Raw genomic sequence first — 119109 nt, forward strand, 5'->3', positions numbered from 1 at the left:
TTTTATTTTTTACTTGAGAGATAAAAAAAATAATATTTAAATAAAGTAGAAAAATAAATATTGAGGCTAATGTATGCATGTATTTGTTAAAGTAGCAAAAATATATATATATATATAATATTTGTGTTAGTTTAGGTAAAATGTTGAAGAAGCTAATGCTAATGCTCTAATATTCACTCAAATTGTTATATGGAAATGGTTTAATTTCTATCCAGTATAGTGCAGTATTAGACATGATACAGATATGACACATATTCAAAATTGGTCATGTGTCCAAAATTGGTTAGCTTTGGTTGGGTGGCCCATCAAGTGCTCTAGTGCATTGGACCGAAGTTTTACTCTTTGAAAATTTGCTCCCATATAAGTACTTTCTTTGTATATATATACATATAAACACATGCACATGCACACACATAGTACAGTGAGTTTGTAACAATTAGATCTCATCTTTAGTAGTTTTTTCATACATCACACTAGTTAAAATAAAAAGAATGTCTAAAAGCATCTCCAATAGATTAGTCAAACCAATTTATCTCTAGTTTTGAGCGTAAATCCGTAAAATACAATTTCAACAATCTCTAAAATTGAGATTTTTTTTTTCTCAATTACAATTAGACATGGCAAAACAGGCAAGTCAGGTCGGGTAATCGAGTGCGAGTTAGGTCGGGTTGACCAGTATTTTTCTCATGATTTTTTTTTAATTTAAGAAAACAACATGTATTTGCCATTTAGAAGGTCACGCAACAATTTACTTGATGTAAATGCATTACTTTGAATTCAAACTTATATCAAGAATGAATTACACTTATTAATATTTATTCAATAATTTTAAAATTATACAAATCCTAACATTGCTATCTAAAACAAAATAATACAAAGATAAGTAAAACAAATACACAAGTTTTATTTCTACACAATATCAACATCCCAAATATATAAAACAAATTACAAATGAGTTATTGGATAATTCATTTGACAAAAATAAAAACATATTAGAAATTTACAATCTTGAAATTAATTGTATAATCTATTGTCAATTGTAGTTGGCACTCTATTTCAATTTGAGATATATATATATATTAAAGTTTGATTGTTTACTTATTTATACATGGTCTCATTTATTAATATCATATCATTGTTAAGCAACACACACTCTAGGAAATATCATAATTTATTTTGAAAATCTATTTATTTTGGACATAAATTGTTAAAAGACATGTCTAAACATTCATAAGTTTTGTTAATTTGATACTTTGGCTTCACTATTTTCACACTTGTGAATGTTCTCACCAGTAGCGGAGCCAAGATTTTAATTCAGGGGGAAAAATTATAGGAACTTTGGAAACACAATCGTTCATCTATTGATCTTCCACTCAATTTTTTAATTAATTTTTAACACTTCATTGCTAAAAAGCCTCAAAGTTCATTACCAAAACATAGAATTTGAAACAATGAAAGAGAAAGAGATTGAGGGGAAAAAATGATTAGTGGAAAGATGTAAGCACTAGAGATTTAGTGTCATGAAAAAATAAGACATAATTTGAAAGTATGGATCCGCTACTTAGAGTTGGAGATGATTTTTATTTAAACTTAAAAGTGTGATGAAAATTGAATTTTAATTGGTGTAAAGATTAAGTGTTGTGTATCTCCCATTAAAAAAAAAAAAAAAAAGAAGTGTCAATGTGTCCAATTTAGTATTATCTCTTTGTATCTTTTTTCTCTAGTATGATATTTAGTATAACTTTGTTGATAAAGTGTGTAGCACATTTCATGACAGCACAGCAAGTTCTTGCATGTGCTGCCAGAGAATGACCAGCCACCTCATAAGGCACTAACTCTCACAAACATTCACGATGTTAAATCAATAGAATGTAAAATCTCAATTACTTGAACTTTAGGTATTTGACAGAAGCATATTAAGCAGCTCTTTGTATCAGAACACTGTGGTAGCCAATTCTAATTTTGCAGGTAACTCGAAAGCTGTTAAACAGCTCTTTGTTTTCATTTTAAGATATATAACATATTGTATACTCTTCTCTTTGTTGGGGAATTAATTTCGGCATCAAACTATCAAATTTGTATCATTTGCATAGTTAACTGAAATTATGGTTAGAATTTGATGTTAATTGGTTGTCTTTGAAATTTGTCTAGAAATTCTTGGTGTGGGGGCAAAGTAATCCAAAAATCCTATACTAAAGGGTTTGGGAGGAAGGTCAGGGGGGCAGTTGCCCCCCTCGCTACTAGTGGCAATTAATGTTAATTTTTATTTTATTTGTTAAGTCTAATGCATGGAGTTTTTGAGGGTTTCTTGCTATATTTTTAATGTTGGGCTAGTTTGACTAGCCTGATGCAAGTGTTCAGCATCCACAGCAGTAAAGTTAAAAATTTAGCTATTTGGCATCATAAAAAGTTACTTTATCTATTTTACCTACACATATGTTACAACAATAGATTTATTTTAGCTTTCAACATAATAAAATAATAGAAATATCAAAATAAAATAAGATATCTACTACAATAAAATATTATATCTACTACACACAACCAAGCAGGGAATAAATTTTTTTTTTCTTTTTAGCTCTAAGCTACAGTGCACATCCATAGGTAGATGTGCACTATAGCAATGAAGCTAAAAAAAAATAGGTTTAGCTCCACTGCTGTATGGTTATTTTTGTGTTTTGGTAGAGTTAAAATAGCTATATAGCTTTTTAGCTTCATTGCTACAAGTGCTCTAAAGGTATCATATTCCAAAATCTTCCTAACTTATCCCATTCAATTTTAATATTCAATATTGTAAAGAAAGGACTTATAGTATATCAATTATTTGATGGTAAAAGTTAACAGGTGCTATAATTGTATTGGTTTAGAAAATATTTTTAGAAATTTAATGAGAAAAGAAAAGAGTAATTGATTTTTTGACTTTTTATTAATTTTTTTTTAATTTTTCTATAAAAGTAGTATTAAAACTTTCTTGAAATTGTTAATTAACAAACGCCATAAGAGCTTTCACATAATTTTGTCTAAATTTTTCTATCTATTCCAGCATAACAACTTACTTTTTTCTATTTTATACAACTATTTTTACAAAATACTCATATTAGATTATCTATTATACACTACATTTTATTTAAATAATTATTTTATTATTATTATGTTTACCTTTATTTTTTCCCCTAGTTCTTCTAATCATTGGCTATAACCCTACACTTACATTAAAAAAGAAGGAACATTTTGAATAATTTTTTCCAACATAAATTTATGGAATAGGTTTGATTAACAGATGTCCTTATAGCATTTGTTAATGGACTATTTTAGAAAAATTTTGATATCATTTTCATGAAAAATATAAAAAGTTGTAAAAAAATTGTTTTTTTTTCTATAAAAAATTTATAAAAATATTTCTTAAACCAATACCCATAATTTTTTTTTTTTTTTTTTTTTTTTTTTTTTGGTGTTAGCATTTGGACCCACAATAAGTATATTAGCCAGGTAGTTGTCCGAATGGCCAAGTCACTAATACACTAGCACTAGACTAGGTGTAGAGTAGCAACTTGTGAATAGTGCAGCAACATAGCAACAAAGGAACCACACATGATCGACTCTATAACACATTAAAAATAGCTTTTATATGAATTTAAAAAGATTTCACAAACAACCGTTTCAGGACAGTACAACACAAAATTTTGCTATGGACCTACATTTTATTACTGTCATGATTTTTTATGTTACTAACTGTGAGGCTTAGGGTCTAAATTTGGTGAATTCTTTGATTAGTTACAATTGCTTTCATATTAGCCTACCATGCTTTTTTCGCAAATTCTTCTATTTATGGATATGCTTATTTACCTATCTTGATTTCAAGAGGAGGATGGCACCGACAAACTGTTACTTGCTAACTGGAAGAGTTAAAAACATGATCCTATTTGGTCAGTTTTGTTTTTAGTATGTTTAATCTTTTTAGAATATTTGAAAATGAACCAAATGCTAAAATCTTAAATCTGGGTTGCTCAGATGTGTGTGTGTGTGTGTGTTTAATACATTATTCTATTTCCCCTGTCCATTACAATGTTCACATCAATCTTTTCTTGAATAAATGTCTTGGAGTCATTGGTTTGCTGTTGCCCAAATTTCTTATTTGGGTTTTTTTTTTTTTTATTTATATAATTTAAAGTAGAAGATTTGATACCCAAAATTGGCCATTATACACTTTTGTAGGTAACTACAATTAAGCAGGGACATAATGTTTGAGCATGAGATTTAATGTTATTTATGTGTGCCATTTACCTTCTAGAAAACATAAGATATACTTGAATTCAAAAACTATTTTGAGAAGGGTTTCTAATTACAAAACAAACATTGAGCACTAAAATACATGTTTTATCAAACATAATAAATAAAAGACCTAAATCAAATCACATTGTGATGCTTGCATTTTGGCATCCAATTATGCAAAAGATAAGTAATGATTCTGCGACTACCCAAAAAAAAAAGTATTGATTCTGCATGTATATACAAGTTACAAGCTTAAGTATTATAGCTAAAACTATGATTTCACACTTGAAAGCCCACGAAAGTGCATTGGTTTTTGGGTTTTATAGAAAATTTAGGAAAGACCTCATGACTGTGTACCCAAAATAAACCCCAAAGACCTCAATAAAAACTACAACCAAATGCATATCATTTGGGCCAAGGGGGTGAGACCACTCCATAAACACATTCATGCATGATAATTTAATCATTGTAATTGAGAGAACCACACTAATAAATATCTGATTGTTTCAATCCTATAAATTGCCCAAAATCCAAACATAAGGGCTGTAATGTTCAAGTTGGAGGTGATGCTTGCTATTGATACGAGTTTGAATTCTTCTAGAGGCCTTCATTTTTCTGCGTTTAAATTAGCCTTCCTCCCTCTACCTTTCTTTATAGTTCTTGGTTTCTTTATGGTTCTTGGTTGGATATAGCACTAGGATACTTAAATTAGTCAAACTACACAAATTTGAATAGTGGACAACATTAAATATTGTTCTTTTTGAAGAGAGATATTTTATGACAAAATTAAGTTGGATAAAAGGGACAATCACATTTAGTTTTGAGCTTGAAAAATTTGTTCTTAAATTTTATTCTTCCTAACTTCATGGCTTATATTATATTTGTTTTGACTTAGTTTTATATTCAGATAGATGTTATTTTTTCTTATTTTGTTGAAGGTTGAAATTTGAAATCCCCAAACCGATACAATACAACCAGCAACATCGAGAGGTAATTTTTAATAGGCTTATGGAGCACAATTCAAGTGCGGGGAGTTCTTCACAATGTTGCATTGATATTGCCAAAACATTGAATGCCCCAATCCATATAAAACCTGATGATATGGAGACTGTTCATGTTTATGAGCTTCAAATTTAGTGGCACAAGACTTTCCACTTATATGTGGTTGATTTAAATTGACGTCATTGTTATAATATGTAAGATATTTACATACAAGAATTGTTTGATAATTAATGTTTAGTATGAGTTACTTCTATCACTCTTCAATTAAATTGTATTCTCTTGATATTTTTCCCTTCAACTTTTATATTTTTATTGTCCTCATACAGAATACGAGTACCATGTACTCTTTTCTAATATATTTGCTTATTAGCATTTGTATATTAGAGGAAGCTTTCAACAAATATTCTTAATTCTTCTACCATTTTGCTCTATTGATGCGCCACAATTTAATTTTGTTAAACTATCCCGTGCATCGCACGAGTTAGTGACTAGTTATATATAAACCACAAAGCAACCCTTTTTCCTTTTCACATGGTGGTGACAACTTTAATTGATAAGTCAAAGCCTATTACTCCATTAGGCACAAATTCAAAGCTTCCTAACATATTGACCATTCTTTATCTAATATAATACAATTATAGGCGCCCTTTTCTATTAGTATAATGATAGTCTAGATTCATGACAATTGCTAGCTATTGACTATTAAAACTTCTTTAATTTAGAGCAAAACAAACCATACTTGAACTAATTGTGCAATAGTCGTAGAGAAGAAAAGAAACAACTCACTAGTGTGTTGCGACTGAAAACAAAAAGGATACACGTGTAACTTAAAAGGTAAAAGGCTAGGGTTATCAAGGCCCATATTTTTACTTATGCCACCTCACTTGAGCTTCATATCCCATAGCATTTATCTTAATTTTTATATCTTAGGCCCAAATCAATTTAATCCATTTAGTTGTAGGCCTCCTTATAATTTACGTATAATAATTAAATAAATAATAAAATTATGGGGTGTTTCATACCCACCCCAATTTTACGATCCAGCTGCCATTGATCACTGACCCCTACACCACCACCTTTGAGACCATGGGTAATGGGTTTTGGGTTTGAAGAAAATGGGTTCTGTGTTGGTGGTGGCCATCGTTACCCATCATCGGAGAGAGAGAAGCTTCTAACTTATCGATGAGAGAGGGGCATCGAAGAGAGTCTTGGGTCTGAACTAGCATGGAGCAGATGAGAAAGAGAGAAGGAAGAGAGAGAAAAGAAGAGAAAAAATGAGAGAGGAGAGAGAAATTCTTGGGTTAAAAAGGACCTCAAGCATTAAATTTTTTTTTTTTTATCCCATTCAACTACAGTACCATCTTACATTTAAGATGGTACTGTAGCTATATCTCAAAAAAATTTGGCCTTTTCCAATCTGGCTTTCCCGTTGTTGAGCAGTTATTAGGCCTGAATGCCTAATGTACCTTACATTTGGCATATAGCAAGCCCATTGCTGATGCTCTTAGGCAAACCCACACAAAGTCCATCCTAAAACCCACTAGCAAGACCCACCCACAAACCATTTCATGGCTTGTCTCTAAACACAAAAGCACCAAAATAAGAGATATAGGAAAGAGAAAAACTAATCAAGGGCGGTGATGAGTTTCCTAGTAATTCGGTGGAGGGGCTAAGGGTGATGGGATGTGTGTGAGAATCAAAGATTTCATGAGAACCAATGAGGGATTTCTTGCTCTTTTCTCATCATAGATATTTGTGAAGAGAATCTCCACCTTGGGTCTTCCTCCCCCACCGCCAAGCGCATGCGAACTTCAGATTAGCATTGTGCTCCTTTATTTTTTATTATTTATTTTGTTGATCTTATTAGTTTTATGAGAAGAAGATTGCGTGTCTTCCTCTTGAATATGTGTTGATTGTGTTGACTGAGAGAGACATTTTAGACACAGAGACAAGGTTCTATAGTTATGTGAGAACTGAGAGAGACATTAAGAGAAAAGAGAAAGAAATAATATCTTATTTCACCTTCAAGAATTTTTAAGCCAATAAATTATTTACCAATCTACAACCGCTCTCTTTGTTTGAAGAGTCATTGTAATTAGACATGGCAAAATGATCAAAATTTTCTGACCCGATCCAAAAAATACTTGATCTGAATTTGATTTTTTTGACTCAAAGAAAAAACGGGTTGACCTGTGATTCGACCTATTCTTTACTGGTCAACTCCGCCCGACCCGACCCAAACTTGAACCATTTAAAAAAAATTTTTGGGTAAAAATAAAAATAAAATTAAGACAATATTGATTTAATTGTTTGTTGTAAGCTTTAAGGAAACAATTAAGACATTTACATAATTGTATGCAAATTAATTGAAAGATGAATGATTGAGCATTCTGTAATGAGTAAAGATTTCTAGATATCAAATAGCAAAGTACATGCCAAGATAATCTAGTTACAGCACAGTTAAAAACATAGATTTAAAATTGTAGACATGTGTGAGAAACATTCACAAGTGTGAAAATAGTGAAGCTAAAGTATCAAATTAACAAAACTTATGAATGTTTAGACATGTTTTTTAACAATTTATGTCCAAAATAAATGGATTTTCAAAATAAATTATGATATTTCCTAGAGTGTGTGTTGCTTAACAATGATATGATATTCATAAATGAGACCATGTATAAATAAGTAAACAATCAAACTTTAAATATATATATATATATATCTCAAATTGAAATAGAGTGCCAACCACAATTGGCAATAGATTATACAATTAATTTTCAAGATTGTAAATTTCTAATACGTTTTTATTTTTTGTCAAATGAATTATCCAATAAGTCATTTGTAATTTTGTTTTATATATTTGGGATGTTGATATTGTGTAGAAATAAAACTTGTGTATTTGTTTTACTTATCTTTGTGTTATTTTGTTTTAGATAGCAATGTTAGGATTTGTATAATTTTAAAATTATTGAATAAGTATTAATAAGTATAATTCATTCTTGATTAAGTGGTGAATTCAAAGTAATGCATTTTACATCAAGTAAATTGTTGCATGACTTTCTAAATGGCAAATACATGTTGTTTTCTTAAATTAAAAAAAAAAAAATCATGAGAAAAATACTGGTCAACCCGACCTAACTCACAACTTGATTGACCTGACCCGACCTGCCTGTTTTGCCATGTCTAATTGTAATTGAGAAAAAAAAAATCTCAATTTTAGAGATTTTTGGAATTGTATTTTAAGGATTTATGCTCAAAACTAGAGATAAAATTGGGTTTGACTAATCTATTGGAGATGCTTTTAGGCATTCTTTTTTATTTTAACTAGTGTGATGTATGAAAAAACTACTAAAGATGAGATCTAATTGTTACAAACTCACTGTACTATGTGTGTGCATGTGCATGTGTGTATATGTATATATATACAAAGAAAGTACTTATATGGGAACAAATTTTCAAAGAGTAAAACTTCAGTCCAATGCACTAGAGCACTTGATGGGCCACCCAACCAACAGCTAACCAATTTTGGACACGAGACCAATTTTGAATATGTGTCATATCTGTATCATGTCTAATACTGCACTATACTGGATAGAAATTAAACCATTTCCATATAACAATTTGAGTGAATATTAGAGCATTAGCATTAGCTTCTTCAACATTTTACCTAAACTAACACAATATATATATATATATATATATTGCTACTTTAACAAATACATGCATACATCAGCCTTAATATTTATTTTTCTACTTTATTTAAATATTATTTTTTTATCTCTCTAAAAATAAATAAATAAACAAGTATTTTTTTATTCTCTTCCCCACCCGTTTCCTAGTAACCCAATGAAACCTCCTTCTGTGAACCCAATAATATATTCTTTAACAACATCACTAAGCACTCTTGTTGTCTAGCAAAATCAACACATTTTCACAATCAACAAAACAAAATCAACAAGTTGAACCCATCTCCCATCGTTAGTTGAACAAATTCCCTATTTCTTTTCACATAAAACTCAAATCGAAATTAATTATTCTAGCCACCATTGTCAAACTAAGATCACCATCGAACTAGACCAACCACCATTGCACCCATTGTTGGAAAGCACCACACCCACCGCACAAATCAAGCCAAACCCATCAACCACCACACCCATCGCCCAAACCCACAAAAATCAACTTTCAGACACCCAAATCTACCACCATCGACCAACTATGACCATCAAATCCAAGAGTTGCGGTTCACAACAGCTATGACTACCACTAGATGGAGAGTTGGGCAGAGAGAGAGAGAGAGAGAGAGAGAGAGAGGTGTGTGTTTAAAGAATTAAAAAAAAAAAAAAACATTTTTTTTAGCACTAGCAAGGAACATTGTCTCCCTAAGGAGAGGTGGGCAGAGAGAGAGAGAGAGAGAGAGAGAGAGAGGTGTGTGTTTAAAGAATTAAAAAAAAAAAAAAACATTTTTTTTAGCACTAGCAAGGAACATTGTCTCCCTACTAGTGGCAATTAATGTTAATTTTTATTTTATTTGTTAAGTCTAATGCATGGAGTTTTTGAGGGTTTCTTGCTATATTTTTAATGTTGGGCTAGTTTGACTAGCCTGATGCAAGTGTTCAGCATCCAAAACAGTGGAGTTAAAAATTTAGCTATTTGGCACCATAAAAAGTTACTTTATCTATTTTACCTACACACATACTGCAGCAATAGATTTATTTTAGCTTTCAACATAATAAAATAATAGAAATATCAAAATAAAATAAGATATCTACTACAATAAAATATTATATCTACTACACACAACCAAGCAGGGAATAATTTTTTTTTTTTTAGCTCTAAGCTATAGTGCACATCCATAGGTAGATGTGCACTGTAGCAGTGGAGCTAAAAAAAAGCAATGAAGCTAAAAAAAAGTAGGTTTAGCTCCACTGCTGTATGGTTATTTTTGTGTTTTAGTAGAGTTAAAATAGCTACATAGCTTTTTAGCTTCACTGCTACAAGTGCTCTAAAGGCATCATATTCCAAAATCTTCCTAACTTATCCCATTCAATTTTAATATTCAATATTGTAAAGAAAGGACTTATCGTATATCAATTATTTGATGGTAAAAGTTAACAGGTGCTATAATTGTATTGGTTTAGAAAATATTTTTAGAAATTTTATGGGAAAAGAAAAGGGTAATTGATTTTTAGACTTTTTTATTATTATATATTTTTCCATAAAAGAAGTATCAAAACTTTCTTGAAATTGTTAATTAACAAACGCCATAAGAGCATTCACATAATTTTGTCTAAATTTTTCTATCTATTCCAGCATAACAACTTACTTTTTTCTATTTTATACAACTATTTTTACAAAACACCCATATTAGATTATCTATTATACACTACATTTTATTTAAATAATTATTTTTTTATTATTATGTTTACCTTTATTTTTTCCCCTAGTTCTTCTAATCATTGGCTATAACCCTACACTTACATAAAAAAAGAAGGAACGTTTTGAATAATTTTTTCCAACATAAATTTATGGAATAGGTTTGATTAACGGATGTCCTTATAGCATTTGTAAATGGACTATTTTAGAAAAATTTTGATATCATTTTCATGAGAAATATAAAAAATTGTAAAAAAAAAACAATTTTTTTTTCTATAAAAAATTTATAAAAATATTTCTTAAACCAATACCCATACTCCATTGGTTAACTTTTTCCATCGAAAAGTGTTACATTCACGGCATTTTCACAAAAATCCTAACTAGTAGATTATTATTAGTTCTAATTTGAATTAGCCACTAAAATTATTTATTTTGTTTTTTTTTTTTTGCCAATAAGTTACAGTTAGAGCAGCAGTGTTGACAGAGGCATCTTGCTAAAATGCTATTTTTACCACCACAAATTACAAAATTTTGTGTACCAATTTACTGTAGCAAATTGCTATTTGCTATTAATACTTTTTTTATTTTTGTTTCCCGTTGCTTCTCTCTTTTTTATTCTTTTTTCTTTCAGCTCGTCTCTCTTCCCCCATTAACAGACCAAAGTTCCTCTCTCTCTCTTTCTCTCTCAAGCCACACTGTTCCTCCCTAACAGCCCTTCGCTTCCTACTACTTCAGCTCCCTCTGTGACCGCACCAAGGATATCCTAAGTGTCGTCATGATTCTCCTCTTCGGCGTTGGCTGCGGAGCCCTCGCCGCCGCCACCATGTACCTCGCTTGGTCTCGCTTTTCCCTCTTCTTTCTCCGACGATGACAACAACAATGACGGCGATTTTTTTTGGCTTGTAGCTCTATGATTTTGGCCCTTGATTTTAGCTTGCATCTCTTCTTTCTTCGACGAAGACGACAATGATGACGTTGTGGCTTGTAGCTCCATGATTTTTTTTATTTTTTTTTTTATTTTATTGGTTGCTGGTTTTTTGGTTGAGCTTGAGGTCACCGTGATTGTGGTGAGAATTGATTTGGAGAAGAGACAGTGAAGAAGAGAGGAAAATAAATAAATAGTGTTTAATTTTGTTATAAAAATAAGAATATTGATGTGGAGCAAGTAGTGTAATATTTTTTTTTTTTTTTTTTTAAGGAGTGAAATGGTAACTTAATATGTAAAGTAACTTTTTTAAGCGTTAAAAACTAAAATATTTAACACCACAAAAGTGAATTTGCCTTACACAAATTTTATTTTATTTTTTTATGATAAGATAAGAGCCTTCACACATTTTATCAAGCAATTGGCGTAGTTGCCCAATGGAATCCCAAATGGAAAATTGGAAACACAAGTACACAACCATGGGAGTTTCTCTCTCTTCTCTACAACAGCGGTTTGGGAAATAAAAAGTGGAAGGTGCAGTTGGGGTTCTCTAACACAACAATGGTTTGGAAGTGGTGAGAAAGATGAGGGGGTGAGAGCTTGGATAGATGACGGGAGAACAAGAAAAATCAGAAATCAATCAATACATAGACTTGCCGAAAGATATTGCAATGCCCAAAATGTTTTAAGATATTGTCCAGGTACCTTTACACACAATGACTGAAATGTTCTGTCAACTTTATGTTGTTTAAAGTCTTGAATGCTAAAAAATCTTACTATTCAATTATAGCAACCGATGACAATAATATATGAAAGTTCAATATGGGTATGAAATACCCTTGAACGTTTAGACCCCAAATTACAAAAATATCAATTCAAGCTTTATATCAAACAATTAATGTGTGGAACACGATAATAAGCTTATTACAAAATTGATAAACAATCTAAGCCAAATATAAACACATTCACAGCTGTTAATATAAGGCAAAGATAAAGGGAAGAAAGATGCAAACACACGGACAACACATGATGTGTTATCGAAGAGGAAACCAAAGTCCTCAGCGTAAAACCTCTTCGCCGCCCTCCAAGCAGTCAATAATCCACTAGAAAATTTAGTTAGGATACATGAACAGCAATAGACCCTCCAAACCTAATTTACCCAGGTACCTAAGCCCTTCAAGTTTCTTACTCCAAGGAGGTTGCATCGAACCTTTTTCTTTTCTAGCTTACCGGATTCCGCTACTTGACCATAGCATCAACAATGTATATTGGTTCCTTCCAAACTGCTTCACTCAGCACCAAATATACCTTCTCACAGACATGGGTGTGGTGAGATAAGGATTTGGTAAAAGACCTCTCAAGGGTATGACAATGGAGAGGAAGAGAGTAGAGGAATTTGTAGAGTTTCTTAGATGAAGATTGGGAATGAGGCAATCTTGTTTTTCTCTAGGGTTTTCTCTCACAAAATTCTCTCTGGAAACTCTCTTAATTTAGTGGGTATAAGGGTCTATATATAGTGAGGTGAGATGAGAATACGAACAGACAGATTTTTGCCAAACAGAGTAAATTGGCGGCTTGGTCTCACGGCTTGTCCAAGTCGCGAAATCAAGTCGTGACGTAACGGTCTGGCTAGTCTGGGACTTTTGTCCTGTAGTGCGACAGCTGGCGTGACCCTTCAGTTTCCCTGCGTGCATCTTATGTGCCTGAAGTTGGCGACTTGCAGCCACGAGCCACCCGCGAGTCCTAGCCGTGAACCTCTGCTTCTTTGCACATACTTGAGCTTTTCTTCACAACTTCTCACACACTATCCTTACAATAATTCCACCTAAATACAGGGTTATTAAGTGCTTAAATTACAAGCAAATTGGCACGGAATAAAGCCAACAAAATGGTTGATAAATTTCAACCTTACAATCTCCCTCTTTGGCTATTCCGTGACAAAACCCTAAAACAAATTCTAGACTTAACGCGTGAGTTTGGAACAGTTGGAAAACTCACTCACACCTAACTCTAGAATTTGCGAAACTTTTGAACCATAAGAATAAGTTGTAGTGACCCGAAAGGGGGTCTTGCAATCCATGGAATCCCACATCGCCTAGGGAAACACATGAAAATGTGTTTATAAGGAATGATCTCCCTTCAATGTGTAGAGGCCTTTTCCCTAGCGCAACCTGGGGAAGAACAAAACCGTGAGGGGTATGGGTCCCAAAGCGGACAATATCTACACAGTTGAGGCGGGGTCATTACAGATGGTATCAGAGCCATGCCCTAGCCGGAAGTGTGGGTCCCACACGCGAGGACGCGTGTGCTCGTAAGGGGGGTGGATTGTAGTGACCCGAAAGGGGGTCTTGCAATCCATGGAATCCCACATCGCCTAGGGAAACACATGAAAATGTGTTTATAAGGAATGATCTCCCTTCAATGTGTAGAGGCCTTTTCCCTAGCGCAACCTGGGGAAGAACAAAACCGTGAGGGGTATGGGTCCCAAAGCGGACAATATCTACACAGTTGAGGCGGGGTCATTACAGATAATGTGGGATTCCATGGATTGCAAGACCCCCTTTCGGGTCACTACAATCCACCCCCCTTACGAGCACACGCGTCCTCGCGTGTGGGACCCACACTTCCGGCTAGGGCATGGCTCTGATACCATATGTAACGACCCCGCCCCAACTGTGTAGATATTGTCCGCTTTGGGACCCATACCCCTCACGGTTTTGTTCTTCCCCAGGTTGCGCTAGGGAAAAGGCCTCTACACATTGAAGGGAGATCATTCCTTATAAACACATTTTCATGTGCTTCCCTAGGCGATGTGGGATTCCATGGATTGCAAGACCCCCTTTCGGGTCACTACATAAGTAACTCCTGAAACATAACAACACAATAAGTTCATTGTTTACAGAAACTTGTAATGCATATGGAGCAAGCATAATGTGATCATGCACAACGGAATAAAGGAATAAACCATGGCAAGACCAAAATAGGTAATCACTATAGCCAAGTGATCACAATGCTCATTCACACTTGGAATGAACATCCGGACATTCAAGATAATAAGCACAAGGTAAATCGCTTGAATGACCAACACTCAACCAATGCACAGTACATGAAGTATGTGCATCTAGGAAAAATCCTACAAGGGTACAAGAGTGACAATACTTAGAGGAAAATGCAAGACATTTAGTTGGAAATATTGATTTAACAAAGCACAAAGGCTGCATAACGCATGGCACAAACCACAAAGGCCTACAAACTGTGCATAAGAACAAACCTTAAAGCTTACAGAAGTAACATGGGTACAAACCAAAAAGAAAAAATATGCTAAATAACATCATATTATATATGCTGAAAAAAAACAACTACCACCACAGTATTTTGAGTTATCAAAGTTTTATATACAGAAAATCAAATGAAAAAGAAATGATGAAGAAATTTCCCCCTCAAAACGAGCACTCTCCCTCAAGAGTTGCCCTAAAAGTTCTCCCACTTTTTGACATGAATGGCCAAAGGGTTAGTGTTGCAATTTTGTGAAAATGCCATCAACTTGAGCTGCCAAGACATCAATTTGGTCTTGCATAGCGGCCAATCTCTTCGACTGCTCTCTCTGGCCATCTCTGAGGGTCTTCTCCACTTCCTTAAGATGTTTGTAGAGGTTATCAAAGAACATTTTCAACTTGTTAGGTTGAGGAGCAGACTGTGGTTATGTAGTGCTTGGTTGCTGTGAAGCATGGATGGCATGGACAGGTGAATCTGGCTTAGGAGTAGAAGAAGTAGCAGAAAATAGATGTGCACTCTTTGGGGTTTTGGATGAATGACTCCTGCTGGCTTGTAGAGTGAACATAGAGATTGGTCGAGGACGAGCAATCATGTTCCCAACTAAGGGAGGAGTAACACCTTCACTTAGAACGAACTTCATAATAAGACTACAGAATGGAAAGCACCCTCGTGCTACTGTTCGGGTTGCTGTCTTTCTTATGATGTGAAAAATATGAGCACAGATGTCAATGGTGGTGCCTGTGATGAGATCACATAGAAATTGTGCCCTTCCAAGGTTTATATACACCGTGTTGGTCAATGGATAGAGGTTTGAAAACATAATCAGCTTCAATGTTGTCAAATCAGGTGAAAACTTGGTAGTGCTAATGGATGTGTCAGCACTGAAAATGTCATGGTCAGGACCAAGAACTTGGAGAATGTCCTGAATCACTGGAGTACGATCATCATACTAAGTTAGATCGGCATCCGTAGGTCGTGTGATTTTGAGAAGTTCAGCTATGGTGTCTGGACTAATGATGAACTCTGTTCCTCTTACCAGACAATGTAGTTCACTCTCAAGATCAATTGTGTTAGCAAAACACTCCTTCACTAGTTCAATCATCGAATCAACAAAATTTCCAAATAATGCTGCCCAATCTTTTGCCTCGAAGATCCGAGGGACAAAAGTGGTGTCCAAAGTGTCAAATCTGATCTCCCGTTCCACTATAGGAGTTCCCCGGTCAAAAATGCTTGAGTAAGCATCTAGGTGTTGAGGAGTTCTGAACAACTCAATATTGAGTTCAGTAGATGGCTGTGAGGAAGACCGTGGTCTTTTTGCAATAGGTAATGTGTCCTCTTCTGTCATAACCTCTTTTTCTTTAGAGGATTGTCGAGACATCTGTAAGAGAGCAAACACACAACAAAGTACCAGATGCAATACCACAAGGAACCAACATCAACTTGATTAGATTCAGTTAAGAATGTGGGGAAAAATTTCACTTAATTACAAACATAAGAATCAGATTAACATTAAGAGAACAAATGGTTAAAATGATACACACTCTACGTGAAGCATAGAAACATCCCATGAAGCACAAACTCTCTAAAGACTACAGAACCATAGACAAATGACCCAAGGCCACACACCGAAAGCACCACATAAGCCCTAAACCCATATGTCTAATGAGTGAAGAGAAACACTATCAAACGAATAATATTCAGACAAGAGACAAGCATACTGAAGCACAGACAAGATACAAAATAAACTCAGCGACCAAAGACAATAACCTCAGAAAAACATATTCACCATATTAGGCAAACCCATTTTTGAACACGGTATATCGCAGAACACATGTGCAATGTTCAAAACAAGAAGGTAATGGTCAACATAGTAAAAATGAAATGAGGGAAAGAAAACCCATATCTTATTCTTGATGTTTGATGAAGACATGATGCAAAAAATTAGAGTTTTTTCAAAGAAACACGGAGTGTTGAGAAAGAGATTTTGAGGAGAAGATGAACAGACACTGAACTTTGAGGGAAAAACTGAAAAATAGTTTTAAAATTTGTCTTTAAAATGCAAAACACACGTTTTTCGCGATTGGATCAAGTCGCCAGTAAGTCGCCAAGCTAAGCCGTGAAACACTGTAAAGGGAAGAAACTTGAGAAATTTCTCTAAGTGTTTTTCGCGACTAGAAGGTCTACCCGCGAGATAGTCGCGACATGAGCTGCGACATGAGCCGCGAAATTCTCTGAGTACCTCTCACGACTGGACCTTCCACCCGCGAACCAGTCGCCACACTGACCCGCGAAGACTAGAAAACTCAAATTTTGGAAAAATTTTCTAAGTCTTTTTCGCGATTAAAGCATTTACTCGCCGGTTAGCCGCGAAAAATCTTTAAGTGATCTCGCGACTGGGACATGCGACTGGGCCAACCTGCGACTTAGTCGCCAAAGCAGGGCAACATTGTTTTTGAAATTTTTGACATTTTTGTAAAAACAAAGTACTTTCCAAAACCAAATCAAAACACTCAAAAAAAATTTTGTGTTTGACCAACAAATATTGAGCATGTGAAAACACATTTAATCAAGTACAATCACACAAATGAATATGACATTCATTGAACATAGACTTGTGTGTTGTGTGTGGATATAAAAAATGAGATAGTCCTTAGTCCAATGTGAAGCTTCAATGATCAATTCAATCAAGGCATACACAACTAGCACTAGATAATGTGATTTATCTCAATTATAGAAACATGCATATATGACCTCCCACAAGTACTTGATAACAATTCTTTGAAGCTTTACATTTGGCTCCACATTCAACATGTCATTTGCAATTTTTGAGCAAAGAAAATCTCATTGAGAGATAGATGCCTGAAATTTTTGATATTTCAATTGATGAGTTAGCCTTTGGCTTTTTGGGCATCATTCATATATTTTATTTTGGTCACTTTCCCTTTTTCCTAGTCGAATACTAGTTTGTGCGACAAGCTTTTGCAGCTCTATATCTCTTTTTATTTGGAGATTTACATTTAGAGAGCTCTTTTAAGAAAAAATAAAATAAAAGGTGGGAAGATATATAGGCATGAGTCTATTCATGTCTCAAGATCAACAAAATCATTCACTAATCATTCATGACAAGGTTGAAGATCTATTTACAACAGTTACATAGATTTTAGAATTTCTTTCACAATGATATGAGTGCATGAGAGACAAGCTAAGCTCGTTAAATGCACAAAGCTATAAGTACAAAGGTACAAGGCAAAACATGCTTTGAGACAAAAACTCAACAAAGTGATCAAACTTTTTGGATTTTTTACTTTTTATGTGTTTTTGAATTTTTGACACAAAAACAGTAAAAGATTGATAAAAAAAAAAAAACATAAAGAACAATGTAAAACATTTGAATCAAAGACAAACACAAAAAAAATCTAAAAACTAGCAAGAAGCACACAACCAAGCATATACACAAACATGGGAAGTATTGATGCATGGACACGTTGTAATGCTTATGCATGAGTACCATTCGTCACCCACACGTCACGTGTGTTTGGGGTGATATCCTTGACGGATAGGGTACGAAAGTTAGGACTTTCAAACCTTCTGGTGAAACTTTCCAAGCAAGTAGTGAAGGTACTAATCATTTTTATCACATCCGTCATACCGGGATCACGATTTTGACTTCTTGGTTGCTCACCACCCCAAGATCTCATGTCATTTCTCCTTCCTCGTGACCGAGGTGCACTTGCATTATTGTCTGATCTCAGCTTTTGACAATTGGGTCTGGTATGTCCTTGCAATCCGCAATAATGACACACATAATCTGTTCTGGGACTTCGTTGTGATCTTGGGAGAGATCTTCCTCTAGTTTCATGTCTAGCCATAGACTGATTTCGGGGCTTATTCACCATTCGTTGCTCAGTCACATTCTCCCTTTTTACATCCTCATCTTTCTCAAGAATGGGCCCTTCAACAACCGTCTTATTTGCCTTCACAAACTTTACTTCTTTGGTGACTTTGGCTGATGAGCAGCTTCCTTCGATGTATCCCAACCCGGACTTGTCTGAAGAAGGTTTTTGAGATGATATAACATCTTCTAACTTTTGAGAGGAGACTATCTCTATCTTAGCATAAGCTTGCACAACCTCTTGTTCAAGAAATCTAACCTTCGTATATGCTTCAGACAGCTCACCATTTAGTGTCTCAATCTCACACTTAGCCTCTTTATATCTGATCTAGAGACTTCTGTAATCTTCCTTAGCTTTCTTCATTTTCCTTACAGCTGCCTTAGCTACTCTGGAATACTCTCTCGACTTCTCAAGAAGTAAGGTGTAATTTTCTTGAAGATTAGCTGTATTCTCTTCCTCTTCAGCATCTGATTCTTCCATAATCCCAATAGACTTTGAATCAGAATGCTCACCAAGCTCCTTCACAAGTGCACCCAAATCATCTGATGACTCCATATGTGCAATGATCATAAAGGCGGAGTAGTTTCTCTCTCCGTCACAGCTCTCTTCCGAGTCAGAATCAGAAGATTCTGAATCACTGAGTGTCATGGCATAAGCCTTGCCTTTTCCTCTCAGAAAATTTGGACACTCCTTCTTTAGATGTTCATGGTCATTGCACTCATAGCACACAATGTCTGAAGAAGGTTGAGAATCCTTCCCTTCTTTCCTCGTAAACTCTTTCCTATCACCTATTAAAGATGAAAATGTCCCTCTGTTGAATGGTTTTCCACTATTCTTCATTTTCAAGAATTTTCAGAAGTTTTTCGCAAGATATACTACTTCTTTCTCCACTCCATCTTCTTCGGAAGGATTATCCATTCTTTCGGTGATGATTTTAAGAGCAAGCGATTTACTCGTCTTGTGGGAAGGTAGTCCAAGCTCATACGTTTAAAGTGACCCAATGAGCTCTTGGATCTTAATTTCATCCAAATCCTTGCTTTCCTCTATGGTTGTGACTTTTGCCCGAAAGCTCTCGGGTAAGGACCTCAAAATTTTTCTCACCACCTTAGTATCTTCAATCTTCTGCCCAAGATTGAATTTAGCAATTACAATTTCATTGAGCTTCCCATAGAATGAATCAAATGGTTCATCATCCCCCACCTTGAGCTCTTTAAATTTGGTGGTAAGCATCTGAAGTTTTGTGTCCTTAACTTTCTTTGTACCCTTATATGTCGTCTCCAAAATCTCCCAAGCTTCCTTGGCTACCGTCATATGAGAGATCCTGTGGAATTCATCAGGAGACACACCACAAAAAATAACATTTAACGCTTTACTATTAGCATTGGCTGCTGTGAGAGCTGCCTTATCCCAAGTGGACTTAGGATCCGTCGGCTTGGTCCAACCAATCTCAACCGTATCCCAAACAGTATCATCTATAGAGCATAAAAATGCTCTTATTCGGACTTTCCAAAATGCATAATTATTATCATAAAAAAATAGTGGAACAGTGAGAGATTGAGACCTATCCATCTCAACAAGGGGTCAAGGATCACACTCAGGTATTAAAACCACAACAAGTGTACCCGCTCTGATACCAATTGAAAGTTCAATGTAGGTATGAAACACTCTTGAACGTTTAGACCCCAAATTACAAAAATACCAATTCAAGCTTTATATCAAACAATTAATGTGCGGAACATGATAAAAAACTTATAACAGAATTGATAGACAATTTAAGCCAAATATAAACACATTCACAGCTGTAAATATAAGGCAAAGATAAAGGGAAGAAAGATACAAACACACGGACAACACACAATGAGTTATCGAAGAGGAAACCGAAGTCCTCGGTGTAAAACCTCTCCGCCGCCCTCCAAGCGGTCAATAATTCACTAGAAAATGTAGTTGGTATACATGAACAGCAATAGACCCTCCAAGCCTAATCTACCCAAGTACCTAAGCCCTCCAAGCTTCTTGCTCCAACAAGATTGCGCCAAACTTTTTTCTTTTCTAGCTTACTGGATTCCGCTACTTGACCATAGCATCAACTAATGTATATTGGTTCCTTTCAAATTGCTTCCTTCAGCATCAAATAAACCTTCTCACAGATGTGGGTGTGGTGAGATAAGGATTTGGTAAATGACCTCTCAAGGGTATGACAATGGAGAGGAAGAGAATAGAGGAATTTGTAGAGTTTCTCAGATGAAGATTGAGGATAAGGCAATCTTGTTTTTCTCTAAGGTTTTCTCTCACAAAATTCTCTCTAGAAGCTCTCTCAATTTAGTGGGTATAAGGGTCTATATATAGTGAGGTGAGATGAGAATACGAAGAGACAGATTTTTGCCAAATAGGGTAAATTGGCGGCTTGGTCTCGCGAAAATCAAGTCGCGATGTAACGGTTTGGCCAGCCTGAGACTTTTGTCCTGTAGTGCGACAGCTGGCGCGACCCTTCAGCTTCCCTGCATGTATCTCACGTGCCTGAAGTTGGCGACTTGTAGCTGTGAGCCACCCGCGAGTCCTAGCCGCAAAACTCTGCTTCTTTGCACATACTTGAGCTTTTATTCACAACTTCTCACACACTACCCTTACAATAATCCCACGTAAATACAGGGTTACTAAGTGCTTAAATTATAAGCAAATTGGCACGGAATAAAGCCAACAAGATGGTTGATAAATTTTAGCAACTAATGACAATATATATATATATATATATTTTTTTTTTTTTTCCAATCCATAACAATGTTATTTGGAGCCTAGAGATTGAACATCTTATTGACTAAGCACATAAATGATACAACCCATTTCAAGCAAGTTTTGATATTTAGGGCCGTTTGGTAGAAGATTTTGAGTAATATTGTTTGTAGTTTTTTGAAATGAGTGTGGGTGAAAAATGTGTAAAAGATTGTGTAATGTTGTTTAAAAACTGAAAATGGGTGTTTGAAATGTTCTATCAAATGGGCCTTAGATTTTGAACTAGGATTTAATAAGCATTAGTCACAACCCTTCCTAGGCCTAAACCAAAAATCACTCACTAGATATAGATTGTTTTATTTTTGATGGTCTATTAGCTTGCTAATGGTAATCATGTCAAACGGCTCAGATAGAAAAGCGTGGGTTCGATCTGATTGTTCTTGTGCAACAGAATGCATGGTTGGTCGCCACTCTGGAGTGGTACGCAGGCATACGAAGGTTATGGTGACTGCAATCACCACTGCCTCTGCCAATTGACCTGTTGATCTATAACATCCTTCAAAATCAATGCTTGGTTGTCCATTAAAGTTGTTGTAGTTGACGTCAACGATGGTGATAGGGACACTAGGAGTTCGCCCAGGTGCCTTCCTATCATTACTTCCGATACTATGTTTATGTAAAGAGTAGGAGTAAAGAACACAAAGAATGCGAATAAGCTTTTCTATATAAACTAAATGTGTATATATCCAAATAGGAGGAGGAGGAGAACTTATTTATAGGCTTAGTGAATTGCTATATTGTATTAGACTCTGCATTCTTGCCAAAAGACATTACATGTCTAAAGAGTTTAAGATACTGTCCACATACCTTGACACAACGATTGAGATGTTCTACAGCCATAAAGTTGTTTACAGGTTACAGGTTACTGCCTTGAATGCTCTAGATCTTACTATTCAATCATAGAAAATAATACAAATTTTATATATATTTTTTCCCAGTCCATAAGAAATCTTATTTTGAGCCTAGAGATTGAACATCTTATTCACTCAGCACTTGCATAAACTAAGAAATTTTTTTTTTTTACACAAGCCCCTTCAAGCAAACTTTGACCCTAACTTCCTAAGATTATGAACTAGGATTTAGTAAGCATAGCCACAACCCTTCCTAGGCCATATCCAGAAAACACACTCACTAGCCAAAGAGTGTTTTATTTTTGAAAGCCTTTTAGCTTGCTAATAGTAATCATGCCAAACGGCTCAGACTGAAAAGTGTGGGTTTGAGCTGATAGTTCTTGTGCAACAAAACGCATATTTGGTCGTGATTTTGGATTGCTACGCGTACATGCTAAGGCTATGGTGACAGCAAACACCACTGCCTCTGCCAATTGACCTGTGGGAGGAGGAAGGCGTTGGTCTAGAATATCCTTCAAAAGCAATTCCTGGTTTTCAAATAAGGTTGTTGTAGTCGATGATGATGATGACAAGGATGCTAGAAGTTCCCCTGGATGCCTTCCCATCATGACTTCCAATGCCACCACTCCAAAACTATAAACATCACACTTGTCTGTGACCCTCATTGTGAGTGCAAGTTCTACAAATTAAAATTAGTAGAAAATGAAACAAAATAAATGTTATTTGAAACATTTCCATACCATAAGTGTAAAAATCATTTATGTTCAATGTATAATCTAAATAAGAACATAGTAGAGATATGAGGAAAATACTTTCTATTTTGAGAACATTGTCTTTGAAAAGTATTATAGGATGGAAAATAGTTTACCATGTGACAACAACCCATATTGTTTCAATCTTTTATTGTAAGCAAGGTTTGAACCTCTAATCTCTTGCTCGTCAGTAAAAGATTTTACTAGTCGAACTAATTGGAACCTACTTCCCTTCTATGAATCTAGTCAGTTATTTTTTTGACTTGGAAAACTATTGAAGAAATGGGAACAAGAATATATAGATTAATAAAATGTTCGATTACCTGGAGCCATGTAACCATAAGACCCAGCAATTGTTGTCCAGTTGGATGACTCTGAGCTTAATAGTCTCGCGGTGCCAAAATCTGAGAGCCGTGGTTTGAATTCCATTTCCAGCAATATTTTGTTCAAAGACACATCCCGGTGCACAATTGGCGGAAAGCAATCATGGTGCAAGTAGGCCATAGCATGAGCCACTCCTTGCACAATTTTCACCCTTGTAGACCAGCCTAGTTCCGCTGCCCCTTCCACCCCATACAATACTTTTCTTAGACTACCTCTCTCTACATATTCATAAACCAAGAACAAGCATCCTTTCCAGGAACAAAAGCCATATAGCTTAATGATATGTCGATGCCTAACCTCTGTCAGAGTTCGTATCTCATTCTCAAAACTTCGGCGATTTATTGTGGGAGTGTCACTAGAGTCTGATATGTTAAGCCTTTTAACTGCTACAACTTGACCTGTTGGCAACACCGCTTTGTAAACGCTTCCAAATCCTCCTTTCCCAATGCAGTACTTCTCATTGAAGTCCTCAGTGGAATTCAGTATATCCCCAAACATAAATTTTGCTTCTCTTTCCCATATCATTGATTCAAATCTCTCATACTTTATACTACTACCCTCTTCATCATAGAACTTGGTGGTTCGACCATATACTAGAATTCCAACAATAACAGTTGCAAGAAATAATAAGCCAGAAACCCAAACAATGGCACCAATAAGGACCTTTTTCGTAGTATTTGAGGATTTGTGGGGAAGGGATACTGGACTGCAGGGAGTTAATCCTTCTACTTTTCCACAAAGACCTGAGTTTCCAACATAAGATTTTGCTGGTACTTGCTGGAAAATTTTACCAGTTGGGATTTCACCCATCAAGTTGTTGTAAGAAAAATCAATGGAATGTAGACTAACCATGCTTGATAATGCTTCCGGGATTCTCCCAGAGAGGTGGTTATGTGAAAGATTGAGATACTCTACCGCTGTAAGCTTTCCAAGGTTTTGAGGTATTGTTCCGGAGAGGGAATTGCTGCTGAGATCCAACATATATTGCAGTGATACTAGGTTGCCAAGCTTGGATGGTATGCCACCAGATATCTTGTTGTGGCTTAAGTTCAAGGTCAATAAGCTGTTACAATTGCCAAGCTCTTCTGGTATGTTACCAGTCAGGCTGTTCTCTGACAAATCAAGATGCTGGAGGTTGCTCAAATTGCCTAGACTCTTAGGGAGCTCTCCTGTCATATGATTCTGGCTCAGATTAAGCCTGTAAAGCAGGCCTAGATTTCCCCGTTCATCTGGAATTTCCCCAGACTGTTTGTTCGAGTCCAGCGTTAGAACTTGCAATTTGGTTAACTTCCCAAGCTCTACAGGGATTTTTCCAGAAATTCTATTTCTGTCCATCTGTAAATTGCTGAGATTTCTACACTTTCCCCACATTGATGAGAGATGACCAACAAATTGGTTGTCCCTAAGAGCGAGGAAATTAAGATTTTGATGAACTCCAAAGGCTTCTGTAATGTTTCCAGTGAATTTATTCCCATCAAGCCGGACTCTATGTAGCTTCGAACAATTCCTCAAGCACTCTGGCAAGGATCCTGTAAATCTGTTGTTATTCACCGTTAAATCTTCAAGAGCAAAACCACTGCACAATTCAGATGGCAGTGCCCCAAAGAAGCTGTTGTTTGAAAAGCTAATGTAGCTTAAATCAGGACTATACTTCCCAAAGTCAGTGGGTATGCTGCCAGAGAAATTATTGGTGAACACAGAGAATGACTGTAAACTATTTAGTTGAGAAATGGTTTCCGGCAACTGTCCATACAATCGGTTCGTGTTGAGATCAAGAGTAACCAAAGACTTCATTTTTCCAATCTCTGGTGGAAGTATGCCACTAAGATTGTTATAGAAAAGCTGTAAGACTTGAAGGTTTGTGAGATTCCACAATGTCAGAGGAATTGGACCGGAAAGCTGGTTCCCTGAAAGGTCTAAAGCAAATAGATCTTTCAAATTTCCTATCTCTAAGGGAATTGATCCAGAGAGCGTATTGTTGTACATAAGAAGATAGTTTAGCATTGTCAACAGGCCTATTTCTGATGGAATTTTCCCGGAGAACTGATTATTTTGGAGTTGCAATGAGAATAATTGAGTCCAATTGGCAATTAAATTAGGTGAAATATCACCAGAAAGAGAGTTATCTGATAAACCCAACTCGGTAATTTTGGTCAGATTGGACAATGAAAAAGGAAGCGGGCCAGTGAGATTGTTCACTGCTAAGGCCAAGTAGGTGAGGTTGGTACAAAGGCCTAGCTCCGAAGGGATTGTGGAATTCAAGGCATTTTTTTGAAGATCAAGGGACTGAAGCTCCCTGAGTTGGCCTATTGAGGAAGGAATCATCCCTTGGAATGAATTGTTATACAATTCAAGTATTTGAAGATTGGACATCAAATCCATTTCTCCAGGAATTGGACCAAAGAAATTATTATTTCCTAGGCGAAGTTCTATGAGCTTGGAAAGCTTGGAAATATTTGATGACAATGGTCCTTCGAACAGGTTGTTAGTCAGGTTGAAGTGTGTGAGCTTGCCCAAATTGGTATATGCCAATTCTGGTATTGGGCCTGTCAAATAATTCTGAGACAAGTCAAGGTATGTCAAATTCTGGCAACTTGTTATGAACTCTGGGAATTCAGAAGTGAGTTCATTGAGCATTAAGTTGAGGTGGGTCAAGAAAGGCATGCCTGAAAAGTTGGACCAATCAAGACATACTAAGTAGTTTGCTCCAAGGTCTAAGTACCATACCTTTTGAAGATTGCTGAGTTGATAGGGGATCGTACCATTGAGACTGTTGTCGTAAAGACTAAGATACTGAAGCTCTGTCAACTGTGCTATCTCAGTAGATATATTTCCTTCGAACTGGTTGTTGCCCAAGTCCAAGTAAGTGAGCATCCGGAGGTTGCCGATGGCTGGTGGTATCGATCCTCCCAGTGTGTTGTTGTTGAGGTCCAAGTGGGTGAGATTATAAAATGAAGTGAAGTCAAATTGGGTAAGTGTGCCAGAGAGGTTTGCATCGGACAGTTTTATTGCTGAGACAGTTCCTGTGGTGTGGCAAACTATGGCTGTCCAGTTGCAAAGATTGTTGAGGTTGGTGGGGTACCATGAATTAAGAGATGAAGAGGGAGAGAGACTGTTTTTCCATTTGATGAGAGCTTCTGCTTGTGTTATTGGAGATGATGTGATCCTCACTGGAAGTAAGGAGAGCAAAAGAATATGAAATAGAAGAAGAGACTCTTGAATGGTTGTCATACCTAGCTTTCTAACTGCTAAGTATACTCTCTTATAACTGATACGAATTCTTGTCACCCCCCATGCCTGGTTATATAATAAGGTATGAGTTACAGTGCCAACTGACACTTGGCAGAATTACAAATCACTGGCAGTCATACTTGGGAATCTTTTTTTTTTTTTTTTACTCCTTCAGTAGGAATAATTTTTTTGAAGATCAAGGGACTGAAGCTCCCTGAGTTGGCCTATTGAGGAAGGAATCATCCCTTGGAATGAATTGTTATACAATTCAAGTATTTGAAGATTGGACATCAAATCCATTTCTCCAGGAATTGGACCAAAGAAATTATTATTTCCTAGGCGAAGTTCTATGAGCTTGGAAAGCTTGGAAATATTTGATGACAATGGTCCTTCGAACAGGTTGTTAGTCAGGTTGAAGTGTGTGAGCTTGCCCAAATTGGTATATGCCAATTCTGGTATTGGGCCTGTCAAATAATTCTGAGACAAGTCAAGGTATGTCAAATTCTGGCAACTTGTTATGAACTCTGGGAATTCAGAAGTGAGTTCATTGAGCATTAAGTTGAGGTGGGTCAAGAAAGGCATGCCTGAAAAGTTGGACCAATCAAGACATACTAAGTAGTTTGCTCCAAGGTCTAAGTACCATACCTTTTGAAGATTGCTGAGTTGATAGGGGATGGTACCATTGAGACTGTTGTTGTAAAGACTAAGATACTGAAGCTCTGTCAACTGTGCTATCTCAGTAGGTATATTTCCTTCGAACTGGTTGTTGCCCAAGTCCAAGTAAGTGAGCATCCGGAGGTTGCCGATGGCTGGTGGTATCGATCCTCCCAGTGTGTTGTTGTTGAGGTCCAAGTGGGTGAGATTATAAAATGAAGTGAAGTCAAATTGGGTAAGTGAGCCAGAGAGGTTTGCATCGGACAGTTTTATTGCTGAGACAGTTCCTGTGGTGTGGCAAACTATGGCTGTCCAGTTGCAAAGATTGTTGAGGTTGGTGGGGTACCATGAATTAAGAGATGAAGAGGGAGAGAGACTGTTTTTCCACTTGATGAGAGCTTCTGCTTGTGTTATTGGAGATGATGTGATCCTCACTGGAAGTAAGGAGAGCAAAAGAATATGAAATAGAAGAAGAGACTCTTGAATGGTTGTCATACCTAGCTTTCTAACTGCTAAGTATACTCTCTTATAACTGATACGAATTCTTGTCACCCCCCATGCCTGGTTATATAGTAAGGTATGAGTTACAGTGCCAACTGACACTTTGTGCAGAATTACAAATCACTGGCAGTCATACTTGGGAATCTCTTTTTTTTTTTTCTTTTTTTTTTTTTCTCCTTCAGTAGAAATATTTTGGATTCTATTCAATTGAATGGAACTTAGCACCATAGAAAGCATGGACAATTCATTTGGGATGCCGTATATGAGACACACCTGTGACTTCTGTAGGCATGTCCCAATTGTATCTTTTTTTTGTTAAAAAAAAAAAAGTTGTAGGACAATACGGACACAGGAGGGACACTTATTATTATTATTATTATTATTATTTTTTCTTTTTAATATTGCTGAGACAGTTCCTGTGGTGTGGCAAACTATGGCTGTCCAGTTGCAAAGATTGTTGAGGTTGGTGGGGTACCATGAATTAAGAGATGAAGAGGGAGAGAGACTGTTTTTCCATTTGATGAGAGCTTCTGCTTGTGTTATTGGAGATGATGTGATCCTCACTGGAAGTAAGGAGAGCAAAAGAATATGAAATAGAAGAAGAGACTCTTGAATGGTTGTCATACCTAGCTTTCTAACTGCTAAGTATACTCTCTTATAACTGATACGAATTCTTGTCACCCCCCATGCCTGGTTATATAATAAGGTATGAGTTACAGTGCCAACTGACACTTGGCAGAATTACAAATCACTGGCAGTCATACTTGGGAATCTTTTTTTTTTTTTTTTACTCCTTCAGTAGGAATATTTTGGATTCTATTCAATTGGATGGAACTTAGTACCATAGAAGGCACAGACAATTCATTTGGGATGCCGTATATGAGACACACCTGTGACTTCTGTACGCATGTCCCAATTGTATCTTTTTTTTGCTAAAAAAGAAAAAGGTTGTAGGACATGACGGACACAGGAGAGACACTTATTATTATTATTATTTTTTCTTTTTATTTTTTATTTTGAACACTTATCTTGTTATCTTTTTTATACTCTTTTGGATCTTATTATTAGTTTGTATTCTAATTTCTAAACATCATTTATTAGTTATGAATTCATTTTATTATCTCTTAAATTAATATACGTTTAACATTATATGAAAAAAAAATGTTTAAAAAATATAAATGAAAATATATTTAATAATTAATTAATATGCATATCTTTGTCGTGTCATGTTCTAATTTTTCAAAAATTGACTTAAAATGATAATTTTAGTTTAAAATGCACGCATGTATAAGTTTAAGTCACGATTTTAGTTTAAAACTCACAAGCGGGTAAGTTTGTGTGTATAAGATTCATTTCCCGTTGCACATATTTCATATTTTTTGCGTCGTACATATTTTTAGAGTCAATGCATATCAATTTGCATTGGTTCAAGCCTCATCAAAATCATCATTTCAATTAGCATTGTGCTCCATTTCAACTGGTTCGAAGCTATTTGTTTGCTACTTTGCTCTCTTGTTTGTTACTGCTATTTTCTTTTCTTTTCTTTTTTTCCTTTTCTTTTCTTATCAGTACCCACTTGTTCTTTTATTTGTACAATATTTACACTGACAGGATTTGAAGTAAAAAATTTCAAGGAATTCGAAATACTGAAGAATGTTAATTTTGCAAAAAAATGACCAAGATTGACCGAAAATCAGACCGTCCAATCAGGATAATTCTAGCTCCATCATGAAGAGAATGAAGCCTTTTTCTTTGTGGCCGCTCATACGTCAAAATCGGTTTTGAATCTCATAAGATATTGTAAAGCAATTAGGTCAACACTCAAATCAGTTTTTTACTAGGTGTTGGAAGAGTGCAACGTGGTCAACAAGCGTCAAAGAACGTCAAGTTTGGGTAAGAATGTCTTTGGAATGTGCATCACACAGGTTCTGATTTATTAAGGATGGTTTATTTATTTATTTATTATTATATTTTACTCAATAAACGATTATTATAGACCATGGACAATGACAACAATCTGTGCTCCTCTAATTTTTAGAACGTGAAGTGGGGACTGATGATGAGCACTTCTCTTAGTGGAATTCTAATTATGAACGTAGAGAATAAATATTCAACTGTAAGAAGACCCCGTGTATTTGTACCTAATTACTTACTCTTGGATACTGAGTGCCCAAATCCCTACTTCACTAGCATTCGGTCCATGAATCATAATTGTGGCTAACTTGACTTGCGGTCCGCGGATAGCACAATGAATTTGAAGCATATTGACTTAGAGAAAGATGTTGAAAGATTAATGGATTTGACATTGAATTCAGGGCTGAACAAGTCTAAACCCAAGTTCTACCGTCATTGAAGGCCTCCAGGAAAGTTAGATTTGGATACAAATTTATCAATGAGAAAATTCCCCAATTGATACCAATTAAACCGAGAGGACCATGTTTGCCTTGCCCAATAGTCCTCCTGCCCAATAGTCCTCCTAACCAATAAATTACAGCCACTTGTTTCAAATGATGATATCAGATCTTTGAAAGCCTGTGACATAGTTTATGTTAGGGGTTTAGGTTTTTTATTTATTTATTATTATTTAAAATTGTTAGGGTTTTGAGATCCGGTTGTGTGAATTAACAAATTTAAGGCCAAGTTACTAATCAGCCAAATTATAAACAATCTTTGCAAAGTGATCAAGACCAATATTGTATAAATAAGATGAACTATGGAAAATCAATCAACACACAATAGAGAAAACCAACGAAATAACTATTTCAAAGTAAAAACCTGTAAAGTAAAAACCACAAGGGGAACCTTCCCAACAAGTTAATCCACTATGATTAGAGAAGTTTTACAATCAAGGGAAAAAAAACTTTTTCTAAACCCTACTACCCATACACAAGTTATAGAGAAAACCTTTCATTGTGTCAGTACATCTAGACTTTTCAATCACATGGACAACTTCACAAATGACACACTGCGGTATGATTGGAACTTCCGACCAACTCTAAGAACTTCTTGAAGGTTTTATTCACAACAACAAGTCTGTGTTAGTGGTATGATTTCATCTTTTTACTAACTAATTTACTTAGAACTCTCTAGTATGGTGAATTTGAGAGAAACTTTGTTACACAACCCTAGCCACACAAATGAAGTGTTTCTCTCTTTGAAAAACCACTCTTGGGATGACTTATGATGTCCCTTTTATATCCCAATAAGTAGGGCTTCAATCAAGCTTGAAACGGACAAGTTATTAGGCATTTCACGTTGTTATGTTTTTTGTTTTCCATAGTCTCAATCTATCGAGTTGGTGTCAAGTTACTATCGAGATGGTGTGGAGCTACTATCAAGGAAACATAAAACTTTGTTGTTCTAGGCTCAATTGATCAGCTAGTATCGAGGTTGGAGTTGAGGCTACTATCAACAACTATCGAGCTGGTATTGAGGTTGCTATCAAGAATGTTGAAATTTCTCTTTTTTGTTCTTTGGCAGTTTTTGTGTCTTTAACTTGATTTCAATTACCAAGATACAGTAAAACTCACACTTTGACACACAATTTGACTCCCAATTTGACATATTTGTTACGGTTTGCACACTAAAATATATGGATCTAACAAAAAATATGACAAAATTCATTTTTGTCTCTCAGTGTATGCGTTCATTGTTGTTTTGGTCGTATTTATATTTTAAAACCGGTAGTTTACACCCTCAACTTTGATAACATATCATTAAAAAAAAATGATCCAATTAATGGGTATTCTTAGGACATTTGTTAATTAACAATTTTAAGAAAGATTTGATATTACTTTCATAGCAAATATATTTTTTTTTAAATGTTAAAAAAAAAATCAGTTTATTTTTTTATTTTGCTATAAAAATTTTCTGAAAAAATTTTCTAAATCAATACTCTTAGGCATCTCAAAACTTTTCCTAAACCCCTCTTTCATTTATAACTGTCAACATTTCTTCTATAACCTCATTAATTTTATTTTTACCCATTATTTCGAATTTTTCATTTTTAATGTGAGAAAATATTCTCTTATACTCACTGTTCTACTCAACAATATTTTCAATCATTTTCAAAGGTGAAAATAGAAGTGATTAAATAGATTTGAAAGAGTGAAGATGAAAAGAAAAAAAAATTGATGATCTGAACAAAAATAAAAGAAAATTGTGTTGTTGCGTTGTTGGTGTCGCCCTCAGCTCAGAAATCCCACCAGCTACATTGAAATCCCAAATTGCCGCCACCTGATTTAGTCAGTTAAATCATCAAACCAATATAAAGTATCTAGATTATCTCTAAATTTCTTAACAGCTACATGCATTGAAAATGTTTGGAATAAAAACACAATCTGAGTGTAGCCATATCATGCTAAAATATTTGGCCTCTCTTGCTTATTTGATATTATGGAGTACTTGTTGAAATATTCTATATAACAACAGCATTGTGTTTTCTTGTTCTTAACCTCCCTTCCTTTGTAGTGCTTTTTAGCTATGCATGTTGTTGTTTGGGTCTGATGCATACACTGTTTGACATATAAAAACATATGTAGAATCCATGTGTTTTTCTTCCACTAGTCCCCAGTAGTTTGGCACATCCATGTGTCCTATATTTTGCGCATTATTGGTCACCAATTCATCCTCACTTGTCTTTATTTTATGCAGTTTACAAAGTGGCTTGATTTTATTGTTTAGTAGGGGATTGAAAGTTTACGATCCATAGTTTAGGGGGGACAAAATACACTTAACCCAAGAAGAAATTACTAGACCCTTCTTCTTAAGCATTTTCATTTATGATATGAAAGGTGACATCCATAAGTAATTTGATTTGTATTAGCCCTTGCAGTAAATCATAAAAAGAACTACAAAACAAATTATCCAGTCAAAATCTTTACATAAGTATTAGAACCATTTTTGAGCTAAAACTGTCACTAGAAACTTATTTCTCTTCAAGATGACAGTAGATAAAAGGAAGAACATTAGATAGTCTTCATATTTATTAAAGAAAATAAAGTCAACTGTTGTAACAAATAGGACACATCACATGATGAGTAATATGTACTAGATTTTGTTGGCAAATCATTTTGGACATAGACCGCTTGAAGAAGAACGCAACGATTGAGTGGACCAAGTAGAGAATTTGGGATTTGTCACTTGGTTTAGATCCTATAACAGACTTAACCCTTATGCAGAGGTTTATGCACCAAACATTGTTGTGCATATTGCCTTGAAAGTCCTAGACACGAATCTGTGGTATCTAGATAGAGGCTGATCTAGGTACATGACTAGGGATAAATCCCTTTTTAAGACCTTAGAGAAAATCTTCAAAGAACACCAAAACATTATTTACAACAAAATCTTAGAACTCTAGCTTGGAAACTCTAAAACTTATAGAAAATCTGCCCATATTTCTGCAAAACACTAAGTTTGTTAGGATCATCAGCCAATCCAAAACCAATCATAATCTTTGTTTATGCAGTTTGTGTATCTTTTTCTTTTGAATGTTTGATCTTGTGTGATCATCCAATTATTTCATAAACACGTTTGTCTATAATGATATGGGCTAATTTAGGATCAAAGCAAGCTAGATTTACTTTATTTAGTTTGAATGTTCATAGGTTACTCTTACGATTTTCACATGCTAAAAAACTCTTTTTCAAAATCCTAGATACAAGGCCTATTTGGTAGTGGCTTTTAAACAGCAGTTTTCATTATTTAAACAACAATAACACTTCTGACATGTATTTCTATAACATTCAAACATGTATTTTCACAACACTGAAAACTGAACAGCAATACTTAAACACTGCTACCAAATGGACCCCTAGATCTTTCTTCTATGAATGACATTATAAGGTTGAATTTTATCAACCATTTTGTTAGCTTTATTCCGTGCTAATTTGTTTGTAATTTAGCATTTAGAAACCTTGTATTTAGATAGGAATCATGTAAGGGTAGTGTGTGAGAGAGTGTGAAGAAAAACTCAAAAGTGTGCAACTCAGTAGGGCCTCGCAACTGGATATCGCGGCTGGCTCACAGCTTGCAAGTCGCCAAAAGAGGCACACGTGTGAAGCATGCAGAGGAGCTAAAGAGTCAAGCCAGCTAGAGCATTACAGGACAAAACTTCCAGTCTGGTCAGGCCGTTAGCTCACAGCTCAGTCAAGTCGCAAGGCCAAGTCGCCAGACCACTCTATTTGGGAAAAACTAACATTTCGCATTCTAAACACACACCAGTATAAATACCCCTTATACTCACGAAATGTAGAGAGCTTCCAGAGAGATTTTTGAGAGAGAAACCCTAGAGAAAAACAAGATTGACTCATCCACAATTTTCATCCTTTGATTCTCTAAATTCCTCTACTTTTACCCTCTCCATTGTTACATTCTTGAGAGGTACATTAGCCAAATCTTTTTCTCACCACACCCATATCTGTGAGAATATTATTTGGTACTTGGAAAGCAATTAGGATGGACCAATTGATATTGATTGATGCTATAGGCTATAGCGGGGTTCGGTAAGCTAAAGAAGACAAATGTTCGGCGTAACTTCATTGGAGCAAGTAGCTTGGAGGGCTTAGGTACACTGGGTAGATTAGGCTTAGAGGGTCTTCTGCGGTTCATGTATCCCAACTTTATTTTTTAGTGGATTATTGACCACTTGGAGGACGGCAGAGGTTTTACGCCGAGGACTTCGATTTTTTCTTCAATAACACATTGCTATGTTGTCTTTGTGTTTGCATCTCTCTTCCCTTAATCTTTGCCATTTAATTTCTGCTGTGGTTGTAATATTATTTGGTTTAGATTGTTTTATCAATTCTAATTTAGCTTATTTTCATATTCCGCACATACATTGTTTGTTAATAAACTTGAATTGGTAATTTGTATTTTGGGGGTCTAAATATTCAAAGGTGTTTTACACATATTTTGAACATTCAATTGGTATCAGAGTGGGTGCACTTGCTGTACCCCGTTTGAGATGGACCGGTCTCAATCTTTAAATGTTCCACCATATTTTGATGGTAGCAACTATGCCTTTTGGAAAGTCCGGATGAAGGCATTCTTGTGTTCAATTGATGATATTGTTTGGGATGCAGTAGATGTAGGATGGACTAGACCGGAGGCCACTAAATCCACTTGGGATAAGGCAACACTTACGGCAGCTAACACTAACAGTAAAGCTTTGAATGCAATTTTCTATGGTGTTTCTCCAGATGAGTTTCACAGAATTTCTCACATAACAATGGCCAAGGAGGCGTGAAAGATATTAGAGACCACCTATGAAGGCAAGAAGAAGGTGAAAGATACTAAGTTGTAGATGCTTACAATAATTTTATTTTGCCACATCAACTTCAATGTGTCACGTGTACATGCCATCTGCCACGTAAGCATTTTTCGTTAATTACTTAACGGCAGAAACCAAATCGACTACAAGTTAAAAATAATAGAAATCAAATTGACTGTTGCTAAAATTTAGGGATCAAAATAATATTGTTGCCCAAATATTTTTGAAAATTTTGGTGGTGCTTGCCATTAGTCCAAAAGCTCCAAACCTCAATGGTAAATTTAATATTTTACTCAATAAAAAATCATCATAGACCATGGACCACAATCCGTGCACCTCCAAATTTAAAACGTGAAGTGAGGCTGAAGAGCACTCCTCTTAGTGGAATTCTAATTATGGATGTACAATATTCAATGGTAAAAAAATAATAATAAAATAAAGATAAAATAATATACTTACCAAATTCCACATGGGTTGTGAGTGCTCTAATTCCTACTTCACTGGTCCAGGAGCCTTGTATCTATCGAATTATCCCCAAAAAAAAAAATTATAATAAAAAATCCCTAATTCACTAACATTCAGTCCATGAATGATAACGTTGAAAAAAAAAAAATGATAATGGAGACTATATTTACACGTTGAGAGCACAATAAATTAGCGTATTGACATATGTTAAAATATTATTGGATTTGGAATTATGATTGTCCAAGTCTTAGGCCTGTCCACGGGTTGGGTCAAATTTGGGTTTGCGCTCAACCCGCATCCTACCTGACTAGATCAGGTGGATGAAATCTTAACCCACCGTCGATCGAGAGGATGATTGGATTGGGCAAGTTGGAACTGGTCACAGGCAGGGGGCAGGTCGATCAGGATCGAATGACGAGAATCTAGCATGGAAACAGTAGGAATCTGGCATGAAAACGCAGAAAAAATGGCCAAGATCTTTGAGGTCTCACCAGATCTGGCCCAATCTAGGGCATTTTCGGTAATATCTAGACTAGATTCGATGAAATCTCACCAAGATCTTGATGAAAATGGTCTAGATCTCACTGGACCTACCAAATATCGCCAGAAATTGTGTGGGTTGGTGGATCGGGTTGATTAGATTTTGGAGAAGGAAAACCGACATCCGACCCGCCAAACTTGAGTTTTGGAGGAACAAGTCGTCGACTACCCAAGAAGCCAATTCGATCAGCGGTGAGTCGAGTATGGTCGGCGGCAACAGGTGGGTCGAGTTGGCTGGGTCTCTAGACAACCCTACCAAGTCCAAATCCAAATTCGACCTCATGGTTAAAAACGAAACCGGACCAACCAACCCGATTGGTTCAACCAGGAATTGAGCATTAATTTGGTCCGAAAAATCCCTAAATCCGGTCAAAAAGGAGCTAAAATTGGTCAAAAACTAGGTTAAACTGAGAACTAGAATGAAAAATGGTTTTCCCCAGTCCGGTTTTTAAAACCATGTTCAACCTTAAAGGTCTTCAGGAAAGTTAATTTGGATACAAATTTGATCCATGGAGAAATTGAAATTAAAATTCCCCCAATTGACCCCAAGTTTTATTTTCAAATTTTTAATTTGTGATGTACTTTTGTATTAAAATATCATCTCTTCTCTCGTATGTGTCAAATAAACTCCAAGATCACTTTAACACAAGGGCGGTGCCACGCACTCTTCAAGGGTTCAAATGAACCCCCTAACTTCAATTATATATATATATATATATATATATATTACTAGTTTAACTTAATCTATAAATTTATATTATACGCATGTGCTTGGTTGGCTAATACTAATTGTGTGTGCATATAAATATAATATACTTTATATTATATAATAATTAGAAAATAGAGAGGATGTTTTACTTGTGTGTGTATTGTTTTCATGTTTATAATAACTTTTTCTTATAAAGTTAGTGATTCATGAAAAAAAAAAAAAAAAAGTAGTAAAACTAGTAATTGTTCAACCATTTGATTGATTAAGTAGACATTTAGTTATTATTTTGTATGGATGAATATGCTATGTGGGTTAATAATTAATACAATGCCAATGAGTTGAGTTTATTCATTTAGTTTAAATTATTTTTATAAAAACAATGACAAATAGATAATGACAACTACATTAAAATAAAATTGTTATACAAACTTTAAAAAAAAAAAAAAAAAAGGCCACAACTACCCACATCTATATCTATATATATCTAAAAGCTGAAGCATATCATTTATTATTGTTACGTTCCAGTTGAGCCACATTAGTGTCCACGTCATTATCATTTTTCTTTCTAATTTTCCTATAATTTTTTTTTAACATTTACTTTTTTTTTAATATTTACATTTTTTTCTAACATTTCCCTATCCCTTACCTTTTCATCTCCCCGCAATCCTCTACATTAATATCACTTTACATCTCCCCACTATCCTCTACCTAAATATCACTCTTCATATTTCCTTTCATCTTCCTTTTTTTTTTTTTTTTTTTTTTTTTTTTTGTCCTTTCTTATTCACACTCTTACTATAAATTTGTCATTTTCTCTTTCTATTCTTTACATACTTTTCCCTCACAAAAAAAAAAAAAAAAAAAAAAAAGGCTCTCTCTCTCTCTCTCTCTCTCTCTCTCTCACAATTTTTTGGTGATTTTTTTTATTTTTCTTGCTTCTCTACTTTAGGTTGATAAATTGTTGTGTTTTTTAGAACTTTATATTAAGTTGATGCGATTTAGTTTTGTGATTTAAGTTTTTTTTTCTCTTTAATTGTTAGTTTTATTACATGTGTTTTTCTTTAAATTCTTTGTTTGGTTGCTTTGAATTCACCTATGTAGTTGTTCTATATATGTTATTTTTGTACAACATGACATTTGTTCTAGGAGATTCCTTTTAGACTTGATACGTTATCTTTTCATTTGATTTTTTTTCTCTCCTCATGTGCTGTGATTGACTTCTAACAAAAACTATTCTATTTATATATTTAGAAATCTATTTCTTCTTAATTCCAAACATTTAAATTTTGTATAGGCCATGGATTCTATTGAGCAATTAATATGAAAAATAAAATAAAAGTGAAATAAATTCTACAATAATTTGCTTTTTAGGGATCGAATCTCTAAGTTATGCATTGTTCCTAAAAGTAGTGTGAGAGAAACTAATGTTTGGTCTATCTATATAACTAATGTTTCTAATATTTTGAAAGTTTGCAGAGCATATACCCCACTAATTAGGCAATCTAAATCATTTGGATTAAAAATCAATTGTAACATAAGGAACAAAGGGTTTATAATGCATTTATGTTCTCCTCATATCATGATAAATCTGAGTAGTTGAATAATATTGTTGTTTAATTTACCACTACTACATATTTTTCCTAAAAGCTACATACCATCGATCGTAACACCAACTGGATATTTCAAAGTTCATTCGCATGATTACTTTGCTATGTGTTGAGTTGAAACATTGTTGGGAAATGATGTACTTTAGATTGTATGTGTAGCCTCTTGACTTGTAAAGGTTAAGTACTAATTTATGCTAAGTTTTTGTTATTGATATTCTTTAGAGCTATAATAGTTGATAGGTCTAATGAGGCTTCATTAATTTATGCGAGGCTTTAATTTCACCTAAATGACAAGCAATAAAACAAGACAATTCATGTTTAGCTTTCAGGTTTATTCTTTTTTTCTTTTTTAAAAGCTTAGCTTTCTGGTATCCACCAATTCATTTTGTTAACTCAACATCATAAAGTAACTTTAATTTAGTTATATGGATAGGGTTTATCATTTTTCATGTTGCCAAAAAAATAAAATAAAATAAATAAAAATTCAAGCTAACATTAATAACAACTACTACGATTGACCATTTAAATTCTGTCATATCCTCCATGTCATTAAATTATTAATATTTTCTCATTTTTTTATTTTTTTAAAAAATGAAACATATAATTTTTCAAATAAATACAAATAAATAAAAGTTTCCTTATAAAATTGTACTCATTTTTTTTTTTTTTTTTTTTACATTTACACTTTCTTCAACATTTCTCATTCCTTTCACATTTTCATTTCCCCACTACCGTTTACCTTAATATCACTCTTCATCTTTCTCTTTATCTTCATTTATTTTGGTTCTTCTTATTCTTATCCTCTTATTATAAAATTTTCATTATCTTTTCTATTTTATATTTCTATGCATAATTTTCCCTTTCAAAAAAGGTTATTTCTCTCCCTCAATTTTTTGTTGGATTTTTTTATTTTTCTTGCATCTGTGTTTTAAGTTATTAATTTTTTATATTTTTAAGAACACTACTTTGAGTTGATGCAATTTAGTTTTGTGTTTTAAGTTTTTTTCTTTTTTGTTCTCTCTGATTGTTAAATGTTGTTCTATTGCATTATAAAGAATATAATATTATTCTATTACATAACATCAGTTGGATAATTTTACCATATAAGAATTTTACATGAGTTATATAGACTAAAGTAAAACAACAATAATAATAATAATAATAATAATAATATATTTATGAGATAATTCTAAAAAAATTACAAAGCGCAATGTGCAGGTGTGCGACTAGTTAGTAATAAATAATGATAGCTGAACTATCATGTGATGATTTCAAAATTCAAAAACCCATAGAAAAAAAATTGTAAAACTTCATGTATTTTGTTTAATTTAAGTTTCTTAATGACCCTTAAAAAAAATGTCGGAAACCGCCATTACTTTAATGTCGTGCATGCTAGGCACTTTAAGGTTAAAAAAACATATAGACAAAATTCTTTTTTGTCTCTCTTTTGTAGTTTTTGTGGTCATTTTGGTCCTTTGTATGTTGCAATTGTCAATTTACACCCTCAACTTTGATAGCACACCCAATATGACCCTTCCATTCATATATGTTAACGTTTTTCCATTAACGTCACTAATGTTATTTTTATCCGTTATTAAGACATTTCTTAAATCGATTAAAAACAAATTGATCTGAACAAAAACATAAGAGAACGTGATAAAAAGTGGTGATATTTACCAACAAAAAAGAGAGGTGATAGTAAGGTATTTTTTGACACATGAAAATTAGAAAAAGAAAAAAAGAAAAAAGAAAAGAAAAGGAAATTATATTTTACCACTTTAAACTATATACCAGATTACATTTTGTACTTTAAACTTTTCAAATGCTCATTTTGCACCATAAACTATCACATTTTACATCCCACTGTTACTTTTGCAGTTATGATAGACGGAATCCTACTGCACATGCATCTTGTTTAGGTGGAACAAAATTAAAAGACAAAAAACACCCTCCTTCAAAATCAAAAGCCCATTTTTTTCCAGCTCTCTTTGTTGCGTGCGTGCCCATACCCAGCCAGCCTCTCCCCAGATTCAAATTCTTGCAAAAGATTTTAATCTAGATTTCTGCAACGTAAAAAAAATGTTATCAAACCAGATTTACTCTTACATGACGTTCAATAATGATTATGTTATTGCGTGCTCAAATAAAGAACATATTAAGGGATAGGACAAAATTTAAGTGAAATACCTTAGATGTTGTTCCTTAGGTTCCCCTCTTAAGATTCAGCCATATGATTACTTAACTTAAAAATACACTTCTATCCCATAAAAAAAAATTCACATGGCAAAATTTTAAAAATGAAATCTAAGGAATAACACCTAAGTACTGTATTTAAGTCTTGCTCTAAGAAATAAGCTCAAAACACAGCAAAAGCCAATTGTAATGATAGTCATGTTTATGTAGGCCACAACGCCATTTATGAGATACTAGGCTGCTATGACTCGTTCTGATCCTATTGAACGGTCTCTATACAACTTGTCCAAAATCTTTGCTCAAGGTCAAAATCATTTGGGAATTTAAGGTTTACACTAATCTGAATTTTGGGGAGAGGCTGGGCAGTGGGCATGAAGAATGGTGTTTTTGTCTTTTAATTTTGTTCCACTTAAGCAAGATGCATGCATGCGCGTGTCATGCACAATAGAATTCCGTCTAACATAATAGCAAAAGTAACGACAGGGTATAAAGTGTGATAAGTATGATAATTTAGAGTGCAAAGTATGCATTCAAATAATTTATAGTATAAAGTGTAATCTAGTGCATAATTTAAGCCTTTTGGGTGATAAAGAGTAATTTCTCAACCAAAAAAAGATATGGTTCTACACTTCTACCAACACTCACCCCGCTAAAATAGAGAGTCAAGTTGTATTTACCAGGATTTTTTGGAGGGAAATTCCCTTTTTCAATTTTCATCAATTTCAACCTCTCAAATCTCATATTTTTTCCTCTCTCACATAAGCACAAACTCTTCTCTTATTTTTTTAAATCTTTCTCTTTCAACAATCGCTCATTGAATTCAGTCATTGGCAACACTGGCGATAATATTTTCCCCAATAATGAAGGTTGAACTGGTTATTAAATATTAGGAACTTAGGTTAAGAACAATATGGTGATTATGTTTTTGGCATAGAAGTATATGCTATGTGCAATGTTCCTTTTAACCAACATCTCCAGTGAATTTGACAAATACTTCCAATACTGTATATATATTTTTCACATAATTTCATAAGTTTTTGTTTATATATATATATATATATATATATTTTCCCCTTTTCCACGCCCCTTTCCTCCTAATGGGTCATTGGCTTATTGGGTCATTTAATTAATGAAATTCTATGTATCTTATATTACAAGAATGTTACATTACAATTTGGTATGAAACATCAAGCAAATTAAATGTCTCCTAATTGTAGTGGTTCCATAGGTTGGATTTAGTTACAAATCATCATCAGACTGAACTTATTTCTAAGCAATGTCACTTCCAGTACGTGCGCGAAAATTTCTAATACTGAACTTCAAAGTCTCATCCTTCATGAACTTGATCTATAATGTATTTTATCTCCTTGTTTCATCTTAGTTATATCCTTCTTTAGGTTTCGAATTGTACTATTTAAAGTGCGACAAATCAAAGAAGGTCATGAAATCGATATTGTCAAGCCAACTCTTAGAAATTGTGCTTACCTATGACCTTGCGTATTAGATGTTTGATTTTGTGAGAATAGGTGGATTGCTTCATCCTGTTATTTTAAATTTTCTCCTTGAATATACAATGACTATTGTTGCACCATAGATTGGGTTTAGTTTTTGAATTGATAGTTGTCCAATTCTTCCAAAACTTATTTTAGAATATGCAATGACTATTGTTGCACCACCACAGACTCTTTTTAGCTGAGTCTCTCTGGTTTAAAAACTGGAGAACTTCATTCATATTTTGATATTGATTAGTCTAAATTTATATTTTATTCTTGCATGATCAGCCTTGGTGAAGTGTAAATTGAATATCCCAAATCAGATTTCAGAAACCTATGTTTACCTATGACCTATGTGATAGATGTCGTGTTTACGAAAAATTCTTAGGAACTCCTAGAATATAGTGAAACGGTAATTCCTCTTCTCACATTTATGGTTCATGGTGGACTTCACCATAAATTTGATTAGTAGACCTCACTATAAATGTAAGAAGAGGGAGTATCATTCTCTTGATTATTGGGAAACTTTGAATATTAATTAGTCATTATTAAATCTAGATGAGTCAGAAGATTGTACATGTTTCCCTAACGGTTCCTTTCTTCATAGTAACAAGAGGGTGCTAGAAATTGATCGTGTTGTTGCTTTTAAGATTTCAAGCACATAATGGTTTTGGAGGAAGTTTCTTATGTATTAGAAATTTTAAGCTTTTAAGTTTTTTTTTTTTTTAACTGCTTTTGAGGAATTATATGAGATTTTTGTTTTAAGTATAAATTTTTTTTTTTTTTTTGATACCAAATAAGGGAGATTACAAAAAGGCTGGATTAAACCAGCAAAGTTTAAGAGGCATTATAGTTGCCTGTCTAGCTATATTACATAAGGACTGACACAGCACGTGAGGGACAAAGATCATGTTACAGAGGAATCCATTTAGAACAAGAAAATTGATGTCAGCAAGTCTAACATTGTCTTGCCCATCAGAAGCTCTTCTAGAGTTGAAGACTTTGACAAAGCCTCTGCAATCACTTAGAAACAAAACATGATGAAGAACATGATTTTCTGCAATGAGACAAGCTTTCACCATAGCTTCAAGCAAAACTCCAGGTGCTGTTCTTGCCAAACTATTATTAACACCAAAAAACATACAGTCTCCCTGTGTGTTTACAGCTTCATATACATAGGCCCTTCTATTCTTCTTCTTGTTTCTAAAACCAGCAACTTTGATGATTAATTGCCAGGGTCCTGCAGCTGATTGGGTTGGTTGTTCAGGTCTACTTGAGGGCAAGTTTGAGTTTTGTTGGTTGGAGAATGCATTACTGTACTTGCAAGACAAAGTTTGAACCGTGAGAATTACTTTCATAGGATTAGGAGATATACCTTCATGAACCACTTGGTTCCTATGGTTCCAAATAGTCCACAAAATGATGAAAAGGGATTGCAGATAATTCATGAAGCCAGGATCCTTGTAATTGTGGTTAGTAATAACAATAGATAACCAATGTTGAATGGAGACATTGCTGAAGTCAGAAGAATGGATTCCCAAGGTTGAACCATGCCAACAGGCCCTAGAGAAAGGGCAGAGGAGAAAGAGATGGTACTAGTTTCCTCATGATCATTACAGAATGGACATGTGGAATCAATAGAAATTCCTCTTTGCTTAAGGTTGGAAAGGGTGGGAATACTGTCATGTAGCAATTTCCACACAAAAGTATTAATCTTCAAAGGGGTTTTCACTTTCCAAACCTTGTACCAAACCTCCTGGTTTCTAAAAACTTGTTGGGGTGGGGGCAAGTGCTCTGAATTGAGCAACTCATAGGCTATCCGGACCTTATACTCTCCATCACAGGAATGCCTCCAGACCAGCTTATCTGAGACAGACTTGGTTCTAGAAATGGGTGTTTGCAAGTTTGTCTAGCCACAAGATGAGGGTATAGAGATCTGACCAAATCATGGTTCCAGGAAGCAGAATTGTGATCAATTAAGTCTCCTACAGTACCAGTTGGAAGTCTATGGTCATGAAGATTGAGAGAAGGGCAATGAAACCAATCTTTATGCTGGAGAGGAATGTTGTACCCATCCCCCACCCACCAAGTTCCTTCTCTCAATATTGGATGGTTTTGCTTAATGATGTTTCTCCATACCCAGGAGTAGTGGAGCTTAGGACAGCAATCCAATAAGGAATCATGGTTTTAAAGGATTTAAATCCAAGCCCTTCAAATCTCTTAGGTTGGCAGACTCTTTCCCAATTCAGCAAGTGAAATTTCTTTTCACCAGTCTCATGTCCCCACCAAAAAGCTCGGATAATAGAATCCATTTTACTGCAAATGGATTCAGGTACCTTAAAGCAAGCAAAAGTATAAAGAGGGAGGGATTGAAGCACAGAAGAAATGAGTGTAGTCCTGCCAGCTTGGGATAAAAGTCTGGCTTTCCATCCTTGAAGTTTTGATTGAAGTTTATCAACCAAAAATTGAAAATCTGCACATCTATTACCTTTCAACACAAAATTCATACCAAGGTATTTAGTAGGATTCTATACAAGATTCACTTGAAGAGTTGAGGCAAGAAGTTCTTGGTCAGCAACATCCATATTTGGGGAACAATACAGGTTAGATTTGGCTAAATTGATTTTCAGACCAGAAAGTGAGCAATACCAATCCAAAATATCAATCAAAGTTGTCACTGACTTCTCTTCCTTTTTGAAGAAAAGAAGAGAGTCATCTGCAAAAAGGAGATGGGTGAAGGACAACCCATTCCTACCAACTTTAACACCTTGTAATTGTTTATGACTTTCAGCTTGTAATAAGGTAATAGAGAAAATGTTAGCACAAAAAAGAAAGAGGTAGGGAGAGAGAGGGTCTCCCTGTCTTAATCCTTGGGAAGGCTTGAAAGAGGATGTTGAATTGCCATTAACAAGCAAAGTGTAGTTAACAGATGTCACACACTCCATAATCCACTGAATCCATCTATTCTCAAACTTCATGACAGTCAAAACAGCCTTAAGGAACATCCAGTCTACCCTATCATAAGCCTTACTCATGTCAATCTTAAGAGTTCCAAAATTGGCTTTCCTGGCTTTCTTCTTTCTAAGAACATCAATTATTTCATGGGCAATGAGTATGTTATCAGTAATGATTCTTCCTTTAATGAAGGCATTCTGAAAAGGAGTAATGAGGCTGTTCATAATGGGTTTGAGCCTATTAACCATAATTTGGGAGATGACCTTGTAAATGACATTACAAAGGCTAACAGGCCTAAAATGAGAAACCTCATTAGGGAAAGGAACTTTGGGAATGAGGGTTATGAAGGTATGATTGAGAGGTTTAAAAAGAGACCCAGAGTGAAAAAAGGCTTGGACAGTTTTAATGACATCCATTTTCACAATATTCCAAAAATTTTGAAAAAAGAAAGTTGGGAGACCATCAAGCCCAGGTGCTTTGTGTGAACCAAGTTGGAAAATAGTATTTTCAATCTCAGCAGGAGTGATGGGCTTATTAAGAAGGAGTATGTGCTGGTCAGAAAGAGAAGGGGCAGGTAAGGCTTGCAGCTCTTGAACAACACTATGAAAGTTAGCTTGAGATTTGTTTTCAAAGCAATTTTTAAAATGCTCCACCAAGATGGTCTCGATCTCCATCTGATCCTCTTTTGTATTACCAGCAGAGTCTTTAATCTATTAAATCCTTTTTTTAGCTCTTCTTTGTCTAACAACAGTCTGAAAGTATTTGGTGTTCTTGTCCCCTTGAAGAATCCACTAGGTTCTAGCTTTTTGTGCTCACATCATCTCTTCTCTATCTAGAAGTTCTTCTAGTTCACCCCTAAGGAGTCTTTCCTTTCTAATATCCTCAACAGACCCAATAGAATTTTGGATTTGTTGTAGCTGAGCCTGTTTCAACTTAATTTCATAATCTACCTTCCCAAACACAAATTTGTTCCAATTCCTAGCAGATTTTCTAACACTTAAGAATTTTGCCCACAATTGTGCAGCTCTTGACCCTACTAAATTAGACACCCAAGCTTGTCAAATCATACTCTCACAGGATGGGTGAGTAGTCCACATATGCTCAAATCTAAAGGGTCTATGTCTAAAAGGGGTGAGAAATTCAAAGTCCAAAATAATTGGCCCATGATCAGATCTAATTATGGGAAGGTTTCTAAGGGAGTAACAAGGATACATGTTGATCCACTCAACAGTAGCAAAAGCCTGATCAAGTCTTTCCATGATGAATTCATTATCCTCCCTATTATTCATCCAAGTGTACTGTTGTCCAGAAGCAGCTAGATCACAAAACAAGAGATCAGAAATTACTTTTTGGAAGAGAAAAGCCCCACTAATGCTACCTTGAGTGAAGGAAAATTTATCAACCCAGCTAAGAATTTGGTTAAAATCCCCAATGCATAACCAGCTAACATGGGAAGAAGCTTTAAGAGAGGAAAGTTGCTGCCAAACCTCCTCCTTTCGAGCTAATTTAGGATGTCCATAAACAAAGGTAATGGAAACTGGTTTGCCCTTATTCTCCAGGGGATCAATATGAATAATGTGATTGGAAACAAGCTGAACCTTAAGACTAGGTCTATCCATCTAGGCTAGAATTAGACCTCCACTCAATCCCACTCTAGGAACTTCCAAACCATCAGAAAAACCACATCTAGTCCACACATCTCTACCATTACCTTCCACTAATTTAGTTTCCATAAGAAAAATGATGTTAGGTTTAAACTCTTGGGCTTTTTGCTGGCACTGTGAAATTGCAGAGGATTTGCCCGAACCTCTACAGTTCCAACATAAGATCCCCATGGTTGTTGGGGAAGCTGATTAAGGTCAGCTTCCCAACACCCATTTGGATATTTAGGAGCATCCTCATCATGTGAATGGCAATCAATAACAACATTACAAAAGGAAATAGATTTGGAGGAGGTAGGAATGGTACCTTCCCTTGTGAAGAAGCCACAAAGAAGCTTCTGTTTGATATTCTTTCCTAGTCATCCAAATTCTGATCTGAGTCTCTTCTTGGGAGGAATTTGACTACCTTCTAGCCATTCTTCACAGTGCAACGTAGATGATTGTCCAGGATCCGAGGCAGTAGAAACAGGGGATGGTGGGCCTGGGCCAAGGTTGTTAATCTCAACGTTCACAATATTGGTGAGCCCAGTGTCCAAATTGACTGTGTGGTTATGAGCAGTTTCCATCTATGCTTCGGGCTCTGCTAAGTACTGGGTCCATGAGCCATCCTGGCCCACAACTTGGGGACTTCTAATCTGAGGCCCATCACTGGAGTTACCCTTTTCAAACCGACATCGGTTCCTATCTACTCTATGCACTAAATTCTCAATAATTGGTTCAGGTAAGTCAGGAATTTGTCCTCTGTTCCATGCATCCCTACGTACCCAGTTAGGACAATCTTCATTAAGTCTATCCAAGTTGAAAAGTAACACTGTTTCATCGTTGTTTGTAGTAGAATCAGATCGAGTATCCTCTCTAAGTGTACCATTAGTCATGAATGGACCATTTCCTTTAACCCAAGTCCAGCGAAGGGAAGAATCCACAGGTAAGGCACAAGGTGGACGAAGGATGAAAGTATCACCAGAATCAGGGTGATGTGCTTGAGGCAGGGCACCAGGGGAAGTATGATCCAAGGTTAGTTTGGGTGGAGTGTCAATGTTTAGGGTATGGCTAGGGGAAGAAGCAGGGGAGTTGAGAGGTGTCTGAGTGGTACAAGGGTTGCTTAAGGATAGGGATAATATAGCAGAATAAAGGTTTGCATGTCCATTCTCTGGCTGTGTAGAGGCAGTATAAGTAGTGAGGTGGGGGTTAGAAATAGTAGGGGAATCAGGATCAGGAAAAACCTATAGATTCCCATCCTAGGATTGGTCAGGGGAATAAGGATTAGGAAAAGGGTGGTTAGAAGGGTGAGGAGCATGTGCATGTGAGTGATGAGAGGATTGTAAGTTGCCATACCTCACTTGAGTAGTCCACCTCCATCTTTTATGATAGTAAGCCCGTAGATCATTGTGGAAATGTGGTTCCAGGGAATCAAACCCAAACTGGACTTGGTAAGTTTGCTGAATCCTGTTCCTTTGATGAATAAGCATTCTCTCAATCTCATCCATACTCTCATTGCATTGGCCCCTCATATGTCCAATTAAGCCGCACCGTGTACAGAGCTTATGCACTCTTTCATATCTACACTACACCCAAGTCCGAGTCCCATCATCCAGTCGAAGCATGAATCCAACAGTCAAGGGCATCCATGGATCAATTCTCACCCTTACTCTCATAAATCTAATGTTCCTGGGAATACAATCCTCCCAATCCACCTTCTCAAATATTCCCATTAACTGACCCATGCGCTCAATCAATTCTGGGTATTGATATTCAAGGGGCAATCCATAAAGCTGGACGCACAGAGAGATATAGTTGAGCTGCAAACGATTGAGCACCAGGTTAGGTCTCCATTTTTCCAGGATTAATAAAGCACCATCTATAGCCTAAGGACCTTCCAAACAGAAGTGGTTCAAATCCTCTAAAAGTTCAAAATGGATGAGGTAGAAGAAAGAATCTCAGCCAACAACTGAAACTACCCCTCTGATACGCCATGCAGAGTTAATAACTTGTTGTAGATGTTGAACAGAGAATTTCCCGTAGTCCAACAGGAACCCAATGGCACAATGGGACCAGAGATCTCTTTGCATGTTGAGATTATCCATGTCCGCTTCAAGAATTGGTCCATGCCGAGCAAAAGGAGTCTCATTTTCATCACTAGTCTAGGAGGAGGCATCAGTATCTTCAATGAAGGGGCCGACACTAATATCGGACCCACTGCTCTCAGTCCAGCCATACTCCCTTGCAGGGATGTGGTCCCCTATGGTTAGTATAGAAAAGTCAAAAAACAGGGACCCAAAGAAAACAAAGAAGGACATGGAGAAGAACAGGACAAAAGAAGAGAGGAAAGAAAGGTTGATACAAGTGGGAGAGGAGTTGAAAAAGTAGACCAAAGGAAAAAAGGAAGGATAAACAAAAGATACACACAAAGTCTACTTCTCGGATCCAACAAACAAAGCAACTAAAGCTAAATGGTTGAAAGTTGGGAAAAGGCAAGAGATAGGTGAGTCTTAAGGAGAAACAAGTGTAAGGATGAGCAGAAGTGATAAGAAGAAAGGACGTTTGGGACAAGACAAGGCAGGAAATGGGAAACAACGCCAATGTAAAGCGCTGACGGAAAGCAAACAGGAGTAGAGAGAGCTCTCAGGTAGAGAGAATTAAAAAATCTCTTTGTATAAATCTTGTGAGGTTTACACAATTCATTTTATTTGAGACTAGATGATTTATCATGTGCTTTTATTTTGGAGACTAAAATTATTGGCTCTAGAGATTTTTTATTGTGGGTTAAATATGGATTTTTGGATTAAAAATTTTTGGGACCTTACATGATAGAGAAATTCTATAAGTTTTTAATTTGGTAACTTAATTACATTTTCATAGAGTTAATTCGGTGTCTTAGTATGATAATAAAGAACTGTTATTAGAAACGGATGTCATAAGCTGAAGTCCTCTCCAAAAAAAATGTGATAGCCATCATAACTTAGTAAGTCATCTAACTCGACGCCATCATAACTTAGTAAGCCATCTAAATTGAAAATTTTGTGGACTTCAACTATCTCTAAATTTTACCAACTCTAAGCTTTGTTTAGAAACGGAGAAAGAGAAGAGAAAAGAAAGGAAATCGTGCTAGCATGACAATTTCCCTTGTTTGGTAGGCATTATAGGAAAGAAAAGAAGAGAAAGTGGAAGGAATGAGCATCCATTCAAGCCCACTTTTCTAATCCACCCAAATTGAGCAGAAATGAGTAGAAAGTCAAGTCAAAATGCTGCAATTTTTAGAGGCCCACCACTAATCTATATCTATATATATTTAAAAGCTAAGATGTAGCATTTAATGTTACCACCTCATCAACCACATCATATTCTTTTTCTTTTTCTTTTTAAATCATTTTTCTTTTTATGATTTTTTTTTTAATTTTTTTTTATATAAAATAATTAAATACAAATCATGGACAAACATTATTATTCATTAGATACAAATATTTAACTATTCAGCTACCTAAATTGATTTCAATTTTTCGTTTTCTTCTTTCTAATTTCAAGTAATTTTTAAAATTGAATAATTCATTATCCTTTTAGTGGATAAAATTAACATTTCAAGTGTCCCTTCATTTATGTACCGTTATAGTGTTTCCTCTTCCAAAATTTCAGTTTTTCACAACCTTATCTCTCTCTCACTCATACATTGATTGTTTATTTAAGTTTTATAATATTATATATATATATATATATACCAATACACATTTTAGATACAATCACCCATCATCTACAACAAAAAATTTAGCACAATACTAATTGTTCTTCATATTTTTCAATCAAGCTTTAGTTTTCACCATTTTGAGAAGACATCATTTATATTTGTCTGAAACTTTCAAAGTTAAGACAACAATAGGAAGACCATTGAGGTAAACAAAACGCACAATAAAAAATTATCTTCTTCTTCTTTTTTTCTTCTTTTTTTCCTTTTCCTTTCTTTTTAGTATTTTTGCATTTTTTGAAGTGATTAGGTTGTTTTCCTTTCCAAATTTTTCAATGATATTGACTTTTGTTATTTTAATTGACTTAGAATTGTTAAGGCAATTTTATTTGGCCTACCATTGTTGTGAAAATTCCTAATGTTGATATGAAACATATTAATAATGAGCATTTTTTGTGCTTATTTGTAGAGTGTCAAAAAGTCAAAAACTATTTAGGGTAGTAATTTTGTTATTGTTGCATCCCATGTGTTTGGTAAAATTTCTTTTAGAAGTCTTATGCATCTTTCTCAAATATGTTTGTGATTTTTATTTTGCTCATTCTACTACAAATAATAGGCATCTCCATCATTAAATTTTTAGCTAATTTGAGCTTTCTTGGTAAGCTTTTACTTTGTTTAGTTGAACAACTTTAAGGAAAAAACCAAAAAGAGAATAAGACAAAATATAATTTACTCTAGAGTATCATTATGCTATTAATGTTTTTGTGTATAGATACTTAAGGAACTTGATTAATTCTTTCTTAGAATTCCTATTATCCTTATGTCTAGCCTCTTAGATTAATTTTTGAGGGTTCAAGTGATAGCCTAGCAACATTCTTTATGGTGTCCCCTATTTGTGGTTCAAACCCCACCATCCCCCCTCCACCACCATCTACATATGTTTCTCTCTCTCTCTCTCTTTATATATATATATATATAATCAACTATTCAAATTAAGAATTCTCATGTGTTACTCTTTGAAGATTTTATTAGATGTTTAGATGGCACTTCTAGTTTATGAAACATGATCAACAAAACATGATTTTTATATAATTATATCTAGACTATACTGCAATGTCATGATGGATGGATTGGTCTTATTTTACTATAAAATCTAAGTAATCATGTGGTTTATGAATTTGAAGAGTTATATAATGGGAGATTTGTTCATATGTTCATATGATGAAATGAAATTTGCTTGTTGCATTTTATTTTATTTTATATTTCCACTTTATGATATATAATTTATTGAATATGATCTATTGCATCGTTATCTTTATATACTTTTTTACTTAGTTTCAATTGTACGGAAGAAAGAGATGTGGATCTATGTTTTGGAGAAAAATATACATATAAGTGTTGAATCGCATACATCCACATAGTAATAAACAAAGTATACATGATTAGAACTTGGTTTGATAGTTCTCACACTGTAAATCTTTTTTATTAAAAAATATTGCATTGTATTTTCATACATATCTCACTATATGTAATACCCAACTACAAAATATATTTAATTTGTTAATTGTTACACTACAAAAAAACTTATAATATAAAACATAATTTCAAATAACACATATTGACTTTTAAAAATATACAATCTAATATATTAATTTTATAATTATCCAATAAAACATATTTATATCAAATTTTTCCCGCGCATCGTGCGGGTATGCGGCTAGTGACTTCTAAAATTTAAATATATTATTTGGGATATTTAGGTTAAAAAATATCTAAATTAAATATTATATTATTTACTTTTCTCTTTCCTTGCTCTTTCAAAACATGTAAAAAGGAATCATTTTCTTTTTCACTTCTTTTCCCTCTCTTTCTTCCCTTCTTTTCTCTTCCCCATGTTTACAACCAAACACACTGTAAATGAACTGAGATGCCTAAATTTCACACATGGAGTTCATACCATTGACAGTATGTCTGCTGTTTTTCCATTTGATAAGAGCTTCTGCTTGTGTTGCTTTTGCTCTCTTTGCTTCCACTAACCAAAACAGCATCACCAGCAACACAAGCAGAAGCTCTTATCGAATGGAAAAACAGCCTCCTCCCTTCTTCTTTTCTCAGCTCTTGGTCCTCTACCAACATCACCAACCTATGCAAATGGAACGGCATGGTTTGCGGTTCAACCGGAACAGTCTCCCAAATAATCATCTCTGGTGCCAACCTCAATGGAACACTAGCCCAGTTCAACTTCACTCCATTTCTTAATGTCCTCAGTGGACCAATACCTTCGGAGATAGGCCAGTTAACAGAGCTTCAATATGTAAGTTTCTACAACTCTCTGAATGGTACAATTCCCTATCAGTTTAGCAATCTTCAAAACGTATGGTACCTAGACCTTGGATCAAACTACATAGCAACTCCTGACTGGTCTTAGTTTTTGAGCATGCCTTTGTTGACCCGGCTTAGCTTATCTTTTAATTTACTCACTTATGGGTTCCCAGGATTTATACTTGATTGTCAGAGATTGACTAACCTGGATTTGTCCCAGAATATGTTGAATGGAACGGTACCAGAAAAGGTTTTTTCCAATCTGGGAAAGCTTGAGTACCTTAATCTAACGACAAATTTGTTCCAGGGACCAGTGTCACCAAAGATTACCAAGCTTTCCAAACTTATAGATCTTCGTCTAGGACGAAACAAGTTCAGTGTTCTAATTCCTGAAGATATTGGCTCATTGTCCAATCTTCGAATTATAGAACTGTACAACAATTTATTTGAAGGGAGAATTCCTTCTTCAATTGGCCAGCTTACAGAGCTCTGGCTTCTCGATGTTAGATGGAATTCCTTGAATTTTCCAATTCCTTCTGAGCTAGGCCTTTGTTCTAACCTCACCTTCTTGGCCCTTGCTTCGAATCCACTCACAGGGGAATTGCCTTTGTCTTTAACCAACCTGACCAAAGTTACCGACTTGGGTTTATCTGACAATAAACTTTCAGGTAAGATCTCACCTTATTTTCTCAGCAATTTGGACAGAATTGACCTCATTGCAACTTCAGCACAATCTTTTCACATGCAAAATTCCATTGAAAATTGGCCTTTTAATTAAGCTCCAATATCTTTTTCTGTTCGGTAATCAGTTCACAGTCTCAATTCCTTCGGAGGTAGGGAACTCGAAAAATTTGATGGAATTAGACCTTTCATACAACCACCTGTCTGGTCCAGTTCCTCTAGCATTGTGGAACCTCACAAAACTTTATGCCTTACTACTTTCCTCAAACAATCTCACTGGCACAATCCCACCAGCAATTGGAAATATGACTTTGCTGTAAATTATTGATCTCAGCACTAACCAACTATACGGGGAATTGCCAGATACCATATCTGGCCTAAGTAATTTACAGAGAATCTCTCTTTTCACCAATAACTTCTCGGGTAATATTCCAAGTGACTTTGGGAAGTTTAGTCCTTCTCGAAGCAGTGTTAGCTTCTCGAACAACAGCTTCTCTGGAGAACTGCCACCTGAATTGTGTAGTGGCTTCAGTCTTCAAATATTCAGAGTGAATGATAGCAACTTAAATCTGGACCATTGCCTGATTGCTTGAGAAATTGTTTGCAACTAGAGAGAGTACGGCTTGATGGGAACAAATTCAATGGAAACATCACAAATGCATTTGGTATCCATCCAAATCTTTATTTCATTTCTCTTAATGACAATCAATTTATGGGCAAGATCTCACTAGAGTGGGCAGAATGTGCATCTCTAACCATTTTACAGATGGGCAGAAACAGAATTTCTGGCAAAATCCCAGCTGAGCTTGGGAAGTTGATTCAATTACGCAATTTAAATCTGGACTGCAATGAATTGTCTGGGGAGATTCCTCAGAGTCTGGGCCGTTTGATTGAGCTTAAGGAGCTTGATTTGTCCCAAAACAAATTGACTGGGAACATACTGAAAGAGCTTGGGATTACAGCATTAGAGAGTCTTAATGTTTCACATAACCAGCTCTTAGGGGAAATCCCAGCATCATTTTACACCATGGTTAATCTAAGCTCCAGCTCCATTGATTTTTCTTATAAAAAGTTAACAGGTCAGATCTAAAGTTTTCGCAGAAGCACCCGCAGAAGCTTATGTTGGAAACTCAGGTTTCTGTGGGAATGCAGAAGGACTGCCTACCACTTGTTACACAAATTCCAGAAAGCAAAAAATACGCTTCTATTTGCTGTCCTCATTCCCGTGTGTAGCCTATTACTGCTTGCAATTATTGATGCTGGAGTGATAATATTTCACCGGAAAACCAAAGTCATCAATGAAGAAAGTAGAAGACTTGGAGACAGTAAATTCACATTTAGGGATATTGTGAAGGCCAGCGAGGACTTCAATGAGAAGTATTGCATTGGAAAAGGAGGATTTGGAACTGTTTACAGAGTGGCATTGCCAAATAGTCAAATTGTTGCTGTTAAAAGACTCAACATGCCAGACTCCAGTGAAATCCCATCAGCCAATCGCCACAGTTTTGAGAATGAGATTCGTGTGTTGACAGAAGTTAGGCACCGGCATATCATTAAGACTTATGGGTTCTTTTCTATTAGGGGGTGCATGTACTTGGTTTATGATTATGTAGAGAGAGGCAGTTTGGGAAATGCATTGTATGGGTTGGAAGGGAAAGTGGAGCTGAACTGGAATACAAGGGTGAAAATTTTGCAAGGTGTGGGTCATGCAGTTGCTTACTTGCACCATGATTGCTCTCCTTCAATTGTGCACCGAGACATAACTGTGAATAACATATTGCTCGAGCATGAGTTCGAGCCACGGCTCTCAGATTTTGGAGTTGCAAGATTGTTGAACCCAGATACGTCTAATTGGACACCAATTGCTGGGTCTTATGGCTACATGGCTCCAGGTAAGCTAACAATCTAACTTCCACAGTATTGTTCTGGCCTAAAAATGTTTCCCTAAAAGAATTAGTAAGCTTTTTTTCTCATCTTTAGCCAAATGTATGTATTTCTTGTTCATTTGTTAACTTTGATTAGTTTTGTAGAAGTTTGGATAACAATGTTTCGTTCGGGGATTGAATTTGTTTTATAAATGTGCAGAGCTTGCGCTTACAATGAGATTAACAAATAAAGTGACCTTTATAGCTTTGGTGTGGTGGCATTAGAAGTTATGATGGGAAGGCAGCCAAGGGAGCTCCTATCTTCCTTGTCATTCAATTTGAGAACATCAACTTCAGACACTGTAGAAATTCTTTTAAAGGATGTGCTAGACAAAGGACTTCCACCACCTACAGGCCAAATAGCAAAGGAGGTGGTGTTTGTCGTTACCACAGCCTTAGCATGTGTGCGTGACACTCCAACGGCCCGACCCACCATGCGTTCTGTGGCACGAGTACTGTCAGCTCAAACCCATGTTTGCCTGTCTCTGATCATTTCGACAAGATTACCATTAGCAAGCTTTTACAGACCTGAAATAGATCAAATTGGAATTAGAGGTTGAGTTGAGGGTCTTGTGACTAGTGTTTGGCAAAGGTATTGCCAGGCTTGAAACGGATTCTGCAATATTTATGGTCCTATTCCACGTGGTAACTAGTAAGTGAGAACAATAAAAAACCACCAATTTCATGCAAAATTCACAAACCGTCTAGGTAAAATTATGTTAAGTGGTCGTTCCAAGTAAGAATTAATAAAAACTAATTTACTCAATTATTGTGAAAAATATTTTAATAAAAAAAAAAACTATCATAAAAAATATTATAAAAATTATTGAATTTGTAGCATTATTCAAATAAAATGTTACTTTGAGGTCCCTATTACAATAATCTTTTTCTTTTTTCTTCTTTTTCCCTTTCATTTTACTCAAATCTCATATTACTTGAATCTTCGGTCCCAACGTGGCTCTGCCACTGCTTGAATATATGTTGGGCGGAGCACTAGTGAGGGCTGTATTGGTACTTTTGCTCTGTCATATATATAAACAATGTTTCATGTATAGACCCTTAATTTCACTAAAAAGTTGTGTTTATTACACACACTCAAAGTCTCAAATAGCACATAAATTGTGACTTGAATTGGAAACTATGACTTTATGTCACGATTTATGTGCAGTCTGTGTGTGTATAAGAGTGTACATAATAGGGTGTGCAAACTAGATTTTACCCTTAAAATAATACCTGCTAGACTTTTCTTTTCCTCATTTTCTTTCCTTCCCTCCGAAGAAGCTCACGACTTCCTAATCATTTTTCCTCTAGTAAATCTCCTTATTTGTTTACTAATCGTTTTCTATATTTTGATGAATTTTCTTACCAAGCACATGAATTACAGAATCTCAGCATCCCTATTGTCTCTTTTCTTCTCTGGCTGCTCAAAGTTGACTTCTGACTAAGTGGAAATGTTTGCCATCTGGTTAAACTTAGCCAGCTTCCCATGGTGGTTCTTGAAAAGCATGCACAAGCTAACATGGCTGTGGAAGGGATACCATATGGTTCCTGGGCAAATTAAACTAGCCAACATGCCTGTGAATTGGACAGGCTAATAACTCTCAAAGAACATTTGGGATTCTCTTGTGTACATTTGGCAACAACTTATCTAACTTTCTGCTAAATTTTTTTATTTATTAAAATACTATAAATAAAAGGTAAAAATTAAATAAAATAAATAGGTGACTCACATGGGACTCGTAAATAGTAAGAAAAATAAGCAATAAGCTAGCTTATAAGTGCATTCCAAACAGGCACGTGTGTTTGTTTGGAGGCGAGGAGATGAGTAGATTAAAAAGGGTATGGAAGGTTAGTTCAGCATGTTTAGATGCCTTAAAGGAGGGAAGGAAATTGTTTGAGGAGATTTAAGAGGTAAGATATCCTCTAAAACCTTTTCTTTTAATTTAAATCGGAAGACTTTCGAGGACAGGTTTTACTTAAATTAAAAAAAAAAAATTAATTATCAATTTATATCTATTTCTTCAAATTGAGTAAAAACGTGGTATAATTATTAATTTATATTATATTATAACATTTACTCTTATTTTCTAGTTAATTTTTAAAACATGTGAGAAGAAAGGGTACCATTCCTCCCCTCTCCTCTCAGCTTCCTCTATCTCGTACTCTACTCTTTTTTCCTTTCAAACTTCCAAATGCGTGATTCAAAACAGGGTATACAAAAGTGTATATTGTGTAGGAAGTCAATAGATTGGGTTCATAAGACAATCTACCTATTTAAATCTTAGGCTTCTGAGTTCTGAATCTTATAATGCTGGTGATTGAAACTCAGATAGAGAGAGGCCCCTAAAGTTAGAAATACTACCAATTTTAAATCGATTCAAGAGTCAAAAATATTTTTTCATCCTGTACAATTGTTGCAGCTTCAAACATACTGGCATAAAAAGCTACAGTTATGGGAATAGACACTCCAATTACTAAAAAGAAAAATAGTTGGGCAAAATTGTGGCCTATATCATTGCAGCCACCATTGAAAGAGTGGGATCATCTATTTATCTTTTCCAAAAATTGTTTACACATCTCACCTTCTTCTTGTTTAGCAAGACGGAGACAAAAATGGTTTACAACCAAGAAGCCTAGAGCTAATAAACTTAGACCAAAAATGAGCTTAAGAGGTAAAAGTAAAGTAAATAGGCCGTGGAAGCCTAAGGAGAGAGGTAGTAAACCCAATAGGCCAACACGACAGGAATGACAACCAGCAAGCCCATGGATACGGCAAGAAAAGAGGCAATAGGAGTAGAAGCCCAATGGGCTGGACGGACAGGGGCTTCTGCCAAGACAATGTCCAAACCCACAAGGAAATAAAAGAAGACAATACAAGCCTAGGAGCCCATGCCCTTCATGTCGTGGAGGATAAGCACGAACACGAGAGACACGTAGTAGAATGAGACATGGCAAGAACGACAAAAATGGCATAGGAACGAAAGAAGACAGATGCAAAGGGTAGTGGAACTCATGTACAAGGGTTGGAGCACCACCTACATTTACCCAGTCAATATAGGAGAGGTAGGCCTTCAGTCCAGGGACTTAGAGGGTGTGGTTTGGTGGTGGGGGGAAAATGAGTCTATTTTTGGGTTCCTGCTGAGTCTTCTTTTGAGGAAAATGCCTTGCTGGGATGGCTATTCACCCAAAAGAGGCAAGCAAAGGGCTTGGACCACCTGATGCATGCCATAGAGGTAGAGAGAGAGAGTCTCCAATTCTTATCCATTCGAGTAAGGCATAAAGGATGAGAGGGAGAAACAAAACAAGGGAGTTTTGTCTTAGAATGAAGAGTGGTGCAACAAGCACACTCTGGGCAAAGGTAGTGGTCGAGTAACCAACGAGCCAGTGGGTGATCTTGAAGGGATGCCCACAAGAAGCCAAAAACAGTTGGTGAAGCTTTAGGGACAAAAGGGAGAAATCCCATGGAATCAAGTAATATAAAAGGGAAGAGGTAGCCATAAGTAAAGGGGGAGGAACCTACAGAGAGGATAGCAAGAAACTAAGAGTGATAGAACTTAGGAAAGAAAGAGGAAAAGAGAAAACACGGAAGAAATAGGGGCATGCATCAATAGACCATCTTTTCTCTCCCTCTAGACATACCCACTCTCTGGGATTCTATAAATCGTAACTCAAAACTACTTAAGCCTTTCCTCCAACACAAGTAACTTCAACGGTAGAAACCTATAATGAGGTTATCCGTGTTAGGGTTTAGTTTCCTTTTTGGACTTGTTCCTATTGAAAGACTTGACCCAGGACTAGGAGATCGAATTTACGTTATTAAGCTTGCCTAGAGTTATTACTATTGTCTTGCTGTGACTTCTTTTAACTTGTTTGACATTCACATTATTATTAGTTTTGCCGCAGGGACTTACGCTATCAGTTGTTCTACTGTAGCTCTTTTTTATTATATATTTATTATATCAGTTATTCTGCTATAGCACCTTTTTTATTATATTTACTGTATCAGTCGCCTCGTGGCAACATCGTTTGATATACCTACTATATCATTTGTTCTGTTGTGGTATTTTTCTATTATGTCTACTATATCAGTTATTCGTTGTGATGTCATCTGCTATGACGCTTAGCTTGCTGTAGCATTCTCCACCCTGTCCAAACATTGGACATGCCTGCCTTGTGCACAAGCTAGCTTACAGTATAATCTCACTAGGCCAATCCCAACTCCCTTACCCATTAGTTCACAAGCCTTGGTGTACCAGAATGGGTTTTGGCCCATTGACGCAAAAAAATGCCCCACATTAAGTAATGTTTGTTCTTAGGGAACAAATTAGATATTTTTGAAAAAAATATGGTAGTATCTGCCATTAGTCCAAACAGAAGTTGTAAATTTTATATTTTACTCAATAAAAAATTAACATAGACCATTGACAAATGACAACAATTCCTGCATCTCTAAATTTTGAACGTGAAGTAAGGACTAAGGAATGAGGATCGCTCCTCTTTGTGGAATTCTAATTATGGATGCTGAATTTCAACAATAAAATAAAATAGATCCCAATAATATATATACATACACCAAATTCCTCTTGGGTAGTGAGTGCTTGAATCTCTACTCACTAGTTAAGAGCATTGTAACTCAACTAATTGGCAGTTTTGGTGTATCCATGACATTCAGGCTTTAAATTAAAATAATAATAATAATAATAAAACTCTACTTCACTAACATTCGGTTCATGAATGATAGCAGTGGCTTTTCTCGGGAGAAAAAAAAAATGATAATGGTGCCTAACTTCACATGTTAAAGGCACGATGAATTAGCCTAATATTGACTTATTATGTTAAAATATTATTGGATTTGGAATTAAGGCCGGCCAAGTCCAAACCCTCTTTCTCAACAAAAAAATAAAAAATAAAAAATTCCAAACCCAGATTCAACCTTCATTGAAGGCCTTCAGAAAAGTTAAATTTGGATACAGATTTGATCCATGGAGAAATTATTTGGGTATAAAATCAAACTGATAGTAAGGGTATAGTGCACTTCTCTTAGAATCTCATATCCTCTCCTCTACCCTATGTGGGTTTGTTTCTAAGAATAATCTATATATATATATATATAATATAAAATCGAATATGTTTGACTATTTGTTGACTATTAACTGTGAGTGAAAAATTATGAGAGTTCTAAATCTTATGTGTTAATATAAATATATTATGAAGTCAACAATAACAACTTACCACCATTTTTTCAAAAAAAAAATAAATAAATAAATAACAACTTACTACCCAAGATTTGTTAAGAAAGTGTTATGAAAATATTGTGAATGTATCTAATTCAGTAACTTAATCACATTTTCATAGAGTTGATAGAGAAATCACTTTTTTCCTCAAAATTCTTGTTCTCTTTCTCTGTCAATGCGACAGCCATCATAACTTAGTAAGCCGTCTAACTTGAAAATGTTGAGGACCTCAACCATCTCTAAATTTTATTGACTCTATGCTTTGTTTGTAAACGAAAAAAAATAAAAAATGCTGACATGACAATTTCCCTTATTTGTTTGGCATTATAGAAAAGAAAAGATGAAAAAGTGGAAGAAGCGAGCATCTATCCATGCCCACTTTTCTCATTTGCCTAAATTGGGCAGAAATGAGGAGAAAGGCAAGTAAAAAGGCTGCAACTTTTGGAGGCTCGCCATTAATAACTTCTAAAATTTCAGAATATTATTTGGGGTACTTAGGTAAAAACGTATGCCTAAATTAAATATATTATATTCTTTTCTCTTCTCTTCTCTTCTCTCACCCTTTCGAAACATGTAAAAAGGAAACATTTTCTTTTTCACCACCTGTCCCTCTCTCTCGTTCTCCTCCCTCCTTTTCTCATCCCCTTTTTTACAACCAAACACACTATAAATGAACTGAGACGCCTAATTTTCACACATGGAATTCATATCATTGACAGTATCTCTGCCTCTTTCAGCTATTAAAGATTAAAGCAGATCATGAGGCATGACATGTGAAAATCAAAAACAAAGCATGACAGTCATTCTAAAGCCTCCTCTTCTTCTCCTTCACATTATTTTACTCTCTTTGCTTCCACTAAACAGCACATCATCACCAGCAACACAAGCAGAAGCTCTTATCAAATGGAAAAACAGCCTCGTCCCTTCTTCTTTTCTCAGCTCTTGGTCCACTACAAACATCACCAACCTATGCAAATGGAACGGCATGGTCTGCGACACAACCGGAACAGTCTCCGAAATAATCATCTCTGGTGCCAACCTCAATGGAACACTAGCCCAGTTCAACTTCACTCCATTTCTTAAGGCCACTCGCTTTGACCTCAGCAACAACTTACTCAGCGGACCAATACCTTCGGAGATAGGCCAGTTAACAAAGCTCCAGTACGTAAGTTTCTACAACAACTATCTGAATGGTACAATTCCATATCAGTTTAGCAATCTTCAAAAGGTATGGTACTTGGACCTTGGATCAAACTACTTAGCTACTCCTGACTGGTCTAAGTTTTTACGCATGCCTTTGTTGACCCGGCTTAGCTTTGCTTATAATATACTCGCTTATGGGTTCCCAGGATTTATACTTGATTGTCAGAACTTGACGTACTTGGATTTGGCCCAGAATATGTTGAATGGAACGGTACCAGAAAAGGTTTTTTCCAATCTGGGAAAGCTTGAGTACCTTAATCTAACTAAAAATTTGTTCCATGGAGCAGTGTCACCAAAGATTACCAAGCTTTCCAAACTTATAGATCTTCATCTAGGACGAAACAAGTTCAGTGGTCTAATTCCTGAAGATATTGGCTCAATGTCCAATCTTCAAATTATAGAACTGGACAACAATTTATTTGAAGGGAGAATTCCTTCTTCAATTGGCCAGCTCACAGAGCTCTGGCATCTCGATGTTAGATGGAATGCCTTAAATTCCACAATTCCTTCTGAGCTTGGCCTTTGCACTAACCTCACCTACTTGGCCCTGGCTTCCAATTCACTCACTGGGGAATTGCCTTTGTCTTTAACCAACTTGATCAAAATTACCGACTTGGGTTTATCTGACAATAAACTTTCAGGTGAGATCTCACCTTACTTTTTCAGCAATTGGACAGAATTAACCTCGTTGCAGCTTCAGAACAATCTTTTCACTGGCAAAATTCCACTGGAAATTGGCATGTTGACCAAGCTCAAACTTGTTTTACTGTTCAATAATACGTTCACAGGTTCAATTCCCTCTGAGGTAGGTAACTTGAAAGATTTGACAGAACTAGACCTATCAAACAACCACCTGTCTGGTCCAATTCCTCTAGCACTGTGGAACCTCACAAACCTTCAGACCTTACAACTTTTCCTAAACAATCTCACTGGCACAATCCCACCAGCAATTGGAAATATGACTTCACTGCAAATTATTGATCTCAGCACTAACCAACTATACGGGGAATTGCCAGATACCATATCTGGCCTCAGTAATTTACAGAGAATCTCTCTTTTCACCAATAACTTCTCGGGTAATATTCCAAGTGACTTTGGGAAGTTTAGTCCTTCTCTAAGCAGTGTTAGCTTTTCGAACAACAGCTTCTCTGGAGAACTGCCACCTGAATTGTGTAGTGGCTTCAGTCTTCAAATATTCACAGTGAATGATAACAACTTCACCGGACCATTGCCTGATTGCTTGAGAAATTGCTTGCAACTAGAGAGAGTACGGCTTGATGGGAACAAATTCAATGGAAACATCACAAATGCATTTGGTGTCCATCCAAATCTTATTTGATTTCTCTAAATGATAATCAATTTATGGGCAAGATCTCACTGGAGTGGGCAGAATGTGCATCTCTAACCATTTTACAGATGGGCAGAAACAGAATTTCTGGCCAAATCCCAGTTGAACTTGGGAAGTTGATTCAATTGCTCAATTTAAGTCTGGGCTGCAATGAATTGTCTGGGGAGATTCCTCAGAGTCTAGGCCGTTTGATTGAGCTTAAGGAGCTTGATTTGTCTCAAAACAAATTGACTGGGAACATACCAAAAGAGCTTGGGATTACAGCATTAGAGAGTCTTAACGTTTCACATAACCAACTCTTAGGGGAAATCCCAGCATCATTTTACACCATGGTTAATCTAAGCTCCAGCTCCATCGATTTTTCTTATAACAAGTTAACAGGTCAGATCCCAGTTAGTAAAGTTTTCGAAGAAGCACCGGCAGAAGCTTATGTTGAAAACTCAGGTTTGTGTGGAAATGCAGAAGGACTACCTCCTTGTCACATAGATTCCGAAAGGGGAAAGCATTCTAACATGCTTCTATTTGTTGTCCTCATTCCAGTTTGTGGCCTATTATTGCTTGCAATCATTGTTGCCGGAATCATAATATTTTACCGGAAAACCAAATTCCTCAGTGTAGAACGCAGAAGACTTGGAGAGTCATTAATATGGGAAGGAGAAGGTAAATTCACATTTAAGGATATCGTCAAGGCCAGTGAGGACTTCAATGAGAAGTACTGCATTGGAAAAGGAGGATTTGGAACTGTTTACAGAGTGGCATTGCCAAATAGTCAAATTGTTGCTGTTAAAAGACTCAACATGTCAGACTCCAGTGAAATCCCATCAGCCAATCGCCACAGTTTTGAGAATGAGATTCGTGTGTTGACAGAAGTTAGGCACCGGAATATCATTAAGCCTTATGGGTTCTTTTCTATTAGAGGGTGCATGTACTTGGTTTATGATTATGTAGAGAGAGGCAGTTTGGGAAATGCATTGTATGGGTTGGAAGGGAAAGTGGAGCTGAACTGGAATACAAGGGTGAAAATTCTGCAGGGTGTGGCTCATGCAGTTGCTTACTTGCACCATGATTGCTCTCCTCCAATTGTGCACCGAGACATAACTGTGAATAACATATTGCTCAAGCATGAGTTCGAGCCACGGCTCTCAGATTTTGGAGTTGCAAGATTGTTGAACCCAGATACGTCTAATTGGACACCAATTGCTGGGTCTTATGGCTACATGGCTCCAGGTAAGCTAACAATCAAACTTCAACAGTTTTGTTCTGGAATAAATGTTTCTCTAAAAGAATAGTATGCGTTTTTCTCATCTTGTTGCCAAATGTATGTATTTCTTGTTCGTTTGTTAACTTTGATTAGTTTCATAGACATTTGGATGACAATGTTTCATTAGGGTATTGAATTTGTTTTGTGAATGTGCAGAGCTTGCGCTTACAATGCGATTAACAGATAAATGTGACGTTTATAGCTTTGGGGTGGTGGCATTAGAACTTATGATGGGAAGGCACCCAAGGGATCTCCTATCTTCCTTGTCATTCAATTCGAGAACATCGGACACTGATGAATTTCTTTTAAAGGATGTGCTAGACCAAGGACTTCCACCACCCACAGGCCAAATAGCAGAGGCGGTGGAGTTTGTAGTTACCATAGCCTTAGCATGTGTGCATGACTCTCCAAAGGAACGACCCACCATGCGTTTTGTGGCACAAGAACTATCAGCTCAAACCCAAATTTGCCTGTCCAACCAATTCTGAAATAGCTCAAATTGGCATCAGATGTTGAGTTATGATTAGTGTTGAGTTATGAGTTATGAGTAAAAACTTATTACTCAATTATTGTGAAAAGATATTATAAAAAAATTGTTGTATCTGGCTATCTGCTGCATTATTCAAATAAGAATGACCTTGAGGTCCCTAGTACAATAAGCTTTTTCTTTTTCTATTTTTTCCTTTCATTTTACTTGAATATATGTTGGGCTGAGCACTAATGAGGGCTGTATTGGTACTTTTGCCAGTTGAGAAACCTGCTTATAGCTTGTATATCTGTTATTTATAAAGTATAAACAGTGTTTCATGTACATAACCTTATTTAGTGCCTTTCACTAAATAATACCTGCCAGACTTTTCTTTTCCTTATTTTCTTTCCTTCCGGGAAAGTTCATGACTCCTAACCATTTTTCCTCTACTCAATCTCATCATTATTTGTTTACTAATCGTTTTCTATTTTTTGATGACTTTTCTTACTAAGCACATGAACTAAAGAATCTCATCATCCTTATTGTCTTTTTCTTCCCTGGCTGTTAAAGTTGACTTCTGACTAAGTGGAAATGTTTGTCATCTGGTTAAACTAAGCCAGCTTATCACGGTGGTTCTTGAAAAGCATGCAAAATGGCTGCGAATATCCTTATGGTTCCTGGGCAGATTAAACAAGCCAGCATGCCCGTGAGAATTGGACAGGCTAAAAACTCTCAAAGAACGTTTGGGATCCTCTTAATAACTACGTGTTTGTATGGAAGGAAATGGTTTGAGAGGTAAGATATCCTCTAAAACCTTCTTTTAATTTAAAATTGGAAGAATTTAGAGGACCAATTTTACTTAAATTAAAATTTTTTAAATTAACAATTTATATCTATTTCTTGAAATTGAATAAAAAGATGTTATAATTATTAATTTATATAATATCTTATCATTTGCTCTTATTTTCTACTTAATTTTTAAAACATCCAAGCAAGAGAAAAGAATACCATTCCCCTCACCTGTGTCCCTCTCAGCTTCTTCTATCTCGTATTCTACTCTTTTTTTCCCCTTTCAAACTTCTAAACACATCGTAAAAGAATCCAAAACATACTGGCATAAAAAGCTACAGTTATGGAAATAGACACTCCAATTACTAAAAAGAAAAATAGTTGGGCAAAATTGTGGCCTATCATTGCAGCCACCATTGCAGCCACCTATCATTCACAGAAAATAGCATAATTTGCATCGCTCACACTTCTTCTATGGGTAATTCGACTTTGCTGCTTCTTTTTTTTGGGTTCTATTGGTCTGACACACACATTAGCCTACTAAATCAGTACACAATTCTACCTAGGAGCAAACAAACCATGTCAACTTCCCAATAAGATTTGTATTTGTTAACCAGTATATTATGTAGCCATGTCAACTGCCCAATAAGAATTGTTAATATTACATTAAGTACCCAATAAAGGTTGTGCTGTTGGAAATCAAATTGTGATTAGACAAAAATGTACCACCATTACTGGAATCTCCAACCAAAAGTCATCAAATTATATAAAACTCTGATCTAGTGACTGAAACTCAGAGAGAGAGAGGCAAAGTTTTGGTAGCTGTAAATCAAGAAACAGAATGTGGACTTTCCCTGGTTTAAAATTGAAATCCAGGGAGCTGAAGGGAATGTCTTCCGGAATATATAAAAACCAAACTGATCTTCATAAAATCATAAATCAGCATTGCAAAAAGAATTATGGATACAATTAAAAAGAATAAATTCAATTATATTAAATCATGAAATTACAACAGGCAAGCAGATGTCACAAACAACCAAATTGAATTTTACAAAAGAATTAAAAAATATAGATGCTGAGAACATAAAACAACAATCCAACACCAAATCACTCACAAGCTTGTCTAACATACACCAGGAGTATGAGTAGTTTAAGCCTCAGCAGAACCACTTTTCAAAGCTCTCTCCAACCTTGCCTCAAATGGAGTAGAGTGCCAATTCACTCTCTTATCCTGCACACCCACAAAAACTTAATCAGAATACTACTCCATCCCCTAAAACAAAACTCTCACTAGTTTTACTTCACATATACCTCTCTGTACTTGCTGGTTGTATTTGGGATTCCTTTGTAGGAAGAGGCTGAGCCAGAATTCTTGGTAGAGCCTGTGTGGCTCCAGTAGGTCCCAACAGTCCCTATTATAGGCATGTCATCGGGGCTTGGACTTGGTGACCTCCTTGGTGAAGAAGTAGTTGAAAACTGTTTGAGTTCTTCAACAGTTAATGCTCCCAAAATAGGTCTATCTTCTGGGCTCCTTGATGAGGTTGATCGTTGTGACATGCTTATCTCAGGTGTAATGGTGCCAGACTTATTGATGGGAGTTGCCTCAGATGATTCCAACCAGATGGAAAGGCTAGCATCAACTGCTACTTCCTGGCTTGACTTCTTGGATTGATTAGTTTTTGACTTAAAACTGAATGAAACCTCAGATTCTTGATTCGAAACAAAATTCTCTTTCTGAGGCCTCAATGGTGATGCCCCTTTAGCTTTAACAGCTTTCCATTGCGTAAGATTTTCGACAGGGTTTAGCACAGGATGAACATAAGCACTCCTATCTCGAACGTTCAGGTTGTACACATATGGCTTAACCTCCCCTTCATCACATCTTATTGGACAATCATCAACCACCTCGGTAACCACAGGAACAACAGGAATTCTTCTCCTGGACTCAACAGTTCCATCATCATCATCCTCATAAATTTCATTCACCTCAAGTACCCCATCATCGTCATCATCATCATCATCATCGTCATCATCGTCATCATCAAGATCACTCTCCTCATAATCTAATTCTTCAAACTCATCGTCACTGTCCCTGCAATTCTGGTATCTATGATTCGGAGGATAAGATACCAAGCTTGAAGCGATTGAATTTTCTTCTGAAGAAGACTTTGTTTGACTTGATTTTGCTATATTTTCCTCCTGCCCCTTCTTCCCACTGCCTTCAGTCTCTGGTACAACATTCTTAACTTCCTCACACAAAACATGTTCATAGGTTTCCACATTAGAGTTGAATGTTACTTTCCTTCTGCTTCTAAAGCTGGACTCTCTCTCAGGCTCATCCCTACACTCAAATCATATCAAAAATCAAAAAACGAAGAAAAAAAATATATAACAATAAGCTTATAAATAAAACAAATTTTTCTTTTGCTCTCAAAAACCAAAAATTAGGAAAGCATTGAATCCCAAAAAAGCTAAGGAATTTGATAACTCACTGGACTTGTGAATTCGTGATGTCGATGGGTGTTTGGGAGTCCCCGTCTTGAGTAGAATGAACAGCAGATTGCGCAGGCGTGCAACTTGCAGTTCTCTGCAACAATTTTCAGAATTCAAATTCAGTTTTAAAAGTTCTCTAAAAACAATAATCAACTAAAGTTCTGTTTGACTGCTGAGCAAACTTAGGGGGCCAAAAAATAAAAACCAAAATCTTGAATCTTCAATAAACTTTGGGTCAAGATACAGGTATGCAACTTTATGAACTTGACCATATGCCCTTTTTAGAAACCAAATAAAAAGAAACAAAAAAAGCTTTCAAAGCTTGAAAACAGTACTTAAGCTCTGTTTGGTTGCTGAGAAAAGCTAGGAAACTAAAAAGAAAGCCAAAAATATTACATCTTGAAGAAACTGGGCGTAAAGATTCAAGTCTGTAACTTTATTAACGTGACTATTTGACCTTTTTTAGAAACCAAAAACAAAAACAAAAAAAAAAAACAAAAAATCAATCTTGATATCTTTTCTTTCTTTATGTCAAACAAAGGGTTAAGAAAAAACAAAACACTAAAACACATCATCGCAAAAACAAATCTTGAAGACAGTACTTACTGGTTGATCACGAGGTTGAACCTTGCTGCGTCTCTGCTTCCTTCTTTTCCCATCTTTGGAAGAACCAAAACAACCAAGAAAACAACCCATTTTGACAACAACAAAAAAAAAAAACCAAAAAAATTTCTCTCCCTCTAGAAGAAAAATCTCAGAGATTTGCCAAATGGGTTTTTCTGAGTTCTACCCAGAGAAAGATTTGCTTTAATGGGTTTTCATTGTTTACTAAAAAGAGAAAAGGAGAGCGTCAAAGAAAAATTTGAAGTGTAGAGAGAGCGGTTCTGTAATAGGGGCTCTTCCTTCTTCTACTTCTAGTTGGAGAGTTTGTTTTGTAATTTTCTTTAAAAAAAATTCTTATTTTAGTGAAAAAGAGGAAGTGACCGTTGGGACTTAGGATTCGTTGATTGACTCAATCTATTTCACAGCCTGTAAATCTTTTTGTGTTTTCTTTTGCCCAAAAAAACAAACATAACTCTAACGTGTTGTTCACAGAAACAACGTTTGTGTGTGTGTGTGTGAATAGGCTTTTTGATCTCAACCATTGCGTCATTTATAGGGGTCCACTTTGTTAATGATGACTGATTTTTGTATTTAAAGGGTGATTGGTTCCATCAACTCTATAACGTCTATTTTGTATACCAAAAAAGTAAAGTTCTTTTTCAAGTACCAATAATACATACAATAGGAATTTCTTTTCTTGGAAAGAGAATTTAAGTGACAGTTTTTCAGATTAGATATTAAAAGATTTTACTATTTGCTTCTTCTTCTTTTTCTTTAACGATCTTTTGATCAGATTTTATTAGACAAAGATTGTATTCGAACTTTCCATGTTCGAATCCCACTCTTTATCTTGGCTAAAAACACAAAATTGTCCTTATCAAAAAATGAAGAAAAAAAAAAAACACAAAATTGTATCACATGCGTCTTTTTTAATTGTTTCATTGGTTTTTTTAAATATAGTCTCAAATTATAGGTTTTTCGGTTAGTTTATTGGTGTCTTGTAATTTGGATGCACCATCTCACATAATTATAATTATTGAATTTTATCTTTAAAAATAAAAAATATTATTGGATTATTAAAAAAATCCAATTTCTTAAAACAACCCAAAATAATACCTCCCTAAAAAATAGTACAATATTGGTATGATAAATTTCGACTTTGAGATTAAGATTTAAAATATATTCAATATTTTTGTTAAACAATTTTAAAAATATAAATTAAAAATAGAAGAATAATAAAATAAATATATTCAATAATAGATTAGAAATCGATCCCAAAAAATATATGCAGAAAATAAAAAATTAAGAAATTTTGAGGATATTAAAATTATGTCTAAAATAAAATTTTCATCCCTAAAAATTTAATTTAAATTTAAGTATATTTCCCTACATTTAAAAAGTTATAATTTGTCCTAACAGAATTTATGAGATATCAATGTGACACTTTTGTCTATTTATCATTATATTTATTTCGAGCCATATTAGCTTTTAAACATGTCATGTTAACATTTTGTTATTTAAAAAAAAAAAAAGTAATTTCTTTATAACATAGATGGAAACACAAAGTTCATATCAGAAAATTTTGTAAGGGTTGAATATTACAAATTTTTTTTTTATTATTAAATTTGAGAAAGGAAAACCAATCTATATGTACATGTTTATGCTTAGAAATATTGAAGATGATTCACAATGTCCATATTTTATTTTATTTTTTATAACAAAAAAAATTATATTGAAAGATATATTGGGTATTGTTGAGTAAACGAGATATTGAAGAAATATTGAAGAAATTATATTAAAAGAAATATTGAAGATTGATTCACACTGTCCATTGTGAAAACATTTGGTTTTATGGTAGACCGATTAAATGAATACTTACTAATCAACCACCTCTTAGGGGGATTTGTATCTCCTGTGCACATATCCAAAACAAAAACAAAACAAAACAAAAAATCACAATTTGTCAATAATCAAAATAATATGTCATGAGCTCAATCAGACTATCGGATTAAAAGATATAGCAAAATCATATTTCAATGGCTAAAGATGCATCCACATCATGGAGTCTAATTACGTGTGATTATGGACAAAAAATTTTGATTAGTTCCATGAGGAATTAATTTGAACTAAAAATGTGTCATAATTCTTCTAGATTAGATTTAAAAAATAATCATGAGGTGCACACATTAGACTTAACAAAAAATTTTCCTACAATTTCAATTTTGAATTCAAACTTCTCCGGGCCTTCTATAAATAGAGGATGTGATTCACTATCCCCTAGAGCTCTATAAGAAGTGAGCTCTATGTAGTAATCTATCAAGAATTAAATTTCTTCTTTCCTTTCTTATTGTTTTATAATTATTTTATAATGATTCTTTTGTATAACAGAACGCACAATAGTAATCTAATGTTTTCTAAGGTTTTTCTAATGGTCCAATACTTTTGACGTCATGCAAAATTGCACAGTAATAGTCTAATACTTTTCATGATGCAATATTAGTAACTTTAGAGCATCCGTATCAAATGTGCCAAATGTGCCAAATGCCAAATATTTGGCACATTTGGCACACCAAACACTAAAAACACTCATTTATCAGATGTGTTAAATGTTCTAAATTTTTGCAATATGCTACAGTGCCATCACAAATTTGGCACTGTACGGACAAATGTGGCATAATATATATTATTATTTTATTATGTATTCTCTCTCCTCATATCATATCACTCTCTCCGTCTCATCTCTGTCTTCTCTCTCATCTCTGTCTTCTCTCTTCGTCTTCCACAGCACACCGAAGACCAATGGCCACCACTCAACGCCGCCGATCACACCACTCGACGCCGCCGACCAATGGCCACCACTCTTCTCGCCTCGGGTTCTTTTTTTATCCTTTTTTCTTTTTTCCGTTCACTTTTTTTGGCTGTGATTTGATGGGTGGGTTCGGATGGGTAGATCGGTGGTGGGTGGGTTCGAGTTGTGGGTTATGGCGGTGGGTGGGTTGAGTTTCATAGGTTGATTGTGGGTTATGGCGGTGGGCGAATCGGCTGGTGGTGGGCGAATCGATTGTGGGTTATGGCGGTTATGGCGGTGGGCGAATTGGCTGGTGGTGGGCGAATCGATTGTGGGTTATGGCGGTGGGCGAATCGACTGGTGGTGGGCGAATCGTCGGTGATGGCGAATCTCTGTTCTGATCTCGGTGGTGGGTATTTTTTTTTTTTTCTGGTGATCTGTTCTGTTCTATTTCTGGGTGTGGTTGTAGTAGTAGTAGTTGTTGTTGCTGTTGTTGCGGTGGTGGTGCCGATCTCTGTTCTGATCTCGGTGGTGGTTTTTTTTTTTTTTTTTTTTTTCCTGGTGATCTGTTCTGTTCTGGTATGTTTTCTGGTTGTGGTTGTAGTTGTTGTTGTTGTTGCTGCTGCTGCCGCCGCGGTGGTTGATGATGACGATGATTGGGGGGAGGAATTTAGTATATTATTTTAATATGTAGGAAATATTATTTTAATGTATAGAATTGTAGTATAAAACATCTAATAAATGAGATGTTGTAAAATGACGTGGTAAAATAATAAAGTAGGGTTTTAATGTGGCAAAATGGCATAATTTTTGCCACATCTGATGCGGATGCTCTTAGAGTCAGTTTAGATAGAATTTATTTTGCTGAAACTGAAAACTGAAAACTGAAAATACTATAATAAAATAATTTTTAAATGTGCGAATAGTACTGTAAGATCCATTTTTGATGAAAAAGTTACTGAAAAATGAAGTTTGTGGGTCCATAACAGTACATTGATGCACTATTCACAAAAGACTTTGTCAAAAGTTGCGGCTACTATTTAGTCAAGTCCCACTTAAACGCAGCTTAAAAAATAAAAAAATAAAAAATAAACAAGAAGAAAGAAGAGTAAAATGCAAACGCAAAACTCAAAACATGAATCCAAACCCACACTTAAAAGAAAACCTTGAGATTAATTATAATTTTATATTTTTGTTGTGGCTTTTGGTTTTTTTATTACTCAATAATTAGGAGAGAAGGGAAATATCAAAAAGTCTCAACTAGTTGAGTTATATAGCTATTAACATTTTTTTTTTTTTTTTTGTGGTTTATGAATTTATTAAAAGCTTTTTCTAATTGTGTACCTTTTTTAAGGGTTATTTGTGTGTTAAGTATGACCACTGCCACTGGTTGGTAATTGAGTAACTGATAAGTTTTAGTTTTTAGTTTTTAGTTTTAGATTTTTTTTAATTTTATGTTATAAAATTAATTTATTTTTGTAAATTAATTAGTAATTGTCATTTCACAATTAAATTAATATCCCACCGGTTAAACCAATAAGCCGGTATATTGATCTTTTTTTTTTTTGAGTAAATAGTAATACTTATTAAAACACACATGAAAATAGTAATGTATTATGAGGATGTTTATTCTACATAGGTTGTGTGTGTCTAGTGTCCGTTGTTTATAACCACAATCTACAATTATAAAGATTAAGTCATTTTGTAGTTGTACTCTAGTTATATAATATATTATAAACTCGGTTTAAAACATTAATATTACTATTTTCGTGTATGTTCTAATAAGTATTACTGTTTACTAAAAAAAAAAAAATAGGGGTATTTAGTATTCGCTATTTATAACCTCAATCTACAACTACAAAAGTTAGGTTATTTTGTTGTTATACTTTGGTTATTTAATGTATTATAAACCATGTTTAAAATACTAATATTATAATTTTCGTGTGTGTTTTAATAAGTATTATTGTTTACTTAAAAAAAAAAGATATTTATCCCACATTGGTTGTGTGTGTCTAATGTCCGCTGTTTATAACTTCAGTCTACAATTACAAAGGTTAGACCATTTTGTAATTGTATTCTGGTTATATAAAGTATATTGGTCTTTTTAATGGTTGGAGGCTCGACACAATTATGATAACTATGGTTTAAAACTCTTTTTTTCGAGGTATGGTTTAAACTTTACAACTATTTTTTACTAGTTGAATTTTGCTCACCTACGGATCTTACGGTAGTGATTCTAGTGACCTTATATGTTTGCTAAAGTTTTTTCTTCAATGTTTAGAAAATTTAAGTTGTACTTTGCGATTTAATCAAGCCATTTTTTTTTTTTTTTATAGGAATCAATCCAATTTTGTTGTTGACTTGTTGGTCATTGTGTATAGTATTTTTGTATGACCTTTAAAAAGTTAACACATTATTCTAGTATTTTTGTATGTCCTTTAAAAAGTTAACACAATGACTTTTTGGTCATTGTGTATAGAATTTTTTTTTTTTTTTTTTTGAGAAATTGTGTATAGTATTTTTGGTCATTATGTTGTATGACCTTAAAAGGAAACGCATGAAAATTAGAAAAAAAAAAAAAGAAAATTACACTTTATCACCTTAAACCATATACCATATTACATTTTGTACCTTAAACTTTTCAAATGCTCATTTTGCACCATAAACTATCACATTTTACATCCCATTGTTACTTTTGCTGTTATGTTAGACGGAATCCTACTGCACATGACACATACATACATCTTGTCTAGGTGGAACAAAATTAAAAGACAAAAAACACCCTTCTTCAAAATCAAAAGCCCATTTTTTTCCAGCTCTCTTTGTTGCGTGTGTGCCCATATCCAGCCAGCCTCTCCCCAGATTCAAATTCTTGCAAAAGATTTTAATCTAGATTTCTGCAAGGGAAAAAAAATGGTATCAAACCAGATTTACTCTTACATGGCGTTCAATAATGATTATGTTATTGCGTGCTCAAATAAAGAACATATTAAGGGATAGGACAAAATTTAGGTAAAATGCCTTAGATGTTGTTCATTAGGTTCCCCTCTTAAGATTTAGCCACGTGACTACTTAACTTAAAAATACACTTCTATCTCATAAGAAAAAATTCACATGGCAAAATTTTAAAAGGAAAATCTAAGAAACAACACCTAAGTACTGTATTTAAGTCTTGCTCTAAGAAATAAGCTCAAAACACAGCAAAAGCCAATTGTAATGATAGTCATGTTTATGTAGGCCACAACGCCATTTATGAGATACTAGGCTGCTATGACTCGTTCTGATCCTATTGAACGGTCTCTATACAACTTGTCCAAAATCTTTGTTCAAGGTCAAAATCATTTGGGAATTTAAGGTTTACAATAATCTGAATTTTGGGGAGAGGCTGGGCAGTGGGCATGAAGAATGGTGTTTTTGTCTTTTAATTTTGTTCCACTTAAGCAAGATGCATGCATGTGCGTGTCATGTGCAATAGAATTCCGTCTAACATAATAGCAAAAGTAACGATGGGGTGTAAAGTGTGATAAGTGTGATAGTTTAGGATGTAAAGTATGTATTCAAATAATTTATTGTGCAAAGTGTAATCTAGTGCATAATTTAGACCTTTTGGGTGATAAAGAGTAATTTCTCAACCAAAAAAAAAATATGGTTCTACACTTCTACCAACACTCACCCTGCTAAAATAGAGAGTCAAGTTGTATTTACCAGGATTTTTTGGAGGGAAATCCCCTTTTTCAATTTTCATCAATTTCAACCTCTCAAATCTCATATTTTTTCCTCTCTCACATAAGCACAAACTCTTCTCTTATTTTTTTAAGTCTTTCTCTTTCAACAATCGCTCATTGAATTCAGTCATTGGCAACACTGGCGATAATATTTTCCCCAATAATGAAGGTTGAACTGGTTATTAAATATTAGGAACTTAGGTTAAGAACAATATGGTGATTATGTTTTTGGCATAGAAGTATATGCTATGTGCAATGTTCCTTTTAACCAACATCTCCAACGATAATATTTTCCCCAATAATGAAGGTTGAACTGGTTATTAAATATTAGGAACTTAGGTTAAGAACAATATGGTGATTATGTTTTTGGCATAGAAGTATATGCTATGTGCAATGTTCCTTTTAACCAACATCTCCAATGAATTTAACAAATACTTCCAATACTGTATATATATTTTTTCACATAATTTCATAAGTTTTTGTTTATATATATATATATATATATTTTCCCCTTTTCCACGCCCCTTTCCTCCTTATGGGTCATTGGCTTATTGGATCATTTAATTAATGAAATTCTATGTATCTAATATTACAAGAATGTTACATTACAATTTGGTATGAAACACCAAGCAAATTAAATGTCTCCTAATTGTAGTGGTTCCATAGGTTGGATTTAGTTACAAATCATCATCAGACTGAACTTATTTCTAAGCAATGTCACTTCCAGTACGTGCGCGAAAATTTCTAATACTGAACTTCAAAGTCTCATCCTTCATGAACTTGATCTATAATGTATTTTATCTCCTTGTTTCATCTTAGTTATATCCTTCTTTAGGTTTCGAATTGTACTATTTAAAGTGCGACAAATCAAAGAAGGTCATAAAATCGATATTGTCAAGCCAACTCTTAGAAATTGTGCTTACCTGTGACCTTGCGTATTAGATGTTTGATTTTGTGAGAATAGGTGGATTGCTTCATCCTGCTATTTTAAATTTTCTCCTTGAATATACAATGACTATTGCTGCACCATAGATTGGGTTTAGTTTTTGAATTGATAGTTGTCCAATTCTTCCAAAACTTATTTTAGAATATGCAATGACTATTGTTGCACCACCACGGACTCTTTTTAGCTGAGTCTCTCTGGTTTAAAAACTGAAGAACTTCATTCATATTTTGATATTGATTAGTCTAAATTTATATTTTATTCTTGCATGATCAGCCTTGGTGAAGTGTAAATTGAATATCCCAAATCAGATTTCAGAAACCTATGTTTACCTAGGACCTATGTGATAGATGTCATGTTTACAAAAAATTCTTAAGTACTCCTAGAATATAGTGAAATGGTAATCCCTTTTCTCACATTCATGGTTCATGGTAGACTTCACCATAAATTTAATTAGTAGACCTCACTATAAATGTAAGAAGAGAGAGTGTCATTCTCTTGATTATTGGGAAACTTTGAACATTAATTAGTCATTATTAAATCTAGATGAGTCAGAAGATTGTACATGTTTCCCTAAAGGTTGCTTTCTTCATAGTAACAAGAGGGTGCTAGAAATTGATCGTGTTGTTGCTTTTAAGATTTCAAGCACGTAATGGTTTTGGAGTAAGTTTCTTATGTATAAGAAATTTTAAGCTTTTAAGTTTTTTTTTTTTTTTAACTGCTTTTGAGGAATTATATGAGATTTTTGTTTTATGTATAAATCTTTTTTTTTCTTTTTTTTTTGATACCAAATAAGGGAGATTACAAAAAGGCTGGATTAAACCAGCAAAGTTTTAAGAGGCATTATAGTTGCCTTTCTAGCTATATTACATAAGGACTGACACAGCATGTGAGGGACAAAGATCATGTTACAGAGGAATCCATTTAGAACAAGAAAATTGATGTCAGCAAGTCTAACATTGTCTTGCCCATTAGAAGCTCTTCTAGAGTTGAAGACTTTGACTAAGCCTCTGCAAGCACTTAGAAACAAAACATGATGAAGACCATGATTTTCTGCAATGAGACGAGCTTCCACCACAGCTTCAAGCAAAACTCCAGGTGCTGTTCTTGCCAAACTACTATTAACACCAAAAAATATACAGTCTCCCTGTGTGTTTACAGCTTCATATACATAGGCCCTTCTATTCTTCTTCTTGTTTCTAAAACCAGCAACTTTGATGATTAATTGCCAGGGTCCTGCAACTGATTGGGTTGGTTGTTCAGGTCTACTTGAGGGCAAGTTTGAGTTTTGTTGGTTGGAGAATGCATTACTGTACCTACAAGCAGTGGCGAAGCCAGAAATTTAGGTCAGAGGGGGCAAGATTAAAAGACAAGATTAAAAGTAAAAAACTAATCTAAAAAAATTAATCAATATTAATAACAAAATAAATAAGCAATTATATGCTAATGTAATTGTCATATAGAATCTAACATAAAATGTAAACTTTAATTTGGTTTTTCACATCTAGCTTAATTTACTCAATTGTCTTCGACAATTTTTCATATTTTGAAACCGCTGCATGATTTTTTCACACTCAGTAGTCTTAAATATATCTTTCTAAACAATCATTCATCTATTGATTTCTCATTCGATTGCGTAGTCGATCTTTAACTATGTTCATTGCTGAAATAACTCTGTCAATAATAGTTGTTGCAACTGGTAAGATCAATGCCAAGGTCACAAATGAGTAAACTAATGGATATGAAACATCATTTTTCATTTCTACCATCTTTTCAACAAGCTGTCCAATTCATTTAAGTGTTGAATGCTTTTAAAAACTCAACAAAAACTCTTAAGGTACAAATCGAAAGAGACTGGTATCAAAAGAATTTTTTTTTTTTTAAATGTGAGGCATCCTTTACTACTTTATACTATATATATATATATATATATATTATAGAGTCCTATTAGTATTAGTATTAGGTAGTGTACTCCTTTTTCATTTGGCAGTATGATCCTCTTTTCTTTTTTTTTTCTTTTTTTTTAATCATTATTAGGTCAGCCCCATTCCCCTATGATTCCTATTTCCTTTTGTCAGTCCCATTCCCCTATAATTCCTATTTCCTTATGGTAGTAGGATTTGCATCTTCTGTACAACTACAACCTAATGTCTTTTGTGTCAAGAGGGAATGTGTAATATATGTACCATATTAGTACTAAAAAAAATTGAAAGTTCAGGGGGGCACTTGCCCCCCTGGCGCCCCCCCCCCCCCCTGCCTACAAGACAAAGTTTGAACCGTGAGAATTACTTTCATAGGATTAGGAGATATACCTTCATCAACCACTTGGTTCCTATGGTTCCAAATAGTCCACAAAGTGATGAAAAGGGATTGCAGATAATTCATGAAGCCAAGATCCTTGTAATTATGGTTTGTAATAGCAATAGATAACCAATGCTAAATGGAGACATTGCTGAAGTTAGAAGAATGGATTCCTAAGGTTGAACCATGCCAACAGGCCCTAGAGAAAGGGCAGAGGAGAAAGAGATCGTACTAGTTTCCTCATGATCATTACAGAATGGACAAGTGGAATCAATAGAAATTACTCTTTGCTTAAGGTTGGAAAGGGTGGGAATACTGTCATGTAGCAATTTCCACACAAAAGTATTAATCTTCAAAGGGGTTTTCACTTTCCAAACCTTGTACCAAACCTCCTGGTTTCTAAAAACTTGTTGGGGTGGGGGCAAGTGCTCTGAATTAAGCAACTCATAAGCTATCCGGACCTTATACTCTCCATCATAGGAATGCCTCCAGACCAGCTTATCTGAGATAGACTTGGTTCTAGAAATGGGTGTTTGCAAGTTTGTCTAGCCACAAGATGAGGGTATAGAGATCTGACCAAATCATGGTTCCAGGAAGCAAAATTTTGATCAATTAAGTCTCCTACAGTACCAGTTGGAAGTCTATGGTCATGAAGATTGAGAGAAGGGCAATGAAACCAATCTTTATGCTGGAGAGGAATGTTGTACCCATCCACCACCCATCAAGTTCCCTCTCTCAATATTGGATGGTTTTGCTTAATGATGTTTCTCAATACCCAGGAGTAGTGGGGCTTAGGACAACAATCCAATAAGGAATCATGGTTTTGAAGGATTTAAATCCAAGCCCTCCAAATCTCTTAGGTTGGCAGACTCTTTCCCAATTCAGCAAGTGCAATTTCTTTTCACCAGTCTCATGTCCCCACCAAAAAGCTCGGATAATAGAATTCATTTTACTGCAAATAGATTCAGGTACCTTAAAGCAAGCAAAAGTATAAAGAGGGAGGGATTGAAGCATAGAAGAAATGAGTATAGTCCTGCCAACTTGGGATAAAAGTCTGGCTTTTCATCCTTGAAGTTTTGATTGAAGTTTATCAACCAAAAATTGAAAATTTGCACATCTATTACCTTTCAACACAAAATTCATACCAAGGTATTTAGTAGGATTCTGTACAAGATTCACTTGAAGAGTTGAGGCAAGAAGTTCCTGGTCAGTAACATCCATATTTGGGGAACAATACAAGTCAGATTTGGCTAAATTGATTTTCTGACCAGAAAGTGAGCAATACCAATCCAAAATATCAATCAAAGTTGTCACTGACTTCTCTTCCTTTTTGAAGAAAAGAAGAGAGTCATCTGCAAAAAGGAGATGGGTGAAGGACAACCCATTCCTACCAACTTTAACACCTTGTAATTGTTTATGACTTTCAGCTTGTAATAAGGCAATAGAAAGAATGTTAGCACAAAAAAGAAAGAGGAAGGGAGAGAGAGGGTCTCCCTGTCTTAATCCTTGGGAAGGCTTGAAAGAGGATGTTGAATTGCCATTAACAAGCAAAGTGTAGTTAACAGATGTCACACACTCCATAATCCACTGAATCCATCTATTCTCAAACTTCATGACAGTCAAAACAGCCTTAAGGAACATCCAGTCTACCCTATCATAAGCCTTACTCATGTCAATCTTAAAAGTTCCAAAACTGGCTTTCCTAGCTTTCTTCTTTCTAAGAACATCAATTATTTCATGGACAATGAGTATGTTATCAGTAATGTTTCTTCCTTTAATGAAGGCATTCTGAAAAGGAGTAATGAGGTTGTTCATAATGGGTTTGAGCCTATTAACCATAATTTGGGAGATGACCTTGTAAATGACATTACAAAGGCTGATAGGCCTAAAATGAGAAACCTCATTAGGGAAAGGAACTTTGGGAATGAGGGTTATGAAGGTATGATTGAGAGGTTTAAAAAGAGACCCAGAGTGAAAAAAGGCTTGGATAGTGTTAATGACATCCATTTTCACAATACTCCAAAAGTTTTGAAAAAAGAAAGTTGGGAGACCATCAAGCCTAGGTGCTTTGTGTGAACCAAGTTGGAAAACAATATTTTCAATCTCAGCAGGCGTGATGGGCTTATTAAGAAGGAGTATGTGCTAGTCAGAAAGAGAAGGGATAGGTAAGGCTTGCAGCTCCTGAATAACACTATGAAAGTTAGCCTAAGATTTGTTTTCAAAGCAATTTCTAAAATGCTCCACCAAGATGGTCTCAATCTCCATCTAATCCTCTTTTGTATTACCAGTAGAGTCTTTAATCTGTAAAATCCTATTTTTAGCTCTTCTTTGTCTAACAACAGTCTGAAAGTATTTGGTGTTCCTGTCCCCTTGAAGAATCCACTAGGTTCTAGCTTTTTGTGCTCACATCATCTCTTCTCTATCTAGAAGTTCTTCTGGTTTGCCCCTGAGGAGTCTTTCCTTTCTAATATCCTCAACAGACCCAATAGAATTTTGGATTTGTTGTAGCTGGGCCTGTTTCAGCTTAATTTCATAATCTACCTTCCCAAATACAAATTTGTTCCAATTCCTAGCAGATTTTCTAACACTTAAGAATTTTGTCCACAATTGTGCAGCTCTTGACCCCACTAAATTAGACACCCAGGCTTGTCAGATCATACTCTCACAGGAGGGGTGAGTAGTCCACATATGCTCAAATCTAAAGGGTCTATGTCTAAAAGGGGTGAGAAATTCAAAGTTCAAAATAATTGGCCAATGATCAGATCTAATTATGGGAAGGTTTCTAAGGGAGTAACAAGGATACATGTTGATCCACTCAACAGTAGCAAAAGCCCGATCAAGTCTTTCCATGATGAATTCATTATCCTCCCTATTATTCATCCAAGTGTATTGTTGTCCAGAAGTAGCTAGATCACAAATTGGAGATCAGAAATTACTTTTTGGAAGAGAAAAACCCCACTAATGCTACCTTGAGTGAAGGAAAATTTATCAACCTAGCTAAGAATTTGGTTAAAATCCCCAATGCATAACCAGCTAACATGGGAAGAAGCTTTATGAGAGGAAAGTTGCTGCCAAACCTCCTCCCTCTAAGCTAATTCAGGATGTCCATAAACAAAGGAAGAAAGAGACGTGGATCTATGTTTTGGAGAAAAATATACATATAAGTGTTGAATAGCATACATCCACATAGTAATAAACAAAGTATACATGGTTAGAACTTGGTTTGATAGTTCTCACACTGTAAATTTTTTTTATTAAAAAATATTGCATTGTATTTTCATACATATCTCACTACATGTAATACCCAACTACAAAATATATTTAATTTGTTAATTGTTACACTACAAAAAAACTTATAATATAAAACATAATTTCAAATAACACATATTGACTTTTAAAAATATACAATCTAATATATTAATTCTATAATTATCCAATAAAACATATTCATATCAAATTTTTCCCGCGCATCGTGCAGGTCTGCTGCTAGTGACTTCTAAAATTTAAATATATTATTTGAGATATTTAGGTTAAAAAATATCTAAATTAAATATTATATTATTTTCTTTTCTCTTCCCTTGCTCTTTCAAAACATGTAAAAAGGAATCATTTTCATTTTCACTTCTTTTCTCTTCCCCATGTTTACAACCAAACACACTGTAAATGAACTGAGATGCCTAAATTTCACACATGGAGTTCATACCATTGACAGTATGTCTGCTGTTTTTCCATTTGATAAGAGCTTCTGCTTGTTTTGCTTTTGCTCTCTTTGCTTCCACTAACCGAAACAGCATCACCAGCAACACAAGCAGAAGCTCTTATCGAATGGAAAAACAGCCTCCTCCCTTCTTCTTTTCTCAGCTCTTGGTCCTCTACCAACATCACCAACCTATGCAAATGGAACGGCATGGTCTGCGGTTCAACCGGAACAGTCTCCCAAATAATCATCTCTGGTGCCAACCTCAATGGAACACTAGCCCAGTTCAACTTCACTCCATTTCTTAATGTCCTCAGTGGACCAATACCTTCGGAGATAGGACAGTTAACAGAGCTTCAATATGTAAGTTTCTACAACTCTCTGAATGGTACAATTCCCTATCAGTTTAGCAATCTTCAAAACGTATGGTACCTAGACCTTGGATCAAACTACATAGCAACTCCTGACTGGTAAGTTTTTGAGCATGCCTTTGTTGACCCGGCTTAGCTTATCTTTTGATTTACTCACTTATGGGTTCCCAGGATTTATACTTGATTGTCAGAAATTGACGAACCTGGATTTGTCCCAGAATATGTTGAATGGAACGGTACCAGAAAAGGTTTTTTCCAATCTGGGAAAGCTTAAGTACCTTAATCTAACTACAAATTTGTTCAAGGGACCAGTGTCACCAAAGATTACCAAGCTTTCCAAACTTATAGATCTTCGTCTAGGACGAAACAAGTTCAGTGTTCTAATTCCTGAAGATATTGGCTCATTGTCCAATCTTCGAATTATAGAACTGTACAACAATTTATTTGAAGGGAGAATTCCTTCTTCAATTGGCCAGCTTACAGAGCTCTGGCTTCTCGATGTTAGATGGAATTCCTTGAATTTTCCAATTCCTTCTGAGCTAGGCCTTTGTTCTAACCTCACCTTCTTGGCCCTTGCTTCGAATCCACTCACAGGGGAATTGCCTTTGTCTTTAATCAACCTGACCAAAGTTACCGACTTGGGTTTATCTGACAATAAACTTTCAGGTAAGATCTCACCTTATTTTCTCAGCAATTTGGACAGAATTGACCTCATTGCAACTTCAGCACAATCTTTTCACATGCAAAATTCCATTGAAAATTAGCCTTTTAATTAAGCTCCAATATCTTTTTCTTTTTTCTTCTTTTTCCCATTCATTTTACTCAAATCTCATTTTACTTGAATCTTCGGTCCCAACGTGGCTCTGCCACTGCTTGAATATATGTTGGGCGGAGCACTAGTGAGGGCTGTATTGGTACTTTTGCTCTGTTACATATATAAACAATGTTTCATGTATAGACCCTTAATTTCACTAAAAAGTTGTGTTTGTTACACACACTCAAAGTCTCAAATAGCACATAAATTGTGACTTGAATTGGAAACTATGACTTTATGTCACGATTTATGTGCAGTCTGTGTGTGTATAAGAGTGTATATAATAGGGTGTGTAAACTAGATTTTACCCTTAAAATAATACCTGCTAGACTTTTCTTTTCCTCATTTTCTTTCCTTCCCTCCGAAGAAGCTCACGGCTTCCTAATCATTTTTCCTCTAGTAAATCTCCTTATTTGTTTACTAATCGTTTTCTATATTTTGATGAATTTTCTTACCAAGCACATGAATTACAGAATCTCAGCATCCCTATTGTCTCTTTTCTTCTCTGGCTGCTCAAAGTTGACTTCTGACTAAGTGGAAATGTTTGCCATCTGGTTAAACTTAGCCAGCTTCCCATGGTGGTTCTTGAAAAGCATGCACAAGCTAACATGGCTGTGGAAGGGATACCATATGGTTCCTGGGCAAATTAAACTAGCCAACATGCCTGTGAATTGGACAGGCTAATAACTCTCAAAGAACATTTGGGATTCTCTTGTGTACATTTGGCAACAACTTATCTAACTTTCTGCTAAATTTTTTTATTTATTAAAATACTATAAATAAAAGGTAAAAATTAAATAAAATAAATAGGTGACTCACATGGGACTCGTAAATAGTAAGAAAAATAAGCAATAAGCTAGCTTATAAGTGCATTCCAAACAGGCACGTGTGTTTGTTTGGAGGCGAGGAGATGAGTAGATTAAAAAGGGTATGGAAGGTTAGTTCAGCATGTTTAGATGCCTTAAAGGAGGGAAGGAAATTGTTTGAGGAGATTTAAGAGGTAAGATATCCTCTAAAACCTTTTCTTTTAATTTAAATCGGAAGACTTTCGAGGACAGGTTTTACTTAAATTAAAAAAAAAAAATTAATTATCAATTTATATCTATTTCTTCAAATTGAGTAAAAACGTGGTATAATTATTAATTTATATTATATTATAACATTTACTCTTATTTTCTAGTTAATTTTTAAAACATGTGAGAAGAAAGGGTACCATTCCTCCCCTCTCCTCTCAGCTTCCTCTATCTCGTACTCTACTCTTTTTTCCTTTCAAACTTCCAAATGCGTGATTCAAAACAGGGTATACAAAAGTGTATATTGTGTAGGAAGTCAATAGATTGGGTTCATAAGACAATCTACCTATTTAAATCTTAGGCTTCTGAGTTCTGAATCTTATAATGCTGGTGATTGAAACTCAGATAGAGAGAGGCCCCTAAAGTTAGAAATACTACCAATTTTAAATCGATTCAAGAGTCAAAAATATTTTTTCATCCTGTACAATTGTTGCAGCTTCAAACATACTGGCATAAAAAGCTACAGTTATGGGAATAGACACTCCAATTACTAAAAAGAAAAATAGTTGGGCAAAATTGTGGCCTATATCATTGCAGCCACCATTGAAAGAGTGGGATCATCTATTTATCTTTTCCAAAAATTGTTTACACATCTCACCTTCTTCTTGTTTAGCAAGACGGAGACAAAAATGGTTTACAACCAAGAAGCCTAGAGCTAATAAACTTAGACCAAAAATGAGCTTAAGAGGTAAAAGTAAAGTAAATAGGCCGTGGAAGCCTAAGGAGAGAGGTAGTAAACCCAATAGGCCAACACGACAGGAATGACAACCAGCAAGCCCATGGATACGGCAAGAAAAGAGGCAATAGGAGTAGAAGCCCAATGGGCTGGACGGACAGGGGCTTCTGCCAAGACAATGTCCAAACCCACAAGGAAATAAAAGAAGACAATACAAGCCTAGGAGCCCATGCCCTTCATGTCGTGGAGGATAAGCACGAACACGAGAGACACGTAGTAGAATGAGACATGGCAAGAACGACAAAAATGGCATAGGAACGAAAGAAGACAGATGCAAAGGGTAGTGGAACTCATGTACAAGGGTTGGAGCACCACCTACATTTACCCAGTCAATATAGGAGAGGTAGGCCTTCAGTCCAGGGACTTAGAGGGTGTGGTTTGGTGGTGGGGGGAAAATGAGTCTATTTTTGGGTTCCTGCTGAGTCTTCTTTTGAGGAAAATGCCTTGCTGGGATGGCTATTCACCCAAAAGAGGCAAGCAAAGGGCTTGGACCACCTGATGCATGCCATAGAGGTAGAGAGAGAGAGTCTCCAATTCTTATCCATTCGAGTAAGGCATAAAGGATGAGAGGGAGAAACAAAACAAGGGAGTTTTGTCTTAGAATGAAGAGTGGTGCAACAAGCACACTCTGGGCAAAGGTAGTGGTCGAGTAACCAACGAGCCAGTGGGTGATCTTGAAGGGATGCCCACAAGAAGCCAAAAACAGTTGGTGAAGCTTTAGGGACAAAAGGGAGAAATCCCATGGAATCAAGTAATATAAAAGGGAAGAGGTAGCCATAAGTAAAGGGGGAGGAACCTACAGAGAGGATAGCAAGAAACTAAGAGTGATAGAACTTAGGAAAGAAAGAGGAAAAGAGAAAACACGGAAGAAATAGGGGCATGCATCAATAGACCATCTTTTCTCTCCCTCTAGACATACCCACTCTCTGGGATTCTATAAATCGTAACTCAAAACTACTTAAGCCTTTCCTCCAACACAAGTAACTTCAACGGTAGAAACCTATAATGAGGTTATCCGTGTTAGGGTTTAGTTTCCTTTTTGGACTTGTTCCTATTGAAAGACTTGACCCAGGACTAGGAGATCGAATTTACGTTATTAAGCTTGCCTAGAGTTATTACTATTGTCTTGCTGTGACTTCTTTTAACTTGTTTGACATTCACATTATTATTAGTTTTGCCGCAGGGACTTACGCTATCAGTTGTTCTACTGTAGCTCTTTTTTATTATATATTTATTATATCAGTTATTCTGCTATAGCACCTTTTTTATTATATTTACTGTATCAGTCGCCTCGTGGCAACATCGTTTGATATACCTACTATATCATTTGTTCTGTTGTGGTATTTTTCTATTATGTCTACTATATCAGTTATTCGTTGTGATGTCATCTGCTATGACGCTTAGCTTGCTGTAGCATTCTCCACCCTGTCCAAACATTGGACATGCCTGCCTTGTGCACAAGCTAGCTTACAGTATAATCTCACTAGGCCAATCCCAACTCCCTTACCCATTAGTTCACAAGCCTTGGTGTACCAGAATGGGTTTTGGCCCATTGACGCAAAAAAATGCCCCACATTAAGTAATGTTTGTTCTTAGGGAACAAATTAGATATTTTTGAAAAAAATATGGTAGTATCTGCCATTAGTCCAAACAGAAGTTGTAAATTTTATATTTTACTCAATAAAAAATTAACATAGACCATTGACAAATGACAACAATTCCTGCATCTCTAAATTTTGAACGTGAAGTAAGGACTAAGGAATGAGGATCGCTCCTCTTTGTGGAATTCTAATTATGGATGCTGAATTTCAACAATAAAATAAAATAGATCCCAATAATATATATACATACACCAAATTCCTCTTGGGTAGTGAGTGCTTGAATCTCTACTCACTAGTTAAGAGCATTGTAACTCAACTAATTGGCAGTTTTGGTGTATCCATGACATTCAGGCTTTAAATTAAAATAATAATAATAATAATAAAACTCTACTTCACTAACATTCGGTTCATGAATGATAGCAGTGGCTTTTCTCGGGAGAAAAAAAAAATGATAATGGTGCCTAACTTCACATGTTAAAGGCACGATGAATTAGCCTAATATTGACTTATTATGTTAAAATATTATTGGATTTGGAATTAAGGCCGGCCAAGTCCAAACCCTCTTTCTCAACAAAAAAATAAAAAATAAAAAATTCCAAACCCAGATTCAACCTTCATTGAAGGCCTTCAGAAAAGTTAAATTTGGATACAGATTTGATCCATGGAGAAATTATTTGGGTATAAAATCAAACTGATAGTAAGGGTATAGTGCACTTCTCTTAGAATCTCATATCCTCTCCTCTACCCTATGTGGGTTTGTTTCTAAGAATAATCTATATATATATATATATAATATAAAATCGAATATGTTTGACTATTTGTTGACTATTAACTGTGAGTGAAAAATTATGAGAGTTCTAAATCTTATGTGTTAATATAAATATATTATGAAGTCAACAATAACAACTTACCACCATTTTTTCAAAAAAAAAATAAATAAATAAATAACAACTTACTACCCAAGATTTGTTAAGAAAGTGTTATGAAAATATTGTGAATGTATCTAATTCAGTAACTTAATCACATTTTCATAGAGTTGATAGAGAAATCACTTTTTTCCTCAAAATTCTTGTTCTCTTTCTCTGTCAATGCGACAGCCATCATAACTTAGTAAGCCGTCTAACTTGAAAATGTTGAGGACCTCAACCATCTCTAAATTTTATTGACTCTATGCTTTGTTTGTAAAGAAAAAAAATAAAAAATGCTGACATGACAATTTCCCTTATTTGTTTGGCATTATAGAAAAGAGAAGATGAAAAAGTGGAAGAAGCGAGCATCTATCCCTGCCCACTTTTCTCATTTGCCTAAATTGGGCAGAAATGAGGGGAAAGGCAAGTAAAAAGGCTGCAACTTTTGGAGGCTCGCCATTGATAACTTCTAAAATTTCATAATATTATTTGGGGTACTTAGGTAAAAACGTATGTCTAAATTAAATATATTCTTTTCTTTTCTTTTCTCTTCTCTCACTCTTTCGAAACATGTAAAAAGGAAACATTTTCTTTTTCACCACTTGTCCCTCTCTCTCGTTCTCCTCCCTCCTTTCTCTTCCCCTTTTTTACAACCGAACACACTGTAAATGAACTGAGACGCCTAATTTTCACACATGGAGTTCATATCATTGACAGTATCTCTGCCTCTTTCAGCTATTAAAGATTAAAGCAGATCATGAGGCATGACATGTGAAAATCAAAAACAAAGCATGACAGTCATTCTAAAGCCTCCTCTTCTTCTCCTTCACATTATTTTACTCTCTTTGCTTTCACTAAACAGCACGTCATCACCAGCAACACAAGCAGAAGCTCTTATCAAATGGAAAAACAGCCTCGTCCCTTCTTCTTTTCTCAGCTCTTGGTCCACTACAAACATCACCAACCTATGCAAATGGAACGGCATGGTCTGCGACACAACCGGAACAGTGTCCGAAATAATCATCTCTGGTGCCAACCTCAATGGAACACTAGCCCAGTTCAACTTCACTCCATTTCTTAAGGTCACTCGCTTTGACCTCAGCAACAACTTACTCAGCGGACCAATACCTTCGGAGATAGGCCAGTTAACAAAGCTCCAGTACGTAAGTTTCTACAACAACTATCTGAATGGTACAATTCCATATCAGTTTAGCAATCTTCAAAAGGTATGGTACTTGGACCTTGGATCAAACTACTTAGCTACTCCTGACTGGTCTAAGTTTTTACGCATGCCTTTGTTGACCCGGCTTAGCTTTGCTTATAATATACTCGCTTATGGGTTCCCAGGATTTATACTTGATTGTCAGAACTTGACGTACTTGGATTTGGCCCAGAATATGTTGAATGGAACGGTACCAGAAAAGGTTTTTTCCAATCTGGGAAAGCTTGAGTACCTTAATCTAACTAAAAATTTGTTCCATGGAGCAGTGTCACCAAAGATTACCAAGCTTTCCAAACTTATAGATCTTCATCTAGGACGAAACAAGTTCAGTGGTCTAATTCCTGAAGATATTGGCTCAATGTCCAATCTTCAAATTATAGAACTGGACAACAATTTTTTTGAAGGGAGAATTCCTTCTTCACTTGGGCAGCTCACAGAGCTCTGGCATCTCGATGTTAGATGGAATGCCTTGAATTCTACAATTCCTTCTGAGCTTGGCCTTTGCACTAACGTCACCTACTTGGCCCTGGCTTCCAATTCACTCACTGGGGAATTGCCTTTGTCTTTAACCAGCTTGATCAAAATTACCGACTTGGGTTTATCTGACAATAAACTTTCAGGTGAGATCTCACCTTACTTTTTCAGCAATTGGACAGAATTAACCTCGTTGCAGCTTCAGAATAATCTTTTCACTGGCAAAATTCCACTGGAAATTGGCATGTTGACCAAGCTCAAACTTGTTTTACTGTTCAATAATACGTTCACAGGTTCAATTCCCTCTGAGTTAGGTAACTTGAAAGATTTGACAGAACTAGACCTATCAAACAACCACCTGTCTGGTCCAATTCCTCTAGCACTGTGGAACCTCACAAACCTTCAGACCTTACAACTTTTCTTAAACAATCTCACTGGCACAATCCCACCAGCAATTGGAAATATGACTTCACTGCAAATTATTGATCTCAGCACTAACCAACTATACGGGGAATTGCCAGATACCATATCTGGCCTCAGTAATTTACAGAGAATCTCTCTTTTCACCAATAACTTCTCGGGTAATATTCCAAGTGACTTTGGGAAGTTTAGTCCTTCTCTAAGCAGTGTTAGCTTTTCGAACAACAGCTTCTCTGGAGAACTGCCACCTGAATTGTGTAGTGGCTTCAGTCTTCAAATATTCACAGTGAATGATAACAACTTCACCGGACCATTGCCTGATTGCTTGAGAAATTGCTTGCAACTAGAGAGAGTACGGCTTGATGGGAACAAATTCAATGGAAACATCACAAATGCATTTGGTGTCCATCCAAATCTTATTTGATTTCTCTAAATGATAATCAATTTATGGGCAAGATCTCACTGGAGTGGGCAGAATGTGCATCTCTAACCATTTTACAGATGGGCAGAAACAGAATTTCTGGCCAAATCCCAGTTGAACTTGGGAAGTTGATTCAATTGCTCAATTTAAGTCTGGGCTGCAATGAATTGTCTGGGGAGATTCCTCAGAGTCTAGGCCGTTTGATTGAGCTTAAGGAGCTTGATTTGTCTCAAAACAAATTGACTGGGAACATACCAAAAGAGCTTGGGATTACAGCATTAGAGAGTCTTAACGTTTCACATAACCAACTCTTAGGGGAAATCCCAGCATCATTTTACACCATGGTTAATCTAAGCTCCAGCTCCATCGATTTTTCTTATAACAAGTTAACAGGTCAGATCCCAGTTAGTAAAGTTTTTGAAGAAGCACCGGCAGAAGCTTATGTTGGAAACTCGGGTTTGTGTGGAAATGCAGAAGGACTACCTACTTGTCACATAGATTCCGAAAGGAAAAAGCATTCTAATATGCTTCTATTTGTTGTCCTCATTCCAGTTTGTGGCCTATTATTGCTTGCAATCATTGTTGCCGGAATCATAATATTTTACTGGAAAACCAAATTCCTCACTGTAGAACGCAGAAGACATGGAGAGTCATTAATATGGGAAGGAGAAGGTAAATTCACATTTAAGGATATCGTTAAGGCCAGTGAGGGCTTCAATGAGAAGTACTGCATTGGAAAAGGAGGGTTTGGAACTGTTTACAGAGTGGCATTGCCAAATAGTCAAATTGTTGCTGTTAAAAGACTCAACATGTCAGACTCCAGTGAAATCCCATCAGCCAATCGCCACAGTTTTGAGAATGAGATTCGTGTGTTGACAGAAGTTAGGCACCGGAATATCATTAAGCCTTATGGGTTCTTTTCTATTAGAGGGTGCATGTACTTGGTTTATGATTATGTAGAGAGAGGCAGTTTGGGAAATGCATTGTATGGGTTGGAAGGGAAAGTGGAGCTGAACTGGAATACAAGGGTGAAAATTCTGCAGGGTGTGGCTCATGCAGTTGCTTACTTGCACCATGATTGCTCTCCTCCAATTGTGCACCGAGACATAACTGTGAATAACATATTGCTCAAGCATGAGTTCGAGCCACGGCTCTCAGATTTTGGAGTTGTAAGATTGTTGAACCCAGATACGTCTAATTGGACACCAATTGCTGGGTCTTATGGCTACATGGCTCCAGGTAAGCTAACAATCAAACTTCAACAGTTTTGTTCTGGAATAAATGTTTCTCTAAAAGAATAGTATGCGTTTTTCTCATCTTGTTGCCAAATGTATGTATTTCTTGTTCGTTTGTTAACTTTGATTAGTTTCATAGACATTTGGATGACAATGTTTCATTAGGGTATTGAATTTGTTTTGTGAATGTGCAGAGCTTGCGCTTACAATGCGATTAACAGATAAATGTGACGTTTATAGCTTTGGGGTGGTGGCATTAGAACTTATGATGGGAAGGCACCCAAGGGATCTCCTATCTTCCTTGTCATTCAATTCGAGAACATCAGACACTGCTGAATTTCTTTTAAAGGACGTGCTAGACCAAGGACTTCCACCACCCACAGGCCAAATAGCAGAGGCGGTGGAGTTTGTAGTTACCATAGCCTTAGCATGTGTGCATGACTCTCCAAAGGAACGACCCACCATGCGTTTTGTGGCACAAGAACTATCAGCTCAAACCCAAATTTGCTTGTCCAACCAATACTGAAATAGCTCAAATTGGCATCAGATGTTGAGTTATGATTAGTGTTGAGTTATGAGTAAAAACTTATTACTCAATTATTGTGAAAAATATTATAAAAAAATTGTTGTATCTGGCTATCTGCTGCATTATTCAAATAAGAATGACCTTGAGGTCCCTAGTACAATAAGCTTTTTCTTTTTCTATTTTTTCCTTTCATTTTACTTGAATATATGTTGGGCTGAGCACTAATGAGGGCTGTATTGGTACTTTTGCCAGTTGAGAAACCTGCTTATAGCTTGTATATCTGTTATTTATAAAGTATAAACAGTGTTTCATGTACATAACCTTATTTAGTGCTTTTCACTAAATAATACCTGCCAGACTTTTCTTTTCCTTATTTTCTTTCCTTCCGGGAAAGTTCATGACTCCTAACCATTTTTCCTCTACTCAATCTCATCATTATTTGTTTACTAATCGTTTTCTATTTTTTGATGACTTTTCTTACTAAGCACATGAACTAAAGAATCTCATCATCCTTATTGTCTTTTTCTTCCCTGGCTGTTAAAGTTGACTTCTGACTAAGTGGAAATGTTTGTCATCTGGTTAAACTATGCCAGCTTATCACGGTGGTTCTTGAAAAGCGAGCAAAATGGCTGCGAATATCCTTATGGTTCCTGGGCAGATTAAACAAGCCAGCATGCCCGTGAGAATTGGACAGGCTAAAAACTCTCAAAGAACGTTTGGGATCCTCTTAATAACTACGTGTTTGTATGGAAGGAAATGGTTTGAGAGGTAAGATATCCTCTAAAACCTTCTTTTAATTTAAAATTGGAAGAATTTAGAGGACCAATTTTACTTAAATTAAAATTTTTTAAATTAACAATTTATATCTATTTCTTGAAATTGAATAAAAAGATGTTATAATTATTAATTTATATAATATCTTATCATTTGCTCTTATTTTCTACTTAATTTTTAAAACATCCAAGCAAGAGAAAAGAATACCATTCCCCTCACCTGTGTCCCTCTCAGCTTCTTCTATCTCGTATTCTACTCTTTTTTTCCCCTTTCAAACTTCTAAACACATCGTAAAAGAATCCAAAACATACTGGCATAAAAAGCTACAGTTATGGAAATAGACACTCCAATTACTAAAAAGAAAAATAGTTGGGCAAAATTGTGGCCTATCATTGCAGCCACCATTGCAAGAGTGGGATCATCTATTTATCTTCCAAAAATGGTTTACAACCAACAAGCCCAAAGCTAACAAGCTTGGACCATCAACCTCTTAGATTACTTGAAATAAGATAGGTATGGATCATAATTAATTCACAGAAAATAGCATAATTTGCATCGCTCACACTTCTTCTATGGGTAATTCGACTTTGCTGCTTCTTTCTTTTGGGTTCTATTGGTCTGACACACACATTAGCCTACTAAATCAGTACACAATTCTACCTAGGAGCAAACAAACCATGTCAACTTCCCAATAAGATTTGTATTGTTAACCAGTATATTATGTAGCCATGTCAACTGCCCAATAAGAATTGTTAATATTACATTAAGTACCCAATAAAGGTTGTGCTGTTGGAAATCAAATTGTGATTAGACAAAAATGTACCACCATTACTGGAATCTCCAACCAAAAGTCATCAAATTATATAAAACTCTGATCTAGTGACTGAAACTCAGAGAGAGAGAGGCAAAGTTTTGGTAGCTGTAAATCAAGAAACAGAATGTGGACTTTCCCTGGTTTAAAATTGAAATCCAGGGAGCTGAAGGGAATGTCTTCCGGAATATATAAAAACCAAACTGATCTTCATAAAATCATAAATCAGCATTGCAAAAAGAATTATGGATACAATTAAAAAGAATAAATTCAATTATATTAAATCATGAAATTACAACAGGCAAGCAGATGTCACAAACAACCAAATTGAATTTTACAAAAGAATTAAAAAATATAGATGCTGAGAACATAAAACAACAATCCAACACCAAATCACTCACAAGCTTGTCTAACATACACCAGGAGTATGAGTAGTTTAAGCCTCAGCAGAACCACTTTTCAAAGCTCTCTCCAACCTTGCCTCAAATGGAGTAGAGTGCCAATTCACTCTCTTATCCTGCACACCCACAAAAACTTAATCAGAATACTACTCCATCCCCTAAAACAAAACTCTCACTAGTTTTACTTCACATATACCTCTCTGTACTTGCTGGTTGTATTTGGGATTCCTTTGTAGGAAGAGGCTGAGCCAGAATTCTTGGTAGAGCCTGTGTGGCTCCAGTAGGTCCCAACAGTCCCTATTATAGGCATGTCATCGGGGCTTGGACTTGGTGACCTCCTTGGTGAAGAAGTAGTTGAAAACTGTTTGAGTTCTTCAACAGTTAATGCTCCCAAAATAGGTCTATCTTCTGGGCTCCTTGATGAGGTTGATCGTTGTGACATGCTTATCTCAGGTGTAATGGTGCCAGACTTATTGATGGGAGTTGCCTCAGATGATTCCAACCAGTTGGAAAGGCTAGCATCAACTGCTACTTCCTGGCTTGACTTCTTGGATTGATTAGTTTTTGACTTAAAACTGAATGAAACCTCAGATTCTTGATTCGAAACAAAATTCTCTTTCTGAGGCCTCAATGGTGATGCCCCTTTAGCTTTAACAGCTTTCCATTGCGTAAGATTTTCGACAGGGTTTAGCACAGGATGAACATAAGCACTCCTATCTCGAACGTTCAGGTTGTACACATATGGCTTAACCTCCCCTTCATCACATCTTATTGGACAATCATCAACCACCTCGGTAACCACAGGAACAACAGGAATTCTTCTCCTGGACTCAACAGTTCCATCATCATCATCCTCATAAATTTCATTCACCTCAAGTACCCCATCATCGTCATCGTCATCATCATCATCGTCATCATCAAGATCACTCTCCTCATAATCTAATTCTTCAAACTCATCGTCACTGTCCCTGCAATTCTGGTATCTATGATTCGGAGGATAAGATACCAAGCTTGAAGTGATTGAATTTTCTTCTGAAGAAGACTTTGTTTGACTTGATTTTGCTATATTTTCCTCCTGCCCCTTCTTCCCACTGCCTTCAGTCTCTGGTACAACATTCTTAACTTCCTCACACAAAACATGTTCATAGGTTTCCACATTAGAGTTGAATGTTACTTTCCTTCTGCTTCTAAAGCTGGACTCTCTCTCAGGCTCATCCCTACACTCAAATCATATCAAAAATCAAAAAACGAAGAAAAAAAATATAACAATAAGCTTATAAATAAAACAAATTTTTCTTTTGCTCTCAAAAACCAAAAATTAGGAAAGCATTGAATCCCAAAAAAGCTAAGGAATTTGATAACTCACTGGACTTGTGAATTCGTGATGTCGATGGGTGTTTGGGAGTCCCCGTCTTGAGTAGAATGAACAGCAGATTGCGCAGGCGTGCAACTTGCAGTTCTCTGCAACAATTTTCAGAATTCAAATTCAGTTTTAAAAGTTCTCTAAAAACAATAATCAACTAAAGTTCTGTTTGACTGCTGAGCAAACTTAGGGGGCCAAAAAATAAAAACCAAAATCTTGAATCTTCAATAAACTTTGGGTCAAGATACAGGTATGCAACTTTATGAACTTGACTATATGCCCTTTTTAGAAACCAAATAAAAAGAAACAAAAAAAGCTTTCAAAGCTTGAAAACAGTACTTAAGCTCTGTTTGGTTGCTGAGAAAAGCTAGGAAACTAAAAAGAAAGCCAAAAATATTACATCTTGAAGAAACTGGGCGTAAAGATTCAAGTCTGTAACTTTATTAACGTGACTATTTGACCTTTTTTAGAAACCAAAAACAAAAACAAAAAAAACAAAATTCAATCTTGATATCTTTTCTTTCTTTATGTCAAACAAAGGGTTAAGAAAAAACAAAACACTAAAACACATCATCGCAAAAACAAATCTTGAAGACAGTACTTACTGGTTGATCACGAGGTTGAACCTTGCTGCGTCTCTGCTTCCTTCTTTTCCCATCTTTGGAAGAACCAAAACAACCAAGAAAACAACCCATTTTGACAACAACAAAAAAAAAAAACCAAAAAAATTTCTCTCCCTCTAGAAGAAAAATCTCAGAGATTTGCCAAATGGGTTTTTCTGAGTTCTACCCAGAGAAAGATTTGCTTTAATGGGTTTTCATTGTTTACTAAAAAGAGAAAAGGAGAGCGTCAAAGAAAAATTTGAAGTGTAGAGAGAGCGGTTCTGTAATAGGGGCTCTTCCTTCTTCTACTTCTAGTTGGAGAGTTTGTTTTGTAATTTTCTTTAAAAAAAATTCTTATTTTAGTGAAAAAGAGGAAGTGACCGTTGGGACTTAGGATTCGTTGATTGACTCAATCTATTTCACAGCCTGTAAATCTTTTTGTGTTTTCTTTTGCCCAAAAAAACAAACATAACTCTAACGTGTTGTTCACAGAAACAACGTTTGTGTGTGTGTGTGTGAATAGGCTTTTTGATCTCAACCATTGCGTCATTTATAGGGGTCCACTTTGTTAATGATGACTGATTTTTGTATTTAAAGGGTGATTGGTTCCATCAACTCTATAACGTCTATTTTGTATACCAAAAAAGTAAAGTTCTTTTTCAAGTACCAATAATACATACAATAGGAATTTCTTTTCTTGGAAAGAGAATTTAAGTGACAGTTTTTCAGATTAGATATTAAAAGATTTTACTATTTGCTTCTTCTTCTTTTTCTTTAACGATCTTTTGATCAGATTTTATTAGACAAAGGTTGTGTTCGAACTTTCCATGTTCGAATCCCACTCTTTATCTTGGCTAAAAACACAAAATTGTCCTTATCAAAAAATGAAGAAAAAAAAAAAACACAAAATTGTATCACATGCGTCTTTTTTAATTGTTTCATTGGTTTTTTTAAATATAGTCTCAAATTATAGGTTTTTCGGTTAGTTTATTGGTGTCTTGTAATTTGGATGCACCATCTCACATAATTATAATTATTGAATTTTATCTTTAAAAATAAAAAATATTATTGGATTATTAAAAAAATCCAATTTCTTAAAACAACCCAAAATAATACCTCCCTAAAAAATAGTACAATATTGGTATGATAAATTTCGACTTTGAGATTAAGATTTAAAATATATTCAATATTTTTGTTAAACAATTTTAAAAATATAAATTAAAAATAGAAGAATAATAAAATAAATATATTCAATAATAGATTAGAAATCGATCCCAAAAAATATATGCAGAAAATAAAAAATTAAGAAATTTTGAGGATATTAAAATTATGTCTAAAATAAAATTTTCATCCCTAAAAATTTAATTTAAATTTAAGTATATTTCCCTACATTTAAAAAGTTATAATTTGTCCTAACAGAATTTATGAGATATCAATGTGACACTTTTGTCTATTTATCATTATATTTATTTCGAGCCATATTAGCTTTTAAACATGTCATGTTAACATTTTGTTATTTAAAAAAAAAAAAAGTAATTTCTTTATAACATAGATGGAAACACAAAGTTCATATCAGAAAATTTTGTAAGGGTTGAATATTACAAATTTTTTTTTTATTATTAAATTTGAGAAAGGAAAACCAATCTATATGTACATGTTTATGCTTAGAAATATTGAAGATTGATTCACAATGTCCATATTTTATTTTATTTTTTATAACAAAAAAAAAAATTTTATTTTTTTTTTTGAAACCAAGACGATAACAAAAAAAAAAAAAAAATTATATTAAAAGATATATTGGGTATTGTTGAATAAACAAGATATTGAAGAAATTATATTAAAAAAAAATATTGAAGATTGATTCACAATGTCCATTATGAAAACATTTGGTTTTATGGTAGACCAATTAAATGAATACTTACTAATCAACCACCTCTTAGGGGGATTTGTATCTCTTGTGCACATATCCAAAACAAAAACAAAAACAAAAACAAAACAAAACAAAAAATCACAATTTGTCAATGATCAAAATAATATGTCATGAGCTCAATCAGACCATCGAATTAAAAGATATAGCAAAATCACATTTTAATGGCTAAAGATGCATCCACATGGTGGAGTCTAATTACATGTGATTATGGACAAAAAAAATTTGATTAGTTCCATGAGGAATTAATTTGAACTAAAAATGTGTCATAATTCTTCTAGATTAGATTTAAAAAATAATCATGAGGTGCACACATTAGACTTAACAAATAATTTTCCTACAATTTCAATTTTGAATTCAAACTTCTCCGGGCCTTCTATAAATAGAGGATTTGATTCACTATTCCCCTAGAGCTCTATAAGAAGTGAGCTCTATGTAGTAATCTATCAAGAATTAATTAAACTTTTCTTCTTTCCTTTCTTTTTCTTTTTTTATAATAATTATTTTATAATGATTCTTTTGTATAGCAGAATGCACAATAGTAATCTAATGTTTTCCAAGGTTTTTCTACTAGTCAAATACTTTTGACGTCATGCAAAATTGCACAGTAATAGCCTAATACTTTTCATGATGCAATAGTAGTAACTTTAAAAGAAAACCTTGAGATTAATTATAATTTTATATTTTTGTTGTGGCTTTTAGTTTTTTTATTACTCAATAATTAGGAGAGAAGGGAAATACAAAAAAAAAAAGTGTCAATCAATTGAGTTATATAGCTATTAACATTTTTTTTTTTTGGTGGTTTATGAATTTCTTAAAAGCTTTTTCTAATTGTGTACTTTTTTAAGGGTTATTTATGTGCTAAGTAAGACCACTGTGACTGGTTGGTAATTGAGTAATTGATAAGTTTTAGTTTTTAGTTTTAAATTTTAGATTTTTTTTTTAAAATTTATGTTTTAAAATTAATTTATTTTTGTAAATTAATTAGTAATTGTCATTTCACAATTAAACTAATATCCCATCGGTTAAACCAATAAGCTAGTATATTGGTTTTTTTTTTTAGTTAACAATAATACTTGTAGGGACTCAGTTTGGATTGACCCTGAGTTTGGATAGGTTTTCAGCCCAACAAGCCCAAACAATAAATTTATAGAGAGTGGGTTAAAGGTCTAGATGCTGGCCGTCGATCCCCATGCATGAACCTTCTTTATAAAAAATACTAAAAGTTTCTTTACAAATGGGGGGATGCTCCTCGGCCCGTGGCTGAGGAGACCCTTTTCTTCTCTCTTTCCCCCCCCCCTTTTTACTTTGCTTACTTTTCTTATATAGTTTTCATCTACCTATCTCCTTATTCCATCTGTTGATCATCCATTTGCCTTTCTTCTGGTCGTCCGTCCCATCAGAGGCCTTATCAGTATTCAAGTGGTTCACTCTGATCAACGTTGCCCTGCCAAGGGGTTATATCCCCATTAATGCGGCCAGAGGGGTTAGGTGAATGCATTAAGTGTGAATGTGACAGCTTGCTCTGGGCTTGTCCCCTCCCAAAAGTTATCCTTAGAATGCTGAGGACGAACAGCTTCTCGACGTGGGTTACAAAAGAAGCTTTGTCTGACTTAGCCTTGGCTGGTCAGTCCTCCTCGGCGTTGGCCTTGGGCCTACTATGCGGTGGGCTGTGGTTATCAGGCCCACGGGCCCCACAATAGCCCCTCAAAACCCTGCTTCACGTTCCCTCGGACGGGGAGGAGGGTTTTGATATCTGCGAGCCCTCTAGACGAGTCGCCCCACTTCGGTTTGTGTTGATGCTGGCGGCGTTTTGACTGCCCGATGCGCGTTTTTAGCGTTTCAAGACTTACTGGGTGCCCACATTAAATTTTGGCGGCACCACATTTCCCACTTTCAACGGCATGATCTTTTACTTTTATGAGCAAGCGGTTACATTTGGGGAACCTAAGGGGGAGTATAAGTACCTGTTTGAACCGCCTGGTTTCATCATTTTCGCGCTTACAATTATTGACGCGTATGATCTGAATCTGGTTCGACTTGTACACTATCTGAAGAGTATCGTCATACTTCTGTAAGTCTTCTTTTTCTAGCGACCCCAAATTTCCTTGATTTTACTCTTCCTTTTCTTCTTTTAGAACTTTTAGTCATCTTTGGGGAATGGGTAAGTTTAAGAAGTTGGTTGAGTCCGACGAGATGATGAACAAATTCATCATCGACTATGGAATACCCAATAATATGAGTTTGAAGTACTGTGAAGAAGGGGAGTGGTACCTTAAGAGGAGAGACGGTGAAGTTGTGATCCCAATATTCGCTTTTTTAGAAGGAGGGATGAGAATCCCTATGAGGCCGGTAACCCTCAATTATCTTAGGCATTTCCGCCTGTCTCCTACCCAGTGTGCCGCGAATGTGTTTAGGATATTAGGGTGTGTAGATATCTTAATGAGAAAATGGGGCTGAGACTAACTCACCACGATGTGAACTGGTGCTATAACCTTCATCACCTGAGGGGTAAGACGTATTATATGAAGACAAGGGACGACAGGGTTCGTCTCATCCAGTGTCTTCCTGATTCCAACAGGGGGTTGACTCAAGATTTTCTTATAGTGTCGGGAGAGTGGCACAACAGCTTTCATTGCCCAACAGTAGAGGGGGAGCCAGGTAGGATATCCGAAGTAGGAGACAATTTAGGTTTCAGTATTTTCAAGTTTTATGGCTGCATATTCGATTTGGTTGAGTAACCATAGGAGTTTCATTCTTCTTTTCGCAGATCCACACGCCTTTGCACGTCATTTCCACCTTGTTAACAAAGCGGACTTGGAAACTGTTCTTAGGTCGGACCTTTTCCTGAACGAAACTGATAACCAGGTCAGAGCTGCTCATCGAATCCTTGGGTGCGACCCGGCTCAGAAATCATTCCCAGTCCCGAAGCATGTAATTAGAGCTCGTGATCCTCGGCTTACACAGATTACCGTGGTGGAGGACGGTTTTGCATTTACTGAGGGATCTTATATACCTGAAGGCATTCCGCTATCAGTTCCCTCTTCATCTCAGCAAGTAACGGTGGCCGAGGCCGGATTATCTAAGAAGGCAAGGGAGGTGGTTGAACTGAGTTCCTCCGAGGACGAATATAGTGTGTTTGACCTAGCTGATCAGTCCGAGGATCCCTCTGGTGATCTAGGAGACCCTCATTTGTCCGAAACCAATCTCCAGTCCCGAAGAGTTGGTACTCAAGCCGAGATGGGTTTAAAAAGACAGCCCCAAACCAATCTTCTTGACTTACTCGAGGGCGGTTCAAAGAAGGGTGTACCAGAGGAGTCGCAGCCCCAGCCTCCAGCACCTCCGCCCCGGATTTTAACTGTGTAAACTAGATCGTCTTCTGCTCCCGCAGTAACAGACCCTCCTACCGAGTCTCATGACCCGAAAAGGAAAAGACTTTCCAAGGGTAAGGAGCTAATGGATGGGAGCAAATCCCGTTCCCCACCTGAGGAGGGTAGGTTTCGCAGGCCTCCGAAGCAACTGAAGCTCTGTGATCAACGAAAGAGTAAGAAGGCCAGCCAGCAGTCCGAGGCTCAAGCCTGGCTGCCCGCTGCCATGCTCCATGATCAGCCCCTGATGGATAACGCTTCGATGCGGGAGTCTCAAGGATCTGAGGGGGCTCTCGTAGCCGAGGCCGTGGAGAAATCTCTTCTTCTTCCCACTGACATGGCCGAGTTAGAGAAAATGAGTGGGGTAGAGGTTGTCCTCGACCTTAAGAAGTATCTAGGAATGGTGGGTCCTTTGGCACCTATTCACTTTATTCAAAGTTCGTCACTTAGTACCTTTCTTTCTCTTTACGGAGTTACTTGTTTTTATTGGCAGGCTATCCAGGCCCTTTTCAGGTTAGGCGAGGAGGTCGATGACCATAGCAATACCTTAGCGCAAGAGCGTGACAAGTTCTTGGAGGCTGCCAATACTCTTGAGAGATCTGAGGCCGACCTAAAAAAGGCGACCGATGATCTGACAGAAATGACGAAGGCCAGGGATACTGCTGTCTCTGACCAAGCCGTGGCCAGGAAGCAAGCTGAGGATCAAGCTAATCGCTTGCAAGATGTTGAGGGTCAATTACAAACTGTCAAGGAGAACGTTACCTATATAAAGGAAAATTTGACCAAGGCAATCCATGAAAAAGGTGTTGCCGAGTATGCCAGGGACGAGGCTGTGAGAGCCAAAGACGAGGCGGTATTTGCGAAAATATACGCTGAGCGCTCTGTGGAAAAGGTAGAGGAGGATGCTTTCGCAGATGGGGTGGCTAAGACTGAAGCCACCCTTCGGGCTCAAGTTCCTGCAGTGTGCAGGCATTACTGTTCTCAGACTTGGCATGAAACCCTCAACCAAGCAGGGGTTGATGCTTCATCTGATCTTAGAAGGGAGGACAGGGTATATTACCCTATTGCCATTCGCGAGGTTGCACCAGCTGCTTCCGAGGAGGGATCCTCATTACCAGCGGTTGAGAGTTACGATAAGACCACCGAGGATGCACCGTTAACTGATCAACCATCCGAGGAGGTTGAGCCCCAGAGAGCGTTGGGGGAAGTTGTAACCGCGGGTCAGGGAATACCACAAGACGTAGCAAGTCCTCCAGCGGACCTTTCGAAACCAAGCCCTTAGGCCTTGGCCAAAGCCTTTTGATTTACTTCTTGGCTTAATTTGCCTACTGAATTGAGGAGACTAGTATACGACATAGGATAAATTTGTTTATTTTCTCTTTTATCTCATTTTGTTTCTTGCCTCTGTGGCGTTGTAAAGGGGGTTGTACACTTTCCGTTTGAACTGAATACTTAATACTTTGCTTCCATCTAATGATGTTCTCTTTTATTCGCTTTACTATTGCACTCTGCTCAATATTCGTATTCTATTCTGGAGTTAGCCTCATGAAACCATATGTTATCCTTCAAATATAAATCTAAAGATCGTATTATAACTTGACTCTAAGTAACGCTTTGGTTTTTCCTCAGATAGTTATTTTCTCCATGGGTTTGAGTCCGAGGACCATGCAATACCCTGGTTATGCCCAGTACTTCTATTTTTCTATAAGTAGCTAGTTTCCCCTAGGTTTGGGTCCGAGAACCATGCAATACCTTGGTTCTGTCTAGTACCCAGGTATAATGGTGTGTATAGTTTTACCATAGGTTTGGGTCCGAGGACCATGCAATACCTTGGTTCTGTCTACCACTTCTATTTTTCTGTAAGCGGAGGTTTGTCCTCAGACCACTTTACTGGAGATGATTCCTCTTTGGGTCAGATTATGATCTTTACACGTGGCATTGATCTCGCCTCCAGTTCGAGACCCCATCTTTTTCATTTATGAAGCGCCCTTAGTCTGTTCGTGTTCCGCACTAGACGCCTCGGTGCGCGAAACGCGCCTTCATTAATGTCCTCATGAATTAACACGAGTCCAACGGTCTACGGCCTCCTTGGAAATTGGCAGCTTCATTATTAGCCCAGCTGATAATTCTCTTTTCGAACTCTGCATGAATTAACTCTCACCAACCCCCATCCCCTATATAAAGTGAGGAGATGGTTTCTCCACAACCCATGGACCTCTCAACACAAACAGAACAAAACACTTTCTTTCAACTTCCCAAGCCCTTTTTAACAACCCCGCCGGAATTGTTACCGGGATTGACAAAAATCGGTATGGCCGCAGCCCCCACTGGGCTTTCGGTGCGGCAGAGTCTAGGCGTAACCCCAATAGCGCCCTTCGAGGTGTCCTAGAAGGGTGTTGTTAGAGAACCTAACATCTTTCCTCGGAGTACACCCCCGATGAGGAAGATGTGCGAACTCACCTCATGGGCGGTGCTCGAGTGTTGCCGTCTCCAACGGCCAACACTCATGAGGATCGGAGAGAATTGAGGGAACATCATGGGGGAAGGTATCCCGGAGCCCATGCATCTGCTCCTCTCTTTGTTCTAGCTCCGCCTGGCCGAGAAGGGAGTTGTTGGTGGCCTGGGAACTTGATTGCCCTTCCCCTTCTCCGCCTCTTGTCAAACTCTCCCATTCTCTTGATGCCAATAAAAGCACGGGTTGACACTTCTCTCTGGCTAGTTTTAGGGCGGGTCCACCTGGGCCTCTGATTGTAGAACTAGCTGGTAGGAACAGTTGTAAAACACGCCTACCTGAGCCTCTGATTGTAATATGTACTCTTTCTATTTATGAAATAATAATATCAAGATCTTTCTTTTTTTTTTTCTTTTTTTGCTGTCAAATCTTCCATATTTTTTTTTTTGCTTTTTTTTTTTTTTTTTTTTCAACCTACTGTAAAACGAATACTTAGAACACTCGCCTGGTGCGCCGGCCAGCACCCTAATCCTCCCCACAGACGGCGCCAATTGTAGGGACTCAGTTTGGATTGACCCTGAGTTTGGATGGGTTTTCAGCCCAACAAGCCCAAACAATAAATTTATAGAAAGTGGGTTAAAGGTTTAGATGTTGGCCGTCGATCCCCATGCATGAACCTTCTTTATAAAAAATACTAAGAGTTTCTTTACAAATTGGGGGATGCTCCTCGGCCCGTGGCCGAGGAGACCCTTTTCTTCTCTCTTTTTTTCCCCCCCCCCTTTTTACTTTGCTTGCTTTTCTTATATAGTTTTCATCTGCCTATCTCCTTATTCCATCTGTTGATCATCCATTTGCCTTTCTTCTGGCCGTCCGTCCCATCAGAGGCCTTATCAGTACTTAAGTGGTTCACTCTGATCAACGTTGCCCTGCCAAGGGGTTATATCCCCATTAATGCGACCAGAGGGGTTAGGTGAATGCATTAAGTGCGAATGTGACAGCTTGCTCTGGGCTTGTCCCCTCCCAAAAGTTATCCTTAGAATGCCGAGGACGAACAGCTTCTCGGCGTGGGTTACAAAAGAAGTTTTGTCTGACTTAGCCTTGGCTAGTCAGTCCTCCTCGGCGTTGGCCTTGGGCCTACTATGCGGTGGGCTGTGGTTATCAGGCCCACGGGCCCCACAATACTTATTAGAACACATATGAAAATAGTAATGTATTATAAGGATGTTTATTTCACGTAAATTGTGTATATCTAGTGTCCGTTGTTTATAACCCCAATCTACAATTATAAAGGTTAAGTCATTTTGTAGTTGTACTCTAGTTATGTAATATACTATAAACCCGGTTCAAAACACTAACATTACTTCTTCTTTTTTTGTGTTCTAATAAGTATTACTATTTACTAAAAAAAAAAAAAAGGATGTTTATCCTACATTGGTTATGTGTGTTTAGTATCCGCTGTTTATAACATCAATTTACAACTACAAATGTTAGGCCTTTTTGTAGTTGTACTCTGGTTATTTGATGTATTATAAACCCAGTTTAAAATAGTAATATTACTATTTTTGTGTGTGTTCTAATAAGTATTTGTAGGGTAAAAGGCCCAAAATTATATATTGGGCCTTAGGCCTAGTCTGAGAACTTTGGCATGGCCTAGGAGGGAAAATTAGTTATGAGGAATTTCAGTTTAGAATCTCATGAACAAGAAAGGAATAAAAGGCGGTCCGAGGAGGAATTCCTCCTCAGCCATGACAAATATAGCTTGGATATGCATTCCAACGATGAAAATAATCTTCACAGAAGCTCCAGTGTTAGAAGCGTGTCTCACGACCACACAAAAGGAAAAGGAGCCCAAAAATATCTGAGGAAAAGTTGCTACCTCCGCATTCAATGCACTGCAGCTACTTTCTTGGCCGCATTTATGTGGAGAAGACCTCTGAACAGTGTTTCCTTGGCTACTGCAACTCACAAAAAGCCAGAAGAGGTGTCTGATGGGACAGACACTCAAGTGGTAGCTTGGGCAAGTGACAAATGAAGGGGTAGGATTCACTGGGAATGAGGTATATAATATAAGAGACCTCTGAAGGAAAGAGGGGAGAAAAAAGAAAAGAAAAGATTACTATGGCAATGACATTTGCACTTGTAGGCAGTTTGATTAATTAAGACCAAGACTTGTCTTCTCGGATAGGAATTTTATTTAATCCTACATTGCTTTGTTTTTGCTTGATCATCATCTAAACTCATACTAGCCGCTGTTAAGTTCATTAGGGTCAAGTTCTTTGACCCACTCTCTATAAATTTATTGTGCTAAGTTCATTGGGCCAAGATCCCACACGTCTTGGGTTTGGGCTGCATAACGGGCCCCTACAGTATTATTGTTTACTCGAAAAAAAAAAAAAAAAGGGATATGTTATCCCACATTGGTTGTGTGTGTCTAATGTCCGCTGTTTTTAACCTCAGTCTACAACTACAACTACAAAAGTTATGTCCTTTTGTAGTTATATTCTAGTTATGTAAGGTATATTGGTCTTTTTAATGGTTCGATGCTTGACACATTACGATAACTATGGTTTAAAACTTTTTTTTTTTTTTTCTAGGAAAACTATGGTTTAAACTTTACAACTATTTTTTACTAGTTGAATTTTACTCACCTACGGATCTTACGGTAGTGATTCTAGTGACTTTGGGTCCGTTTGTTTTGGGTGAAAACAATTTCAGGAAAGCATTTTCCGTAAAATAGGCTGTTTGGGTGTAAAGGAAAATTTGGTCAAACGGAAAATCATTTCCGTTGACCTTCAAAAATACCCTCTGTTTACGGAAAATCATTTCCATTCTCATTTTACCTTCAATTTACTTCCGGAAAATGAGAGAGAGAGAGAGAGAGAGAGAGAGAGAGAGAGAGAGAGAGAGAGAGAGAGAGAGAGAGAGAGAGAGAGAGAGAGACTGAGCAAACATAAAGGCTGTGTTTGTTTGCCGTAAAATATTTTTCCGGAAAATAGATATTTCCGGAAATGGTATTTTCGGGAAAGGAAAATATTTTCTGAGTGTTTGGTTGCATTATGAAAAATTTCTAGAAAATATTTTCATGTGTTTGGTTGTATACTGAAAATGCTATTTTCCTACACTTCTCACATTTTCTTTGCCATTTTCTTGTTCCAAACAAATTTTATAATAGAAATTTCAACGTATAACTTCAAAAAACAAAAATCACAACAATCCATTCGATCAATCCACATTCGGTCAAACTGAGAGAGCAAGGACGGAGAGTGATAAAAAATGGATGGAAGGGAGAGATCGGTCATGGGCAATGAGATCGGTCATGGGAAACGACAAGATGAGCGGAGGCGAGATCGAGCGGCCAGATCGAGCGCGCGGTGTGATCGGCGCGGTGCTGCGATCGACGAGACTGGAGCTCGGGGTTCGCTAGGCGACGTCGAAGAGCGTGATGCGATCTCGGTGGTGCGATCGGTCTGGGTGGATCGGTCTCGGTGGTGCGATCGGTTTGGTCTGGGTCGACGGTCGACGGTCGAAGGTCTGGGTCTAGGTCGAAGATCGGTGGGTCTGGGTCGTGGGTCGACGTCGAGTGGCGGTGGGTCGTGGTCTTCGTGGGTCAACGCGAGTGGCGGTGGGTCGCCGGAGTTTAGGACTCTGGGGTTCGTGGCTCTCTCTGGCTTCCCCTCGNGGGTCTGTCTAAGGGCATACATTAATTAATTATTTTAGGTAACATTTTATGAGAAATTTAAAAAGCTGTCTAAAAAGTTAGTTTTCATTTTCCCATAAAAAGCTTCTTAAAATGGTTTACTAATGTATGCCCTAACGGCATACGTTAGTAAAACCCTATAATGAAACACTTAACCACACGTTATAGGGTTGTAAAAATAATTCCAAAAATGTTAGCGTGGGAGTGAAGTTAATTATTCAACAGACCATGTCATGGATCAAACTGGTTTCTAGGGGAAATGAAAAGGAATGGATGAAATAAACTTAATTTGAGGTATCACCCTCCAAGAAGAAGAAGGGAGAATTGAGAAAGAGAACTAGAGAGAGAAAAGTTAGAGTTGTTTCCTCAATGATGAGATGCTATGGATTACAAGAATGTATACAAGTTTCTTGCAAGGCCAAGATAACTAGGAAACAACTTGTAACTAGTTTGGCTCCACTACTTGGTAATGCTAAACCTTTGCAGATTTCCTATCATAAAACTGGTAAAATTGTCCTAAACCCTGTTATTTTCATGATTTGCAGCATACTTAAGGAACCGCAAAGGGCAAAACCAATGTCCACAGGCACAAACAGATGAATATAGGCAGAACCCTAATAATATCACAACAATTCAACAGAATCAACAAAGCAATTCAAAGATAATAAGCCATTGGACTTGACAACCCAAAAAAAAAAAAAAAAAACCAAAACCCGAAACCAAAACAACTCAAAATAAAAATTTAAAGCCAACCAACAAAAAAAAGCAAAACCCAGAAACCAAAACAACTCAAAATCAAAACTTAAGGCCAACCCAACCAAAAAAAAACCAAAACCCAGTACAAAAAAACAACTGAAAACCAAAAATTGAAACAAGAAAGTGAATGCAAATAGAGGGAGGAAAGGGACTAACGGTGCGGCCATCGATGGTGTGCCTATCCTGGAGGACACGGTCAAGAACAGAAGGGTCAGAGAAGACAACAAAGCCAAAGCCACGAGGGCGACCAGTGGGTTTCTCGCGCATGATAACGGCTTGGGTGACCTGACCGTACTGGGTGAAGTACTCAGTCAAGGTTTCTTCGCTGGTGTCCCATGCTATGCCTCCTATGAATAGCTTTCCTTCGTCTGAATCCATATCTTTTTTCTGCCTCTCTTTTCTGTGTGTTCTCTCTAGAGAGGCTCAAAATGGAAAAACTCTCTGTTTTTGGTTTTCTGTGTGCTTTTGTTAATATGACAGACACCGAGAGAGAGAGAGAGAGAGCCTGAGTGGACTCGAGGAGGGAAGAGAAGCGATTACTGGGTTAGGGTTTTGTTTTGAAACGACGCCGACTTGGGCTCGGGCTAGACAGTAGACACTATGGAAGTAATTTAGTATTTCTAAATTCTAAGGTTATTTAGATATTAAACAACGTAAGGCAACAACGGGGGTGGTGGCGCAGTTGGCTAGCGCGTAGGTCTCATAGCTTCTGAGTTATCCTGAGGTCGAGAGTTCGAGCCTCTCTCACCCCAACTTAATTTTTTTAACCTTATTAACTGGTTTTTTTCTCCTCAATAAATTATATGGGAAAAAAGTTCTTTAGATTTTTTTTTTCAAGACCTGTAAGAAGTTGAGTAAACTAAAACTGTTTTTTTTTTTTTCTTGAATAATAAATAATATATGTGAAAAGTTAACGGATGCCCTCTTAAAGGTTTATGGAATATTTTTAAATAATTTTTAAAAGAAAAAAAAAAAGTAACTTTTTAACAGTTTTTTTTTTTTTCCAATTAAAGGGGCATTAAAATGTTCCATTAACAGAACCCATAATATATAACTAGTTGAAAAAGTTCTTATTCGCTTATTGCATCTTCCTTTTAAGGCCTTTTTAACATTTAAGTTACTCAACATTTGCATTAAATTAAATGGTTATTAACTTTTACATAATAATTAGGGTAAGGGCATCCATCATGAGTAAACTGTAAAATATAACTGGTCTTCGTTTTCTTTTTCTTTTTCTTTTTCTTTTTTCTTTTTTCCTTTTTTTTTTTTTAAATTTTAAAGTAACTAAATTTTAACAAATTTTTATTTTTCTAATTAAAGGGGCATTAAAATATTCCATTAACAAATGCGGTAAGGTCATCTATTAACCAAACCCATAAACTAATTGTGAATGTTCTTTATTGGCATAAATTAATGTATGCCCTTAGACAGACCCTTCATTATATCGGGTTCGGTCACTGTAGTAATATATTTTGATTTCATTATCATTACTCTTGGTTACTGGGCTGCGGGGAGGGGGGGGGGGGTCTTTCTTTTTCCTCTGTTTGGTTTCCTTTTGTCTGGTTTAGAAATTATAAAAATACATTCTTTATAACAAGCTCACTTATGTTTGGGTAAAAGGGATGTGACTTGCTCTTACAATTATGTAACTTCATTTGTTTATTAGATCTTCATATTTCTGTTGGCTATGTGTATACTTGTTCGTAATTGTTTTTTATTTTAGGGTTCTGTCATCTTCTATTAGTTTTTCTCTATCAGTTTACCCTGTTAATAATTATTTTTCATTAGTAATGGTCACTTTCACAAATGTTTTGCCTCTTCATTCCTTCATTTGGGTTTCATTTTGTTGAATTGTTTAGGACAAGCACCTTATCCATGGTCAAACATGAATAGTCTTTCATCCCTCAATGATTCAATAGTTAATAAAAATTATTTTAGTGTTATTTTGCATGTGTTTGAGATTTTGTTTATTTCTCAAAAGGGTTTTCTTTTATGTATTTTTGTATTAATTTATTGCAGATGTACTACTATTTCTTTATGGGTATTTCTTACTTGACAATAATATTTTGCAGTCACTTGATTGCTTTTTGGAGTTTGCCATTTGCAATTTTTTTTTTTTTTTTAAAATGGGCTCGTGTTTTCTTCATCATTGCTAATGAATATATTATGCATGGGAATGTCAACGTTGTTTCCATGTTGCCTCCACATGATAGGAAAGAAAAAAAAATGTTTAAGGAAACACATTTCATATTAGTAAGGATAACCATGAACAAGTTTTTTTGGTATTGTGAGAGAGCATGAGCAAAATAATGCCTGTTGTCTTCTTTCTGTTTCCTTTGTTTTCTTATTGGTCTATTGGTATTTCATCTTTTCTTTAGAGAGAGAATCAATTCATATTAGACTTTTCATGATTACAGAGCCTAGGAAACGAAATCTTCCTTAAGTTAGCTTACTGCTACTTGTATGGCCATTTTTTTCTTTATATTATGGAGAGGTAGCATAGGTTAAATAGTTTTCTAAATAATGTGTGCAAAATGCACCCACGAAGAGATGAAAATGATCTTTTTTGGTTCTTGCGTGAAAGGATTATCCAATTGTTAAAATAAACTTGTTGGCCACATTGTAAATTTTGTTTTCCTAGATCATTGTATATATATACATGAACAGCATGCTTGTATATGTCTTTTTACACTTGTTATGTCCCTTCAGTCGTTAAAATTTCATTTCAACTACACAGGTGGAGGCAAAAAGGGCTTTATCAAGGGAAGAACAGCAAACTTCCTCTAGAACTGGAAATTTTAATGCTGGCAGAACCTCCGGAGGGGGAGGAAATTTTAAGACAAAAAAAATATTTGTTGGAGGATTGCCTTCCAACCTGGCAGAAGATGGGTTTCGTCAGTATTTTGAAAGTTATGGACAAGTAACTGATGTGGTAATAATGTATGACCAGAACACTCAACGGCCTCGTGGTTTTGGTTTCATAACATTTGACACTGAGGATGCAGTTGATAGAGTTCTTCATAAGACCTTCCATGACTTGAATGGTAAATCAGTCGAGGTAAAACGAGCCCTTCCCAAAGATGCAAATCCTGGTGGTGGGGGCCGTAGTGGGGGCTATCAAGGTTATGGGGCCTCTGGTGCAAATACAAATACGTTTGATGGTCGAACAGATGGAAGTAGATATATGCAGCCTCAAACTGCTGCAGGTGGTTTCCCGCCATATTCTGGCTATGGTGGAGCAGGTTATGGTTATGGAGCTGCTAATAGTGGAGTCGGTTATGGTGGTTATGGCAGTTATGGTGTTAGTGGTTATGGAACTGCAAATACTGGATTTGGTGGTCCCATGGGGGCATATGGAAACCCAAATGCCCCTAATGCTGGTTATGGAACTGGGGGGCCAGGTGCAGTAAAAAATGCTTGGACAAATCAAACTCCTTCTGGGTATGGCACATCAGGCTATGGTGGAAGTGCTGGGTATGGAACTGCAGCCTGGAATGCTCCAGGTGGTGCTGGTGCTGTTTCTGCTCCAAGGGGTCAATCCCCAAGTGCAGCTTCTGGGTATGGGAATCAAGGCTACGGATATAGTAGTTATGGTGGAAGTGATGGTTCTTATTCTGGTGGGTATGGGGTTACAGGGGGACGTGCTGGAAGTGCCCCAGGTAGCAATGCTGGTGGTGGTGCTAGTGGAGGAGAGCAACATGGAATGGGTGGTAGCTACATGGGAAGTGGCTATGGCGACACAAATGGAAATTCGGGGTACTCCAATGCAGCATGGAGATCTGACCCTTCCCAAGCCACTGGGGGTTATGGTGGTGGATACGGTGCTGCTCAGTCCAGGCAGACTTAACATTAGTGATCCAATGGTTTGATTTTCCGTCGAAGGAACTGTTATGCAGGAGGTTGTACTTGCTATTAGCAAGGACGGCAACAGAATTGAGATTGTTTCGATTACTTTCTTCTCACTGGTGTATGCAACTGGTTTGATTGCTTTATTTCTGTTAGTATATTGTGATGGGTAGTTTCTATTAGTAGTTTTATTTGTTCTATTACCTTTATATAAGGAAGGTTTGAAGTTTTGCTATAGTGGGTATGAGCTGGTCCTATTTCTGTGCTATCCTCTATGTACGACTGTTCCTTGCTTCCTTCCTCTCTCTGTTTTTCCTTAATAAGTGTTACTGTTCCTTGCTTCTATTACCAGTCCCCAGCCCATGCCTCTCCAATTTCTTGGTTTCTTATTAAAATATGTGACTGGGGCATCAACTATGTTGTTCTTTTTGTCTCTTCATTATTATATTATTCTTTATTTTACTTTCACTAGTTTTTTACTTTTTTACTATTGAATACCCAACAGGAGGGACTTATATTGAAGTTTTTCATGTATTATTATTTAAATTTTTTATGGATAATATTTTTCATGTATTACTCTGCGACTAAGTTTTAAATATAAGACGCTAGTAGAGCTTTATATTTGGGTCTGCTCTCGCGAGTTCAACATATTTTGAACTCGTTATGCTTTTTTTTTTTTTTCTTCTTTTTTTTTTTGACAGAACTCGTTAATCTTAGATGTTCATAATTTCCAAAAATTTTACATTCTAAATTAATGTACGGCTTTGATTCCAACTGATTTTTATTCCAAGTTCTATTAAATATATGTAAAACTTCAATATATTTGCGTTTGACTCTGAAAGAAGAGGTTACGGCTAGGCTTCTTTTAAATTTAAAAGAAATTTGCTTTGACTTGGAAAAAAACTAGCTACTTATGATTTGTTGTGAAAATATTGTAAAAATATTGTGGACGTAGCACTTCTCTTTTGCTCTAACAATATTACAAATAGTTATTTTCACACTCAATTTCACAGCTCTCTAATTTTGTACAATTGTAAGTAGTTAATAAAAAGTGATGAGTTTCACAAGTTAGTAGTGGGTAGACAATGTCGATTACTCACAATCGCACAAGTTACCATTGTGAAATTAACTTGTGAAATTGGGTGTGAAATTGGGTGTGCAATTAGATGTTTCTCAAGAATTATTCATTTGTGGTATATTCAGCCCGCAGGTGTATCATCTGATACTGTTTGCTTGGCTTTAAGGAATCTATCTAATGCATTTTCTTTGATTCTCGAATTAAGATTTGGCATGTACTTGTGAAATGGAAATAAGAATCGGAAAAACATCCATCGGGTTCGAAAAATAACATAAAGCTTTTTAAAAACATCATGAGAAAAGCTTTTTAAAAACATAATGAGAAAAGCCAAAAAGGCGATATCTTTGCGGATTTGATGCCTTCTAGAAGGCTTCTACGAACTTCTTGTTGGGAACAAGATCAGTGAGTGTCAATTTGGACATTCTCCGCAGCCTCCATAAAGTTGAAAATCTAACATCTTGAAATGTGGAATTATATCACCTGTACTTTAGGACTTCCTGTCTGCTACTCTTTATTTTCGTTGAATCGCTGCTTTTAAACCAAGAAGCTCCTATATCTCTGGGTAGGAAATAACCCAAAGCCTTCCGGTCTTGTAATGAGATAAATCACATGACTGGGCTGTTAGTTGTAACAGTAGAAACATCGAATGGCCTGATGATAATGACATCAGTTACCTTACCAAGAATGTGCAATTTCCAAATACACAGACCTTAAATACGCAAAGTTCTTTTTTTGGTAAATAGGGAAATATATTAGCTAAACCGAAGGAACAACTAGATACAAATGTCTGGAGAAATATCCGAATCTACAAAGGACTTAATACAGTCGGGGGAGGAAAACAAAACAAATCAGTAGTCCAAGTCCTTCAGAAGGAAGCTAGGGTATTCACACATTGGTTCGCTTTCATGAACACATGTTTTATGTGAAGGATCCTCTTCAATTGACACTAGTAGCAGTAGGGGTAAATTTCTCAAGGGAGAGAATTATACCAAGGATAACAAGTGAACAAGGCATTAGATGGTGATCAATCGGTGGGTTGATCGGAGGTACTGCAAAGATTAAGTTATTGAAAATTTAATGGAAAGAGAGATTTTTTGTGTACATACCTCCTTTGATTCAAGTTCTCTACGTGGGGTTGATAACAAGTTCTCTACGTGGGGAAGTCAAACAAACCACTATTCCCCAGGTCGATTGAGGGGATATGATTCAAAGGTACTCACCCTTTTTTTTTTTTTTTTTAACAAACACATATACACACACAAAAGGAAGAAGGAAAGAGATTCTAACATAAAGTCATACCACAACTCCAAAGCCATGATAACTTTTAAGGTACTCACCTAATGCTGTATAATGTGGGTTTGTCACATGGGCAACTTCAGGATTTTTGTCCAGGGGGGTCAATAAGAAACATAAATTATGTAAAATCTAAAATAAAAGAGACTTGAATATATTAATATAAAAAGAAAACATGAAATTCTACAATTGTCTTCTACGGCGCTTCATATTTTGAAACCGTTGCATGATAGATTCATTATCAATCTTATGAGCTATATTTTTTTCAATGTACTCATTCATCTACTGATCTCCCATACTACTAGCAAAAGAATAAAAAACAAACTATAAGTTTATTTGACATATTTTTTTCTAATACACTATAACATATTAATTGTTGTTGTTAAGTGATTTTTTTTGTAATTCTTTAATTAATAAGTATACAATTCTTTATTTGAATGTTTTATATTTTTATTTCCCTTTAGTGTTAATGTATTGAACTACTCACATAGCTAACAACCATCACATATCACGTTCAGCATCTTTCTCCGAAAAAAAAAAAGAAAAAAGAAAAAAGTCACATTCAGCCAAATAAAAAAACCACCCATAAGCCACAAATTTAGTTAAATAGTCAAAGTGCAAAAGACAAGCTCATAACTTTATATCAAATCAATCCAAACACTTACAGTACCAGTAAAGAAACTCAAAACACTATGGCTTTAAAAAAAAAAAAAAACTATAACCCATTAACCCCCCAGTCCCCACAGACCCACACACGCGATCAGACTCACTCAGAGACTCAGGGCCTATTTGGTTTGTGTTTTCAAATAACCATTTTCAGTTTTTAAACAACATTTCACGTATTTCTACACACTCTTTCACCCACACGTATTTTCACAAAAAATTTTAAACAACAATTTTCAGTTTTTAAACACATATACCAAATGAACCCTCAAAACTCAACCAGTCAACCACAAAAATCAGAAGAACACTATAACCCCACAGCACCCCTCCCTCCCCCCCCCAACACACACACTCGGTCTCAAAGATTCAAAACTTAAACAAAAAAATCAAAAGACCATAACAGTATAACTCCACACACACATGGTGATTCACTCACACAGATTCAGTGAAAGAGTATATTAAAACACTATAAACACACTCTCACAGTGAAAGAAAGTGAGAAATAGAGAGCTAAAAAAACCAGATCAAGCGCGGCAGATCATGGAGGCTACACAGCGGCAGATTTTGTGTGTGTGTGAAGCAAAAGCAACCTTTTTCCTTTGGGTTTGGAGAGTGAAGAAGGATAGTGAGAGATTTTAGAGGCTAGATAGCTGCAAATTCTTAGGTTTTATTTGGCCCTTTTTTTTATTTATGATTTTTCAAAATTTGATTTATGGGCTTTTTATTTTTGAGATTAAAGACTAAAATTTTCTGTTGGACTTCTTATTTTCGAAGTTTAAGATGGGCTTAAAAAAAAAGAAAAAAAAGATCAGGTTCATGGACACAGTGAGGTTGTGCAAATTTGTATTGAGGGGTTTCAAAACAATTTTTTTTTTTATATATATATATATATATATATATATGTAGGGACCTTTTTTTTGTGTTGTGCGTTGGACTGGGCTGCCTTCTACGGTGACGGGCTCGAATGTTTCTGAGTAAGGAGTTGAGACCGGTCCAACTGTAACTCAACTTGGGCCGGCTTGTGCACAAACTATGCCTCGTCTGCCAGGAGTGCGCTTACAGCAAACAGAGCTGTTTCAGATAAGTTACAACAGGCAGATATAATAATAACAATAAAACAGAGTACTCTGACTATTTAATGGAAAATGACCAAGTAATCCCTAGTTATAAAACATAATTATAGTCATAACAATGTCTTTTACGAAGAAAGTAAAGGAGAAAGAAGATAATATGAATTAATGAAGAATGAGCATAAAATCAAGTTTAAGTTTGGTCTGCAGAAGCAAAACCAAAAAGGAAGAACGCCTCCTTTCAATGCAAATAATCTCCCAGGAAAGATCCTGCCGTGAGGATAAATGGCTTGAGGGAACTGGACCTGAATGGTTAATGCCTAAAAAGAATCCTTCTTATGCTTTGGAAGAGAGCAAGATTTAAAGGGGAGAAAGGGAAATCGACCTACTGGTGCATGCCCATTGTATTATCTTTCTTTGTTTTCTGTTTTCTCTCTTATCTTTTTTCTTTCCCTTTTTTTCTTTTGTTTCCTTTTTTACTTCGTGATGCCCTTTGTTTTTCAATCCTTTTCACAGGGCACGACAAGGGTCTTCTTATAGGGTTTGTTGTGATCAGATTTTACCACTTTGCCCCTTAACCGCCTTTGTCTGGTTTGGGCGTACTTGCCGACCACCAAAGAGTTTGTCTGTGTACCATTTACCCTCGCCAGACAAAGGTAGGTTTGTTTCGTTTGTTAGTCCGCCATGGCACCCTTTCCTGCCATAGTGTAAATGCTTTCTCTCTCTCTTTCCTTCATGGCATGCACCCAACCCCTCAACCTTACCTCTTTTGGGTGGTTTGTCACCCCAGCAGGATGTACCTCCTAAAAGGGCTTGGGCAGGAGCTGCAGAATAGGTCTTTTCCCCTCTCCCCACCACCAAACCATACCCCCTTACCTCTTACCTCTGATCCATAACCCCACCACGTCCCATATTGGCTAGGTACAGGCTGGTGGTACCTGAGCCTTGCGTGTGCCTCCCTTTCATGTATGCCCAAAATCTGCTTGTTGCTCATACGTTTGCCGTGGTCTAGAGCTTTGTTTGCACAGTCTACCGCACCTCTTCGTTCTTTTATGTGAGTCGTTTTATAATTCACTGTTCCTTTTAGGGACTGGGCTTCATTTGATACTGGGTTTTACATTTCTCTTAGCCCATTTCTTGATTGCCATCATGTCCTGCCATACTATTCTGTCATTCCTGCTGTAATGACTTGGTCCTACTGGTCCTCTTCTAGACCTGCCATTTACTCTCTTCCCTAAATGACTTTGCATGGCCATGGGCTTTCTTACTTAAGGGCTCTTGTGTCCCCTTGGGCATCATTGGCCCATTTACTTATTTTGGGTTTCTCGGCCCTTTTCCTAACTTTGTGTTCCTGTGAGCTTTTACTTACTTCATTGGACTTCCCTGGCCCAATTACTTCATACTCATCCTTGGGGTTTGTGGGCTTGCCAACAATCCCCTACTCTCTTTGCTTACATTACTTTGAGCCTGCGGCGGCCTATTCTTACTTTTTCACATCATACACTGTCCATAGGTTTTTATTCTCTCTTTCCGGGCCTTCCGAGCCCACTTGCTTCCTCAAGGTCTATTTATTTATTTTATGGACCTGTGACCCGTTATTCCTGTTGCTTGGGCTTAATGGTTTTATTCTATGCTTGCTACTTCTATTTGCTGCTTGCGTTGCTGAGTTGGACTTCCTTCTTTCTATTTGTGTTTTACAAAAATGATCCTCAACCTTTAGCCCCCTGAACATATGGAGCGTTCTTGCAGTTCATATGTGAATAAAAGATCTTTTGTCTTTTTCACTCTCCTTCTTTCTTTTCCTTCGCAGGCTTTTTTAAACTATGGACTCCTTCTCATATATACATATATATATATATATATATATATATATTTCTCTTCCTGCCATGAACAATAGTAACTCTTCGAATTTCTCAAAATGGCAGTTGCTTTAAGACATAACTGCCGCCTCATTAATTTCATTCTTTTCTCGATGGTTGACCAGTCGCCTCCCTCCATGCCGGCATTAATAACCCAGGTATATAAGAAAAGAGTCCCTTTCTAATCCAGACACAAACTCCTTCTTTCCAAAATATCCTATATGTTTATCTTCCTCCATCGTTTTCTTCTTTTCGAACACCCATTCCCATTTTATTCCAATCAAGCCCTCACGCTATGGCACCGGTGAAAATCCAAGCCTTTTCTCGCCGTAAAGGAAAGGGGCCGTTTTCGATCCTTCTGTTGGAAAAGAGATAGGTGAAGAGGCCATGCATTTCGATTCGGACTACTCTGATAAGGAAAAGGCAAGGCGTGACCTAGATAGTGAATGCGCCCCTCTGATCGATCCCTGGTATAATATTAGTCCTTACTTCCTAAGATTCTTGGTGACTATGTGTCCCTGCCCGCCAGCCGCGTGTGGCTATCTCTTATCGGCGAAACCCCAATTTTTTTTTGGGCCCCAGTGTCTTCCTCCATCTCCCGATCTAGTCATTCGTCAAGGCGTTGCGCTCCTTGTGCCTATCCATTTCAAATTTGGGTCAGGTATTGCTCGGGTTGGAAGGAGTGGGTTGATAATGAGTTATCTGATACGGGCTTCATGGGTTTGCTTCAGCGAGCCGATGTTCTAAAAGCCGTCGTCTTATCCCAAAGTCTATCAATTTCTGAGACCTCTACAACTTCGTCATTTGGTTCGTCGGTGGTGCGCCTACCACCACGATCTTATTTTCTTGCAACGAACTCACCGTTACTTTTGAGGACGTGGCTAATCAGTTACTTTTACCTGTTCTTGGTGATGTTGATCCTGCCACCATAGAACTCTCTCCAGAAGAAGCAGCCATAGAAGTGGAGTTGAAGAAAAGGATGGCCGAAAATGCTAAGTTATCTTACTGGATAAGTTTCTTCTTCAAATTTTTTTGTTATTGCCCGCCATGCAGCCTTTCTTTGTTTGCTTTTTGGTCATTTGCCAAAGTTTGA

At 36.1% G+C, this 119109-nt stretch overlaps 9 protein-coding genes, 1 long non-coding RNA gene, 1 other non-coding gene and 1 pseudogene across 11 annotated transcripts; 6 read left to right on the forward strand and 6 right to left on the reverse strand.

Annotated features, from left to right (window-relative positions):
- The first annotated feature begins 12011 nt into the window (after nucleotides 1–12011).
- On the forward strand, nucleotides 12012–23587 carry LOC136062103 (uncharacterized). Its single transcript, XR_010623936.1, has 2 exons — nucleotides 12012–12273; nucleotides 21923–23587. It is a non-coding gene; the product is annotated as an uncharacterized LOC136062103 (long non-coding RNA).
- On the reverse strand, nucleotides 22305–26845 carry LOC112007371 (MDIS1-interacting receptor like kinase 2). Its single transcript, XM_024039707.2, has 2 exons — nucleotides 23458–26845; nucleotides 22305–23061 (listed from the first exon to the last, which is right to left on the reverse strand). The coding sequence occupies exons 1-2, from the start codon at nucleotides 26747–26749 to the stop codon at nucleotides 22679–22681; spliced, it is 3675 nt and encodes a 1224-aa protein (XP_023895475.2). The 5' UTR covers nucleotides 26750–26845; the 3' UTR covers nucleotides 22305–22678.
- Nucleotides 26846–26920: 75 nt separating this feature from the next.
- On the reverse strand, nucleotides 26921–43629 carry LOC136062091 (probable inactive leucine-rich repeat receptor kinase XIAO). Its single transcript, XM_065760759.1, has 2 exons — nucleotides 43098–43629; nucleotides 26921–27837 (listed from the first exon to the last, which is right to left on the reverse strand). Exons 1-2 carry the CDS (start codon nucleotides 43627–43629, stop codon nucleotides 26921–26923), a joined length of 1449 nt encoding a protein of 482 aa, XP_065616831.1.
- A 2319-nt stretch (nucleotides 43630–45948) lies between these two features.
- LOC111990365 (uncharacterized) lies at nucleotides 45949–46755 on the reverse strand. The gene is made up of 2 exons (XM_024022142.1): nucleotides 46341–46755; nucleotides 45949–46169 (listed from the first exon to the last, which is right to left on the reverse strand). The coding sequence occupies exons 1-2, from the start codon at nucleotides 46753–46755 to the stop codon at nucleotides 45949–45951; spliced, it is 636 nt and encodes a 211-aa protein (XP_023877910.1).
- Nucleotides 46756–48902: 2147 nt separating this feature from the next.
- LOC111990366 (MDIS1-interacting receptor like kinase 2-like) lies at nucleotides 48903–55961 on the forward strand (annotated as a pseudogene).
- Nucleotides 55962–61327: 5366 nt separating this feature from the next.
- Nucleotides 61328–65256, forward strand: LOC112007369 (MDIS1-interacting receptor like kinase 2). The gene is given in 3 exon segments (XM_065760754.1): nucleotides 61328–63166; nucleotides 63169–64413; nucleotides 64604–65256. Coding segments are annotated over 3 exon segments (3342 nt in total). The 5' UTR covers nucleotides 61328–61401; the 3' UTR covers nucleotides 64936–65256.
- Nucleotides 65257–66674: 1418 nt separating this feature from the next.
- Nucleotides 66675–69160, reverse strand: LOC136062098 (uncharacterized). The gene is made up of 4 exons (XM_065760779.1): nucleotides 68805–69160; nucleotides 68198–68292; nucleotides 67017–68046; nucleotides 66675–66936 (listed from the first exon to the last, which is right to left on the reverse strand). The coding sequence occupies exons 1-4, from the start codon at nucleotides 68892–68894 to the stop codon at nucleotides 66856–66858; spliced, it is 1296 nt and encodes a 431-aa protein (XP_065616851.1). The 5' UTR covers nucleotides 68895–69160; the 3' UTR covers nucleotides 66675–66855.
- A 19220-nt stretch (nucleotides 69161–88380) lies between these two features.
- On the forward strand, nucleotides 88381–92369 carry LOC136062095 (MDIS1-interacting receptor like kinase 2-like). The gene is given in 3 exon segments (XM_065760765.1): nucleotides 88381–90287; nucleotides 90290–91534; nucleotides 91725–92369. Coding segments are annotated over 3 exon segments (3342 nt in total). The 5' UTR covers nucleotides 88381–88522; the 3' UTR covers nucleotides 92057–92369.
- Nucleotides 92370–93896: 1527 nt separating this feature from the next.
- On the reverse strand, nucleotides 93897–96367 carry LOC112007389 (eisosome protein SEG2). The gene is made up of 4 exons (XM_024039732.2): nucleotides 96011–96367; nucleotides 95409–95503; nucleotides 94239–95259; nucleotides 93897–94158 (listed from the first exon to the last, which is right to left on the reverse strand). Exons 1-4 carry the CDS (start codon nucleotides 96098–96100, stop codon nucleotides 94078–94080), a joined length of 1287 nt encoding a protein of 428 aa, XP_023895500.2. The 5' UTR covers nucleotides 96101–96367; the 3' UTR covers nucleotides 93897–94077.
- An 11578-nt stretch (nucleotides 96368–107945) lies between these two features.
- On the reverse strand, nucleotides 107946–108585 carry LOC136062093 (heterogeneous nuclear ribonucleoprotein 1-like). The gene is made up of 2 exons (XM_065760760.1): nucleotides 108364–108585; nucleotides 107946–108065 (listed from the first exon to the last, which is right to left on the reverse strand). Exons 1-2 carry the CDS (start codon nucleotides 108583–108585, stop codon nucleotides 107946–107948), a joined length of 342 nt encoding a protein of 113 aa, XP_065616832.1.
- Nucleotides 108586–108874: 289 nt separating this feature from the next.
- TRNAM-CAU (transfer RNA methionine (anticodon CAU)) lies at nucleotides 108875–108959 on the forward strand. Its single transcript is given in 2 exon segments — nucleotides 108875–108912; nucleotides 108924–108959. It is a non-coding gene; the product is annotated as a tRNA-Met (tRNA).
- A 1985-nt stretch (nucleotides 108960–110944) lies between these two features.
- LOC112007382 (heterogeneous nuclear ribonucleoprotein 1) lies at nucleotides 110945–112521 on the forward strand. Its single transcript, XM_065760773.1, has one exon. The coding sequence runs from the start codon at nucleotides 111146–111148 to the stop codon at nucleotides 112052–112054; it is 909 nt and encodes a 302-aa protein (XP_065616845.1). The 5' UTR covers nucleotides 110945–111145; the 3' UTR covers nucleotides 112055–112521.
- The last annotated feature ends 6588 nt before the right edge of the window (nucleotides 112522–119109 follow it).

Source organism: Quercus suber, unplaced genomic scaffold (genome assembly GCF_002906115.3).
Source record: "Quercus suber isolate HL8 unplaced genomic scaffold, Cork oak 2.0 scaffold_381, whole genome shotgun sequence".
Lineage (NCBI taxonomy): Eukaryota > Viridiplantae > Streptophyta > Magnoliopsida > Fagales > Fagaceae > Quercus > Quercus suber.

Coding starts and splice junctions, on each gene's coding strand:
- LOC112007371 (XM_024039707.2), bottom strand. CDS start 26,749: ATGACAACCATTCAAGAGTCTCTTCTTCTATTTCATATTCTTTTGCTC. Junction 23,062..23,457: donor TTATGGTTACATGGCTCCAG/GTAATCGAACAT, acceptor TTTAATTTGTAG/AACTTGCACTCACAATGAGG.
- LOC136062091 (XM_065760759.1), bottom strand. CDS start 43,629: ATGAATTATCTGCAATCCCTTTTCATCATTTTGTGGACTATTTGGAAC. Junction 27,838..43,097: donor TGTTCTAAATGGATTCCTCT/GTAACATGATCT, acceptor CCTTACTTCCAG/TGAGGATCACATCATCTCCA.
- LOC111990365 (XM_024022142.1), bottom strand. CDS start 46,755: ATGGATAGACCTAGTCTTAAGGTTCAGCTTGTTTCCAATCACATTATT. Junction 46,170..46,340: donor GTGGATCAACATGTATCCTT/GTTACTCCCTTA, acceptor CTAATTTAGTAG/GGTCAAGAGCTGCACAATTG.
- LOC136062098 (XM_065760779.1), bottom strand. CDS start 68,894: ATGGGTTGTTTTCTTGGTTGTTTTGGTTCTTCCAAAGATGGGAAAAGA. Junction 68,293..68,804: donor TTCAACCTCGTGATCAACCA/GTAAGTACTGTC, acceptor AAATTGTTGCAG/AGAACTGCAAGTTGCACGCC. Junction 66,937..67,016: donor CAACCAGCAAGTACAGAGAG/GTATATGTGAAG, acceptor GTGGGTGTGCAG/GATAAGAGAGTGAATTGGCA.
- LOC112007389 (XM_024039732.2), bottom strand. CDS start 96,100: ATGGGTTGTTTTCTTGGTTGTTTTGGTTCTTCCAAAGATGGGAAAAGA. Junction 95,504..96,010: donor TTCAACCTCGTGATCAACCA/GTAAGTACTGTC, acceptor AAATTGTTGCAG/AGAACTGCAAGTTGCACGCC. Junction 94,159..94,238: donor CAACCAGCAAGTACAGAGAG/GTATATGTGAAG, acceptor GTGGGTGTGCAG/GATAAGAGAGTGAATTGGCA.
- LOC136062093 (XM_065760760.1), bottom strand. CDS start 108,585: ATGGATTCAGACGAAGGAAAGCTATTCATAGGAGGCATAGCATGGGAC. Junction 108,066..108,363: donor ACACCATCGATGGCCGCACC/GTTAGTCCCTTT, acceptor TGATATTATTAG/GGTTCTGCCTATATTCATCT.
- LOC112007382 (XM_065760773.1), top strand. CDS start 111,146: ATGTATGACCAGAACACTCAACGGCCTCGTGGTTTTGGTTTCATAACA.